Raw genomic sequence first — 133,566 nt, forward strand, 5'->3', positions numbered from 1 at the left:
AAAAGTGTTATAACTACGGAAGAAAAAAAATCTTGGGGTCCGACTTATAGTAACTCGGGCCCTGACTTAGTAACTCGGGGTCCAAGATAGTAACTCTGGGTCCAAGATAGTAACTCAGGGTAACAAAGGGAGGGGGCTGTGGGGCATCTGCCCCTCCAAATCCCAAAATGCCCAAAAGTCCCTTTTTTACCCAAAAGTCCAAATTGCAGTAAAGCTAGCAAAAAAAAAAAATCGGGGTTTTATGCCTTTTGGTCAAAAAGCCTGGGTCCAAATTTTGGAAAAAAAGTCCAATTTTTTCAAAATCAGCCCCTCAAAATAAATCCTGGTTACGGTCCTGCTCAGGGTCTCGAGATAGTAACTCGGGGTCCGAGATAGTAACGAGATAGTAACTCGGGGTCCGAGATAGTAACGAGATAGTAACTCGGGCCCGACTTGGGCCCGAGGTTCGAGATAGTAACTCGGGGTCCCCGATAGTAACTTGGAGCCTGACTTAGTAACTCGGGGTTCGAGATAGTAACTCGGGCCCAGAGACAGTAACACGAAGCCCGACTTAGTAACTCGGGTCCGAGATAGTAACTCGTTCCCCGAGATAGTAACTTCGGGCCCCGAGATAATAACTTCGGGCCGAGATAGTAACTTCGGGCCCGATTTAGTAACTTCGGGCCCGATTTAGTAACTTCGGGCCCGATTTAGTAACTTCGGGCCCGATTTAGTAACAGGGTCGAGATAGTAACTCGGACCCGACATACTAACTTGGGGTCCGAGATAGTAACTTGAGGCCCCAACTTAGTAACTCAGAGTCCGAGATAGTAGGCCTAACTCTGGGACACGAGATAGTAACTCTGGGCCCCGACTTGGTAGGCCTAAGTCGGGGTCCAAGATAGTATCTTGGGGTCCCGAGATAATAACTTGGGGCCCCGACTTAATAACTCAGGGTCCGAGATAGTAACTTGGGGCCCCGTGATAGTAACTCAGGGCCCTGACTTAGTAACTTGGGCCCCGAGATACTAACTTGGGGCCCCCAGCTTAATAACTCAGTCTCAGGGTCCGAGATAGTAGGGCCTAACCCGGGCCCGTGATAATAACTTGGGGCCCGACTTAATAACTCAGGGTCTGAGTAACTCGGGGTCCGTGATAGTAACCCGGGGCCCCAACTTAGTAACTCAGGGTCCGAGATAGTAACCCGGGGTCCTTGATAGTAACTTGGAGCCTGACTTAGTAACTCGGGTCCGAGATAGTAACTCGTTCCCCCGAGATAGTAACTCGGGCCCGATTTAGTAACTTCGGGGTCCGAGATAGTAACTTCGGACCCGACGCATACCTGGGGTCTGAGATAGTAACTCGAGGCCCCAACTTAGTAACTCAGAGTCCAAGATAGTACGCCTAACTCTGGGACCCGAGAAACCGGGCCCCGACTTGGTAGGCCTAAGTCGGGGTCCAAGATAGTATCTCGGGGTCCCGAGATAATAACTTGGGGCCCCGACTGAATAACTCAGGGTCCGAGATAGTATCTCGGGCCCCCGAGATCATAACTCGGGCCCCTGACTTAGTAACTTGGGCCCCGAGATACTAACTTGGGGCCCCAAACTTTCAGAACTCAATTTTCCCAGGAAAATTTGTGGTCATTTTTTCAGGGCCCCCCTCAATAGGAGGGTCAAAACTTTTAAGGGCTCCCCTTTTTGCATCAGCCCCTGACGGTCCCAAATAAATTGCAAGACAACCAGAAAAAGTGTTAACTACGGAAGAAAAAAAATCTTGGGGTCCGACTCATAGTAACTCGGGCCCTGACTTAGTAACTCGGGGTCCAAGATAGTAACTCTGGGTCCGAGATAGTAACTCAGGGTAACAAGGGGAGGGGGCTGGGGCATCTGCCCCTCCAAATCCCAAAATGCCCAAAAAGTCCCCTTTTTTTACCCAAAAAGTCCAAATTGCGAGTAAAGCTAGCAAAAAAAATCGGGGGTTTTATGCCTTTTGGTCAAAAAAGCCTGGGTCCAAATTTTGGAAAAAAAGTCCACTTTTTTCAAAATCAGCCCCTCAAAATAAATCCTGGTTACGGTCCTGCTCAGGGTCTCCAGATAGTAACTTGGGGTCCGAGATAGTAACTTGAGATAGTAACTCGGGCCCGACTTAGTAACTCAGGGTACGAGATAGTAACCCGGGGTCCCCGATAGTAACTTGGAGCCTGACTTAGTAACTTGGAGCCTGACTTAGTAACTCGGGTCCGAGATAGTAACTCGTTCCCCCGAGATAGTAACTCGGGCCCGATTTAGTAACTCGGGGTCCGAGATAGTAACTCGGACCCCGACATACACTTGGGGTCCGAGATAGTAACTCGAGGCCCCAACTTAGTAACTCAGAGTCCGAGATAGTAGGCCTAACTCTGGGACCCGAGAAAGTAACTCTGGGCCCCGACTTGGTAGGCCTAAGTCGGGTCAAGATAGTATCTCGGGGTCCCGAGATAATAACTTGGGGCCCGACTTAATAACTCAGGGTCCGAGATAGTAACTCGGGGCCCCGTGATAGTAACTCAGGGCCCCGACTTAGTAACTCGGGGTCCGAGATAGTAACTCGGGCCCCCGACTTAGTAACTTGGGCCCCGAGATACTAACTTGGGGCCCCCAACTTAATAACTCAGTCTCAGGGTCCGAGATAGTAACCGGGGCCCGTGATAATAACTTGGGGCCCGACTTAATAACTCAGGGTCTGAGTAACTCGGGGCCCGTGATAGTAACTCGGGCCCTGAGATAGTAACTCTGGCCCCAACATAGTAGGCCTAAGTCGGGGTCTGAGATAGTACTTGGGGCCCGACATTAATAACTCGGGCCCCGACTTAGTGACTTGGGGTCTGAGGTAGTATCTTGAGCCCCTGAGATACCGGTAATAACTCGAGGCCCTGACTTAGTAACTTGGGGCCCTGTGATAGTAACTCGGGCCCCAACTTTGTAACTCGGGGTCCAAGTTACTATAGGGCCCGACTTAGTATGAAATCAAAATTTTTAGTTTTGAAATGTGTATTTAAATTTTTTTAATAATTGAAATGATGATGAAATTTCTTACAATATCAAGTTTTAGTGTGTTCAAAATATTTAATTGTTTTATAACTTGTGAAATGTGTTTATTTATTTCAAATACTAAATGATGAATTTTCTTGTTTATATAAATAATATGCTGTCTCAAATCTTTTAACTGTTTGATTATTTTGTTTCAAAAACATGCCTTTTTATGCAGTGTTTTGGAAGTCTGAAATCTTTTCTTTTGTTGAAAAATTCCCCAGGTTTTGTTTGGGTTTTTGCTTGCAATTTCTGAATTTTGAATTTTATAATTTTGATAAAAGTGCTTTGTATTTAAATTTGATGAGCTGTGTTGGTTATTTATTTTAAAATTGTAAATATGGGTTAGTTTGCCCATTTTAAGTTCATGATTGTGTATGCATTATATTTATGGATCCTATGTATTTAAATATTTTGTTAAATTATTTTTATGCATCATATGTTGATGTATATTTTAATGTGTATTTTGATGTATATTTTAATGTGGCCCCTGGGGCTCATGGAAGAACAGGGGATACCTTAAATTTAACATCCACTGAATTAAGTAACCCAGGCAAAAGAAGAAATAAAACAAACGAGACAAACAAACAAACTCGATCGAGGTTCGAGATAGTAACTCGGGGCCCCGAGAGTTTAACTCAGGGCCTGAGTTACTATCTAGGGGTCTGAGTAGGCAGACTCCCATATGAAACTATTGAGGGCAGTCTTCGTGAGGTACATTTTCAGACAAAAACTTGTGACCGCTTTAAATTTTTCACAAAATACCTCAAATAATTACGAAATACCAAAACGAGCTAGATGTGAATACAAAAAGGAAATATACCATTATTTGGCTGTCTAAAAAACATAACAACACACATTTTTGTTGTGGCACTTTTTTGTAGGATGGCCCTACAAATATTAAGTTTGAAGAAAATTGCTTGAAAAGGCACACTCAATGTGCATTGTATGGTCACAATTTCTTGCCCCAAAATAGGTCTCAAAAACGCAGACAAATCATGAAACAAAAACAACCATAACTTTAGTTCTATTTGAGATACCAAGCTGGTTGACCACTCATTTTGTTTGTAAAAGCTCTTTATTTTAAACCCAAAATCAAAATGTTGTGACCAGTTTAAATTTGGCATGATACTGCCTAGTCCGAGTTACTATCTCATATTGGGGCCCCGACTTAGTAACTCGGGGTCCGAGATAGTAACTCAAGTTTTGATTTTGCGTTTGCAAGTTTGAAGTTATGCATGATTTAATATGTGTATTACACTGCTTCATAGACAATGTGTTGTAATTTCGAATTAATCTGCAAGAATTTTTTTGTACACAAACATTATGTAGCCAGAGCTTTCCAGTGATATAAAAATCTCAACTTTTTTTGAGAAAAGTGGGGGGATGAGGCTGTGGATCACGAAATGCCCTTTTAAATTTAAGCTTACCTACATGACCTACTGCTACCAGAAATCATGGTAGAAATAATCATGCAATAACACTTGAACATCTTACCAGATTGAATACCTTCTCATGTTCTTCTAAAATAATACAGCTCAGGGAAACTATGCAGATTTGTTGACAGATACCTGCACTTGATTGTAAACAGGTTAAAAACCTGCATGGCATGATCCATCTTTGGTGACGGGCTGTCGTTAGCAAACTTCAGAGTGAAAAAAGTTGAGTTGGTGCTGCTGAAAAAACAAGGAGAAAAGGTCTGATTTTGTATTCCCGGAATACAAAAATAAGTTACTTGTAAGTATTACTTGTACTTCTGTTTCGCTTCTGACTGTTATCTGCTTTAATTAAGTCAGTGACGCTTTAGTAGCCTACGATGGGCCTGGAACTATATGTAGGTAAGCTTAAAATTTTAATTTCAAGTCATCAACAATTCAACATTGCTTACTTTAAATACTGATACAAAAGGGGCTGTGCATTGATTATGAGCCCTGGGGACAGTAAAATTGGGGGAGGCACAAAATTTTTTTGGCTGGCTGAGGGGGGCCGGGCACATCAAAAGAATTTGGTGGGTAAATTTGTTCTCCCGGAATTTTGAGGTGGTGGGTCTTTGGGAGCTGACAGTGTACCTGTAAAACTTAAGGGGGTCTTTCGGAGCTGTGAACAAGTAAAATGGGGACTTTAATTTGGAACTGCGAACAGTCAAAATCAAGGGTATTTCTTAGTGGGGATTATATGCACTTTCAGTTTCCCGCGCGTTTGAACGGGAATTGGATTGCGTACTTTTTCGATGTCTAGTGAGCAAATTTCTTCAATATTTTGAGAAAATGATGTCAAATTTTCTATTCTATATTTGTTTGGTAATATTTAAATGTCTTTTGCCAATAGTATGTTTAAAGTTGTAATTTTGTGTTTTTATCGCAAAGTCTAAGATCGGATATTTTCGTTCTCGATTCAATTCTGAACCCTTCGCAAGGGTGCCGATTTCGCAGAACTTTGACGATAATTTTGCCTTTTGGAAAAATAAAATGCATTTGATCCTTAATTTTGTTTCAACCGAGTCTTAAATTAGCAAGCACAATAAGGTTGGTACCAATTTTATATACATGTACATTGATGAAATTTTAAAGATTTTTTTTCAAGTTTCTAACCGGCGCAAATCGTTAAGTGTGTGATTCCCATTGACATCCAAAATGGCGTATGCCAGTCCTTAATATATATAGGTACGGCGTATATAGGACTGGCAAGCGAGTCTAGTATTTCTTGGCTTTCTGGTTGAAAATCGCCTGAAAAAAACAGAAATATGAGGAATGAGCAATTTTGGGGTCTTTTAGAGTTGAAATGATCAAAATCAAGGGGTCTTTCGGAGCTCTATTTTGGTCAAATATAGAGAGTCTTTCGGAGCTGCAAAATTCAAAAAGGGGCGTCTTTCCGGGGGAGCTAGCATACTCATCATGGTCATTTGTGTTAAGTACCACCTGAGGGGGGGGGCAATTTTGGCATACATTTAGATCTATTATAGTTCTGTGCCCAATTTTGCATTACATATGGACCAAACATTTTATGGACCAAACATTTTGTGCACATAATTTTAGGCCTATGGTACATGTGTATCAAAATGTATATTTTGGACAATTATACAGCTATCGTTTCTACCCTATGACGTTTGAAAGTTTCTTGTTTATATCAAAGTGTTCACAAAAAACTGGTCATGGCTAGCATCTTTGATGAAGAAAAATGAGAATATTCACGCAGGGACATGCCGAAAACCTTACATGTACCTCGATCGTAAAATCCACCCGATGCATGTCATAAACAAGCCATTAGATTCATTGTTGTAGTGTCAGTGATTGTCTCCGTGTATTTTTGCAGCTGCAAGATGAGTTGTCAAGCTGAATTTATACTCGATCACTGAGTCACCGCTGGGAAATCACCTCCACTATTATGGAGCACGCAGACTGGCGTAGCAATTGTCCATGTAGTTTTTTTTAACCAATCAGGTTAGACATACTTCGCTTTTCGTGGTCGGATCTATATTACCGGGGTACCCAAAAAGGCCGTCTCGTTCATTAATCCCGATAATGGTTAATACAACCAATCACAAAACTCGTCAAAAATTTTGCACACGTCACGCCCCCGTGCACCGCGGTGCCCATGTGGCTTCGCTTTTCTGCAATTTAGCGAGCGAGTTGTATAAAGTCAGCTTCACACCTGTGATTTATGAAGCGCATCTGACATTTCTTTGTTCAGCTACATAAAGTTTCCGACAACACCAAACACCAAAAACTCTCTGACACTGAAGGCCTGTCACTATATTCACAGCCTGGGGTGAGGGAGGACTTATTTCACACCTATTTTAACTACAAAACTTAAAAAGAGATTAGAGTAATTAGCAAAGATTATAATGGCACACGACTATATGGTTTTGGATCTATCTTGGGGAAGTTATACAGATTGAACACTGAGAGTTACCAATGGCTAGAATACTTGGATTAAACTGGATTTGCTTTGACAACATTATTTGCACATAAGATATTTCTGGAATTGCTGATATTTTCTTGTATTTTTTCTTCTTTCTTTTTTCAGAATTGAACACAAACTTGGCAATATGATGGCAATGTGTCCATACCTAAAGCATTTGCTTAGTTCTGGACGATTTCTACATGAGGCAACTAAATTACAAACACTGTCATCTGTAAAACCTCTACTTGGATCACCCACCTTGCCAAACGTGATACCACTATGCAAAATCCATTCTCGCATTTTGTCTTCACCCAAATCTTATAGCCATATAGTGCCAGTAGAACCTTCGTCTCGTCTGCTCAAGTCGCTATTAGGATACAGTCATTACCCTGTAAAGACATCCTTTGTTAGAACTATTTTCACAACAAACTTATGTTGTAAACGGAAGAAACAAATTAGAGCAGTAGCAGACGATGATTCTGATGAGGAGATGGATGAGAGGGGTGACGAGACTGATGATGATGAGGATGATGATGTTTCAGGTGATGAGGATGAGTCTGGTGTACCTAAGGACTACAAGGATATTCATCATAATATGAGCTCATTAAGGATAGATGCAGTGCTGAGTAAAGGACTTAATATATCTCGCAAGTAAGTTCATAGTTATACCGTAGAATACGCGGATTTAGGGTTTCTCTACCGGAAGTCAATTTGTGCCGAGATTCCTTCCCACAATGCAATAGCGTATTGCATAACAAAGAATATTGATTAACCTCCGAACTGTATATATTGTTATGCAAAACGCTTATTGTATTGTGGGAAGGAATTTCGGCACAAATTGACTTCCGGTAGAAAAACCCAAATCCGCGTATTCCATCCATATACCTGATGGCGCTATGGGCTCCCTTGACATAACTGGAATTTTAGACATATACTAAAAATGCCCTCCTATAAAAATCCCGTCAACAAATAAGGGCACGTACCCTTAATTATGTTGGAGTAAATTTTATGTACAAATAGAGAGCTCTCTCCTCTAAAAATGCCAACATAATTAAGGGTACGTGCCCTTATTTGTTGACGGGAAGGCAAAGCAGCACAGGTGGGCCATTAGGCGAACGTTTATGGTATGCCTCTAAACAAGGGTTTCTTGACGAAAGAGGCGAAAGGCAGACACCCTCTATACAAACATTATTTGGAGTTTGAGCAAAATCTATTATTGATACAGGCAGCTGTACAAACATGTACTATTTGAAGACCAATCTTTTGTAATGTTTTTGAAGAGGGTGTCTGCCTTTTGTCTCTTTGGTCAAAAAACCCTTGTTTAGAAGCATATGATTGTAGATGGATTGCTATGGTATAGGTTGTGCACAGGGCTATTTGGAGGCCTTAGGTCTGAGATTTGAAGGCCCTCATCAATGTTTGTGGGCTGGACAGTCACAGGCTGTATTACAATATACCCATCTTTTCCATTGATTACAAACAAGATTGATACATAACATTGCACCTAATTTGTCACAAATTAGGTGGCTTTTAAAAGGTCTATAAAATTATAAACAATTTCAATTTCTAGTCATTTCAGGATCCAATGTTGCATTTAGAAGAAGCAGGTTTTTCAATAAACAAAAACTGATGGGAACCAATCATTTGATACAGTCTGTGGAATCAGTGTTCAGATCAATCTAGATATAAATGATGAAACTAGAAGACATGAGTCTGAAAACTGAAAAACTTCACCATCCAGTTGACAAATATATCCAACTTTTTTGGGGTAAATTCTGTTTTTTATACCCAAGATGGTCCAAATTAGGAAAGAAAAACAATAAAAGGATCACTTTTTCATGTAAAGCTCTTACCTCATAGGGGTTAAGTCCATATTTTTTTTGCATTTAAGCGGGACTGTCTTTTGGAATTTGCAGGAGACCTTTAAATAGCTCTTCTGGAGCCTTCAAGGAGAACTGTTTAGAGCATTTACAATAGAATGTAAGGAGAGAATTGTCAAATAAGGAGGGTTAAAAATCACTTTCCTAGTAGAGGACGATTGTTCTCGCTCTCCTCAAAAGGCAGTTTCTGTTTAAGTGTTGTTGGGGGTTTTTTTTTGCGGGGCGGGGGTAAATATCCCCATTTTGGAATCCCCCAACAAAAATCATGGCTACAGGCTTGATGTCAGCATCTCTATGGAGAGGAAAATAGTTCATACCTACCAGCTACACTGCAAACATATGCTTGCAAGCGTTAAGCATTACATGCTAAAGGGAGTATCCCATCATGCATTGCAGTCTATCTGCTTGCTCCATAGCAAATGTATACAAAATATAAACAAGCTGCTTAGATATTGAGAGCTATGGATGGTTTCACAATACTTTAAAGATCATATTTTTTCAAACAAAAGTTTAAGCTCCACTGATATAAGCGAGTAATTGAAAGTTGAAGTGAGGGATTTTGTGTACACTTTCTATGGCATGTGCAGTTCTACTATGGTACTGCAGAGCATGATGGGATACACCTATCAGCTGCTGTGATCATGCACTCAGTATTTCACATGAGTCTATGCAGTGTATTGACTAGACCTCTACATGTATACCTCTTTGGTTTCTTGTATCTGCTGACTGCCCCATTACAAGTATGCAAAAGGGCTCCTGTTCAACAGGGTGACATTTGAATTTTATGCAAAGGTACAAAAATGTATAACAACTAATGAAATTGAATTTAGCATACACCACTGTACCATGTAAAACATTTCTAGTGAGCATACTGTATACGCTGAAATTTTTGCGGTGGTTTTATTTTCGGGAATTTTGCGGACTAATATGTGCCTGCGAAAATAATAACCCACAAATATGTTAAAATGAAGGAATTTCTTATGTATCTTATTATATAAGTTGCCAACAACCTCAAATTTAACACCTCGCGAAATTGTCAGTGATACTTGAAACCGCAAAATATATACGGTACTCTACTTTATGTTGTGAACCTTCATTTATGTTATTGTTTCTTATTTTCTTTTACAGAAAAGTTGAAGATGATTTCTTATCCACCAAGCTTCGATTGAATGGAAATGTAGTGGTTAAAAAGGGCAAACAGGTAGGACCCTGGTTAACAAAGTTCTTTGTATCTGATCCAGAATGTTCACTTACTTGTGTACGTTTCAACAACAGCTGTTGTCTTTATCAACACTTGATGGGTAGTGACTGCTATTGGCAACCCGACGCTAGAAGTAGTTCCAGCGTTGATCTTGGAGTTGCCAGTCTGTTTTCCTTCAAGGGATTTTCTTGATCCCTGAGTCAGGAACTCATCAAAAATGTGAGAGAGTTGGTACTGTCCTTCATCTCTGTTCATGGTGGTGCCCCTCCGCTTTCTTATTTCTATAGCCTCCTTTATCCAGCGAGTGTATCTATTTTGCTCTGTGCCGATGACCTCAGCTTCCCCCATCCTATGGCGTGATTCTTGTCGCACGACATGATCAGTAATGGCCGACTTGTGTGTTGTTGTTAACGATTCCTGTCTCCCTGCTCTGGTGGTTACCGTTTTACTCACTTTCTCCGCCTCGCTTTTATGTTCTTCAAGTCTTGTGCCAAACTTTCTGCCAGTTTCCCTATGTAAGACAATTCGCAGTTCATACAGGGAATCTTATATACTGCATCAGTGGTGTTATTTGGATCGCGTTTGTCTTTTGGGTGTACCAGTTGTTTTCTGAGAGTGTTGTGCGGCTTCATCGCAGTAGAAATGTTGTAATTTTTCATAACTCTAGATACTCTTTCTGTGACACCCTTTACATAAGGAAGTACAACCATGCCTTTGCTCCTGGTTTTATCATCAGTCTTTTTGCTCACTTTCTTGGGCTTGACGCTTTGTATCTGATCTTTGACCTTTTTAAAGGTCCAGTCAGGATAGCCGCATGTTCTGAGGGCTTCTTGCACTTTCTTCTCTTCTTCCACTTTATCCTCCTCCTCTGTCACAACGCTGTCTTTCCTGTTATACAAAGTGCGTATCACACCAAGCTTTTGATGCAGAGGGTGATGGGACTGATAGTTGAGGTACTGGTCTGTATGAGTTGGCTTACGGTAGACCAGTAGCTTTACGGTGTCGTCTTCTTTTTTCAACATCAAAGTATCCAGAAATGGAAGGCTGCCTTGAGATTCTTGCTCAAAGGTGAATTTTATTGAACCCGACTTGTCTACTTGGTTGATATGATCGGTAAGACGCTGGACACTGTCTTTGTTTATAACTTCCAACACGTCATCCACATAACGCAACCATAGCTTCGGTCTACAGTCTAGAGGTGCCGTAGCAATTGCCTGCTGTTCCAGAGCCTCCATGAATATATTGGCTGCAATCGGGCTACAGGGCTGCCCATCGCAGTACCAAAAAGCTGGCGGTAAATCTTACCTCTAAAGGTAAAATATGTGGTAGTTAGTATGAACTCAAGAAGTTCTACCACATCCTTACTGGTTAGCTTAAACCCTGTCTCTCTGTTGTAAACACGCAATATGTTTTCATTCTCAAGTCTGCGTTGAACAATGTCCAATACTTGGTCTATAGGGGTGTTGGTGAACAAACTAACTACGTCATGCGAGTTGAGAATGTCTTCTTCATCTATGACCACTTTAGCGAGATCTTCAGACAATTGTTTGATGAGTTCCTGACTCAGGGATCAAGAAAATCCCTTGAAGGAAAACAGACTGGCAACTCCAAGATCAACGCTGGAACTACTTCTAGCGTCGGTTGCCAATAGCAGTCACTACCCATCAAGTGTTGATAAAGACAACAGCTGTTGTTGAAACGTACACAAGTAAGTGAACATTCTGGATCAGATACAAAGAACTTTGTTAACCAGTTTACTATACCGATCCTGATGAATCTGTTCAATCAAGGTAGGACCCTGCCAAAAAATCAGATTTTAATTGAATTTTTTTTTTCTCCCCAACCACATAACATTCATTACAGTCAACCAAAGTGGCTCATCAACACAATGTCTATGACTGGGCAATTCCAATTATGAAATAAAAATCAAATAAATTGTCACTCAAATGCAAAATATTGTTGAAGAGAAAGATTTTCCAAATTAAAGTAATTTAAAACAATTGATTTAAATCAGTGATTAAAAAAATTCATGTGATTAACATCAACACAATGCCTATGACTGGGCAATTCCAATTATGAAATAAAAATCAAATAAATAGTCACTCAAATGCAAAATATTGTTGAGGTGAAAGATTTTTCAAAATTAATGAAATTTAAAAGAATTTATTTAATTCAGTGATTTAAATTTATAAAATCATGTGATTAACATGATTCAAATCAAGCAACCCTGCAACTTTCATTTGAGTAGGGTCTACAACACCGTTTTTTAAAAAGACAGATCTTATGGAAATGATTCAGAGTGAAATGGGAGTTTCAACAGGGCTGTCAACTCTCACGCATTGGATGTGAGTCTCACGCATTGGGTCACTTTCTCACTGTCTCACGCCAAATTAGTATAATCTCATGCCTAAGTAGTAAATCTCACGCATAAAACTGTCAAATGAGTAAAATCTCACGCATTGTACATGTAAAAATAATTTGTTGTCCCTACCCCCCCCTCCCACTTCTCGAGCATTAACTCCATACTATTTTCAATTTTGTCATTATTATAGGTCAAAGTTGGTGACACTGTGGATCTGATTCGAGGCTCAGGTGAAGATGATATGGTATCCGTGATCATGGTGATGAGGCTGGTGGTCAAGAAAGTCCTTCTGGATAAGACGGCTAAAGGAAATACAAGGGTGGTACTGAGGAGATGGAAGAATCTCAAAGTCCCTAAATCAGAATTTAAATAATAGATGGACATAGTATTATACAATCATGTTTATGCATGGCAAACTATAGTGTCATGTTTTATAATTTAAAAAATGTTTGTCAGGTTTGGTAGTTGTTAAATTATACCACAGACTACAGATAGAGCATGTAGTATGATGGACCGGAGATTTGTCACGTAAATCTGAGGACAGTGATGACATATGTTATGCAATCAAGCAAAATCAATCGGAACTTAGAAGTATTGATTTTGAGATATAGCCAAACAAAGGCAATATTCCCTTTTGTTTCCTGTTGTTTTGGTAACTCTTTAATAAATTGCTCTTATCTTTGGAACTGGTTATTCAATTTCAATGGGGTTTTCTGCAAAATGCAGCTTTGCAAATAATTTTTACTATCCTTTCAGAAACTGAAAATTTAATATTTCCGAGTTCCGACTGATTTTGCTTGATCAAATCACATATTAAACCAAGTGTCAACCCTTGTGGCAGCTGAAAAATTTCTGGCCAATTTTTGTTATTGTCAAGTGACATCATTTTCAAGTAAGTCTTTATAGCTATGCGTGTAATCACTACTCATGTTACACAGGATCCTCTCCAGTGCCATGACAAAGGTACCAGTTGACCCACTGTATACTCTGGCGAAGTTAGGTAATAATCGGATTAACTACCATAGCAATAGGTGAAAACAATTTTTGAATATACCGCGCTGCACTGATACTTTCTTGCGGTACCTCTGCATTGAACCATCACTTGCACCTGTAAGATTAGTATCTTTGAAAAGACCAGTATTGTGTTCAATCTATGATTGCAGACATACACAAGTGATAAGTTGAACCTGATTGTAGTGCAGCGCGATATGCTCAAAATTGTTTTCACCTATTGCTATGGTAGTTAATCCGATTTATTACGTAACTTCGCCAGCGTATAACAATGTTGTGATTAGTAATTGTGTGTCCCAAGACATATGGGCACATCTGGAGTCATAATTGTCTGTTCAGGCTATCATCACTATGGACCACAATAGCCTCATCCCAATCCAATGGCAGTGTCCAATAACCTCAATTACATAATCATAGTGCAAAATTTGACCTTGAGTTGCAGAGTATGAGACTGAGTTTTTGTACCTAAACTTTCAAAGGTCATTCAATGTTTGTACAAATGTATTGGGGTTTAAGAACTGTGCCCCTGATAGATAAGCATGTTGGGGCACTAGATATGTTTTTTACCAAATACACAATGAGTAAGTAATTACCAGGAATCTTTGTGTTGTTGCTGTGTCTATGGCAAATTGTGTTCAATGTAAATTTAGTCTTTCTTTGAAAAGGCGTAAAACTACTGCCAACAATAATATCACAATAGTGTTAATATGACAAATGTGCTCAAAACTCTGAGAAATAAAGCTTTCAAATTGAGTATAATGAATTAATATGGTCAAACCGTAAACGTTCGCCTAATGGCGCACCTGGGTTTCTTTGCCCAGGGGTAAATTGCATGTACGAGGGGGTATCCAAAAGTTTTTGACATCGCCCAGAAGTGAAAGAGCTACTGTATATTGATGAAATTTTGTCAGTGTAATCACTGGTCCTTATGTACATTATGGTCCAAAAATGATCTCATAAGTATGTTTACTTTCTTTACAGGTGGCGCTAGATGGGCAGTAGGCGCATAACCTTTTCATGATAAGATCCTCCACTTTCTTGAGTTTCTTCACTGTGGCGCACCATCCATAAGGGATGGACGTCCCCTTCTTGGCTCATCTGTGAGGGACATGTAGCCAGTTTGGAAATTCCTTTTTCAAAAAGCAACAGTGCCATGATGATGGGCAATCATCACCGTGAGATAGCTTTCATTTCATCATAGATTTTCTGAGCATTGTAGGCCTAACCCTTCAAATGCAGGACCATTAATCACGCTACGTTCCTCAATTTTCACCATCTTGCAGGTTATGTGCCTACTGCCTATCTAGCGCCACCTGTAAACATGTAAGTAAACATACTTATGAGACCATTTTTGGAGCATAATGTTCATAAGGATCAGTGATTACACTGACAAAATTTCATCGATATAGCTCTTTCACTTCTGGGTGATGTCAAAAACTTTTGGATACCCCCTCATACAAATAGAGAGCTCCCTCTAAAATTCCCAACAAGAATTAATAAGTGCCCTTATTTGCTGGTGGGATTTTTATGGGATGTCAAGGGAGCCCATAGCACCATAATGTATGCCTAAATTAAGGTTATACAGGATTTTGAACTTTTGTGTAGGCAAATTGGCTGCACGTAGCCACCTAAAATATTTTGTTTTTCAAAAAATAAACATGGCAGGCCTAAAAATCATACTTCATCTTAAAGTTGACACTCTAATGATTATTATTGTAATACTTTTAACGTCATAGCTCATACACAAATGTACTTTGTAAGTGTTTCAATTTGTGTTCAATTTCATGAGCATGAGATTTTTTGGGAAAGAGGCCAGGAAAATATGGGAGAGGGTCCGATTTCATTGCGATTTCGCATATATGTGTTACAAACAAACCAATGAAATAATGTACCTATTTATTCTTTCGATAGGTCCTCCTGATTTAAAACAGTAAGCTTACATGTTCACAGAATGTCAATGAAAATGATGGGGTAAATGTCGTCTTTTTGCAACAACAATATTAATTTAGTGTGCCAATATATTGACACAATTATTCCCTACATTATTTCTTTGAAGTATCAGCTAACACATGTATCAAAATTTTATGAATCAGCTACAGGAAACATTAAAAATAATTTATTTCATCGCAGCATATCAGGCCAAATGGTCCAAAATGGAGTTCTGAGATATCAACACATTTAGTTTCAAGTACTCACATTTTCTGCTATTTCACAGTATCAATTCACAATCCCATAATATTCCAGGTGCAGTGCTCCTGTATTACTACTGATAATCCTTACTGCATGGGAAGTATCAATTGATTTTCACAAAACTTGCAGAAATTGACAAATTTCTGCCAAAACTTCCACACTATCTATTATCATGTTCAAACCATGTGCTAACTTGTTTACAATGCTAGTTAGTGTTGCCAGGGCCAAGGTGATAGTACTTATTTTATTGATTTTGTCTAGTATAGTGCTGGTTGAATACTCATGCTCCACTGTGCATATGCTTCAGTGATTTTAGCAATCAAATGAAAATGATAGGGTTGCCAGTTCATGCACTGGAATAATAATCACTATAAGGGGGCACGTCACTAAATAAATGTCCCATTGAAATACATGTGAAAATACAATAAAGTAACTAGGTGCATAATAATTATGAGTCCTGGGGAGGGTAGAATGGGGGAGGGGGGGGCAGTTTTTGGCAAACATTTACAGTGCATCTTTATAAGGCTTAGGAAACACTACAGAAACATTTAAATCTGCATCATAATATCTAGGCCATTTAAAGTTTCCACATTGGCAAAGTTAGGCTGGCCGAGAGCAGGGCCAGGGGAGGATGACAGGAAATGTTGGCATACCTTTTAAAATCTAACCCACGGGCCCCCCATGTATATTTGGGATTCCCCCTTCCAAAGAAAATGATAGCCCCTCACACCTTCTCTTTCTTCCATGAGTTACACCAAATGCGGAAGGATTTAGTGTAGTGTCCCCTTAAAACAAGAACTGTCTTTAAAAAAGAATTAGTGCTGTGGGATATCTAGAGCAAATATTGATACACAAAAATAATTTAAAAAATACTTTGTTGATACAATTTTTTCAATCTACATCTCTGAGATGTTTAATATATACATATACTTCATAAATAAAAATTAAAAAACAAAAGACAAGTTGAGTGGAATTTTCACCCTCCGTAACCTTAATGTACCTGGGTGGATGTGGAAGTAAGGGTGTAACTTCCTTTGGATGTTTGTCTCATAATGCAGTTTAATTCGCCTGTCGAATGAAACCTAAAATTATCTCGAGACTGAAATTGCCTTCCGTAGTTAAGTCACGTTTCACTATTTTCCCGGTGGCGGAAATAGCCTTCCATAAGGAAGTCACGTGATAGTTTCGCGGGCAAGGCCTCGCCCGGGTTGCCGTTAGGTACATGTGTACCGGTTTTCATTCTATATCAGTCAAGCATTCGGAATCGGACGTAAAATTTTTTCTCTCTATGTATCATGTCTATTGTACAACGAAGAGGCCGTATTAAATCAGCAAGCTTTTACAATACAGCTTTCTTCACATGGAATAAACTGTGACGGCAACAGATATTAAATCAAGATGTTGTCTGAATAGTTTTGTGTAAATTACTCGATAATACAAGTATACTGAGGTAGTCAGGCATTACGAGTGCAATTCGCTGTATGACGATCATCGAGAGTGTGTGCTGATATTCCGGGGCTTCTTATGTTTGAACATAATGGCAACGACCGATGGCTAACACAATTTCTGTATTCGGCTTCAACGGTCAGAACAGGGGATAAATCGGTGAGATATTTGCTTTCAACAAATTTGTCAAATTTTGCCGTTAATCAGTTTTTATTAGCAGTGAATAACTGGGTTCTAGCCCATCTTTAGAAATTAGCCATGGAGAATAGCTCTAGATAACTACTTCTAAAATACAGGTTTACATTTCAATCTAACGTTATCTTGCTGTATTTCAGCTAGGGGCCATGGGTAGAAAACCTGGGTTAATGTTCTTACAATCCAAATAGGCTTACGTAATCTATTCATGACTTAAGGGACGCGACCTCTATGGTCATCATTTCTATTCACCATGTTCATTGAAGTGACAGAGAATTGAATAGATGCGTGTATGTCACAATACAATACAATAGAAATTAGAATATCATGAATGCGTAACCAATCTTTACGCTTAGACGCAGTGGCGGCGCCACGGGGAGGGGGTTTGGCAAATGCCCCCCAGTCAGAACTCTTGCCCCCTGTTGCCCCGAAAAAACCCAAAATTACGAAAATTTTCACTTTTTACGGTAATTTTGCGCAAACTTTGTTGATTTTGCAAATTCACTTTGCCCCCCTAATGCCCCCCCGAAAAAAAATTCCTGGCGCCGCCACTGCTTAGACGTAATAAACTCGTAGTTGATAGAGCATGAATAGTGATCACTTTTAAATTATTGGTACTCATGAATGCTAAAGATCGATGAATCATGCGGGTGGCCATTTCTATAACACATAAACCGGGAAGAAGAAAACTTGTTTCTGTTCTGGTTAAATAGATTAAAAGTGACATTTATACGGAAGCATATTAGTGCCAAAAAAAAAAAAAAAAAAAAATTAAAATATTATTGCGAATATTCGCAATAACATTTGCATAACATTGCAATAACATTGCATAATTATTGCGAATATTCGCAATAACATTGCGAATATTCGCAATAATATTGCGAATATTCGCAATAATCACACCACCAGTTTGAGTATGTAGGCCTACTTATTAATGCACTTGGTGTTTCATGCTTCGCCATCACAAACGTTTCTATAACTATAGATACTTTTATACTCACAGCCTACTACTGAAGATACTTTTATTCTCAAACTCTAATATCTACTATAAATACTCACACCCCGATTTTTACTTGTTGGGAGTTTTATTCACCCTTTGAAATCTACTTTAGAACGTTTTGTACTCACACCCTGCTATCTACTGTACATATTTTTATACTCACGCTTTGCTGTCTACTGTAGATATATTTACACTGACATCTTGTCATCTACTTAAGATTCTTTTATACGCACACCCTGCCATCTACTTTAGCTCGTTTTACACTCATACCCTGCTATCTTCTGAATATACTTTTATACTCACACTTTGCTGTCTACTGTAGATAGTTTTATAATCACACCCTCCTATCTACTGAAGATACTTTTATTCCCACACACTGATATCTGCTATAATATAGGCCTACTGTCATACTCATAACCTGATATCTACTGTTGATAGTTTTATTCACACTTTGCTATCTACTTTAGGAAGGTTTTTACTAATACTCACACACTATCTACTGTGGATAGTTTTATGTTCACACTTTGCACCAGCTATCTACTGTCGATAGTTTTATACTCAATAATTATTGCGAATATTCGCAATAACATTGCGAATATTCGCAATAATATTTATAATTTTTTTTTTGGCACTAATATGCTTCCGTAAGGATATGACAGAAGAAATTATAAATGTTATTGCGAATATTCGCAATAACATTGCGAATATTCGCAATAATATTTATAATTTTTTTTTTTGCACTAATATGCTTCCGTAAGGATATGACAGAACTGTTGTCAGAAAAAAATTCCTAATACGGAAAAATTGTGACCTTGTTCAATGATTCCTTTAAGGGGGTACTACACCCCTGCCAAAATTTATGCCTATTTCTGCATTATTCTTTAAAATTATAGCGCATTGGGGACAAGTAAGATATGTATATTATAGGGGCAAGGACTACAACTACTGCACTATAAATTTTATTTCAGCACAGACAACAGTTGTGGGGTTACAGTCAAAAATGAGGGAAAACCAATATTTGATCAATAAATCAATAACTACTTGCTTTGAGTTGCTGAATTTTCAGTACAGTAGTTGTAGTCCTTGCCCCTATAATATACATATCTTACTTGTCACCAATGTGCTATAATTTTTGAGAAAAATGCAAAATAGGTATAAAATTGTCCAGGGGTGTAGTACCCCCTTAATTACAAAATTTTATCCCTAGGTCAACCATTAAAAAAAGAAAATAATAATAAAAAACCGTTGGCATTTTACAATCAATTTTAAAGTTTCACCACGTTTACACACACCGCGCATGCGTGAGCTGCATTATACACCCCAACGGGAGTGTAAGCCTACATCCATTTACACTGCATTTGAACAAAGATGTTGCTACCTACTGTATAGCAATGCTATATAGCTAGTATTTAACAAATATGTTGCTATCTACAGTAGATAGCAATGCTAGATAGCTAGTATTTAACAAAGATGTTGCTATCTACAGTAGATAGCAATGCTATCTGTTATTTAACAAAGATGTTGCTATCTACAGTAGATAGCAATGCTAGATAGCTATTATTTAACAAAGATGTTGATATCTACAGTAGATAGCAATGCTAGATAGCTATTATTTAACAAAGATGTTGATATCTACAGTAGATAGCAATGCCAGATAGCTATTATTTAACAAAGATGTTGATATCTACAGTAGATAGCAATGCTAGATAGCTATTATTTAACAAAGATGTTGATATCTACAGTAGATAGCAATGCTAGATAGCTATTATTTAACAAAGATGTTGATATCTACAGTAGATAGCAATGCTATATAGCTAGATAGTAACATCTTTGTTCAAATTGCTACTGTAGATAGTAACATCTTTGTTCAAATACTATGTAGCATTGCTATCTACTGTAGATAGTAACATCTTTGTTAAATACTAACTATCTAGCATTGCTATCTACTGTAGATAGCAACATCTTTGTTCAAATACTAGCTATCTAGCATTGCTATCTACTGCAGATAGCAACATCGTTATCAATGTAGATAGCAACATCTTTGTTCAAATAATAGCTATCTAGCATTACTATCTACTGTAGATACATCTTCGTTCAAGTATTAGCTATATAGCATTGCTATCTACTGTATAGATAGCAACATCTTTGTTCAAATGCTAGCTATGTGGCATTGCTATCTACTGTAGATTCAAACATCTTTGTACAAATACTAGCTATCTGACATTGTTATCAATGTAGATAGCAACATCTTTGTTCAAATAATAGCTATCTAGCATTACTACCTACTGTAGATACATCTTCGTTCAAGTATTAGCTATATATCATTGCTATCTACTGTAGATAGCAACATCTTTCTTCAAATGCTAGGATTCTGGCATTGCTATCTACTGTAGATAGCAACATCTTTCATCAAATGCTAGCTATGTGGCATTGCTATCTACTGTAGATAGCAACATCTTGTTTCAACTATACTACCCAGCAAATACAAAAACAAACGTGTTCTAAACTCATTTTGGTATTGGTCAAAACGTTTTCATAGCATTTAAGAGTTACATAAAGATCATGAAAACGTTTCTATCATTGTTAACTACTGTAGAAAGCAACGTTTTTGTACAAATACTAGATATCTAGCATTGCTATCTACTGTAGATAGCAATATCTATGTTCGAATAATAGCTATCTAGCGTTACTGCCTACTGTAAATACGTCTTCGTACAAGTATTAGCTACGTGGTATTGCTATCTACTGTAGATAGTAACATCTTTGTTCAAATACTAGCTATGTGGCATTGCTATCTACTGTAGATAGCAACATCTTTGTTCAAATGCTAGCTATGTGGCATTGCTATCTACTGTAGATAGCAACATCTTTGTTCAAATACTAGCTATCTAGCATTGCTATCTACTGTAGATAGCAACATCTTTGTTCAAATACTATGTACCATTGCTATCTACTGTAGATAGTAACATCTTTTGTACAAATCAAATATTATTCATTCATTCTATTAGCTATCTAGCATTGCTATCTACTGTAGATAGCAACATTTTTGTTCAAATACTAGCTATCTGACATTGTTATGAACTAGATAGCAATGCTATATAGCTATTATTTAAGAAAGGTGTTGCTATCTACAGTAGATAGCAATGCTAGATAGCTAGTATTTGAACAAAGATGTTGCTGTCTACAGTAGATAGCAATGCTAGATAGTTATAATTTAACAAATATGTTACTATATACAGTAGCAATGCTCGATAGCTAGTATTTGAACAAAGATGATGCTATCTTCAGTAGATAACAATGCCACATAGCTAGTATTTGAAGAAAGATGTTGCTATCTACAGTAGATAGCAATGCCACATAGCTAATATTTGAAGAAAGATGTTGCTATCTACAGCAGATAGCAATGCCACCGTAGCTAGTATTTGAAGAAAGATGTTGCTAGCTACAGTAGATAGCAATGCCAGATAGCTAGTATTTGAAGAAAGATGTTGCTATCTACAGTAGATAGCAATGCCACATAGCTAGTATTTGAAGAAAGATGTTGCTATCTACAGTAGATAGCAATGCTACTTTCTTTTCTTCTTTCTTTCTTCGTTCTTTCCTTTCATTTCTTCCATCCTACCTACCTTCCTTACTTTTTCTTTCCTTCCTTTTCCTTCCAAAATATCTCGAGATAAAAAAAGATCTCGAGATCTTCACATTATCTCGAGATAAATATCTCGAGATATTAAAAGATCTCGAGATAATTACATTATCCCGAGATAAATATCTCGAGATTAAAAAAATCTCAAGATCTTCACATTATCCCGAGATAAATATCTCGATATATTAAAAGATCTCGAGATCTTAACATTATCCTGATGATAAATATCTCGAGATAAAAAAGATTTCGAGACAATTACATTACCTGTATCCCGAGATAAATATCTCGAGACAAAAAAAGATCTCGAGATATTCATATTATCCCGAGATAAATATCTTGAGATAAAGAATATCTCGAGATCTTCATATTATCCCGAGATAAATATCTCGAGATAAAAGAAGATCTCGAGATCTTCATAATTATTATCCTGAGATAAAAAAAAGATGGGATAATCGCGTTATCTCGAGATAATTTTCACCAAAATTATTCTTCTATGTCACTTCCGGGGCTCCGTAGTAACCCCATTAGCAATGCTGGGGAAAATTAATGCAGTAGGCCTATCTCCTACCGTATAATATTAATTTTGCTTTCGTGTATTGCTCGTTTGTCTTGGTGGTGAATGCCAAAATCGCTCCCCCCTTTGGCCGTGCCAAAAATCTTTGCCCCCCCTTTTTGACGTGCCAACCCCCCCCCCCTTGACACATGCAACATTTTGGGGAACCCGAATTCAAAACCTTAAATTGTCTTGTGTCAATGCGAGCGTATATCGAGCAGGACATTTTGCATATTTGAATGTGTTAATGTTCCTAACGTTTTCCTACACCTTTTTAGGGCGTAGGCCTAATATAGAAATGGTGCCCAAAATATCATTAGGCCTAGGCCTATGCCAAAAATCGCTTGCACCCCCACCCCCACCTTTCGACCTGCCAATCGCTTGACCCCCCGACCTGTCAAAAAATGCTTGCGCCAACCCCCCTTTTGGCCTGCCAAAAATGTTTAGGCCTACCCCCCCTTTAATTCACCAGACCGGGGGTAGGCCTATACGGCCTAATTCGACCTGTCAAAAAATGCTCCCCCCCTTTGGCCTACCAAAAAATCCTTGCCCCCTATAATTCACCAGACCGGGGGTACACATAATTATTGCACCACCCAGCGTTCGAAATAGGGCCGGTCAGCCGGCCATTGGCCTGTAACTTTTTGGCCAGGCCGGTAACTTTCCTGACTAGCAGTCTAGTTGCCGGCCCGGCTGGCCGGTAACTTTTTAAAGGTCAAAGTGTTAGTTTTTTAAATGTTCAAACACATGATTCATGAATGCACCTTCAATCTGTGCTGTTTATTAAACCACCTAGGTAGCACGGTATAAAATTAATTTAATTTCGATAAAAAAAATCGTGATCTTGCCAGAAACATTTCAACGGCCGCTTCGACCAGCCTGATTTGGCAGTTTTTGACCATTTTATTTCTCAAATAGGGAGCCATGTTTGATTTTTTTGCCTAAAAAACGGCTGATTTGACTTTTTTTACCAATTTTTTCAAATCAGGACCCATGTTTAGGGATTTTTTTCTCAACTCTCAAATCGGAAGGTCCCATTTTTTAGGGATTTCTTTTTGCAAAAAATCGACCCGTTATAGACATGATAGAGGGGCACATACCTGTATACCTTATGCATGAGTACCCGAGGAGGTGGGGGGGGGGGGTTATGATGGACGTACTGGCAGCAGTTGCCACTTTTATAGTTTAACTCTAACTTCTCTGTTAGTTACAAACTTACAGCTGGGACAAATACCCAAAAACTGGGGTAAAACTATATACATAGTAATCTATATACGTCCTTAGTTACCTGTTCAGAATTAAAACAAATAACATTATCTTTTTATCAATATAAAATGTATAGATATAATTTGCAGTTCATTTTAAAAACGCATGACAAATAATTCCTTGGTTTAAAACGTCACCATTGAACTTGTTGTATAAACTTGTCATTAACGGAACTATGTTGATATTTCCCGGCTTAATTTCCCGTCAGAGGATGATTTAAGCACTTCCCAGCAAGTCTTGCGGTTAGCACAGCTGTGTGAGTGAACATGACACCACTGCCCGCCCACTGCATACACACGTGCATGGTGAAATTTGAATTTTGATAGATATATTTACAATAAAAACACCTTCAAAAGGTCGGTCGATTTCACATTTTATGTTATCTACAGAAGGTGTGAATTATCCTTCATGCATACATCACTTTAGATCTGAAATCGACCAACTAATAATGACACACGGGCAATTCTAAAACAACATCTTTTGCACAGACTTCAATGGGATTTGAAAAGTAAAGTGGCAGTTGAAACTCTAGTGATAACACTTTTACAGTGCATGATGGGGCTTCCTTAAATCATCCTCTGATTTCCCGTTTAGAAGCTCTAAAAAGTTTTGGCCGGTAACTTTTCAACCGGGTCTGTAACTATTCAGATTTACAGGCCCTGCTGGCCAGTAACTTTTTGAGGCATATTTCGAACACTGGCACCACCCCTAAGTGATCGGAAGGTCGTGGGTTCGAATCCCTTGCTATACTCTAGTTGGGATATGTGCCGATTTGTGTTTATCATGAAAACTTTATTCCCGGATGTTTATCTTTTGTCTTGTTTTAATTGTAACACTTTGGGTTGGTAAACTGTTCTTTCTTTAATTTATTCGGTTTCCTCCTTAGTCATGTTCGGTAGCGTGCAATAATGCCTAATTATACCTGTCCTGTGGGTCGAAACAGGTGCCTGGGTCAAAATAAATTTTAAAAAAAATTTAAAAAAAATTATACTGCCCTCTCTTGACAATTCTTGCAATAGTTTTAAAATGAATAATTTTTTATTCTCTAAATCAGAAGTGTTTTATACTTCATAATAAATATCTTTAAATCAATCAAAGCAATTTTGAGTCTGTATGGTAAGTAAAACAGGAAAAAGAGATAAAAGCTATCGCCTGTTTGGGATCTTTTGAGTTTGAAGGGTATTTTAGGTAAATCCAGTGTTTCCATTTTATTAGCGAAAATAAAAACACGAAACATCTGCGGAACTGGATAGCAAATTTACACGTAGCAAACAAAACAGAACGAAGATTTCACTGAAATTGGACATTATATCGCCTTAGTTTTGTTTTTTATTATAAGGTAAGATTGATTTAATGTATCTTTTATTGTTGGTCAGAAGAGTATACTCATAAGCCGTAGTGAAGACGATAAAAAACACGATTTAACTTCAGACCGATTTTTTTACCGGTGTGCAGAATTCTGCTGTCAGTGTCATGGCTATATTATATTCTATTTATAGGTATGAAAGGTGAATTTAAATTTGCCATCAAACCACATCATTTTATGTATGAAATTAAAGCTCTTGAGTAAAGAAAGCCAAAACTGAAAACCGTTTTGTTATAGCACTTTCTGTAGCAAAGTTACATCTTGTCAAAGGTTGACTTTCATCAAAAATATGCAGCCAAACTTGTATCAATTAAAAAACAAAACAGCATGCTGCAGCCATCATAGACATAGTCTCATGATCATGTGATAGAGCAGCTTTTCTATTTGGAACTGCTGTCAAAATCCCTCTAAAATTCCATGTGCGATTATAAATCTCAATCACTCTGAGGAGAGCGTGGCCTAGCGGTTAAGGCATTGGACTGTGAATCCGAGGGTCAAGGGTTCGAATCCCAGGTCCGGCTCTTTGTGTCCTTGAGCAAGGCACTTCACTCTACTTGCTTAGTGCTTCGGAGGGCACTATAAGCTGTCGGTGCCGTGTACATGCATATTTTCTCACATTAATGTAGTGTGCACGTTAAAGAACGTCACAGGCTATTCGAAAAGAGCAGGGGATCATCCCGGTACTGTTGACTGTACTTCAAAAATACACTCATTAACTCTAGGTTCCAGAGTTCTCCTCGCCTGGTTACAAATGTAGCGTTGAGGAGTATCAAAGCAGAAGCAGAAGCAGAAGTAAAGATTAGGGTTGGGATTTTCGGGTAATTTTGACTTTTGTGCCCGGGTACCCGTTTATTTTTTTTTTTTTCCGGTTTTGTAGTGTCCCTGGACCTAGACCTAAATGCTAGGTTCATTCATGGTTGACCTGAAAAAAAAAAAAAATTTCAAGATGTTTTGTATTTTTAATATGAAAATTGATACTTTGTATTCATGTCATAGTCTCAGTTAGGGACAGGTACATCTGAGCGAGGGTAGACTATGCCATAGTCTATTTTTGATAAATAAAAGCATGTTAATCATGATGAAAGCATTCAGTTGAACTCGAAATTATACTGATATTTAATACATCAAAATACTAGTATAAAATTGTTATGAAAAAGTTAATATAATTATAATTATTAGTGACAGTAAAAGTAAAGTGGCTTATATTATTGAATGCAACATATCATAATGTCATAATTGTATTGGCACTTCAGTACTGAACAATTCTGATTTTAGAATCTGCCAGTTTATTAATCGCGAAATTCCAGGTTAAAAATAGACTATGGACATTCAATTAAAAACGTGATTTTGAACAGGCAAAGTCCCTAACACTCACACTGTCAATCAGACTAGTTTATCAATCAAATTTAACCGCAAGCAAATACAAGACGCGCTCATTGACTTACTGACGCGTTCATGCAATTACACAACACAAAGGCGGCGTAGGCCACATACTTGTGTACCATGTAGTCATTAATGGTAATGACAGGTACCGGAGGATTTAAACCATAACGAGATCTGGGCGACCAATCACAAGCCAGATCCATTTAAAGATGCATTACATCATCGCCAATTTTAGTAGGCCAGATTTCGACAATCTCATCCATAGAAGCTCATAGACAGCCGTGTTAAGCATGTAAACCGCAATCCAATGTCAGTAGTCCACTTGGGAAGCTAACAAACAGAGGGAGTAGGGTGACTGAAAAGATCAGATGTGAAAATCTATCAATTGTGCACACATTAATTAAATCAGAGTTTTAAGCTTAAATACAATATCCAGAGTATGCACAATGGGCAAGTGGACTACGGGTAGTCTAGAGCGAGGGCGCTATTTATTTTACTTGATAATAAAGCCCTATGTAAATCTGTGCCATTTTGTGCCACTGAAAACACCATTTTTGGAGAAAATGATGAATAAAACCAAAATCAATCTGTTTCAGATGCTCTAGTTTGCATTGACAACAGATTCAATGCTTTAGGAAGCAGAATGCAACATTGACTTCGTTTAAAATATGTTTGTCTGTCAGATATGCCTTGGTGAAAATCAAAAATTTGGTCAAAAAAGGGGTCAAAAAGGGGCATTTTTGGGAAAAAATTCTATTTTGACCCAAAATTCATCTTCTGACAAAAGGGAAACATGGTTTGACAAAAACTTTCATCCTTTTCACATAACAATTCCAGTTTACTTATTTGCTGGGAGAAAGCACTTTTTTTTTTTTTTTTTGTAAAACTCATTGTTTTTGCCTAAATTGTTCTTTAAATGGTTTAAAAATGGCTTATTTTGACCATAATTAGCACAAAAATCACTTTTTACCACCTTAAAATTTGAATTTTCATACAAAATTTCACAGATGTGTTGAAAATGATAACATACATAACATTCAACAAAAATTAGATTAAATTACAGTGAAAACAAAAAAATTGACAGGGGCACAAAATTATCAAGTCCCCATGCACTCCTATGGTAAGTCTTATCAGAGAAAATGGCCCAATGTTCCGACAGTAATTTCGTCATAACTTCACTTAGCAATACAGTAGAAGATTGGTTTTGGTGTCAAATTGTTTCTGAGAAGTTCTCTCTTCCAATAAACAACAATTCATGTTAATAGAATTAATTTGAAATTTTTATGCCTGTCCCTATCACTCAGTCCCGGTGATGATACTATATCCGCATCGCTGTTTTCATACATGAATATGCATATCTCTGACCCCTGTAAGGTCAAAAACGTGGCGCTGATTTCAACCAATCCGATCCACCGATTGTGACCACATGGTCGGTTTCATGAATATTTAATAAGCAGCTTGATACTGTCGACCTGACGTCATATCTGAGGTGACCAGGAGGCAGGAGATACCATTTTGGTCAACTGAACTCGACTCGTGCGTTCTTTTGGTTGACATAAATCGAACAGAATTCAATTCAGGATTTCAATTTTTTATTAATGAAGTTACTTGTAGTTTTGAGGAATGACAAAGTTGTTTTTGGAAACTTAGATGTTTGTTTCAACTGATGATGTAGGATCGCAAGGTGAGTGAATTCGTGAAGAGATTTGCTTGTTTGAGTGATAGTAGGATACGGGATGTAGGCTAGTCCTCTGTGTTTGACCGGCTCCGACGTCTCAATTCACACGGAATTATTCGTACCTGCTAACCAGACAGCAATACTGCGTATTTTGCGCACATTCATAAGTGTGGTCCGACTTCTCACAGAGAAGTTAACCCAAATTAATTTCTTGTAAGATACAGGCCCTCCAGGGAATTTCTCAAGCCCTTTCCACATGCACAAAGTGTGGTCCAACTGCTTTTAAAAAGAAATTACAGCAAATAAACCAGCAAGCTACGGAGCCCTTTTCCAGGGATATCTTGAACCCCTAGATCTGTTTACCGAAAATGCAGCCCAGCCTCTCCAAGAGAAATTAATGTGGACTTATTGAATCAACTCCCTGAAGTAGACTGCTGCCCTCAGTCGTCAACCGTCCGGATTGACGACTGAGAAAACTATGTGGAAAAAAGTGACAGATTTTGCAACAGGATTCCTGTGGCATAGAGCATGCGCAGTTGTGTCCAAATTGACCTTTTGACCAAGTTTTGTTGTTTTTAGAAGTTCAAAGCGCGATCTTGTCACAGGTACAGCAACGTACAGGTACAGCAAGCGCGGTACAGCTACGTGGTACACGGGCGCCGCTTTGTCAGTCGCGCTACGGTGCACAATCAAAGTTGCATTGAATAGTTTCAGAAGTCCGTCACGACATGGACTGCAAGATAACCAGTCGTCACTACGAAGCACATGCACAGTACATGCGAAGTGTAGACGGCTGATTGGAATTGGTCTACTCCCTGAAGGTTTGGTCAGCTAATGCCCTCTCTTGTCATGCCCAGAAGCTACCAATAAAAACACATTGCAATACCTTTTGGTATAATGTTCCTCTATACCCTGGCGAAATGGGGGGCCTTCCCAGGCAATTACTGACCTAAAAATTTTTGGGTGTGGTGGGTGGGAAAATTTTTTTCATCAAATTGAAAATCCAACATACTCCTTCTGTGACAGATAGTAAAGTGCCCAATTCCTGGAAAACTGGGCGGCGCCGCCAAATAAACGCCCCTGGGGGTGTTACATTTTCCCAAGGGGGGCGTTTATTCAAGGTCAATTTTAGAACAATAATTCCTGTTAAAATCATTAGGTAAACTTAAAACTCACGCTAAAATGACGAATTATGAACCAGAAACACTGACTTCTGGTTCACTTCGGGTTTCCAATCCAGATTTTCGCCAATTATTGACGCTATTATCGACCATGTGGGCAAGTTGGTAAGCTTACTACACAAGATGGCATGGAAATATCAGCATTTTTGAAACATCTTGGTTGAAAAAAGTGGTGGGGGCGTTTATTTGAGGGGGGGTGACTATTTGACAAAAATGGTAGCTAAATCTTAATCCTTTAGTTAGTCCTAACTGGCAATAAAAGTAATATTTTAATATTTGGTTAAATTTTGGAAATAATGGTCATGCAGATTTTTTTCTATCTAGTCTTAAAATGTTCCATTGGGCTAGAAAACACCCTGTATAAAAAATTGGCGGTGGTCTAGGGTGGCCTCGGTGGCGTTGAAGTTCTGAGGTATTGAAATTTAATTTTTGCATATGGTCATTTTCGCGGTAAAGGGTGTAACTTTGGATTTTTAACATTTTGATCCGTAGTTTTCTAATAAAGCCACAGAATTCCATGATTTTTGGCCACATAAGTCATCTAGTTAGCAGCTACCTTGGGTAGCATAATCATCTTCGGGAGTTACTGCGTTCAGTTTTAGCAGGCTTAAATGTACCTAATATTGCCATTTTGAAAAACTGTAAAAAACAGTAACATTTTTGTAAAACCCTGTGTTTTCTTCAGTTAGTTCATGGATAATTTTTCTTATCCTGAAAGTACGGTCATATGTTCAGTAAACACTGCCACATTAGATTTAATTGTGAACAGCCCTGTATTTTTGAGAACCGGACTTCGATATTTGTCGTTTCGAGGCTTCATTTTCCGTTAACAATTGTTAACAAACTTTGTGGGTATAGCTTTGGTTCATAATTCTTGGTTATTTCTTCACTTCTTCTTGATTCATAACAGTTGATATCTTAACTTGAAATGGGTAACAAAAATTAGTTGATTTGCAAGCTTTTAAAATTTTTATAAAATCGTGCCTTCAAAGAGCCGATTTTCCGTTAACTTTTTGAAGCCTCGAAACAAACTGTTCAGCAAGCTTGGGCAAATATAAATAAAAGAGCTCATCCAATCTATTTATCAAAATGTAGCAAAGTAGATCCTCAAGTCACTTGTTTTTAAATCATGGAGATATATATCACCGTTTGAAAATGGGACCCAATACAAACTTTCCGTTAACAATTGAAGCCTCCGAAACAAATGAAGCCTCCAAACAACAGTAAACTTAATTATCATCTATGCATATCTAAATTGGTATGTTCCATATTGATATCTGCATTGTAATTGTTGCATGATATGTGCAGAATGTCATAAATTAAAAAAAAAATTGATATTATGGTTAATGCTTGAAAAATATACTGATATCCAAGAAAGTCCGTTTCGGAGGCTTCACATGCAAATAACACCATACTTAACAAATGGGTGAAAAAATTATCATGTTATAAATCTGCAATATCTGCCGCATAGAATCATTGATTCAATACACACAAGAAAATAACAGCTTAGATGATCCCAACAGTGTTGTTTTCAAAAAACTACTTCTGCCATGTTTAACCATTGTAAACATGAAGCCTCCAAACACAAAAAAAAAAAATGACTTGCTGTGATACTTTAATTTTTGTCACAACTGAAATTCAATACTTAGAAGCAAAGCATGAAAATTGGTAATTGTGATATTTTTACCTATTTTTTCATGTCAACTTGTAGTAGTAAGCCAAATATTTTACTTTTATGATCACCTGTGTTGTTAACTGAAGCCTCCGAAACACAAATCGCTTGAATTGCCAATTCTAAAAAATAACTCCAATTTCTGTGAAACTTGGCTGGGAGGTTCCTTTCATCAAGTAGTATTTGTACATGAAGTTAGACATTTAAATTATTTTAGGAACCCAATTAAAACTTAAAAAATATGTTTAAGGTTGGGAAATTTCCATTGCAAATGACCCTTGATGTTAAAAATTTTCAAAATTGCAATTACAAACATAGCAAAACATGGTATAAAATTTAACTTATATCTGTTGACTTACTTTGGAATGGGATTTCACATGTATTCCAGCTTTCATGTCATAATTTTCTGAGCTTAAATGTAAAATACATTTTTTCTTAGATTTTAACCAAAATGTTATGGAAATGTCAAATTTTTTATCAGAAATCAAAAGGTTTAAGCCTTGAAACACTATTTTACTGGAATTTAAGTTGCTTCTATGCATGATTACAGTAAACAGAAACATATTTAAGTGGTTTGAAATTTTGACCCTAAAAATCAAAAGTTACACCCTTTACTGTGAAAATGACCGTATGGCAGCTATTCAGAGACACATTTTTTACCACAGGATAAAATAGCTGCCATTTGTTTTATTACAGTTATACTGAGTGATCATAATGGATATAAGTTCCAAAATAAAAACAATAATCATGAATAAGTTTTATAATCCTCACTTATCAACTTACAAAGGAATAGCTGCCATATGTGCTATTTTCCAATAATGACTGTATGTTGTTTATCCTCCTAGTTCCTTTTATATATTGGTTTCTTGACAATGCTGCAGGTTTAAATGATATTTGTTTCTGCAAAAGCACATAGGGTATTCCTAATGCATCCATTCATTTCTAACATAGTATATCACCAATGCCTATCATTCATAGAATCTGGGAAATTTTGAGCTGTAATTAAATTCAAACGACCTGGGGCACTGCATAAGTCTAGATGGATGGCAAAAGTCTAGTATTCAATAAAGATCTGTCTCCTAGGAGAGTCCATTTTAAGCAACTTTCTGCAGGAACAATCACCAAGAAGCAGCAGTTAACAACCTGGAATTCCTCACTGAAACTGTTAACAACTGGCCCAAGTGCCAGTTGAGGTGGAGATGCTGAATTGTAAACCAGAAGTCTTGTGACACTAAATAAGTAGTAGACTCATTTGTTTCTCAGCCTCAAGTATCTTGCTGCTATTAAGGAAAATGGTACCATTTCAGGTGTTAAGTGCCAGAGCCTTGACAGCTCTGCTGGTGGAGACATTGGTTCACAGCATAGTAACGCAGTAGAATGTGAAAGAGCTGCAGATCGTTCCAAAGAGCATCAACTACACTGCAAGTAATCCACCAAGGGATATAGATTAGTGTTACAAAGTCACAAAGTCTAGCAACTTTTTAACTGCTGCTTCTTGGTGATTGTTCCTGCAGAAAGTTGCTTAAAATGGATTCTCCTAGGAGACAGATCTTTATTGAATACAAGACTTTTGCCATCCATCTAGACTTATGCAGTGCCCAGGTTGTTTGAACTTAAGGGGGTACTACACCCCTGCCCAATTTTGTGCCTATTTTTGTATTTTTCTCAAAAATTAAGCGTATTGAGGACAAGTAAGATATGTGTATTATAGGGGCAAGGACTACAATTACTGCACTGGAAATTTTATTTCAGCACAGACAACAGTTGTGGAGTTACAGTCAAAAATGAGGGGAAACCAATATTTGATCAATAAATCAATAACTACTTGCTTTGAGTTGCTGAATTTTCAGTACAGTAGTTGTAGTCCTTGCCCCTATAATATACATATCTCACCTGTCACCAATGTGCTATAATTTTTGAGAAAAATGCAAAAACAGGCACAAAATTGGCCAGGGGTGTACTACCCCCTTAAGGAATCCAGAATGAGCGTTTATTTGCGTTTCGACAGTATTTTTTGTGGGACATGAGAGCACCTCAGACCTATCGAATTGCATTCTGAATACGAAGCATGTCTTTCTGATATCAAATAATTTTCATTTTTTGAAAATCACAATATAATACAAATTTTATGACAAATTATAAAAATTTGATATTTTTCAAATTTTTATATATAACAGTCCTCAAGTAAATTATATAAATCTAATGATATATTCTTAAAGTGTATGTAGCTGGGAGGAAAATGGCAGCTATTCCTTTGTAAGTTAATGAGGATTATAAAGCTTATTCATGATTATTGTTTTTATTTTGGAACTTTTTGATATCCATATGATCACTCAGTATCACTGTAAGCAATAAAACAAATGGCAGCTATTTTATCCTGTGGTAACAAAGCTGTCTCTTATAGCTGCCGTATGTAAGAAAGCAATTTCAATACCTCACAACTTCAACGCCTCTCACCACCTCCAATTTTTTTTCAAATTTTACACAGGGTGTTTTCTGGGTACTGGGTGCTTTTACAGAAAAATACCCGAATATAAAAGTTGCAGTTTACAGCGATCAATGGTTATAATGCCAGCACTGTAAACACGTAAAGGCCGCCATTATCTTTGTGCTTACTTCAAATCAATACAAATAACTGCAACTTTTAAATTGGGGTATTTTTCTTTCAAAACACTACTGTATTGTCAATATTGATATAAAATTGGATCGATTGAACCCATATTTATTGGTCGAGCTATGAGTTTTAAAATATTGGACGAGACGTAAATATTTTAAAACTCATAGCGAGACCAATAAATATTGGGCGTAAAGCATCCAATCTTATCATTATTATGTGTTGGATCCAATATTATCACAACTTGGATCCATCAAAACATAATAATGAACAAAATTGGACAAATGGGGTATCAAAATGCGCGTAAATAAATCATCCATCTTTTTATGTTGAAATATTGTGAAAACAATTATTAGTTCTGAATCTATAGGCGTATTTATAACAGCTGAGTTACTTTTTGTGCAGACTTTATTAATTAAGATAGTCTAATAGAATAGAATACAGCTGTATTGTTTAGAGCATGCACAATGAATTTATAATGAGTAAATACTTGTATTGTGTATCTGACTGACAGCTGTCAAACTTGTAGTCTAAACAGCATAAAGTGCAGTGAATAGATTCATCAGGTTTGTAATACAGAATCAATGAACATTTTCGCTTGACAAAACCAGGAAGTTTTTTACTTACTCTAATATTTCGTCCTACACGTCGGAGGACTTCTTCAGATGTGAAGCATCTGATCCACTTTCCCGGGAAACTGACTTCCGGTTGTGATTGGTCTTGTATCCAGTCTTTAAAAGTGGGTCATATACGTGACTTAGAAAAAGGTTCACTCGGTCAGAGCGAAGGGCATCAGAGCAAGAACAAACAAAGTCAGCCATATCTGATCACGTCGCTAGAGCAAATCATGTTGTCAACTGGGAGGACTCCAAGATACTTGGCAAAGAGCATATCAGAAGATCCAGAGAAGTACGAGAAGCGATGGAGATCAGAAAGAGGGGGACAAAGACCATGAATAGAGAGGAAGGCACTTATTTCCTAAGTCACGTATATGACCCACTTTTAAAGACTGGATACAAGACCAATCACAACCGGAAGTCAGTTTCCCGCGAAAGTGGATCAGATGCTTCACATCTGAAGAAGTCCTCCAACGTGTAGGACGAAATATTAGAGTAAGTAAAAAACTTACTGGTTTTGTCAAGCGAAAATTTTCATTGAGCATAAAGTGCGATGCCACATGTTAGTTTTGCTATTTCAATTTGATATTTCTTGCTTCACTTTGTTGCTTGCTTGTGAATTATTGTGTTCAGTTGCAATGGTTCAATTCTCCCATCAGATGAAACCCTTATGTTCATGTAACCGTACAGCATTGTTAGCTCATAGCTGTATGTCAATTACCTAGCTAGTAAATATGGTAAATGCAGGTAGAAATATAAATTGGTATTTAAAAATGTATTATAATTAAATGGCAGTCCTGCACACACCTGCTGTGACCTGCAACCTGTTAAAGTATAGGGAATATTGATTTTTACTGCCTCCAATTTTTTTTTTTACTGTAACTAGGCATGGGAATGTTAAATGCATATTAAATGCACGCATGATCCGTTAAACGTTTAGCAATTGTGGTAAACGTGTAACACGCAAGTCATTTTCAACCTTCAATTTTCCATTCTTCAATGCTAATCAACAGTTGAAAGTAACACAATCTGAAGACGACATTAATAATTTACATGAAACTTGCTCAAAACATTCATTATTTAACACTAATACGTTGAAATAATGCAAAGTTTCTGACATGTTTGGGCTGTTCACTTCGCAAATTTTACCTTATGTACAGCGCCATTGGTACTAACATATTCTGTTCAAAATTCCGGTTTTGAGAGGTGCACCGCACCTATCTTATATTCATGAAATCTTGCTGGCAGACAGGGTTGGATCAATGCGTGTTAATTAGGGATTCAATCATGTTTCGCCGTTGTTCATCACCGTTTAACAACGATGCGGCCGCGTCGTCTGAGTGGTTTACTTCGCGAGGGCAGCTAAAGCGAAGTAAACCACGCAGACGCGCCGGACGCGAGTTGTTAAACGGTGATGAACAACGGTGAAACATGATTGAATCCTTTCAACAACGAAAAGAAGCTAAATATCGTATAATTCACGATTATTTTATGAGGAATGTCAGTTAATCATTGCCACACAGCCTTACAAAAACTTCGATGATTTCTCTTTTGATATCAGCAATAAAACTACAGAATAAAACGGCAATGTTTAGCCGCTACCTGAAAAATACTGAATTCAACTTGTAAGCTGGCATACGCACAAAGGTTCCAGGCATGACGAATTTTACGCGCTCTCGCGTAACGCGTAGTCGAGCTCGCGTTCGTGTATACGCTACAGTAAAAGTGTGGGTTCATCACGGTTTAATAACGGTTGGCTCCTGTACAAAGGTATAGGAAGAGTTGTTGAATGCGTGTTAATACGTTAAACGCACGCATTACTGATGCATTAAACGTTTAGGAAAATAAATGGAATAACCCATCCCTAACTGTAACCTCATAAACCAGTAAGGTATATGGTTTATGTACTGTATTGTTATGGTATAATTTTATGTCTAGTTTACAATATGACCAGTTTTGCTCAGTGTAACTTTTAGCTAAGTTAATTTGTTGCAAAGGTGCTGCACAATGTGTCATGGGTTCTAGGCTTGTTCCGAAATGTTCTGAATGTCATATTTCTCAAAGGAGTTACCCTTTAAAAGTTGATTTTTTTTAAAGGAATTTGACGAGGAATTCAAACATGACATGGTTTTTGTAATGTCATAAAATTATGTACGACTTTTGAACACCCTCTAATCTCCAAAGGCAACATAACTCACTTATGTACATCTAGAAAGTCCCAACGATGAAATTTAATTTGCATGTTGTTGAACCATGGACAGTACACAGTCTCTGTTACATCCACGACTGGATAGACCATATTGTTCTCAATTAGTTGTCCACAAACACATGTATTTTCTGTCTCCACCATGGTTACAAGTAGTATTTACTTGACATTTTCCAGATTTTCACCTAGTTTTCTAAGCTAACTTTATGTATGCTCTTTAATTTATTTTTCTCCAGTTGAGATAAGAGGCTGGTAGTAGCATCCAGCCTGCATCATCTCTACTTCCAACCATCAGAAAGGAGGCTGGTAGCTACATGTAGCATCCAGCCACAGAATTTCTACTACCAACCATGAACTTAGATGAGGTGGAGCTACAATCTGATCCCAAATACAAGAATTATGTGACTGCTGTGGAGAAAGCGCTGAAGGGATTTGAGTACTCAAGTGAATGGGCTGATCTAATCTCAGCTCTTGGCAAACTCAACAAGGTAAGAAGGGAGGGATGGACTCTCTCTTGACCAGTGCTTTTTTGTGTGTTTAAAACAAATTAGACTGTAAGGTTGGAACTTTGCTTTGTTTGAGTGTCACTTATTGAGGGCAAACTTTGTTTGTTTCTGCAAATTTCTTTCTTCCTTTCTTTTTCATTCCTTCTTTCCTTCCTTCCTTCTTTCTTTTTCCTTCCTTCCTTCCTTCCTTCCTTCTTTCTTTCTTTCTTTCTTTCTTTCTTTCTTTCTTTCTTTCTTTCTTTCTTTCTTTCTTTCTTTCTTTCTTTCTTTCTTTCTTTCTTTCTTTCTTTCTTTCTTTCTTTCTTTCTTTCTTTCTTTCTTTCTTTCTTTTTTTTCTTCCTAAAATCCTAACTTTTTCTTTCCACTTTTCAGGTAGTTACACATTCAGAAAAGCTGCCAGTGTTTCTTTAAATATTATTGCATCAATCTGGACAAGCATTTGGTAGTGAGCAGGTTATTTAATCAATGTGTAATCAATATTATGGTACACATGTGATGTTTAATCATAACATGATAAGACACAAGCTGACATCATCTATTACTTCAGTGCTACCAAACCCGTGATTTGATAGCACTGGTTAAGAGAAAAATGTGAAATGTGATTTTTCATTTTTTTGACCTACGATTCAGACTGAAAATCCTATTTTTTTGTAAATAACTTTGCAAGTGCGCTCAGTTTCACCAGTTTCTTTTGAAATCAAAATTGTTGTCTATTCATTCCTTCCTCCTCTTCATTTGTTCATTTTCCTCCTTTATCATATAACTCTTTCTTTCTTTATCATTGCATTGTTGTGTTGTAAGAACATTAATTGTTATAAACATTGTGAGAAATTGCACAACATAAATGTTAAAATTGACCTGTACCCAAATGGGGTCATTTTTTTATACATAATTCATATAAATACCATATGGAATGTCATGTGAACTGTAGTTCATAGTTGGCATTATATGTGCATTATTACAGCTCTGAAGATTGAATGATTGAAAGGATGAGTTCAAATTGTATTTGCTCTATATTAAATTTTATGTGTGTGCTCTATGTGTGCCCATACATGTGTGTCTACGTCTACCAGAGTTAATATTTTCATACCGTATGGTGCCATAAGCAAATATGATAGAGTTTATTTTCAAGTGAATCTGATGATATTAAACTGCACCTGATTGAAATTTTGATGTGAAATGCCAGCAAATTTTCAATAATTCGTAAGGTTTCATTAATTAAATTAATTTATAAACAATTGTTTTATTCTAAAAAATTATACTTAAATTAACTAATACTGGGACTTGCTACATGCAAAATTCCTGTGAATAGATTTCAAGGCACTGTTGGAGAGTGCAAAATAGCAAATTAAAGGCCTATTCAGTAATTTCAAAAAATCACAAAAAATCAGCAAAATATTAACACCTTTGTTCTATAGCATAGATAAATGGTTCAGGGTGATACAATACTACCCTCCAATCATTAACCATTTCATGAGGCAGATTACCTGGGAAGTGCTACTATATTGCCGTAAAACTTTTGACGAGAACATGCTTCCACGATTTTGGCAAGGTGGTCCTAACCTGAGACGAATATAGTTAGGCCAAAATTTGTCTCAGGCCCTAACAACACACATAATGCATATTTTATATTTTAGTGATTTGTAAAATGAGTACAAAATCACAACAACTTTTTTTCTGTCTCAAGTCAAAGTGTTCAATTTCTTATTTTACCATTTGTTTTTATGTCTGTGGAATGCAAGAGATGGTTTCACAAACTGTAGGTGTCCACCAATAATACATGAAAATGAATTCTTATACCAGCATAGAATTTCACTCTCTGTGTCTGTCTGCTGCAGTAATCCCTGGAAATACTGCTGTTCAGAAATCAAATCACATGTGGACGTACCCAGATGTAAGAGAGTTTTAAAGGTACATAAACAATTGAATAAATAAAGAATAAATTATAAAAATACCAAGGATTTTCTCTGACAAGTTAATGGTAAAAAATGAAACCGATGCATTGTATAGCCCTAATATTTTGTAATATGATATCAACCAATGTTTTGTTAGTCTCATTTGATGGCTAATTTTCCATGAACTTGATGAGGAAATAAAAAAAAATAAAGGTAAACTCTATTTGCTATACATTGTACTTTAAAACAAACACTACTGAAGGATTCAGAAAATTGTACTTTATTTTAAATACTGTAGAAGTGGAAATTTAATTTGTAATTTTTCACGCCTTTGCCAATTTTGACCATTTTCATTTGTTTTTCAATTGGCGATTCTAAGCTCCCTTTACCTAATATATTTGCGTGTTGTTATTTTTAAACAACAAAACCGCACCAGAGAAAAAAGTTCTTCCTTCTTTCTTTCCTTTTCTTTCCCCTTGCCAAAAGCAACTGGGGCAGTAGAGTTAATAACACCTTAATTTTCCTACTATTAAATTTGATAAAATTCCTTACAAGCTAATATTGTACATACATAATTTGTGCAGTTGAATGAATATGTTATTATTGTTCTGAAAGGTAGTGGACATCCCATAGAAAGTACTATTGCAGTGCACACATGTGTGACCATCTAGGTCTGTAATAAAAGCATCCAGGTCTGTCATCAAATTATGTTGCAAGCAAAATAAGTCTGTTACATGTATTTCATTTTCAGTTATTGTTTGACCATTGGAGTAGACAGATCATTGGGGGAGGGGGGTTTATTAACATGTTATACCAAAAAATTGTAATGTACCAATATGATATTGGAAGGGCACAGGCCCCCAGCCCCCATTTTCAGTTACACTACCATCAGGGTTTAGCCAACATCCAAAAACTGCCCCTCCACCCGTCTCTGGGCCATCCATAGGCCGATTGGCCATAATCAGTGGCGTAGATTTCTTTTTGACATTGGGTGGGGGGATGGGGTGGGACAAAATTTCTTGAAGTATAGTGAATCAAGCACCTTTTGGCGACAGAATAAGTTAATTGTACAAATGCGAAAAATTTTGCCATATTGAAGGTAAAGTGATGAAATATGGTGCAAAAGTGGAATAAATGCACGCAAAGCGTGCAAAAAGTTGTACTTTTGGGGCTAAAATATGAGGTTAATTTGGTCAGAAACCCACATACAGGCATCAACATTTGGGGAGATGATTGTATGGACCATCCCCCTTACAAAATATTTGGGGATTTATCCCCCATCCCCCCGGGATCTACGCATGGTCATAATTCCGATCTGGGATTCAAGCGGCCAGTGTCAGTGAGTACGCCAAAATGGCGACTGTTGTACTACATGTTTGCATTTTCTGACTGTGATTGCTGCACCTTTAGACATAGGCTTTAAAATGGTTGATTTGACCAAAATTTAGAATTAAAAAAAAAAGAAATTGTACTATAATGGAATTTCATGTAGATATTTATCAGGCAGGTTATGCATTTGTTTTAATTACTTGTCCAAAAGTACTGTATAGTGGTAATTTTCGCGAGGGTTTTATTTTCGCGAATTTCGCGATTAGAGATCCAACCGCGAAAATAACACCTCGCGAATATATGCAATAATGTATTAATAGTATAAGGAAGGACTGGACAATTGCAAAAATAACATCTGCGAAAATGTGTCTCTCACTCCAAATCGCGAAAATAACTGTACGCGAAAATTACCACTTATACAGTACCCTTGCGTCATCTAATTTTTAGATTGGACATGTCTCAGGCAACTGTCTCATTGGACATGTCTCAAGCAACCTTGGCAACTGTCTGTGTTTACACCTACAAAATTGTGCCAGTTGTTTGAGACACGATCATTGAATGCAAAACTGAAAACAATAAAGTACAAAAGAAAGGGGATATATTGCTTTTAGCCATTTTTCAAAATCAATTTTGCTAAATGTTTAACTTGTTTAGTCGTTTTACTTGATGGGCAATGGCAGTAAATTAGAACAGAAACCATTAAAAACACTTACACTAATGTGTTTGGGTGTTTGTGTGTGTACATAGGGACAGTGTGTTCATGATTGATTGACCTAATATCTAATGGTCTTGTGACTAGTAATATTGTGAAACAAGTGCATGATACACGTACATGTACTTTCCGTTTCAAAAAGATGTATCCATGTAAATGTAAATTGTAATAATCCTAGTGCAGGTTTTTGTAAAATTGCAATGATGAAGATAGTGACTAACAGTACCATTGACATTGGGGATGGGGGGGGGGTGGTAGGGGAATTTCCTGGGCCTGCATTCTGGGCAGGGCCTAGGATCGTAGCTTAGGCCGTGTAAAATTAATATTTTGGTTCTCGCCCCTCCTCCTCAATTTCTGGGATTTGTCAGATTTTTTTTTTTTTTTTATAGATTTTTCAATTTTTTAGACTTTGGAATGATTTATGAAATCTTCATACATATAAATAAGTTTATTAGAGAACAAGCATCACTTCCAAGTCTTTTTGTGGAACTCTAGAGGGTTTATAAAAAAAAAAGGGCCTCATCGTTTCTTCGAGCACTGTTGGAGAAGACCGAAAACTACTGACAATGCTAATTTTACATTGAAAAAAAAAAAAAAAAAAAAAAAAAAAAAACACCTCCCTCCCTCATCAATTCATGAAAATCCTCTGGACGAGAACCAAAACATTAATTTTATACGGCCTTAGAGACAGAAGGGCCATGAAGTTAGCCTTCCCCATTTGTTTTATTTGTTTAATTTTTGCCTTTACCCTGCTCCATATTCAGAAAGAAATTTTTTCTCCATATGGCATATTTGTATTTTATTGATCATGTGCATTTTATATTTTCTTGTTCATGTTGTTGAAAATTACCACTAAAAGTTGTGAAAATATGCCTACATTTTGCTTGACTAGTAAATGCACTACATATAGGCCTATGTGATGTTGATATCACAGTGTGTCGATGATTCATTCTGATATCAAGATTTATTTCAATAAATTGTCATTTATGTTTAGATTTAGAAGTGCAATAATCCTTTATTCAAATATGATTCACTGATTATATAAATAGCATGCATGTCTGTATTGGGATGTGAGAGTGCAGCAAGTTGATGGCTGATATAATAATTATTATATTTATAATAATGCAATTATAAATTATGCATATGTAGCCATGTTCATAATTAACATGTAGATGTACATTGTGTATGGGATTAATTATCTACAATAAAATGACGTAAATAATTAATTTCCCCTATAAGTGCCCACCCAGCAACTTTACAACAAGCAGCATGTGATATTATTAACCACCCATCCAGTACTGTCAAAATACTTCCTTTTTAAAGCATACCTATTCAATGACTATACATGTGGGAAATTGAGCCTTGAAAATATTGAAAATGTACGCTATTTAAATTAAATTAAATTATGACACTATTTCATAGTGGACCCATTCCATGTCAACTCCAGGGATGTGCACCGCAGCACCTCAATATTTTTCTTTTTCTGTGTGGTGGTAGATATTGATGAGAAAGTAAAATCCCGAAAATTTGAGCTTCATACTCCATTTTGTTATCCTGTGGCATCAATTTGAAATTACGGGGGTCAGCATGAAAATGTGTCGAACGTGAAAGACGACGCTTGGAGGTCCATAAATGTATAAAGGGAACCCTTTACAACTTTGAAAAGTATGTATCCTGGGGTACTTATTTGTGTAGAATTCAAATCTGGCATCAGAAAACTTGCACCTCCTTTACTTTAAAAGATATAGGGCCATCAAAATTCAACTTCGTCCATCCAGAACCAACTTTGGGGGGTCAGAACTCCAAAAGTAAAAATAATTTTATTGTCCATTTTTTTGCCAGTCAGAGCCCTTTGGTAGGACATTACTCTTATCCAATATTGAGCCTATTAGAATACTTTTAGCTGAGATATTACCCATGGGTCAGTCCATATCAAAACAGATCGAGTGTACACCCACCCTCTTGGATTTTGCTCTCCTTTGGCTCAGGGGTACCTTTCATGGACCCCTAGGTGAGGTCACAAGAAAAAAATTCAAATTCAATTTCGTTTTCGAATGGCGGGCCATCTAAGTTTGGCGACCTTGACCAAAATTGGGAATTTAAGGTGTCCAAATGACAAAGCGCTCTCTTTGAGAGGCATTTTCTTCTTAATTAAATCAGTTGTGACCCTCTTTTTGAATGTGGTCACTCACTGGCTGTGTCTGAAATGCCTAATGCCAAAAAAGATTGATTTCTGAATTTCGTTGGGATTTCAGAGGGGGTCAAAATCAGCACTTCGTACTGTTCAATCAAATTATCTTTGATTTTGAAGGACCCATGATAATGTCACAGTGCACTTATAGGTCCTAATTATGTTCAGAATGGATTAACCATGTGCCAATGTCTATGAGCAATTCAAAAAGAGAAATTTCTTGACCCCCTACAGAATTTTAGGCCCCCCTAAAGTGGTTCAGCCACAAATGGCGCTTAAAATCGGCAAATTTTGACACCTAATAACTTTAGGTGTACACCAGATATGAATGTCTAGTCTTTTGCATCTGAAAGAATGTAGTCTAATGCTACTAGGAACATAAGATTTGTTTTGTATTTTTTGTGTTTTGATACTAAGTTGATGGTCCCAAAATCTCAATTTTTGACTAATAATGTACAGGTTATGGGTACAAAATGTCAATTTCAACATACCCTTTTTTCTATTTTTGATCACTTTATAGCAAATTGTCTTATTTATCCTGTTATTACATAGTTAACAACGTCCGATTTTGGTGGTTTTGGTGTCTAAATATGTTTCTTGCATGAGAAATACAACTACGCAACTTAAAAAACTGTACAAGGAACCAATGACCTCCTTATTACAATATGGATGCTTTTGGCAGCCATGTTGCAAAAGAGGGTCATCGGTTCCTTGTATAGTTTATTAATTTGCTTAGTTGTATTTCTCATGCAAGAAAACATATAATTAGACACCAAAATTACCAAAATCAGACGTTGTTAACTATGGTCAGAATTCAAAAAGGTCGTTGACCTATGAACATTTTTCGTCATAGCGCCCTCCTGAAAGGTCTGACACATAACAAACTATAAATTTTTGGAATCCTCATGACCATACGAGTAATTTGATATATTACTTGACATAATTGGGAGCATTCTGAAAATTTGACCCCCCATAACCTGTACTTTGCATGTGCATCGTTGCCAGGAAGTGCATTTTTGACCCCCTTAAAAATCCATACAGAGGATTAGAAAGTAGTTTTTTCTTATTACTTGACTCAAAAGCAACTTGAAATATCAGGATAAATAATACAAATGGCTATAAAGTGATCAAAAATATAAAAAAATATTATACTAAAATTGGCATTTTGTACCGTATCCTGTATGCTTGGTATGTTAGGCAAAAATGACTATTTTTGAAAGCGTCAACTTAATACTAAAACACAAAAAATACAAAACAAATCTTATGTTCCTAGTAACATTAAACTACATTCTTTCAGATGCAAAAGACTAGAAATTCATATCTGGTGTACACCTAAAGTTATTAGGGGTCAAAATTTGCCGATTTTAAGCGCCATTTGTGGCTGAACCACTTTAGGGGTGGCCTAAAATTCTGTAGGGGTCTAGAAATTTCTCTTTTTTTGAATTGCTCATAGACATTGGCATATGGTTAATCCATTCTGAACATAATTATGACCTATAAGTGCACTGTGACATTATCATGGGTCCTTCAAAATCAAGATAATTTGATTGAACAGTACGAAGTGCTGATTTTGACCCCCTCTGAAATCCCAACAAAATTCCGAAATCTATCTTTTGTGGCATTAGGTATTTCAGACACAGCCAGTGAGTGACCACATTCAAAAAGAGGATCACAACTGATTCAATTAAGAAGAAAGTGCCCTCAAAGAGAGCACTTTGTCATTTGGACCCTTAAATTCCCAATTTTGGTTGAGGTCGCCAAACTTTGATTGCCTGCCATTCGCAAACGAAATGGAATTTGACTTTTTTTCTTGTGACCTCACCTAGGGATCCATGAAAGGTACCCCTGAGCCAAAGGAGAGCAAAATCCAAGAGGGTGGGTGTACACTCAATCTGTTTTGATATGGACTGACCCCCATGCAAAACCCCAATTGTACATTTTTGTACATTTTGACCCCCCTGAAAACCAATGTCAGACATTTTGCCCCACCATATTTCAAGTTTTTGTTTTCTAGTTCACAAAATAATGTTGACATGAAAATAACAGGTTGTATTTTAATTATTGTCATTGATTTGTACAGCACCAGGTGGTCTTGCAGAACTAGAACTGATCTATTGTTTTGTATTACAATGCATGTTTATTTGCATATTTTATTTTATTTTCATCAATTTTTATTGATTGATTTTACCTGTTAGTTCATGTATCTGGAAACAGATTTGTTTATTTTTTCTATGTGTTTGTTTTTATCAGAAATTAATATTAATGTCAGTTGTCATTTTCATTTTATTGTATTGCATTTGGTTGTTTGTTAGTTGGTTTGCTTATTATGACCAGTGTATTATTATTTTCATACATACATACATACATACACAATTCTTTTATAAAGCGCCGTTTCATCTAGATCACAGCGCATAAACAAATTCAAAGCATAAACACAATATAACAAACAAAGTGAGCAATAAAAACAGTCAACTTTTTGGGAAAAGATATGACTTCAGTAATTTCTTGAAGACTGGCAATGAGTTTGCAGTACGGATGGTGATGGGTAAATTGTTTCATGACTATATATAGAATCAGTAGCTCTAAATTGATCCATGATTTAGCAGTGATATGGGTAGTTGATTTTATTTACTATCAATTTTTAAATTGGACTAGGTCAAATAGATTTTTTGTTAGTGTCATGTGGGGATGGGTGTGTTTATATTATTGAGGGCTTAGTGCAACAAAGGGCTATCTGCATTTTTGGGAATATTGAGGCTTTAATGGTACCAAAAGAATCCTGAGGGCACTGGGAATGTTATGGACACAAAGGGCTATAGTCTATCAAGTGGCGTAGCGTCATAGGGGCACGAGGGCATGTGCCCCTCAATCGATCTCAAATTTTAAAAAATCCCATAGGAAAATTGCTGAAAAATGGCTTGTGCCCCACCAATCAGACCCGGTGCTCCCCCCCCCCCACAATCATGGTCGGTGCCCCCCCCCTTGTGATGACCCACACTACGCCACGGAGTCTATCCAGTATAAGATGACACATGACCCTGTTCTTTTTCCACTTAAATTACTCAATCATATATCACAAAACGATATTTTAAAACCAACTATAGATCAGTGTTCAGGCCATTTATTATTATTCAGACCTGAAACTTTTCCTCGTTGCGGGTTGAGAACGGGGCTGTGCTTCGCTGCTCGCTCCACTCGTTGTTCGAGAGGCCTTGTGGTTTGAGAACGGTGCTAGTTCTATTATGAACAATTTCGATACTTACGAAGCTTTGTAAAGTTTAGTGAAATGGGACCCAGGCCCTTTATTATTACGTCCAGCAGTTTCAGTTTCAATACTAGAGCTACAATTTAGAAATCTGCACAAGATGTGTGATGATTACACTGAGACCTTGAAACACTTGAAACATTAGGAGATTGGTTTTATCATCTATGATTCCTAATCATTCTATAGGCCTACACATCAGAATATTCATTCAATTATCAGAATGTCCTTCAGTTAACATTTACAGAAAATGTTTTTACGTCAATTTTGTATTGAAGCTATTTATATTGCAGTGTAATGATTTTTAATTTGGGTATAAATTAGGGGCTGGCATTTTCTTCGGAAGGCTGGTGACTCAAAATTTTTGTGCGCATTCTTTGACTTCACAATCGAAATGTGCATACAATCTACATGTATGCACAATTTTTACATGCTCTGTGTGCCTTCTTTACACTTATGATAAAAATTTGAACGTGCTCTGCGCACTTTCTTCACTCTTAAATTTTTTTGCTCAGAAAATTACGGCAATAAATAATTTTTCTTGAGTCTGTGTAGGTGGAAGGGGGTGGGTCATAAAAATTTTTGACTCAAGATGGGGGGGGGGTCGTAAAAAATTTTGCCCACGATAGGGGGGGTCATAAAAAAATTGACTCCGGTCACCGACATATTTGGGACCCCCCTTCCTAAGAAAATGTCATCCCCCTTATTATATGAAACATTAATCCTGCACACTTATTTCTTAATTTTAACAGATAATTTTAGAATTGGACCCCTCCTCATAGTAAATGAGGCTGTGTTTCCATGTCCAGTCTTACAAAAATAACTTTATGTATTTTTCATTTCTATTACACATTACAAGGCTGTCAAGCCAATTTAAGTGGTAACATCACTAGGTTGATAGCTGCAATGAAGGAAAAAATAGTTGGCACCCATGGACAATTGGAAGTGTTCATTGCCGCTCTGATAGTTCTAAACTGAGCTCAAAAAGAAACTTAGAATTTTTTACAACTTGTGAATCACAAGATCATATCTTAAAATGCTGTCAATCAAAATGAACCAAAATTACACACAGGATTACCTTAATACTCTACTCAAAACACATGTCAGTAACCAAGCAGTTGTCCAACTGACACAACAGCAAAATGCACTGTCATGGGACAGCTTCCTGGACTTCCTTTACTTTCACAGCCCAAAATTTGGCACCCAGGACAAAAAATCTGTGTGAATGCACACAAGATCCTTGCACAGATGATAAAACGGTGCTGCTTTCTGTTTTTCATACACTTTTTTCATGAAACAGGGCTTGGCTGTGAATGTGGTCCAGGAAGCTGTCCGATGTCAGTGCATTTTGCTGTTGTGTCAGGTGGATAACTGCTTGGTTACTGACATGTGTTAAGAGTAGAGTATTGAAGTAAATCTGTGTATAATTTTGGTTCAATTTGATGGACAGGATTTCAAGATATGACCTTGTGAAAAATTATAAGTTTCTTTTTGAGCTCAGTTTATATTTGATGACTAGTACAAACCATCCCCTTTCCTGCCCCCATACTCCTTAATCAATGTTGGGGAGACTGGAGAGCACGATGGCAAAAGTGCTTTCATCAACATTGAATTGGGGGAGAGGGGTATAGTGATATACATTTAGTATGCCAGAGTTATGGCAATATTATTTTCCTTGCATGTAACAAGCCTTAGATTATTAATACACAGATTGGAATTTTCCATGCCTGTGCCCTCTAAGGGCTCATATTGAAATACCCTACCACGTTTTCACACAGAAAGAAGGCAGGATTCCCCTCGCTAAGCGCGCGCCTTAGGAAAGCTCGGTCAGGAAAGCGCGCCCCTAATTTAAGTCAGTGAAGTGGCTAATTGCAGTGTTATAATCACACAGGATTTTAAAGAAGGCTAGCACAGGAAAGCTGCAGGATGGCGCACACCTTCCTGTGTAAGGGAATTTCAAAAAGAGCCCTAAGCGTACTCGAATTCAGCTGACGCCGGTACAGCGTACAGACCTGGCGACATCGCTTATCTTATGTGAGAAGTTTCTTTTGTGTACGCCCGCGCTGTTTGCCCTATTTTTGAGTTTGCTCACGCGGTACCTGACTTACCGTTGATCCCCTGAGGCAACATGCCATGTTTCCGCGATATGCTTGTAGCACCAATATTCCATCAAGGTCTGATGGATCCATCTAAAGGCAGTGGAAACCTATGATCGTATCTATTATCATTTTTATGCCTCCACCGGAGGTATTATGTTTCCTGGTTGTCCGTCCGTCCGTCCATCTGTCCGTCCGTCCATCTGTCCGTCCGTCCGTCCGTCCGAGCTTGCGGGTGCAATATCTCGGAACTGATAAGATGTACAGTGATGCAATTTGGTGGAGGGATGGTCATTGGCGGTCTTCAAATTCCAGTAGGTTTGGTTAGTGGGTCAAGGTCACCCAAGGTCATCTAGGGGTCATCTGAGGTCAAATTGGCAAAAAACGTCGTATGGGCATGAAACTTGGTGGGTACTGTAAACATTTAGAACCAAATTTTTGAGGGTCATTTTGGGGTCATCCGGGGTCACCCAGGGGTCATCTGAGGTCAAATAACTTAAAACTGTCGTATGGGCATGAACCTTGGTGGGTACTGTAAACATTTAGAACCAAAATTTTTGCGGGTCATTTTGGGGTCATCCGGGGTCACCCAGGGGTCATCCGAGGTCAAATAACTTAAAACTGTCATATGGGCATGAAACTTGGTGGGTACAGTCAACATTTAGAGTCAAATTTTTGGACGGTCTTTTGGGGGTCATCCGGGGTCACCCAGGGGTCATCGGAGGTCAAATAACTTAAAACTGTCATATGGGCATGAAACTTGGTGGGTACAATCAACATTTAGAGTCAAATTTTTGGACAGTCTTTTCGGGGTCATCAGGGGTCACCCAGGGGTCATCTGAGGTCAAATAACTTAAAACTGTCACATGGGCATGAGACAAAATGGGTCAAGGATCTTTCATTTGTTACACTTTTTCTAAAAACCTACACTGTCATCTAGAGATGGCCAGTTCCTAGTGAAATTGCACCAGTTAAAATGATACGCGTCAAGGTGGAGGCATTGCGGCCGACGCTTTGCGTCGAGAACCGCGCAAGTCGAGAACCGCTCTAGTCAAAACTACCACACCAAAGCTCATGTGTTCTAATTTCCTCCTTTAATATTACAGGTACTACAAGCCAAGTCAAGATACAACATCATACCCAAACAACTCCTCATACGCAAAAGACTAGCACAATGCACCCATCCAGCCCTCCCCAGTGGGGTTCATCTCAAGGCCCTGAAGACCTATGATTTTCAAAACTACCACACCAAAGCTCATAATGTGTTCTAATTTCCTCCTTTAATATTACAGGTACTACAAGCCAACTCAAGATACAACATCATACCCAAACGACTCCTCATAGGCAAAAGACTAGCACAATGCACCCATCCAGCCCTCCCAAGTGGGGTCCATATCAAGGCCCTGAAGACCTACGATCTCATCTTCAATACTACCACACCAAAACTCATGTGTTCTATTTTCCTCCTTAAATATTACAGGTACTACAAGCCAACTCAAGATACAACATTATACCCAAACGCCTCCTCATAGGCAAAAGACTAGCACAATGCACTCATCCAGCCCTTCCCAGTGGGGTCCATCTCAAGGCCCTAGAGACCTACGATCTCATCTTCAAAACTACATGTACCACACCAAAGCTCATAATGTGTTCTATATTCTTACTTTAATATTACAGGTACTACAAGCCAACTCAAGATACAACATCATACCCAAACGACTCCTCATAGGCAAAAGACTAGCACAATGCACTCATCCAGCCCTTCCCAGTGGGGTCCATCTCAAGGCCCTAGAGACCTACGATCTCATCTTCAAAACTACATGTACCACACCAAAGCTCATAATGTGTTCTATATTCTTACTTTAATATTACAGGTACTACAAGCCAACTCAAGATACAACATCATACCCAAACGACTCCTCATAGGCAAAAGACTAGCACAATGCACCCATCCAGCCCTCCCCAGTGGGGTTCATCTAAAGGCCCTAGAAACATACGATCTCATCTTCAAAACCATAGGACCAAAGCTACTGTGTCAGGACATGTTCATATACAGTGCCGGCATATTTCCGTTGCTAGGTTACGCTGCCATGCCGGTGAAACCGGTGTTGTTGAATCTTTACGAGGAGCATTACCTGCCGTTGGGAGAACATCTGAAGCCTTCATTGACGGGATTACTACAAGGGATTCTGCCTGGGTTGGAAGAAGGGTCTGATCAGAATGATAGGTAAGTCAATATAAGAGGGTATTGAAGAGGGTACTTCAATATTTTTTGGACGGGCATATGAGGCTCCAGACTTGAAACCCTCACCCATTTCCAAGGGCCATTTGACTGAGGACAGGAGGGGGGGTAAACGAGTTACAAGTACAGTAGAAAAAGAAATTAAAATGGATGCACTATGAAAGCCAAGCTTCAAACAAAACACATTGATCAATGTACTTTGTTCAACTCAATTAAACTATTTAATCAATGCGCAGTGGATTTTGAAAACACCCCATGATCCACCTTAAAGGTGTCTTCTCAATGTTATTATGTATCATCATGTAATATATGGAAATACAATTCATTGTGTTACTGTATCACATTATGATTATTATATTTCCATTTCATGAGCATCATGCATGATTTAACATTAAAATGTTCTACAGAATCCATATATATGTGATAACATGTTTGGCAGAACAGATGCTTGCTGATTTCATGCTTTATGTATGTTATTCATACATGTTAGCCATCAGGCCATTGTCAGTGAATAAATATGCTGTAATTGCTTACATGAAATTATGGTCACAAATCTACATGTATAGCATATTGCACTGCTGTAATTAATTATGCCAAACCGGCGCACATTAACTACATGTGACATGATCAAGGAGAATGAGGCGAAGGTCGCTAATATTGTTTATGAGGTATTTTTAAAAACAGTATTTAAATTTTTTTTGTTTTATATTGTTTTCAGCCATTGATAAATTGCTATAACTCGGTAACCAGATGTCCAGTTTTGATGGGGTTTGCATCAAAATGTAGCATTCATAAACTGCCAGAAAATTTGATGTATAAAACTTCTAATTTTGGAAATTGCCAACTTGTAACTCATTCCCCTTGATCATGTCACATATCTACATACACTGTTGCTGATTACGGTGGCCCAAGACAATAAACCTTTCAACTCCATGGGCACTATCAGCTGAGTAAGAACTATTTTGATTGGTTTTAAAGAGGGTTACATCATGTATTGAGCCAATCAGAGATATGGTTAGAATAGTCACTACGGCTGAAGGAAATTAAGTTTAAAATTGCTAAGAGTTCTATAAGCTCTATTATGAATGGTTACTGAGATGATTAGGCTATATCATGTAATTAACCAATCAGGGGTACTGTAAGAAAGCGCAGTGATTTATAGTGCGCTACACACAGGCACAACGCCTAAACGTTGATCCACAAGCCTCAGCACACTTTACAAGTTGTCGCTGACCACTACGGCCCACATCATTCCATAAACCATTTAACAACAAATCAGGGACTTTGCTGCTACAAGAGCCCGCCCAAATAACCATCACAACCAGGATCAGCTCGCCGAGTTTCGTACGGGTTACAACGAGACAAATTAGCAGTGAGTTCCTTGTCCAGGGGAATTTCAAGCTAACTCAATTTTCCATGAGAGCATAATAGGCACCACCAGGGTTCGAACCCGCAACCTCTCGCACCATAGTCGAACGCCCTAACGATTGAGCTAACTTGACTGCCCCCAAAAAGGGTAGTCGTGTGCATGGGGTTAACAACAAATAGTGATTTGGAAGCTTAGTGCATGATACCCTAAACAACATGAAACAACTGGTTACCTGTTTTTGGTTCCTGCCCATCTTATGCCCATGTTATATGATATAACATTGCTGTAGCCTGTAGTACATGGTACAGCTTGCTTCTTCCGTATGATTCATTCCATTTATTTATTTATATTTATTTTAATAACCATATTTAAACAGGGTAACATACTCAACAAATATTACAATGTTGATTTTCAGTAGGGCCCTGAGACAAACATACAAAAGCATTAAAAAGACGTAGGTCATACATTATAAAAAAACATATAGAATTGAGCTTACATAAATATTATACAGCATTAAGATACACATCATTCACATAGATCATACATTATTAAAAAAAAAACCCATAAAATTGAGCTTACATAAATATTACACAACATTAAAATATATAAATATTATATAGCATTAAAACAAAAAAATAGTCAAGTGTTCGAGAAAATCATTCAACTGGTAAAATAAGTTGTACTACAATTAAACAAAAAACCCAACCAGTTGAAGGATCCAACCATAAGGTTGGATCCTGCAAAACACATGCTCACACCTGCACACATCGATATCCCACACACGCTCACAGTTCTGATTAACTTCCAATATGTTTTATTCTAGTAGTAGTACGGTCAACCTAATTAGCACACGGGTGATCAAGTCAGTTACTTTTGGGGGCGCTTTTAAGCACCTTAAAAAAATTATGGAATGCAAGTCAAAATTAAGAATATACACCAAATCATTAACAAAATACAAAAAACACAAGTGTATGAATTCAAATTCATCATAATTGGAAGCTGGCTAGTTGAGATGTTGATTCTATTAACAGGTAAATTAAGTAATTCTTGGCCAAGTTCGAACACTTGAAACGCTAGTGGCTCGTTAAACACACGCACACATAGAGTGGTACTGAAGTAAGTGGTCTTACATTGCATACATGCTTAGTACATTACATGGATGCAACAGGTACGTTCGAGCTTAGCCAAGAATTACTTAAGACTACGTACACCGGACGATTTACCGTTTCCGATGTTGATTAATGCTCTGCATGCTAGCCATGCGCTTCAACGGAAAAAGTTCCAGCTTTGAAATATTTCCTCAAAATATCAAGAGCTATCTTAAGAACTACTGAACCAATACTATGCTTGTTTGTACTCATTTTAATGCATTTTTCATGGTGATTCCAAATATGGTCATGAAAATTAATATTTCTGAAATTTTTGAATTTTTAAAAAAATTTTGAAACATGTCGTCTGCAGTCGACACCCGCGTGAAGAGAGTTAAGATACTTCTTGCATCGATCCCGAGATGCAGAAAAAACCAATAATCATTTTGTCCCACGTAAATGAATAATAACAAATAACCCCCCCGATCCCCCGGTGGAATCACCCAAATGGTGACGTCACACCAGGCCATCATCCCTTATTCATTTTGGTCTCCGACCGCTACGGACGTGTGATTCATTTGCTCATACCAAGCATGTATTCTGACCTGTAGGTATTTAATGGAATTGAGTTGTATTGGTACATTGTAAAGTGAGTGTTAAGACTTGTCTTTTGGAAAATTTTGTAGGAGTGCTTATTAGGGGAGGACCACAAATTAGGTAGAATTTAGTAGTAGGAGAATATGCATGTGTAGTAATCCTGATTTATATCAAATTCTCCACCTACAGAACACAGACATTACTAGAGCAACTATGTGCAGGCATGGTGAAATCTAACTTCTACTTTGCATTGTGGGATTGTGTTCTACACAGCCCATCGGTGCGACTCCCAGCTATTGCCTTTGTATTATCACAAGTAGACCGCAAAGTGCCCATGAAGGACCAAGCTTATATTATGGGAAATAACAAGGCTCTATTGGTAAGTAAAATCTGCTGCATTCAGTCCCTCAGTGCAACTCCCAACTATTGCCTATAATTGCAAAGTGCCCGTGAAGGACTAAGCTTATATTATGGGAAATAACAAGGCTCTATTGGTAAGTAAAATCTGTTGCATTCAGTCCTTCAGTGCAACTCCCAATTATTGCCTAACCGTAAAGTGCCCATGAAGGACTAAGCTTATTTGTGTATAATCACAAGTCCCTGTTAGTAAGTAAAATCTTTCTACATTGTGGGATTGCATTCAACACAGCCCCATGTGTGACTCCTAATTAAAGATAGAATTAGAATTAAAAAGACTAGTTTGCGTCTGATGCCATCTGTCAATCAAACATGGTTTGTTTATAAGTGCTGTGATGATGAATTGCTGAAGGCGACCATAAAAAGAGGGCACCTTAAGGGGGTACTACAACCCTCGATAAATTTGTGTCTATTTTTGCATATTTCTCAAAAACTAATAACACAGTGGTAACAAAATTTATGTATCATATTATTGGGGCAAGGAATCCAATTACTAGACTGGAATTTCAGTGACCCAAGACAAGCGGTTCGTTATTTATGATAAGAAATAAGGTACCGATACGATGTACCTCATTTCTTATCATAAATAACGAACCTCTTGTCTTGAATCACTGAAATTTCAGTCTAGTAATTGGATTCCTTGCCCCAATAATATACATAACTTTTGTTACCAGTGTGTTATTATTTTTTGAGAAAAATACAAAAATAGTCACAAATTTACCACAGGGGCGGAGTACCCCCTTAATTTTGCACCTTCAAATATACAAACCATCTCAAAAGTTAGGTCTCTATAGAAGGAAACTTTCTTTCCCAAAGGCACCATGTTGACAATGTCTAGAGAAGTTGCTATTTACCTTAAAAAAGTATATTTTTTCGCTATTTTCTATGTTTCCTTTCCTCCTATCAGCACCAGATGAGTTGACCCTCCTTTCACGTGCTATTAACTAATCAAGGGTCGTAACTAAGTGATGTAAAAATACTAAGCACCAGTGATACAAAACTATCAAAGGCTGTATGTAGTACTTTTGGGATTTAGAAAAACCATACGTGAGAGTATTCAAAACAAAATTCATTTGTGGGCTTTTTTATGATTCATTTTTAATGCCTGTGATTGAATTTGCTTGATACCTGAGCTTGGTATTATGGTTTTCTATACTTATTAAACATGTTAATTCACATATTTTTATCCAATTCATGTTTTCTCATCTTTATGGATATACTTTTTTTCCAGGTCGAGTCAGTTTGTTCAGCCCTCTATGACAATGTCGCCCTCGTACAACGCAACATCCTGGACCTAATTCTAGTCTTGTTTCCAATCCATGATGCATGTGTTTCCCACGAAAACATCTCCAGAATCTTGACTGCTGCCCTCAATGTGTTGCTACGTCGCGATATGTCACTAAACAGACGCCTATATGCCTGGCTGCTTGGGAATGACACTAACGGTTTTGTAACCGCCCCTAAACTTATAACTAAAGTTAACAGGTCCGATAGTACCTTAACCAACGATAGTATTATCAGCACAGATGATGAGTCAGCAATTTATTTTGAAACATACTCAAAGCACATACTGATTGAGTCATTGAAAACGTGGCTACACAAGACTCCTCACATAGAACCAGGGTACACAGAAAAGAAATCCTCCATGTTGAAGCCCTACAGGTTACTCATCAGCCTTATAGACAAGCCGGAAGTTAGCACGTCCATTATCGACGATATTTTCATCGAGGTTTTCCGCGCTTTGTACAACAGGTGCACAGGAGTAGTGAAAGGTGATTCTGGGAAAGGGTCAAAGGTCAAGAAGGAGGTACTGCATGGTAGTGATAGGCCAACAGATCTGATTAAAACAGCTAATATGTTGTTTGGAACTTTTGAGGCATTTTTCATGTGGGATTTTATAGCAAGGAAGTTTGAGAAGTGTTGTCAGGAGAGATCTACCAAGACTGATGGTGGTGACGGTAATCTGACTGTGTCTGAGCTGTGTAAACTGGTGGACTTCTTGCTGGATATTGTCTCATTGGTAAGTGGATATAGCCTCATCTCAATTGCATAGTTCAATAACCTCAATTAAACAATCAGAGTGCAAAATTTGACCTCATTTTGCAGAGTATGAGTTTTTGTACTCAAATTTTCAAAGGTCATTCAATGAATGTGCAAATGTATTGGGGTTATAGAACTGAGTCCAGATAGATGAGCATGTTGTGGATCCTAGTGAGGGTCGGTAGAGTAAACTCAGTAACTAAAGTTCCTTGTATCTGATCCAATTATACACTTACTTGTGAACATTTCAGCAACCACATTTGCCTTTGTCAACACTTGATGAGGAATGACTGCAATCTATTGACAACCGACGTTAAAGGGATTTCCAGCATGATTTTTTGGGTTGCCAGTTGGTTGTCAGCATCGGTTATCAGTAGATTACAGTCATTCCTCATCAAGTGTTGACAAAGGCAACAGTGGTTGCCGAAATGTTCACAAGTAAGTGTATAATTGGATCAGATACAAGGAACTTTAGTTACTGTGATATCTAGACTCTTTTCCACCCTGTTGTGGAAGTGACGTCAAAGTGTTGAGGCAGCTGTTTTGTGGGGTCTTTAAAGCGCTTGTGTGTGTATGCCAGCGCTTTGATTGAATGCTAGCAAGTTGAAGCTGCACACAATAAAACGCGTATTGATGTCATTGTCACATCTAGGTGATAAATGGTATAGGGTGACATCGGGAGATGAGATCTGCATTGATGCGCATTTCCGAAATCCAGATAAATGTGGACTTCCTCAGCGCGCAGATGACACAAGCTCCGTACAAGTTATATGCAATTACGCGCTTTTGAAACATGTGTACTACATGCTTACAATGATGTAACTTCTGTACCACTGCTTCAAAAGGTTCATATAATTAAATTAAACTTTTTTTTTACATCATTCCGTCTTATATCACAGGAAACCTACATCGAAACACCAACAGAGTTTCTTCCACAACTCCTGTGTAAAATCACCATGTCACTGACAAACTATTGTACCTATCTCAGCTTAGATGAAATCAACGACGGTCTTCGTCTTTGCACCAAGTTGCTCACCAAAGTCCAACCTTCCATGGTGCTCAGTCCTGATCCGGTCGATGAAGAACTGGAAGATAATGAACATGGTGATTGGGAGATTGTAGAGGAGGACTCTTTGCAGGTGGGAAATGGAAGAAGATCTGACTCAATGTCAATGTCATCTCCAAGTAAGAACAGTCAGCGTAGTCCCGACAAGACTGTAAGTAGCGGGAGTGAGAAAGATGTGACGAGCAGAGGTGATGCTGAGGAGAATCACAATCAGAATCATGAATCAAATGATACGGAAAATCAAGTTGACTTCAAAGGGATCAAAGAATTCACAGTCCCTGTGAGTCCGGAGAGGTCTTTGGACAGATTGGTGTCGGATCCTAATGCTGAGATACCAAGAGGAAATGATGAAGACGAAGATGATGATGTAACGGTATCTAAATCCAAAAGACCAACTCTTGTAGACTCATTGTCCCTTCAAAGTGATCCCGGTTCTGAGTCAAGACATGTGATAGATAGTAAGCTTCGTACTAGCAGTATTACGTCTCTAACAGCTAGCCTAACAGAGAGTGAACTTGAACAAGCACCTGTGTTCCTAATGCAGGCTTGCGTACAGTGTTTCCAGTCGTTCTTCCACAAATTTGTCAGTAGCAAGATCTTACCAAGTGCAGATGCGATTAAAATGCATATTGCAAAGCTGCAAGTTGGGAAGAGGGCTGGGTTGGATAGTAGGAAACCCGGTAATGGGAACGGGGAAGATGTGCTGCTCAAATTGCCGAAAGGGTTGGAAGAACTGATGGAGAGAGAACAGCCGGAGAATGGACGGATCAGAACGGACTCGGTGCTGACCAATGATTCATCAACGGCTAATTATTTGGGTAAGTGATATTGTGTGTGTAGTGTTTTCATTCACATAAATGTAACAATAGTAGAATAACACTTATATTTTAATCACAGATTCAAATAGACTCCTGTTTTAATGTTTGGGGGTTAGTAAACAGAACTGGCAAAAAAAATCAATGTTTGCTATTGTTGGCAATATCAAAACGTTTAGAGAAAGAAAAGCCTTGTTTTTGTTGAAAATAACACATTATTTTGACTACACGTTATAAATAAACTAAAACCTTAACAGCTTGACAAAGGTGGTTTTATGAGCTGGAAGTTTGTGTTCTACTACTATTCCAAAAGGCAGCACTCTTCATACTTTAATTCCTGACAAAATGTAAAAAATACTTCATTCAGCATCTTATTTCCCTTAATAAATCGACTCGTTTTCAGCCAGTGACTGTAGACCATTGTTTTTATGCTAATGCTGTGACATAATCAAATGTGCGATATCATTTTTACATGTGTTGTTTGAAAAGACAAAGGTACAATGTTTATGTGATCATAGAGAAATGCCTTGAAAATAATCCACATATGGGGTCACAAGGCAAGTTTCATTACTTACTGACCACCCCTCGTAATTGTTGACTATAATTATGTTTTATCTTGACAGATGATGTCACCTTGGAATGTGATGGGTCAGCCATAGCAGTTCAAGCATTCAGCACAGCCTGTCATCTACTAGTTGAGTTTGCTTGCTTTCCTATGTATTGTAATGAAACTGTATCGGCAGCACTGCTCAAAACACAAAAGATTAAAGGTAAGGATGTTAACCCCCGGTGGTCATCTAACAGCATTTCTGATTGGTTAATAACTTTCAATGCTCATTTCAATGGCCAATTATGACTAGACTTTAAACTATTTATGGTCAAACTCGCATTTGCAGATGATCTTATTAATACCCTCCTTGATTGGTTCAAAATTGGACACAATATTCATTTTGGCCAATCGGCAGGTAGTTCTCAACTTTCTCTACGCGGGTGTCGACTGCAGACGATAAGTTTCAATTTTTTTTAATTCAAAAATTTCAGAATTGTAAGAATTGTAAGCTTACCAAATTCACTCGCTACCGAATATCACTTTTAAAGCTATGTCACTCATAGTGAACACTGAATAGTCATTAACGAGGGAAGAAAGAAAGGACAACAGCATCAAGACATTAGCAGACCGTTTCATCACACCTTGTTTCAAGTTGAAATGCATTCGTCGTTATCGGAATCACAAATGAAACTGCAGCATTCAAAACACTCTCTCACATATTTTGATGTCACCACCAATCACAAGGTGTCAAGCAGTTTAGTACAGATTCATGCACGTTTGTTTATTCAACTGATGCTCAAGGCATTGTTGTGGAATGCATTCATTGCAACTGCAATTTAAGTAGAAAGTACAGGGTGGAATAATGGAAATTTGTTTGATTTTAAGGAATTGGATAGCAATGTTCGCACAGTATTCTTGTGGGACCTGATAGCACAATCAGACATATCAGATTGCATTCTGAATACGAGGAATGTCCTGATTGAACAAATTCATCAGGATCGGTATAGTAAACTCAGTAGATAAGGTTCTTAGTATCTGATCCAGAGAGTTCACTTACTTATGTACGTTTCAACAACACCTGTTGTCCTTATCAACACTTGATGGGTAGTGACTGCTATTGGCATCCGACGGCACTTTGTCATGAAATTCCAACACTTTCACTGTAGTAACTCTCAAAGTTGATTTATTTATTTCCCTTTTCATCGTAGGCAATGTTCTGAGCCTCCCTGACTGGCTTCAAACCTTTCTGGTCAAATAAGTTGATATTTTTTCTTTTCATTGTAGGCAATGTTCTGAGCCTCCCTGACTGGCTTCAATCCTTATTGGCCTGCTGTTGTTTTGTCTACAACTTTCCAATTCAGAACACAGCAATATCAACTACTATAGAACTTATTGGGCTCACCAAATCTGTCACAGGTAAGATATATGCACCTGGACGTTGTATGAACTTGTTTGAAAAGAGTAATCAATAGTTCAAAGTAAGAATGTACTAAATGCACTAAATGTACTGTTTGTACTAAAAACAGACGTTTTTTCTCACTTCTTGACATTTTAAGAATGTTTTAGTTCTTCTGTTGATGTCCAACTTCTCTCCTAGTTTAATTTACGTTTTCAGTGACTTGTAGCTGATGATAGCTTACAAGTGTTTCTGAAGGCACCATGCTAACAATTCCTAGAAAAGTTGCTTAATGCCTTGTAAAAGTACTGCTATTTTTCGCAATTTTCTGCGAACTTTCCCCTGACCAATCATGGCTGTGGGGAGAGTTGATCATCAGACACAAACTACTATTAGGCTATTCCAGTTGAAATCCACACTACCCCTGTGGAAGATTTTGGAAATACCCTCGCAGGGGGAGAGTAAGTTTTTCAAATATAATTGGTCAGAGTTAATCATTTTGAAACCCATACTCCCCCTGTAATGTATTATGGCTTTACCTATAACTTCTACATCTGGAGTGAGTGTTTCAAATGGAAGCTACCCAATTCTCTATTCTATTCAAAACTCATACTCCCTCTGTGGGAGACTTTAGCTAAATCTTCCACAGGCTCCGATTATAGCTAAAACTCTCTTAGATGATAACTTAAAGAGGTCTGATTCCCTGCTTCTGTTTTGCAAACCTTGGTTGAATTAGTTGAATACCAGTTACTCCTATGACATGGCCTTAATATTTCACACAGAGAGTGTGAATTTCAAACGGGGTTACCGGAATGGATGACTCCATTTGAAATCTGCACACCCTGTGTATGGGATTAAGGTGATGTCTTCCTCAGGGGGTGTATGGATTTCAACTGGAATAGCCTAATGTTCCTTTCATTGTGACTTGTGATATGGGTAATGTGATGGTAAATATGATTATTGGTCATGTGGTATAATTGCACCAATCACCTTGCTGTGTCGGTGAGTTATAATATTTGATGTATGAACTAATATATTAGCCTTGTGTTTTTATTTTTGCAATTGCTATTTTCCTAGGTTCTTCATCAGACAGTGCATATTTGGTACTGCCAAACCCTCCCAATCCACACAAAGCTGACGCAGGTATAAAAGTAGATGAGCTGTCTGACCTTATAAATCTTATAGAATAATTATAGGACACTCTGTGCAACCTTACACTAACATTACTGCCAACCCTAACTCTATACACTAATACTAGCCCTAACTACAAGTCCTTTTCCTCACCATAACAATAAAGACTCATGCATCCTTCGAATTCACTGCAATAATAGCATTGCGGTAAATCAGCTGTAAAAGTATGTCAGTTCAGCTGCAATCCTGAAGACCAGGTCACCCGTCACCGCATGCAATAAGTTTTTGGCGGGTATATTGTACAATTAAAGCACTGCTGCACCTGAACGTAACTACTGTAACACCGTTTTAAGTTGACACTGACATGGTAATGCAATATACAGTGTGCACAGAAAGTGCCCTGGTTGTACGTATCATGCTGTCAAAGAAGTGCACAACATCTTTTCGAAAATAGTTTAAAACCTGTTAAGTGTATTTAAATACCTTATTCTTGTATAAAAGATTCAAATATGGAGTTTGCAGTCATACGTGATTGCTATTGTCAATCATGTTTCTGCCATGTATATTGCAAAACGTCAGTGCACATCACTGCAATGGGGGTGATTCACCGCAGTGCAACACACTCAATACTGCATTACAACACATTGGATTGAGGACACAGTGGCTCAGTGGTTATGGCCTTGGACTCATAATCTGAGAGCTTGCTCGACGTGGTTGGTTCGAGTCCCCGTCCCACCACTGTGTTGCGCCCTTGGGCAAGGCGCTTTGCCTCGCTTGCCTCACCCCACCCAGGTGCAATGGGAAGCTGTTAGGGGCAGTCACAGTCGTTGTACTGATGAACCCTGCGCCATTTGTAGGCAGCAAATGTGGTTCCGACATATTCTAATGACGGCGGAATAAATGTAAAGCGCTTTGAGGCTGTTTACGGCATAAAGCGCTATATAAATATCTACATTTACTTATTTATTGTGTAAAAAGTTAATGGGCTATTTCAGTTGAAAGCCATACGCCCTCGTAGAATTGGAGTCGGCCATTTAGGTAACCCCAATTGAAATAAGCACTCCTTGTGTGGTAGATTAAGGTTATGTCTTCCATAGGGGTGTATGGATTTCAACTGAAATAGCCTAATGTGCCGCAACAAAATGCAGAGCTAGTTTTCACAGAGCTCTAATGCAGTTGATGCAGTGAAGTATGAGTAAGCTTTAATACTAACAAAATAAACCTAACCTTAAACCCTAACCCTGCCCTTAAACCCCGGGTTCACAGGGTATTCTATAGATACCTATCCTACAATGCAGGGTTAGAAATTTTATGACAATCAACTTTGATTCCACAAGAATTTTGTTTCTTGAATCGGGTCACAGATTCTTGTCCAATTCTAACCCTGAAATGCCTCTTTATCATGAGTAATCACCACTTTCTGTTTTCTGTCAATATTTAGGCGGTACATGGGATTCTATCAGTAGTACTAGTATCAGCTTTTTTCTTCAAATAACTTGGAGACACAGTTCTAATTGTTTATTTAGAAGATTCTTGATCAATTCTTTTCAAAATGATAGGAGCGTTTTCAATTAAACAGATCATTTAATGTGTCTCTCAGTTAATTGTACAATGTATATTAATCAATATTTAGGTGTTTCATATAGTGCTTTACTTGATCCTAAATCCACCCAATTCACCCAAGCTGACACAAGAGCTATATTAGTAGTGCAATAACACCACCAATATCAAATATAGTATTGTATTTTCTTCTAACCCTGCCATATTTAGGTGTATCATCAGTTTTTACACTTTTACTCTCAACAAGAGACTTGGTACTATATACCAGCTTTATCAACTAATATAGCCTTGCCTTTTCCTCAAATGAACTATTCCAGTTAAAACCCATACATCCCTTATGGTAGACATGATCTAAATCTTCCACATGGGGAGTGTGAAGTTTAAATGGGGTTACCTGAATGGGGGACTCCATTTGAAATCTATACCCCCTGTGTGGGAGATTGAGATGATGTCTTCAAAGGGGGTGTATGGATTTCAACTGGAATAGCCCAATTCCTATTTAGGTGGTCCATCACACAAGGCTTTGGTGCTCCCAAATCCACCCAAAACTGACACAGGAACTGTACTTCTTCTAACCCATATTTAGGTGCATCATCAGTTACTACACTTTACTCCCAAATCCATCCAATTCACCAAAAGCTGAGTCATAGACTTGGTACTATATACCAGCTTTATCAACTAATGTAGCCTTGTCTTGTTTAATTCGTATTTAGGTGGTTCATCAGACAAGGCTTTGATACTCCCAAACCCACCCAATTCACCCAAAGCTGACTCAGGGACTATATCAGTAGTGCTTATACCTGCTATATCAACCAATCATCTAGACTGCTTGAATTATTGCTCAAACTTCTTCCAGGTAAGGTAGTATGTGTACATCACAATGGTTTAGTTTCAGATTTCACACCACCAAATCATAGTCCTATAGAGATATGTGCTAAATTTGCCTTAAGAAAATAAAATAAGAAAATAAATTACATTACAATTATTCATGTTTACCAACCTTGAGTACCAAGTAATTTCAAATTGTACACTGCATTTAGGCCAGAAAACAACAACTTTGTTTCTAGTAGGCCATGTACATTACATTTTTTTATTTCAAAAATTGTTTTTTGGTTACTTTTTTTCCGGGAAAGTTCGATGAATATCAAGATTTTTTCCTCAATATACCATAAAAATACCAAGTCGGGAATAAAAAAAAATCACATTTCGCATTTGTTTTCAAACCACTCGTGAGCTTTGAGACAAACCTTTTTTTTGGCCTAACCAATGTCTTTCTTGTATTCCTGTGCACAGAGAGTATCAGTGAGTCTGTGGTATCACCTAGGATCCAGGACTCCAGACCATCATCAGAAGAGTGCCGACCTGCTGCATCAATTACACAATGTCACACCAGATGTGTTTATATGTGAAGATGTCATAGGTAACTCTCTGGTACAAAACAATAAGGTAAGAATTAGGGATTAAGGTAGGAGCATCGGATAATAGACCCATGCAGGAAAATAGCCACTATTTCAAATCAGAATTATGTATCCATTTCAAATATATAACCAATTGAAGATAAGTCTTTACTCCACTGATTTTTAATGTTTCATGAAAATTTAAACAATTCTTATGTTTTTCTTTATTTTTGAAAATTCCTAATTTTTTCTACTAATAATTATTGCTAGCCTAGAGGGAATGTGATATGGTCTCCATAGTTTGTGGGGTGGTTAATAAGCCTAATATCTAAATTCTCTCGCCAGATTTTTTGGATAAAGTGTTTATTTTTTGAGAAAAATCATTTTTTCTATTTTTAAATTAGGGAAATCTAGAAACACCCATAACTTAAAATAGAAACACCTTATTAAAAAAAGCTGGCGAGAAAAGTTTCTAAATTTAATAACCTTTCATATGACACCTTGTTTGTTATAATTGGCCCTATGGTTAGCTCAGACAATAATTATGAAATTGGGTCATTCAGTGTTTCTAGATCAAATCAAGAAAATTTGAGCAAGTACTAACATTACCTTCAAATATCCCCTATATTACTGACCAATATATTGGAAAAAAGTTACTAATATTATTTGGTAACATTTTTGTAATAAAAAGAAAAAAAAGCAGTTCTATAAATGGGATAGAAAGGAGAAAAAATAATATTTAAACATAGTATCCATTTTCAAACTTTTACCAATTTTAGTGAACGAGGCTTAGTGTCAAAACCACTTTATGTGCAAAGTCAATGGGGCTTTCTAATGATAAAAATGGCATAACTCAAAACGCTTTGTTGGCAAAAATTAAAACTTGGCAGGCAAGTTTTTCTCACCCAACTACACATCCTGTATCATTTTAAACCAAATCTGTGCATGACACCGTAGCCGATGTTTCTACCTTAAACAACTCTTCCTATACCTTTGTACAGGAGCCAAGCGTTGTTAATCGGTGATGAATCCACACTATTCCTGAGCGTATACGCAAACTCCAGTTAACACGTACGTGTTACGCAGAAGCGCGTCAAATTCGTCATGTCTGGAACGTATGCGTAAACATGAACTCTTATGTTGGCGGTAGCAGCTAAATATTACCGCTTTATTCTTTAATTTTATTGCTGATATCAACAGAAATACTGCGATCTTCTTGTAATGTTGAGTGGCAATGACAAACAGACATTCCTAATGAAAGAATCAGGTGAATTAGACATCGTTGTTAATCGGTGATGAACAACGGTGAAACATGCTTGAATCCCTATTTCAATCATGTTTCACTGTTGTTCATCACCGTTTAACAATGACGCGCATGCGTGGTTTATGTCGCATGGAGTGAAGTAAATCACACAAACCACACAGACGCACCGGACCAACAATGTTTCAGTCAAAATCAATAAATTTTGCTGATTTTACATAATTTTAGCAAAACTAAAATTAAAAAAACATTTCTCCCAAAACGCAAAATCTGGGTCGGACGGGCCCGTAAAACAATGATTTTTCGTCACCTAATATATGATTTTAATTTTTGAATATTTTATTTTCAGGTTGTGTGTCTAGAGTCTCACAGTAAATTTGCAATACTATGGCACTTGGTTCGAGGACAGATCCTCAGTTCTAGTCCAGCTAGTAAACTACGCACATTTGATAGGTAAGCTTTGATTCTAAATTTCATTTTTAAGTTTACAATAACATTAATTCATACTAGCATCATCAAAATGTTTAATTTTGTTCACCAATGGAATGGTATTTACCTGAATTAGGGATTTCTTGACTTGGCCCAATACTCCCCCCAAAATGCAGCCCAGACCAACCAGCTACACTTTCCTTTACTTCTGTTACTGGAAAACCTCAACCAACCAGATGGCATCTGTCTATATCCTTGGACAAATATGAAAATGAAGTGAACTTATATTTTCATTTGCAATTACATGATTGACTGTTTCATTGATTGATTGATTCATTTTGATTGTGTAGATTAATGTTAATTTATGCATCACTTGTTTTTCAGATCACTCTTTGTAATGCTTGACAGCCTTGAGCACCCAGACTGCATGGTACGTTCCATCACCCAAACCTGGCTTGTCCACGCTATCAATCGAGGTGATATCGCCAGAATCCTAGAACCAATTCTACTTGTGCTACTCCACCCAGCCACAGCAAGGGTGTCCGTACAATTCCTACAAACCAGGACTCAACAAGAGCGGGAAAAGAAAGAAGCTACTAAGGTAGCTGAAGACCAAGAGACTGCTGAGAATAGGATTTATAGTATCAGCAGTATCAATGGAGAGGTCAAATATTATGTAGTAAAGGATGGGAAGAGAGCTCTTGCTATAAGTCCTGGAAATAGGGATCCAGTGTTTGCGTGCACTGCGATGGATGAAAAGCAGAAATATGTGACAAAAACCAATATGGGATTACGCTACCAACCGCCATCTGTTCTCAACAAGACGTTGAGCGTAACGGTGAACCCTATGAGTCAGCAAGCATATTATAGTGATTCTGACAGCGATCACAGCGCACCCATACATAATAACATCTTCAAAGCACCCGCACTTGCAATGCCAAAATCGCAGTCTTTTGATGAGCAGAACTTATGACGATTTAGCACACCGCAACAAATGCGATTGGGATATCCAACAACAACAAGAGAGAGAGAGGCGAAAAAAGTGAGCAGTCGAGTCCGCCGAGTAGCCAGAGTGTACTAGATGACAAACTTAGTCACAGCGCAAGCACAGATGATCTATCGGATGCAGAAAACTATGAAGAACCGTCATATTTCTACAACGAAGAAGTGAATGAGACTGTCGAGGATGCCGTACGTAGCGTCTTGTCATCGATCATAGATCAGGTTGTGTTGGACGTTGAAGGCCCAGATGGCTTACAGAAGGAAGACACAGAACCACCAGAATCACCACTGAAGGCTACACCAAGGAAACTACCACTGAGTGGTCAGGGAGGCAAAGGTGCGCTACAGTCAGAGAAACTATCTCCTGATGATATCACATTGGATGATTTGGAAAGTGCTATGTCTGGGTTGGAGACAGAACATAGTGATGTTGAAGGTGTGCATAGTTCAGGACCAAAGAAGAAAGAAAATGTGGAGGATAATGAGGCTAAACTGTTGACTGGTTTAAAGCTGAATACCATCAGACCACTGCAGCAGCATATACTGCTCTATGTCCAGGTAAGAATATCATCTTACACTTCCCACAATGCATTTCTTCCATTTCAATTTTCTGTACTTATTTGCTATCTAGTGCAGCATGGGTTGATAGTGAAGAAAAGTCCCTCAATGTACAGAGCACATCCAGATCTTGCAAAGTATGTTTATTTCTTGACTATCAACCCATGTTTAGCCAGTCTATTATAAACATGAAAACAGGGATCCTGTGCAAAGTAATAGGAATGTCATTTGCTGTAATGAGGTGATGCATTATGTTGCAAAGGATTCTGGGAAGGATAAGATATCTTCTCTGCAGGTTAGGTATCGGAGCACAAACCGGTCTCACTCTACTCTGGTCTACTCTTACTTGCAATTGCTGCAGCAAGAGTGGGACCAATTATTGTTTGGATGCAAGTATCAAGTCCACTTAAGTGAATACTGAAGCATTTGTTTTGTAAATATCTACCAGATTTTAGTGACACTAGAGGAGAGTGAGGCTGGTTTGTACTTTCATACCTTAGTCATGTTTGTAAATCAAATTCTTTGGCTCTTATAATGCAATGATTGACTACCAAGTATCGAAAGTGTGTACCTTGATTTGTATCCAAAATTGATTGGTTATATTTCCTTGTTTGTTTCCCATAACCACATGTAAATAGCATACCAATACTTCATAATGTGAAACGGACAATGATGCTACGTAATCTGGTACATCAACATAAAAGTAAATTATATTGTCAACAAAGGGAGCTGTTTTGTTGAGTTTAATTGATTCTGATTTCCTACGTACTGTTTTGCTGATTTGTGCAGAAAAGAAAAAGTTGGTTATGATTCCTGTACCAAGATTTCCAATGGGATTATTATAAGCAAAAACTTAATTTTGATTAATTTTGTTTCAAGATTTATAGCAAATTTGACACCCTTCCCAGAGGCTTCCAATGTTCCATTGACAAATTGTACAATTGAAACCCTTTTCAAAATTCATCTCCATATGCTAATGCGTATTTTTTGTCACAAGGTTATGAACACCAAACCAAATTAGTCAAAATACTATTGATTGCTTTCAAACCTAGGTATTTGATGCCCAGAGGATGCTGTATGTATTAGCCACACTGAAGTCTATATTGAACACCAATCCCAGGCCATTTGTATGTGCCATGTCATCAACCAGCATCAGTAGTACCAATACACCACAACTCATTAAGCTACAACAGGTTCTGGCAAGACATAAACGATGTATAACAGGTAACTAGTGATTATGTAATCAATTATCTTTGTATGTGCCATGTCATCAACCAGCATCAGTAGTACCAATACACCACAACTCATTAAGCTACAACAGGTTCTGGCAAGACATAAACGATGTATAACAGGTAACTTGTACTTATTTGGTCAATAATCTTCTGTCATTTGTAAAGTGGAAATATAACCAGGGCTTTCTCTGCAGCAGAAAATTATAGAGAAAAACCGGTCGATTCCGAATTAAACTTATTTGATCTAAATCGGCATTTGGGAAATTCCTTCTTATGCCGATCTAATGAATCAATTAATTATTTTCACATAAAACATTAGTATTTATAAGCTTCCAAAATCAAGACGGCAATTAGCTAACACATAAAATGACAACAATTAGCTACACTAGCTTCCAGAGAAGTATGGCAGACTTTTGCTCTGAGCTTAATTGGTGCTCCCTTCAGGTTTACCTGTGTGACTCTATTTGAAATTCACACTCCCTGTGTGAAAGGTTACGATCATGTCTTCCATAGGGGGTGTATGGATTTTAACTGAATACCTGAGTGGAAGAAGGGCCCAACTCCATTTTTTTACAAAAATGAGTTAGACCCAGCATTTTATTGCCAGCAGACTGTTCTTCCTTGTGTGTGAAAGATGAGCCAAAATCCACTCTCTAAATAGTCTTTCAAGTACACTTAATCATGAGTTTTCATGGAAGAAAGGCCCAACTCCATGGAGTTGGGCCCTTCTTCCACAAATATTGGGTTAAAGAGGAATTTTGTTCTTCCATGAAATCTGCTTTTCACTACAATAAACTTTCTTGCTAACATATTACATGCTTCTACATGTGCAATCAATGGATAATTACCAAATTTCTGTAGCTATTTTTAACACATCTGCTTACGGAACTGGCACTTACAGTATATTAGTGGAAGAAGGACCCAACTCCAGGTTGTATTAAGACCTGTACCGTTGCCATGGAAACATCATATATAATTTTGATTGTATGTAATATTGTATGTTCATGTATTAAAGGTCCTCTGAAGATGAAAACACTCTGCCTATAAAACTTTTCCAAATATTAAGTTTTTTCTTAATATCTCAAAAACAGTTTTGATGGAGTTGGGCCCTTCTTCCACTCAGGTATTCAACTGGAATAGCCCATTTTCAGTTCTCTGCATCAATTTCCTTTTGTTCAGGAATTTTCTTTTCTGTGCCACAGTGGCTTGAGCCTATAAATGATAGTGGTCCCAATATTGATCCTTGAGGGATTCCATTTTTCCAGGTCACGATTTCTACTGTGAGTTGGAGCTTGAAGCCCTGACGTTATTCCGTAGCAGCACCTACCTAGAGATGGTCATCTTAGTTTGTGTGTATTTCATGAGAAGTTACTACCCTCAAGATTTGAGAGCTACCCAGAGTGATATCCAGGGCAATAGAGATGTCCAGATAGCTAGTATGGAGGTGTTAGGACAGATACTACATGAATTGGTGGATGTTGTCAAGGATAGTGGGCGTGGTCTGGCTACATTCATCAGTGATTTGTTATCAAGATGTAAGGTAAGTGATGCCTGCTTTGACTCATGATGGCAAATTTGCATGTTTAAATGTCATCATTTCCAATGGAGATAAGGCAGTGTTGCAATGAGCCATCAAGGGGGGGGGGGGTTAGGGGTTGAACCCCTCAAATGAGTTGGTTTGCTAACTCAACACCCAAAAGAAAATTTTAACCCCCCCACAAACTATCCCCCCAAAAGAAAATTTCAACCCCCAAATACAGGGTGTCCCCCCCCCCCCAAAAAAAAAGAGAACCCTCATTGCGCCCTCTTTTTCTCCTTTTCTGAAAAGTTGATCAAATATATTAAAGAAACCTTTAATCGTTTGCTTTAATAAACTAAAACAATAAGTTTAATCGTATCACAACTTTTGAAGATATGCTCTTTTAAAGAAATGTACATACCAATATATATTAGAGCAACTTTTCAGAAATAAGAGAAAAAGAGGGCACAATGAGGGTTCTCTTTGTTTTGGGACACCCTGTAGTGTAAAAATGAAAATGGGCTCTGTATTTCTTTTTGGGGGGGGGGGGGTGAAAAGGATGACGGGGTTGATCACCTCAAATGAGTTGGTTTGCTAATTAAATCCCAAAAAGAAAAATTCACCCCTCCTAAAACCAACCCCCAAAAGAAAATTTCACCACAAACAAATTTCAAATAGTTTACTATTGAATATTGACCCTGTAAACACAAATTTTACCTTTAGCTTGGGCAAAAATAGTGTAAAATTGAAAATTGGCCTGGTTTACATAAAATTTCACCTAAATTTTGGGTTTTTGTGTACATTTGAAAAAATATTTGCGCTTCAGGCACAACGATCAAATACGATCAAAATGATGCCCAATGTGAATTTTGTTGTCTTTGCCCCCTCAGACAACTGACCCTGATACACCACTGTACATGTAAAATACCTGCACCCCCTCCCCAAGGATTTTGACAAAGAACACACTGATTAGGACAGAGAAAGAGAGGACTAATTATTTGCCTATGTATAATTATTGTCAGGTGCAAAAAGCAGTACTGTATTGCTTGCTAGCAACAGTCTACCATGCTAGGAGGAGAAGCAGTAAACATAACAGCAGTAAAGAGAAGGATATCATACAAGATGTGCCTAAAGACTTGGCTGACCACGGAGCTCAAGCATTCCAGGTATGACATTTCAAATAAAAGAGTATGTATTTTTTACAGGAAAATGTAAAATGTAAGTTTGTTACTGGATGGAAGGTTATAATGAGACGGAACATTCAAACATTCTTTCACCATATTGATAATAGTAAATTGCTGTAAGCCTTTGTGGAGAGCATACTTCCGCAATGTTGACAAGGCGCAAATTACAACTCGTTTGAAGCACACTATGCTTCGGAGGCGCTTTGTTAACATCGCTGAAGTATGCTCTCTTCAAAGGTTTACAGCAAAGTAGTATAGTTATACCTATGAACAAATTTAATATATCCCTAAGTCATTGGTAGAATTTGAACAATTTATGCCCATATGCATTATAGATTGGTTTGTTTCTAGAAATACCATGTGAAGTCTTGAACTTTTGTTATTTTTCTAACAGGTGCAACTGCTGAAGCTGTCCCATACCATCATCATCCTAGAAGACCAGCTATTCACTCTGAAAGATGACACAGACACCGGCATACTCCCAGACAATGAGTGGGAATGTTACCGTATCAAACATCAGCCTCACAACTCACTAGCCTTCGTACGCACCGCCAGACTATCATGTCAAGGGATACTACTCACCGCAATGCTTAGCGCCCTCAAGCAGCAGCATAACTGTCACATGCATCGACATTGGGTGTCGTTACTGACAGATTCACTGCCATATTTGGAGCATGGATTACCAAAAATGGCGATACCTGTGGTGAACCAGCTGTGTAGGAACCTGGAGATATTGTCATCACTGTATAAAGTCCAAGCTCAGACTTTGATTTCAGACTCAAACAAGAGGTAGGTCTACATTTTTTATATTTAATTTTATAAGTTTTAACACATGTGCTTCACAGGTCAACAAACTGTGCCACCAGAAATTCAGTCGGCCTGATGATACATCCTATATAGGATGACAAATACTGTCACTCATAAAAAGTAAGTCCAGTAGATCCGATTATAAATATATACCTTAGGATCTCCTTTATAGAACTTCCCTCCTGTGTGTGTCAGCTTTATTTGTTTCAATATTTAAATAGCAGTCCTCCAACAATTTAGGAAGAATAAAGTAACCAGTATATTATTTCCATTAACTTCTTTCCAGATCCGAATTTGAATTAGACAACATTCCACCTGATCATGTGATCAACATGCTAGAAGGCCTGACAACCATCTGCCATTTCTGTTTGCTGGAGAGCACATCCAGCTTGTCAGCGATGAGTGGACGTCATACAGGAGCCAGTTCTACTGAACCAGAAAGCAGCACATCAGCACCACTGTTGAGTACCTTCTTTGGGGCACTGACAAGAGATAGGGGCAAGGTAGGTTACACATTGGGCTATAGTCAATATACTATAAACATTCGCCTAATGGCGCACCTGGGCTCCTTTGCCTGGGGGTAAATTTTATGTACAATTAGAGACCTCCCTGCTCAAAAAATTCCAACAAGAATTAAGGGTACGTGCCCTTATTTGCTGAATTTTATGGCAGGGCATGTTTAGTTTGTGTCTAAAAAGCCAATTATGTCAAGGGAGCCCATAGCGCCATTAGGCGAATGTTAACAGTATCTACCTCGAGTCACCGGCAACTTCAAAGCTAGTGCTGGTGACTCGAAGAAGATATATAGATTATAATCTAGTTGAATTCTATAACCCCCTATGGAAGACATGACCTTAATCTTCCACATAGGGAGTATGCATTTTAAATGGGACTACCTGAATGGGTGACTCCATTTGAAATTTACCCCCTGTGTGTCTTCCTTTGGGGTGTATGGATTTCAACTGGAATAGCCCATTGAGACAAAATACGAAGGTGTGTCACATCAGGTGCGCAGCCAGTTGAATTGCACCATATTTTGGTGTTGAAAATGTCCAGTTTCCCTGGGTACCAAAATTATAGATATTAACCCTAACAGGACGGTATACTACAAAATACTACTTGATATATGCGCTGGTGCATGCATCCCACGTGGTGTGATGACGCAATCGCCCTAAGAGATATATAGGCACGGTTTCGCTGGCCAGCGAAGCCCAAGACCCGTGGCAAAGTGTCGCCGACCCAGTGCCTGGCATGCGAGGGGTCTCGGGTTCGAATCCCACCCAGAGCAAACAACTTCTTTCCTTCTATTCTCTCTTTATTCCTTCCTTCTTTCCCTTCCCGTCGCCAAAAGCCCTTAGGCGGTTAGGGTTAAGCAACCATTTTATTGAGATGCAATGGAAATTTTGATTTTTCAACCATACATTCTGATTTTGTCTTGAGCATTGGTCCAAATCTTTTCTTTTTTGCTCAATTATCAGTTTCCTAAACCCCTTATAGAAAGTCATAAATGGACACTCATTCCAATCATCTGTGTATGGGGGGGGGGATCACTCTTAGTAGAATCAATCAGATCAGATTAGATTCTGGTGGAGGGGGAGGCATACCAGCTATTCACAATTTTGTAACACACCTAAATCAGATGCACATAATGATCTGATAGTTTACTACCATACCAATGTATATAACTAACTTTAGACCATCGTAAAGCAGGAACCTTAATCTCGCTCTATGCCTCTAAACCTTTATCACATAATGAATACGGAATAAATCGCAAATATATAGGGTACTTGATCGGGATGGAGGTTATTGCTTGGTAAAATGTAAACTTTGTTTTGTTGACAGAGTACTATCAACCAATCCAGTAACCAATCCAACACACCTAAATCTGAGGCACGTAAGGGTCTACTAGGCATGTTACCACGCATCATAGCCAGTGTGGCTAAACTATGGGCCATGGTGAAGAAATGTGAGCGAGCAAGAGATGGCGGGAGACGGTCAGAAGAAGCTACTTCATTGAGCTTTGGCTCACCAAAGGTTAGTAGAGGTATCTGTTGATGTTTCTTGTAATTCAGACAGTTATCAGTGGCGGTGCCAAAAATATTTGTCAAAAACAGCTTCAAGCCATATTGTAACATTTGCTGAGGAGGATGCCCCCGATATTTTTCAAAATTCTGTTTTTTACACGATTATAATGTACATCAAACTAACATACCCAGCAAAAATCACGACTCCTGGTGCTGTAGTTTTATTCAAAATCTGAGCCTTTGAATAAACCGCAGGAACCGTTGTTTAATTACTACGATGGAAATATTAGTCAAACACATACTCGATGTTCATAACACGGTACGTACATGGTGTGGGGGTCACTCAACACACATTAAACAATCATGCCGCAGCACAACCGAGTGACACGTATTGACGGCATCGGTGCTGGTAGTAAATTCTAATTTTCTTTGCTTTGCCTCCGTTGTTCAGCTGAAAAATAAAAGTGGACATATCTGACAGTAAAAGCTAACATTTTATGGAAAAGAAATACTAATATATTTTTATGGAAATGTTACAACATGGCTTTAATAAGGGTGAAATTTCACATTGCAGGTGGTCACTGTTTGTGGACTGTGTCTGTACAGACACTTGCTACATGCATTTGAATAGAGCTTCATATTTATCAATACCACCATTTTTCTTCTTTTTGCCAATTTGTTTTTATATGAAAAAATACCTAATTATGATTTTATTGACTAATCCTTCACTTTTTAAGATATTTCAACAAATTTCAGCCTTGGTCTGTTGAGAAGCAATGGGCTATTCCAGATGAAATCCACACAGAAGTTTGAATTTGAAATCTACACTCCCTGTGTGGAAGATTAAAGTCATGTCATCCATATAGTGGGTGTATGGATTTCAACTGGAATAGCTCATTGGTCATAATTGGTGGTCTTGGTATGTAGCGCCCATGGGTCATGTGCATATTTATTAATACATATTTACAAATATAGTCAAAGCTGGCTGGATTATGTGATATCTGCTTTTCTTCTGTAATTAGTGATTAGTGTATAAAGTAGTTTCAGTAAAACTATAACAAGAATAAGTGATAACTGAAGTTTGATGTGGTTGTTTGTTTCTTTAAATTCTCTACAGCTTTTGGCCGAGGTAGGATTGTTCACTCATTATCTTCTGTCCATTTTAGTTTGTTAATTAACCCTGCCTAAGAATTTAGTACCTAATAGTAGTTTGTACCAGAGACAAGAAACACATAGAATCATTGCTCAAACAGCTTATTGGAGCAGACCCCCCCCAAAAAAAAAATAACAACACACCCCAGCATGCTTGGTGGATGGCAGAATATTGCATGCTGGCCTGAAATGATTTTCTTAAGTATGTCACAACAAAGCACTTTGCAATTAATTAAGGTATCATTGAGTATGTTGGCAGTTTGAAAAAGAATAGGGGGTGCAAGAAATACTATTCTTCACAAAACCCAAAATGATTGCATCCTACGCACACCAAACAACACACTGAACGCAAATATATTGCGATGTTGTCGGTATTATTTTGCACCACAAAACAACCATACACAATTAAATTGGGTTTTGTATGCACTACAGAGCACATAATTATGCTAATTTATACAGAAATAAAGAGAAAAGCTAGAAAATACTATTTAGCACCCCATATTGCCAATCTTATTGGACTTGGGATATGACTCAACACTTTGTTGAATAATAATTTAACTCTCTCCACGTAGGTGTCGACTTCAGACGACAAGTTTAAATTTCTTTTTGAAAATTCAAAAATTTCAGAATTGTAAATGTTCATGACCATATTTGGAATTAACATGAAAAATGCATTAAAATGAGTACAAACAAGCCTAGTATTGGTTCAGTGGTTCTTGAGATGGCTCTTGATATTTTGAGAAAATATCTCAAAATTCGGGGAAGCCTATGACTAGCACGCAGAGTATTAAAGACTCAGAGCAGGGTGATGGTGCATGCGTATTGCCACATACTTACAAAGCATTTACAGTGACTGATTTCTATCTATCCACAATCACCAGGGCCAGTATAATTACATAAAAATCATTTACAGTGACTCTTCTATCTCCTATCACCAGGGCCAGTATAATTACTCAATGCAACACAAATGTTTGCTCATTTTAATCAAATCTATAATGAAACAAAAAGGTTTTAACATTTTTGTCCTATGTAGGCCTAATTATGCACTGCAACACAAAAGTAGCCTTCTCTGTGGCAGAAATATTCCTGCAGACATATTATTTTCCAGGCAATTCACATTTTCACACCAAAATGTGTATTTATTCTACTTTCTGTTATCTTGCCAGCATATATTGAAATCTGACCCTCTATATATGATAATAGCACCCTTTTGCAGGCTTTATAGCACTGTTGCCTGGAATCTAAATTGTCTTGAATTTTTATGAATACCCATAAAATGATGTAAATGAAAATCCACATAACTATTCTTACACAAAAAAAGTGAGTGATTTCGCTATGTTCTTGACCATGTAAAACATTGGCCTCACTAATATGGCATATATATTTAATTGGGCTTGGTGCTTGGCCATCCACTAATTGGGCATTGCTGTTGTTCAAGTGAAGCTTTATTGTTAAAGACGCTTCACAAATCCATCCCTAAAGTAATGAGGCTATATGCATCTTGTCTCTGGTATGCATGGTTAACCCCATGAGAGCTACCTGCCGATTGGCCAAAAAGAAGTTTTCATTATCAATTGGACCAATCAGCAACATTGTTAGAATAATTTCACCACATAAAAAAATTGGGGTGAATTATTTGCAAAGCTCCATTCTGATTGGTGATTAGAGTGAAGATATCATGTAACTGACCAATCACAGGCAATGTTAGATCAGCAGGTAGTGCTCAGGGGGGTTAAAGTGTTCCCTTGGTGAAGTAGTGTCGTCTAAATTCAGAGAATTACCAAAGCATTGCATCATATTTATAATATTATAGACTTGTAAGTTCTTATAATTTTGCTATTAACAGGACTAGATACTTAAAAAGAGCTGTAAAAACTTGAGCTGTTGTATTACGCTATTCCAGTTGAAATTCATACACCCTCTATGAAAGATATGACCTTAATCTCCTACACAGGGAGTGTAGATTTCAAGTGGAGTCACTCATTCAGATAACCCTAGTTCAAATTTACACTCCCTATGTGGAAGATTAAGGTCATGTCTTTCATAGGAGGTATATGGAAGACATGACCTTAATATCCCACACAGGGGGTGTAGATTTCAAATGGAGTCACCCATTCAGATAAACCCATTTGAAATTCACACCCCCTGTGTGGACGATTTAGGTCATGTCTTTCATAGGAGGTGTGTGGATTTCAATTGGTATAGCCAATGGCAGCCAATCAATATAAATTGCTATAACACTATCAGTGTTAAACTTGATGCCTAACCATTTTATGTATTCTTTGCTATATTAAACTAGCAACCCTGTATATAAGTGTTGTTAATGCTAATAAGTTTAATTAGAACCATACTTGCATGCTATACTCTAATTCAGCATTCATCTGTGTAGTGAGTTTGGTCCTTTAGCAGACTTTATACACTAACAGATTCCTATTGCTGCCCCCTCCAGTGGTACACTGCTGCCCAGCTACTTTATTGGTACCCTGGAGTACCTGTCTGGAGTACACATGTTTGAAGTACACATACAGTACACACACTGGTACTGATTGGTACTGCACAGGTAGTCACTATTAGCTGGGGAGCAGTGTACCCTCTGGGGATCAGCAGTGTACCTCTGGGGGGTCGGCACTGTAGGAATCTGGTAGTGTATACTGAAAACATCCATGGCAGTAAGATTCAGTTGGCTGGCTGTGCTGCCGATAGTTATCAGATTTTGATGGGTGTACCAGGAGAGTCCAAATAGTCAGCACATATGTGGCCAAATATTTGGAACAAAATTGAAAATCTAACCTCTAGAGCAAATGATCTCTTCTTTTATCTTAATCATTTTGTATTGGTGAATCATACAGAACCTGGACCATATTTAACACAAAGCACAGTGGTCTCGGGCCCAGGGGCTACAATCTGGGGGGCGGTGGGCACAATATTTAGAGGGCAAAAATTATTTTAAGATTATTTTATTAAGGGCTGGGGTATGAACGTTTGGACAGTATTTATTTTGGGACATTAGAGCACATCAGACATATCGAATTGCATTCTAAATAAGAAGAATGTCATTCTGATATCAAATAATTTTTGAAATTCGCAATTTAATACACATTTTATGGCAAATCATTAAAAATTGATATTTTTGATATTTAACAGTACTTGAAGTAAACTATAAATCTGATGATTTATACTTAAAGTGTATGTAGGTGGGATGAAAACCCGACGATCAATTGAAAATTTTGACCTTTTCAGATTGAAGATATGGCTTTTTCCCAAAACACCAAAAAAAAAAATAAGGTCTTTTTTGGGAAAAAATCCATATCTTCAATATGAAAGGTCAAAATTTTCAATTGACCGTCGGCTTTTTCCTCCCTGCTACATACACTTTAAGAATATATCATTAGATTTATATAATTTACTTCGAGGACTGTTATATATCAAAAATTTGAAAAAATATCAAATTTTTATAATTTGTCATAAAATTTAGTTATATTGTAATTTTCAAAAAAATGAAAATTATTTGATATCAGAAAGACATGCTTCGTATTCAGAATGCAATTCGATAGGTCTGGGGTGCTCTCATGTCCCACAAAAAATACTGTCGAAACGCAATAAACGCTCATTTTCGAACCCTTAAAAGAAGAAAAAAAAAGTAAAAAAATATTTTACCACAAGGCACAGTGGGTTCAGGCCCAAGGGCCACAATCTGGGGAAGGGGCAAAATTTTTAGAGGACAAAAATTATTTTAAAAAAAAATTATATATAAAAAAAAAATAATAAAATAAAAATTTAAAAAGGGAGTGGAAGTTGGAATATGTTGTAATGTGCATCTTCCTTTGGCACAGTTTTATGCCACAAAATTAATGTCCTATTTTTGCCACATTTTAGCATTAAAATTGTTTTCAGTGTCTGTTTCTCTTTTTGCAAGGTTTTAGTTTCCATATACATGTACAGCCAGTCACTGCACAATGGAAGCCAATACTTCCATTATAGACAGCTCCCTTAGTATTAGTGGAAATAAACTAAATGGGCTATTCCAGTTGAAATACATACACCCTCTATGGAAGATATGCCTTGACCTCCCACATAGGCAAGTCATCCGTTCAGGTAATCCCATTTGAAATGCATACTCCCTGTGTGAGAGATTAAGGTCAGGTGTTCCACAGGGGGCATATGGATTTCAACTGGAATAGCCCAATGTTCTCTCCTGTATTATATTTTTATTTGGTGTTGCTTGTACATGTAGAAAAATTAAAACAAGATAGTGCTATATTTTTTTGACATCTGGAGTGTTTTCAAATAATTTTAACATAGCATGTCATGAAAAGAAAATACATAATTATTAAGAATTTTGCTGGCTTATTTTTGCTGTACCAATCGCATTGGGCTATGCAAGATGACTGATGACTGACACCTGCTATGAAAAACATCTTAATCTTCCACACAGGGAGTGTGAATTTCAAATGGGATTACCTGATTGAGTGATTCCATTTTAAATATGCACCCTCTGTAGGAGATTCAGGTCATGCCTTTCATTAGTGTATATAGATTTCAACTAGAATAGTCCATTTTGTAAATTCAATCATTAAAATGCTATTAATTGGCGAGGTATACTGCTAACAGAAATCAGAGCGGGTGATTCCGAATATGCATTGCTTTATTGGAAGGATGAGTAAAACTTAAAATTAATCCAGTGTTGTATAATTAACACAGGGCTATTCCATTTGAAATCCATACACCCCTATGGAAAACATGTTCATAATTCTCCAACATTCTCATACAATGTCATTATTTAGATGTGATTTTGACAATAAGAATATTAGGCCTATCATTGATACTCCCCCCCCCCCCCCCGAGGAGGCTTAAAGGCATTCCTACAATGCACTATGATTGGGAAATTTGATCAATATAACCTAATTTTAAAGGCAAAGTCCCCATTGCCACACACACAAAATGGTAATTTTAAAACTGCAGCCAACAAGCTAATAGTTGAGACTTAGGACTGATATTTGATTTTCGTACAGGAAACACTCATATTGTCCCACTGCATTAATTTTATTCCTAAGTCTCGATGTTATGAATGTTAAATAATAGGATGAAAACACCAGATATTTGCACACAATTCCAATGCAAGCCATGATCAACTGTACCACATGTGTACAAAAGCCAGACATACAAGGTCAGAAACCCCATTGGGTTGTGGGAATGTCTTTAAACATCCTCTGCCCCCCCCCCATAATAGACACCAATCATGAATTTTAACACAACATTTTCACCAACTTAAGTTACCATCATAGCCGTATATTATGAGCATTCATCAGTAGAACATTTTCAAACTTTAAATTAATCCATATTATATTGTCTGTAATGAGGCATGCAATGATTTGAAAGTGTTTGCATACATATTAGATGCAGATTTTTAATGAAAATCAATTTCTATGTAAGCTTTACCAAGTTTTAAGCTTACTCACGTTGAAATTTCTGCATTTCGGTCACTTTTTCATGAACAAAAATATGGGGGCGTTTATTACTAGCAGAGAGGGCATTTATTACAGACAATACAGTAGTTTGTAGAGGCTGGTAATTAATTGCATGTTTTTATCATCTTTAAAATATCAAAATGTTGAAGTATCAAATTGAAGATTTTTGTATGTTAAGGGCTCGGCTAGCAACATTTTTTTATGTATTTCTTATTTTACTTTGTAAATCATATTTATAATTTTAATGCACAATAGTTAATTTATTATTATACAATTAATTTGGCATCGTATATAGCTAGTATTATTTAATAGAGCAGTTTTGGTTTATTTTGCCATGGTTATGTATATTAACCCCATGAGAACTACCTGCCGATTGACCAAAAAGAAGTTTCCATTATTACCGGTAATTGGACCAATCAGCAACATTGTTGGAATAATTTCACCACGCAAAAAAAATTAGGGTGAATTATGTGCAAAGCTCCATTCTGATTGGTTATTAAAGGGAAGATATCATGTAATTGACCAATCAGAGGCAATGTTAGATCGGCAGGTAGTGCCCGGGGGTTAAAATCACCTCTCAAATAACCCATCACTGGTGGTGTAGTAGTGGAATGAAGGCAGGCTCCAACATCAAAGGTTTGAAGGTTTAATTCCCACCTCCGGCTAATTCTATAAGTATAAATTACTTTTGCAATAACTATAAGGAAGGGAAAATTATATAATCAACTTCTGTGATTTCACCTTAAGTTCGTATTTTTCTGTGGATGTGCCTTTTAAAAACAACCGCCCTCTGGAATCTACCAGCGGATGGGTACATTCTATAGTCCATAAGTTCATAAAATGGTTACAATTATCATAGATTTTTTTTTCTAGTGTCAGAACTTTATTTCAATTCTTTTCTACACTGGCAAAAGAATTTGATAAGAATATATGGATTCTCGCAAAGACTCTCCTTTGCAAGAATAACTAGATATTTGCTGAATTTTGTTTAAATTTTGTTTGTTTGTTTTGAGTTTTTGTTTGTTTCTTTATTTGTTTATGTGTTGGTTTATATTTAAATGTTACAATATTGTAGCTCCAAGTTTATACCCATGAGAACTACCTGCCTATTGGTCAAGAAACGTTTTTATTATCATTTGGACCAATCAGCAACATTGTTAGAATAATTTCAACACACAAAAAAATTGGGTGAATTATTTGCAAATCTCCATTGTGATTGGTGATTAAAATGAAGATATCATGTAATTGACCAATCAGAGGCAAACTTTGTTTTTACCTTTTCATTATATGTAGTCTGCAAGACAACAGATCATGGAGTTGCTGAGTCCCATTGCCTTACATCATGCCAGTAATCTACTTGCTGCTATTGGTGTTGTCTGGAGTGATTGTAGGAAAAGACACAAAGTCAAGCAACAGAAGGTAAAATTTTGTGAAGATAAAAAGTGATGTTTTCATATCTTTTGTGCAGAACAAAAAATAACTTAGCTCGTGGTAATAATAATAATAACAATAATTAATAATAATAATTACTTAAAGTTAAAATTGTCAAACTCTTAGTGTGTTGTAGAATTTGGAGGACGGCACATAACAAAGTCGACGACAACAAAGTTTGGTGTTTTACTAATCGCAGAACCATCCGTCGTGGAAATCGAAAACTCCCTATTGTTGGTTCCAGCATGTACAATTACATCACTGAAACATTGAAGCTCATCTGTCATCTCAGAAATGTCATCGAAAGTGTCTGTGACAGTGTTGTAGGTCTTGAGACGCAGGTCTCGATCTCGGTCTCGGATGTCAAGGTCTAGATCTCTGTCTCAGACCCAAAAGTCTCGGTCTCAAACGTTTTTAAGTTCGAGACCTGAAGAAAAAAAATATGATTTTCTGTTGTTGTTCATTACAAATTCTTACCTTAAATTTCAATCAATGTTGAAACTCAAAATCATATATAAATAATCAAAATATGCGCCAAACTTGAATGTGTACCGTACTGTCAATCTTTTAGTTTTTGTGTGCATAATAAATTAAAATGGTTAATATTATAATAAGTAACCATACCTAAAAGTTTGCCCTAAATAATATATGAAATGGCAAAATAATGCAGTATTATCATTCACTAATAATATTGATATTAAAATAGATAAATACCCCTTTACATTTGTACGCAAGTTTGAAAAAATATCAGAGCATGTGATCCAGTGACCCGCTGGATGCTGGGGTCATGAGATCAACGAGTAAGATATTTATATTTGCCTGTATATTCATAAATATGTATCAAATTTAGGGAGTTTCTAGGACTTCACAATATTTAGAGTTATTAATGAATTATAAGGGATGCTGTTCAGATGTGAACTTCCAATTTCAGTTCATGATTAAACCTGGGGACACTTAACGCAAATGACCATACTGGTATGCTATCCGAAAAGACTCCTGTTTTTTAATCGCGTAGCTCTGAAAGACCCCTGAATTTTACCAAAACAGAATATGAAAAACCCTGTGATTTTGATCATTTCAGCTCTAAAGGACCCATAAATTGCTCATTCCTCACATTCCAGGGTATTTTCAACCAGAAAGCCAAGAAAGACCCACCACATCCGAATTCCGGGGAGTATACCCACCAACTGAACATTGCCAAATAAAAATAGGGGGGGTGTACCCCCCCCCCCCCCATTAAACCAAGCTCTTGGTCTTGGTCTCGGAAGTTAGAGGTCTTGGTCTCGGAAGGGGTGGTTTTGGTCTCGGACCTGGAGGTCTTGACTGTGGCACCACTAATTGGTTTGACACACACATCCAGGAAGTCATCTTTGGGAACTTCACTTAACATAGAGTCCCCTATAATAAGTGTTCTGTATTTCTTTAAAGTGTATTTGGTGTAGAGTCTTGTTTTGATTTTGTTTCAAGTGTTTATAAGCGTTCAGACAGATCTTTATTCTGCTTCAGTAGAACTTTGACAGTTTGTTGTAAGGAAGTCACAAGTTGACAATCTATTTTTCAGCTGGGGTACTGTTTGCTGGAGGGAATTTAGTTGTTGGCAAAGAGTTTGGATTGCCTTCTGGGTGTCTGATTTACATTCAGGACAAGACCATGCTGACTTTTGTGTCGGTTTTCTTTTAAGTCCAACACAAGCATGGTGGAAATCTCTTTGACATACGTAGCACTTGCACATGTTTGTATTATTAGGCTGCGTGCATTCATGACAACTACAAGAATTTTCTAGATTTGCTGTAGGGTGCATCAGGTGTCGCAGGTACTGAGTTTGTGTCAGACTGATGTGGATGTACTCCTCCATCACCGGCACTGCTAAGATATGGTGGTGCAAAGCCTGGCACTGGTGGGTTTAAATGTCTCTTACGTTCACAATCATCACACAATTAAGATCACTTTGGCGGATAGTGACATCTTCCTTTGACGTTTTGCAGTCTTCACAACTATGTAGAGATGGCATGATTATCAAAAAATTTCACAGCTTATAAAATTACCATGCATAAACATCAGATGGCCTGAGAAGCCATAAAGTGTGTGATGTGTAAAATTATTCAGGGATTATAAAACACTTATGACTAATTCCTATGTATGACATTCTTTGTAGGACTTTGATTGTGCTCCATTGCATGTTTGTCTGTTTGTTTGTTTCTCTCTCATAACTTGAACAGGAAACTTTTGGATGAAATTCAGAGTTTTATTCCCGTTAAAAAATGATCAACAAATAATGCAAGATTTCAATATTATTTGTTTTCCAGGTCATTCCATCACCGTCAGACGAGCAGCTTGTATTGGTTGAGTTAGTGAGTGCTATTAGAGCTTTACCGTCAGACACACTTGTACAAACTATCAAACAAGTATTGAAAGCACCACCATTTACTATCAAAGATAAGGTATGTATATAGATGAGTAGGTTGTATTGGTTGAGTTAGTGAGTGCTATTAGAGCTTTACCTTCAGACACAGTTGTACAAACTATCAAACAAGTTTTTTATTAAAATATTTCCCCCAACTTTTATCCCATATTTGGCATACTCGCAGCCTTACTTGCAACCTTATTGTAACTTAATCCTAGCCCAATTAACCTTTACCCTTATCTAGAATCTTGCTCTCACCTAGGGATATTCCTTGTTTTTAATAATCCTCGTACCATCTGCTTTGACATGATATGATATTCAGGAACATTCCAAGTGTCAATATTTATACCAATATGCCCATGGATTATGTCACAAAGTAAGTGCTTGAAATTGGTGATTTTTAGTTCTAGAGAGCCTCAAAATATACGGGTGCCCCCTGGAAGCCCATCAGGCCCATTGCCCCTGGACCCCACCAGAGGCCCTAAGATGGGCCCCTGGACCCCACCCAGTTAAAGGGTTCATGCCTTCAAAGCTTGCTGTGCATGCTTCACATGCACTTCATTAAATTCTTTCTCAGTTATCTAACATTTAATGATTTCCATTTTTTTATCTACTCCTCTATGGCATCTCTGCTCATGACCAAACCAATTTTAGCCAAGTAGTGTTGAAGTCTAATTTTAAATTATTCTCAATATCAATGTTTGTTTCTACAGAACCAACCAGGCCTTGAGGTTAGCATGCTGCAGTTCCTATTCTGTTACATGCAGCGTATGACAGTCGGGCCTCTACGGGATTCATGGCACTCAGTGGTAGCTCTACTGAAAGATGGCTTACAACTAAACCTAAATGCTCCTGGACAGTTCCTCCTATTAGGGTAAGTCTTCCCACTATGCATTTCTTCCATTTCAGTTTTCTACACTGATTTGCTGTCCAGTGCAAAATGGGTTGATAGTGACCAAAGGTAAAACATTGAACAGAACACGTCCAGAGCTTGTAAATTATGTTTATTTTATGACTATCAACCCATGTTTAACCAGTCTATTCTCAACTTGAAAACAAATGGAACAAAACAATCAAGAGGGATTAAAAAGGAAACAATTATAAACAAAGACTTCATTTCATGATAACAGATATTAAATATCACACAAGGACAGAAATATACTTACGGTGTTACCACTGTAAGTACAAATACACCAGTCCACATCACCATGCTTTTACATTAATCAGATTCAGGACTGTTCCACTGTAAGAGCCAGGACCATGCAGTTCAAAACTAATGCCCAATGTCAAGTATGCTAGCCCTGTAAGTACAAATACACCAGTCCACATCACCATGCTTTTACATTAATCAGATTCAGGACTGTTCCACTGTAAGAGCCAGGACCATGCAGTTCAAAACTAATGCCCAATGTCAAGTATGCTAGCCCTGTAAGTAAAATAGACCAGTCCATATTACCATGCCTTTAAATGAATCAGGACTGTTCCACTGTAAGAGCCAGGACCATACAGTTCAAAACTAATGCCCAATGTCAAGTATGCTAGCCCTGTAAGTACAAATACACCAGTCCACATCACCATGCTTTTACATTAATCAGATTCAGGACTGTTCCACTGTAAGAGCCAGGACCATACAGTTCAAAACTAATGCCCAATGTCAAGTATGCTAGCCCTGTATGTAAAATAGACCAGTCCATATTACCATGCCTTTAAATGAATCAGGACTGTTCCACTGTAAGAGCCAGGACCATACAGTTCTAAACTAATTCCCAATGTCAAATAGGCCACACCTACTGTCAGTGACTACCTACTGGATATGTTTTGTGCTAGTAAATGGGCTATTCCATTTGAAATCCATACACCCTCTATGACTTTAATCTTTCACTCTGTGAGTGTGAATTCAAAATGGGATTACCTGAATGGGTGATTCTGTTTGAAATCTACACTCCCTGTGTGGAAGATTAAGGTCATGTCTTCCATAAGGGGTGTATTTCAACTGAAATAGCCCAATACATCTATGCATGGAATTGGTAGATGGGACAGATCAGTGACCTGATAGATCAGTGATCTCATCTCTGATATTTTATTGGTCAAAACTGACACTGTTGTCTTGATTATGATAAAATTTGCTAAGGGGGAAATTCACAATTCTATACATGTTGTGCAGTAGCATACTGGCTTTGAGTTTTACGGAGTGTGAGTGTGATCCTCCACACTCCTGAAATGATCATAAGGAGTGTGATCTTTAAGCTGACACTTGCACTTGTATGACAATCACACTCATCATTCACAAAATACCACTCCTCACAAGTTTGAGGTGTGCTATTTATCACACACCTCAATTTTGTAAAACTCAAAGCCTGAGCATATGGTTAGTTTAAGGGTAGACGAGGTGTTGTTGGTCGAAGCAACCATAAAAATCGATTTTCAGTCTCTAGATCAATAAATTATTGACAAATAACACATTGATGTTTTGCAAAAGTTCATTCTACAAACTATATAATTTGAAAACTTGCTTAATTTATTGTTGTTAATGAGTTATGTACATTTTACAAAAGTGTTGTTGTTTCAGCCCTCTTTACAACATAACTCAAGAACCACAGGACCTACAAAATTATTTATGTGATATTTGAATTCTTCTACACGCTCGCAAGGAAATGAGCAATGTAATTTTTGCCAAAGCTCATTACCATTCGCAAGATGTTGTGAACTACCAAATCGCAACACTTTAAAATAGTGTATTACCTTAATGACAGCATTGGAGAAGTTATGTGGAGTTAGTTTGATTTATTATTTTTTAAGATGATTAGGGTTGTGTGTGTGTTCTTAATTGATTGTTTGCTAATATTTCTACACATATGGCATACTAGTATGCAGTTTTCCCTAAACCAATTATGCCTAGTAGCTGCATGCTTGTACAATTCATGATTCCTTTATCGTAATCAATTAAAAAAAATGCACAATAGAAATGGTGACAACGGCAGTTGCTAGAAAATGACGAGCTGAAAAATGTCATGTTTCATCCCATCTATGCAACATTGTACCTATGTTGCATAGCTTATAATTACTGTAGTGGTAATGGATTAAAGCTGTACTTAAAATACAGAGGGTGTTGTCTGTTTCTTGAACAAGTATGAGCCGCTGTGACCACATTAACCTATTTATGCTCATTAATCAGATATAATTTGATCAGCTCGTAATCGGCGGGAATTGTTAGGCTTTTACCACTCCGCAGAAAAGTAGACCCACGTTATAAAACCTGCCGATTACGAGCTGATCATCTATAGTGTGGCAGTTAATTAGGTAAACTAATTTATACAGAATATATCTCAGCATCACTTTAATGCTCTGCATGCTAGCCATAGGTTTGAACATAAAAAGTCAGAAGTTTTGAGATATTTTCTCAAAATATCAAGAGCTATCTCAAGAACCACTGAACCACTACTCGGCTTGTTTGTACTCATTTTAATGCATTTTACATGCTGATTCCAAATATGGTCATGAAAATTAACATTTCTGAAATATTTTAATTTTTAAAACAAAGTTTGAAACTTGTCGTCTGCAGTCGACACCCATATGGAGAGGGTTCATGGATGATACTAGAATAGTGGCAAAGACTATAAATCATTGATTAATTTCCGCTCATGACAGTACCTGTATACAGTTACAGCATTGATAAACACTGGTGTTACTGTATCTAAACAAAGGATTAGTTTCTTAAATATATGAACTAAAAACTTGTGTAATGTATACTCTGTTTATTATCATCACACAGAAGAAAGGTAGTAGCGTAATATAATATGTTGCTATACACTGTCTTGTCTGATGTGTAAAATAAAATCATATTAAAGCAGTAGATATGTAAAGGGGTGTCATTTTCTTCAGAGGGGGTCATGAATATATGTAAGTGACCAGAGTCAATCCTGGATTGAAATTTTTTACAACCCCTTCTCCTTCCACACACAAAAACCAAAAACAAGTATTTCAAAAGGTCAAGAAATAAATAGTGGGGAATAGTATAGTTTGGGATTGAGGGATCTCTGAATATCCCTTTAATACTTAGCACAGGCAAAACTAATTTACTATACACTGATTGCTCCAGCTGCACATGTATTACACTGAGTCTTTATTGTGAGAGGAGTAGTGTTGCCAGATGATGTATGTACAAGAGGTTAATTGAGAGGATTCTTGTTTAATGCAAAAGTTACCAGTGTGAAATTACTTCTTACTTCAGGGTTTGACAGAGTATACTAATTACTGTATATAAGCTTTGGTTGCCACACCTTTGTGTCGCAGTCAGCCTTTGTTGTGAGAGGAGCAGTTACTAGTAGTGAGTATTATAAGAGCAATTTAAACTGACAGTCATCCCATCATGGCTTGGTATGGTTATTACAATATCTCGGCACTGCTGATAGTTGTTTTGGTACTTTATAACGTAACTGTTGCTGATGATCATCAAGAGTACATTTCCATAACATGTGAAGAGGAGGATATTACCAGCTGGTGGTGGTGGTATGAATTATATGCACCAGGTGGTAATGGTACAAAATGTCACATCCACTGTCCCATAGACTGCACCTGTATCCTTGGTAACTACACAGTATCAAGCAACTGTACTAATGGATACATAGCTGAGACTACAATCCCATACCCATCTGATGTGAGCTATCTAGGCCTGGCTGACTCCACTTTGCATGGTATCGAACCAAATACATTCTTTCTGTTTGCTGATATATTAGATGGATTACATCTAAACAATATCAGCCTCCGGTACATTCAACAAGGCGCTTTTGATGGGTTAACCAATATGAGGTACCTATTCCTGCAAGATAATAATCTTACTGAGATAGCGCCAGGTGTGTTCAGTGAGTTGATAAGCTTGGAATGGTTACTCCTTTCAAGCAATCACCTGACTGACATAGTGCCTGGTGCATTCAGCAACATGACAAGCTTGAATAGGTTAGACCTTTCAAACAATCACCTAACTGACATAGTGCCTGGTGCATTTAGCAACTTGATAAACTTGAAACAGTTAATCATTTCAAACAACCATCTTGCAGACATACTGCCTGGTGTGTTCAGTGAATTGACATGCCTGACTGAGTTATGGCTTTCAAACAATTATCTAAGAGAGATCATACCTGGTGTTTTCAGCAGCTTGACAAGCATGAAAGCCTTAGACCTTTCAAACAACCACCTTACCAAGGCAATACCTGGTGTGTTCAGCAACCTGACACGCTTAGAAGGAGTAGACCTTTCAGACAATCACATAGCTGAGATAGTGCCTGGCATATTCAGCAACCTGACAAGCTTGTTTGTATTGAACATTTCAAACAATCACCTTACTGAGATACCTCCTGGGGTATTCGGTGAAATCTGTAGCAAATTGACCATTTATGTTGTAAATGACACATTTTACTTACAATTTTTCCGTCTGTCATTTTCACACAATAACCTTTCCACATTACATTCTGGCACATTTCAAAATCAAACTGAACTCAGATATCTTGATATTGATCACAACCAATTACAGTTCCTTCCACAAGATATTTTCCACAACCTGAGCCAGCTGTTATATTTGGACCTGTCAGTAAATAACTTGGTTCACATTCCTACAGAACTGTTTATTCATTGTCTCCATTTGGAAAGAATTGACTTGACTGACAATCCAGTTTTGTGGTTTGAGCCCAATACATTTGCAGGGTTGGATGAGACTGTAGATTTAATTGTAAGTGACCCTTCAATCTGTTGTTTTACGTCAGCTAAATGCGTATGTAACAAAGCTCCATCCCCATTCCTGACATGCAAACGTTTGTTGCCATATAATGGTCTTCGCATAGCTATATGGTTTGTAGGGGTTCTCTCGCTGATTGGAAATGTATTAGTCCTGTATGTTAAATGCAAGCATAAAGAGCAAAGTAATAAAGTCCAATCCTTGCTGATCACAAATCTGTCAATATCTGATTTCTGTATGGGTATATATCTGATCATTTTAGTTTCAGCAGACATGTATTACACTCATTATTTTCCATCATTTTCTGAATCGTGGAGATCTAGTATGTTGTGTAGAATAGCTGGTGCTTTGTCAGTATTATCCAGTGAGGCATCGGCTTTCTTCATAACACTAATCACCATTGATAGGTTTCTGGGTGTGAAGTACACATTCAGGTATCAAATAAGAACTAAACTTTCCCGTGTTATGGTTGCCCTGCTATGGTTTGTAGCATTAGGCATAAGCATAGCAACATTTGTATTACCACAAGGCAACACCTATGCAGTTTCTGAAATTTGTGTAGGGTTACCAATTTCAAGACATAGGTCTCACAGTATAAATGAAACATCAGTAATGAAACACACTGGATGGGGGATTGAAATAATAACCGATTCCCAGGCTGTGTACACTGGGAATAGAGCAGCTATGTATTTTTCAATTGCCATATTCACAATCCTTAATCTGGGGTGTTTTGTTGTTGTAGGTTACTGTTATCTGGCTATTTTTATTTCTGCCAGGCAAACAGCTAGAAAAGCTGGTCGTTCCCCCAATACAAATGAAGAAATCAGAATGGCTATGAAGTGTTTTCTCATAGTGTTTACAGATTTTTGTTGCTGGATTTCAATAGGCATATTGTCTATTTTAGTCCAAGCTGGGGCAGTAGAAGTTGACCCAGTTGCCTACGTCTGGATAGCAACATTTGTCTTACCAATCAATTCCTCAATTAATCCATTCCTGTATACTTTGGTTTCATTTATTTTGAGCAAGAACAAAAGAAAGAGGCAAGAAAATATTCCGCTCAGGGCAATCAAGAGATAATGATACCCATTGGAATCTATGATATTGACAGGCCTGTGTACGAGGGGGTATCCAAAAGTTTTTACATCACCCAGAAGTGAAAGAGCTATATTGATGAAATTTTGTCAGTGTCATCACTGGTCCTTATGTACATTATGGTCCAAAAATGGTCTCATAAGTATGTTTACTTTCTTTATAGGTGGCGCTTAGATGGGCAGTAGGCGATAACCTGCAAGATGGTGAAAATTGAGGAACGATCGTGATTAAGGTTCCTGCATTTGAAGGGTTAGGCCTATAATACAATGCTCAGAAAATCTGTGATGAAATGAAAGCTATCTACGATGATGATTGCCCATCATATGGCACTGTTGCTTTTTGAACAAGGAATTTCCAAACTGGCCACATGTCCCTCACAGATGAGCCAAGAAGTGGACGTCCATCCCTTATGGATGGTGCGGCCACAGTGAAGAAAATCAAGAAAGTGGAGGATCTTATCATGAAAAGGTTATGCGCCTACTGCCCATCTAGCGCCACCTATAAAGAAAGTAGACATACTTATGAGACCTTTTTGGACCATAATGTACATAAGGACCAGTGATTACACTGACAAAATTTCATCAATATAGCTCTTTTACTTCTGGGTGATGTCAAAGACTTTTGGATACCCCCTCAGACATTATACAGAGTGTTCCCAAGGTAGTGGGCACATTTCTTTTCATCATAACTCTGAAGTAGTTCAATAAAATTTACACCTATATTTAAAATGTCATTTGTTTGTTGTTTATTGCTTGCTTTTTATCCCCTGGCTTTAGCCATTGTACATTGTACAGAAAGTGTTCAGAAAGTAATGGGCACATTCTTTTCATCATAACTCCGAAGTAGTTCAATAAAATGTACACCTATATTTAAAATGTCATTTGTTTGTTGTTTATTGCTTGCTTTTTATCCCCTGGCTTTAGCCGTAAAGGGAGATATTGTGATGGTGTGTTCCTTATGTGTGTGTGGCTGTAAGGGCGTATAGGGAGATTTTGTGGTTACAAACTACTGTATTTTTTTGTATTCATGTCTTAAGATTTTTGATTTATTTAATACTACACTTCCAGATGTACCATATGTGTACATCCATATCAAAAGGATGCACTTGTCGGCTGCTACATGTGTCTCTTTTTACAGAATAGCTAGGGATATATACCAGACTCATCTCAAGTGAAGGTCACTTCAAATCATCCCAAGTCACATGGTTTAGGAATATTCTAGCTCTATTCTCAAACCATGTGACTTAGGGGTGATTTGAAGTCACCTCCACTTGAGATGAGTCTGGTATTTGTTCCTAGCTAATTCTGTAAAAAGAGACACATGTAGCAACCGACAAGTGCATCCTTTTGATATGGATGTACACATATTAGCATAAGTTTACAGTTTGTATGAGCAGATAGACAAAAGCATTTAGAATACATTTATATGCCCAATTTGCCATAACACAATGAATTAAGTGACAAATAACCAAAGAAATGAACTTTGGATATTGTGTGAAAGTGAACATTTTTGTCATTGTAAGTTTTAGGATCTTCCAAAATATCATAACATTTGGTACCAAATGCATTAAGAAAATTATTTTGCTTGATATGCATAAATTATGCAAATTAGGTACTTAATTACCATATTTTACAACAAAAACCTGCTAAAATTTGGGGACCACCAATTGCCACCCCTCCACCAAATTGCATCACATAATACGCCTTACCAGTTCCGAAAAATTGCACTCCCAAGCTCGGACGGACAGATGGACAGACGGACGGACAACCAGGAAGCATAATACCTCCGGTGGAGGCATAATAAAGAGTGATGCATATCCTATGGATTAAAAATTTGTTTGAACTTAAAAAATGTGAAATATTGTGGCACCATATTGTGGCACCTCCTCGTTTAGAGGTGTACTGTGACCACCAAATTTCCAAATCGTCCTGATGACAGACAAAATATTGTTTGCTGACTAAAATTGTTGAATGTTGACCCATATTTTTTTTGGTCAGGTCACCTAAGAATCGAAAATGGGGGTGCGGGGGTACGGGCAAAAAAATTCTCAAACTTTCATTTATAGTAACTAGTTATATCGCTACAACATCCAATGTCACCAGCAGACAATTTTGTCCCGGTATCATTTCCTCCAATATTTAGAGCCTTTTTGTCCCAGTATTTCGAGCAAGGAGGGGGAGGGGGCTACTTGCGCCCAGGTCGCCTCTGTCCACACTATGTTCAATTTTGGTATAAGATGCATTGTTCACCCACTACACGTACTCATGTACTGCAAGCCTTTCACTATTCCTTTGCCCCAGAATAGTTTGATTGTAAGGGAAATAGAGGTGAAGGGCATACTTGTATCCACAGATTATAGAATATATATCCATACCAAGGCTGTTAAATGTGGACCAGCCAAGTTGCATGCTGCTGAACCTGAAAAGAAACCACAGTGAATCGCAAAAAAAATTGACATGAGCGCTGTCATCAGGGTACTGGGGTGCTAATTGTGCGTCCGTTATAGCACCAAACAGGTGCGATTAGTAGAGCGTACAGTACGCGTTCTTGCATGACATTTGCTGCTGGTTGTTCTAGGATACGTAATAGCGGCTTGCATATCTGTAGTACCACTGAAGCCCACTGTCATTTCCCAATTTGATTATTCCCTGTCCATACCTGTGTAAATTGTGTCATGCTAGTTGGTGATTCAAAAGGTATACATTTAAAATAATGGATGACAATTGACCAATCAAACTGCGTGCCTATATTAGAAACTGCATGTAATTCAATGCAATGTAATTCAATGCAATATTACGTAGTGCAACATATACTGCGCCAATAAAGTATCCTTACACTTGGAAAAATAATCACAATTTCAAAACTGAGCAATATTGGGGTAAATTTGTTTTTTAATAGATGCACTATCTAATCCTGCACATTATGACACCACATTGAATCCAATGTGACCTCAAGAAGTAAAGTTACAAGCAATTGAATAGACGAAGGTCCAGTTTTAAAGTGACAAACTGGCCTATACAAGGCGCAAAAAGATTCCAACAAGCGCAACGAAGAGACAACACGGTTTCTTCAATGAAGCGTTATTTAAAGCAGTTTTCATTTCGGTTTTACTTCTCTGTACTTTTCATAACTTTCATTTTATTTGTCAGTTCTTTTGTTTCAGTTTTCTTTTGTTCCTTTTGTTTTAAATTAAAGCAAAACACATACATTAGCCATTCACCACTCTCAAACCAGATGTCTAGTCTGTAGCGTTTTGAATAGGCCTGTTTGTCACTTTTAAAACTGGACATTCCTCTAATCAAATGCTTGTAACTTTGCTTCTTAAAGTCACATTGGATTCAATGTGGTGTCATAATGTGCAGGATTAGATATTATAATAGTGCATCTATTAAAAAAACAAATTTACCCAAATATTGTTCAGTTTGGAAATTGTGTTTATTTTTCCAAGTGTAAGGATACTTTATTGGCGCAGTATACTATAACATAGCGTAATACAATGTAAAACATTTAGAACCTATTAACCCTAACTCTATAAAATCTTACAAAGCAAAGCCACTGTGCATACATGCAGCCCATGTGATATATGTGACCTGCTACCACAAAGTGAGCGTAAAGAAAGTCATCACTTGCGTTAGCTGTCCTACACCAAAACCTGACCTTTTTGTCTCGCCTGAACTTTGTTCAGGATGGGACTTAGTAATCACTATTTCGGTCTGTCCGTGTGTGTGGATGTGTGTGGGGGTGGAGGGGTGTGTGGATGGATGTATGTGTGTCTGTCCGGAGCTGTATCTGGGGAACCTTACTGGGGACTTACGGCGACGCTAGTTGGTGGGAGGAAGGGTATCCAAGTTTGCTCCGTAACCGTATGTTTTCGGTGAAAAATATGCAAATTAACATAGCTAATTTGCATAATTTATGGGAAAATCAGCGCAAATTGATAGCGGAGTTTGTTAAATGGGCTATTCCAGTTGAAATCCACCCTATATTGAAAACACAACCTCAATCTGCCACTCTGGGAGTGTGAATTTCAAATGGGATTACCTGAATGGGTGATTCTGTTTGAAATCTATTTCAACTGAAATAGCCCAATACATCTATGCATGGAATTGGTAGATGGGATGGATCAGTGACCTGATAGATCAGTGATCTCATCTCTGATATTTTATTGGTCAAAATGGACACTGTTGTTCTTTATTATGATAAAATTTGCTAAGGGGGAAATTCACAATTCTATACATGTTGTGCAGTAGCATGCTGGCTTTGAGTTTTAACTAAGGAGTGTGAGTGTGATCCTCCACACTCCTGAAATGATCATAAGGAGTGTGATCTTTAAGCTGACACTTGCACTTGTATGACAATCACCCCTTCACAAAATACCACTCCTCACAAGTTTGAGGTGTGCTATTTATCACACACCTCAATTTTGTAAAACTCAAAGCCTGAGCAATATGGTTAGTTTAATGACAGCATTGGAGATGTTATGTGGAGTTTGTTTGATTTATTATTTTTTAAGATGATTAGTTTTGTGTGTGTGTTCTTAATTGATTGTTTGCTAATATTTCTAAACATATGGCATACCAGTATGCAGTTTTCCCTAAACCAATTCTGCCTAGTAGCTGCATGCTTGTACAATTCATGATTCCTTTGTCGTAATCAATTTAAAAAAAATGCACAATAGAAATGGTGACAACGGCAGTTGCTAGAAAATGACGAGCTGAAAAATGTTATGTTTCATCCCATCTATGCAACATTGTACCTATGTCGCATAGCTTATAATTACTGTAGTGGTAATGGATTAAAGCTGTACTTAAAATACAGAGGGTGTTGTCTGTTTCTTGAATAAGTATGAGCCGATGTGACCACATTAACCTATTTACGCTCATTAATCAGATATAATTTGATCAGCTCGTAATCGGCGGGAATTGTTAGGCTTTTACCACTCCGCCAAAAAGTAGACCCACGTTATAAAACCCGCCGATTGCAAGCTGATCAAACTATAGTATGGCAGTTAATTAGGTAAACTAATTTATACAGAATATCAGAATCACTTAAATGCTCTGCATGGTAGCCATAGGTTTGAACATAAAAAGTCACAAGTTTTGAGATATTTTCTCAAAATATCAAGAGCTATCTCAAGAACCACTGAACCACTTCTCGGCTTGTTTGTACTCATTTTAATGCATTTTACATGCTGATTCCAAATATGGTCATGAAAATTAACATTTCTGAAATATTTTAATTTTTAAAACAAAGTTTGAAACTTGTCGTCTGCAGTCGACACCCATGTGGAGAGGGTTCATGGATGATACTAGAATAGTGGCAAAGACTATAAATCATTGATTGATTTCCGCTCATGACAGTACCTGTATACAGTTACAGCATTGATAAACACTGGTGTGTGTTGTTACTCTATAATCTAAACAAAGTTTCTTGAATAATCTACTAAAAGCTCGTGTAATGTATACTCTTGTTTATTATCATCACACAGAAGAAAGGTAGTAGCGTAATATAATATGTTGCTATACACTGTCTTGTCTGATGTGTAAAATAAAAATAAAGTCATATTAAAGCAGTAGAAATGTAAGGTGGTGTAATTTTCTTCGGAGGGGGTCAATAGGTAAGTGGCCAGAGTAGATTTGTTATGACCCCCTATCCTGGTTGAAAATTCCCACTTCTGCAAAAACAAATTGTTTGAAAAGGTCATGGAATAAATAGTGGGGATAGTATAGTTTGGGATTGATGTATCTCTGAATATCCCTTTAATACTTAGCACAGCACAGGCAAAACTAATTTACTATACACTGATTGCTCCAACTGTATTACACTGAGTCTTTATTGTGAGAGGATCAGTGTTGCCAGATGTATGTACAGGAAGTTAATTGAGAGGATTTTTGTTTTATGCAAAAGTTGCCAGTGTGGAATTACTTCTTTCTTCAGGGTTTGACAGAGTATACCAATTACTGTATATAAGCTTTGGTGGCCACACCTTTGTCACAGTCAGCCTTTTCTGTGAGAGGAGCAGTGTTACTAGTAGTGAGTGGACAATACGTATTGTGAGAGCAATTTAAACTGACAGTCATCCCATCATGGCTTGGTATGGTTATTACAATATCTCGGTACTGCTGATAGTTGTTGTGGTACTTTATAGCGTAACTGTTGCTGATTATCATCAAGAGCACATTTCCATAACATGTGAAGAGGAGGATATTACCAAATGGTGGAGGGAATACTGGTGGTTGGAATACGAATACTATACATCAGGTGGTAATGGTACAAAATGTCACATCCACTGTCCTATAGACTGCACCTGTATCCTTGGTAACTATACAGTATCAAGCAACTATACTAATGGAGACATAGCTGAGACTACAATCCCATACCCATCTGATGTGAGGTATCTGAGCTGGGCTGACAACACTTTGCATGATGTCAAACCAAAATCATTCTCTCTGTTTGCTGATATATTAGATGGATTACATCTAAACAATATCAGCCTCCAGTACATTCAACAAGGAGTTTTTGATGGGTTAACCATTCTGAGGTACTTATTCCTACAAGAAAATGATCTTACTGAACTAGCACCTGGTGTATTCAGTGGATTGACAAGTTTGGAGTGCTTATACCTTTCAAGCAATAATCTTACTGATATTACACCGGGTGTATTCAGTGGATTGACAAGTTTGTTTAGGTTGTCCCTTTCAAACAATCATCTAACTAACATAATACCTGGTGTATTCAGCTACCTGACAAGCTTGGAATGGTTGTATCTTTCAAGCAATTATCTTACTCTCATAGTGTCTGATGTTTTTAGCAACTTGACAAACTTGAAAGGGTTATTCCTTTTAAACAATCATCTGACTGATATAGAGCCGGGTGTATTCAGCAACTTGACAAACTTGACAGGGTTATTCCTTTCAAACAATCATCTTAATGACATAGTGCCTGGTCTGTTCAGTGAATTGACATTCCTGATGAAGTTACACCTTTCAAACAATCATCTTAGGGAGATAGTACCTGGTGATTTCAATAGTTTGACAAGCATGACGGGCTTAGACCTTTCAAAGAACCACCTTACTGAAGCAATACCTGGTGTGTTCAGCAATCTGATAAGCTTAGAAGCATTAGACCTTTCAGACAATCACATAGCTGAGATCGTGCCTGGGATTTTCAGCAACCTGACAAGCTTGGTTACATTGAACATTTCAAACAATCACCTTACTGAGATACCTCCTGGAGTGTTCGGTAAAATCTGCAGCAAATGGACAATTGAAGTTGTAAATAACACATCTAGATTACAAATATTGCAACAATTATTGCGTCTATCATTATCACACAATAACCTTTCCACATTACATTCTGGCACATTTCAAAATCAAACTGAACTCAGATATCTTGATATTGATCACAACCAATTGCAGTTCCTACCACAAGATATTTTTCACAACCTGAGCCAGCTGTTATATTTGGACCTGTCAGTAAATAACTTAGTTCACATTCCTACTGAACTGTTTATTCATTGTCTCCATTTTGAAAGAATTGACTTGACTGACAATCCAGTTTTGTGGTTTGAGCCCAATACATTTTCTGGGTTGAAGGAAACTGTAGATTTAATTGTAAGTGACCCTTCTATCTGTTGTTTTACATCAGCTAAATGCATATGTAACAAAGCTCCATCCCCATTCCTGACATGCAAACGTTTGTTGCCATATAATGGTCTTCGCATTGCTATATGGTTTGTAGGGGCTCTCTCGCTGATTGGAAATATTATGGTCTTGTATGTTAAATACAAGCATAAAGAGCAAAGTAATAAGGTCCAATCCTTGCTGATCACAAATCTATCAATATCTGATTTCTGTATGGGTATATATCTGATCATTTTAGTTTCAGCAGACATATATTACACACATTATTTTCCATCATTTTCTGAATCGTGGAGATCTAGTATGTTGTGTAGAATAGCTGGTGCCTTGTCTGTATTATCCAGCGAGGCATCAGCTTTTTTCATAACACTGATCACTATTGATAGGTTTCTGGGGGTGAAGTACACATTCAGGTATCGAATAAGCACTAAACTTTCCGTGCTATGGTTGCCCTGCTGTGGGTTGTAGCATTAAGCATAAGCATAGCAACATTTGCATTATCACAAGGCAATTTAGATATTTATTCAGTTTCAGAAATTTGCGTAGGGTTACCTATTTCTAGACTTCGTTCTCATAGTATACATGAAACATCAGAGTTGATGTACTCTGGATGGGGGGATCATATAACAACAGAGTCCCATGTTGTGTACACTGGGAGTAGGGCAGCTATGTATTTTTCAATTGCCATATTCACAATCATTAATCTGGGGTGTTTTTTTGTTGTAGGTTACTGCTATCTAGCTATTTTAATTTTTGCCAGGCAAACAGCTCAAAAAGCTGGTCGTTCCCCCAATGTAAACAAAGAAATCAGAATGGCCATGAAGTGTTTTCTCATAGTCTTTACAGATTTTTGTTGCTGGATTTCAATAGGCATATTATCTATTTTAGTCCAAGCTGGGGCAGTAGAAGTTGACCCAGTTGCTTATGTCTGGATAGCAACATTTGTCTTACCAATCAATTCCTCAATTAATCCATTCCTATATACTTTGGTTTCATTTATTTTGAGCCGAGGTCAAAGAAAGAGGCAGGAAAATATTCCACTCAGGGCAAACAGGACTGATACCCATTGAATCTATGATATTGACAGGCCTTTGTTCATTATACAGAGTGTTACCAAGGTAGTTGGCACATTCTTTTCATCAAAACTTGGAAGTAGTTCAATAAAGTTTACACCTATATTTTAAAAATGTCATTTGTTTGTTGTTTATTGTGTGCTTTTTATCCCCCTGGCTTTAGCTGACGATGTATTCCTTATGTGTGTATGGCTACAGGGGTGAACAGGGAGACTTTGTGGTTACAAAGTGCTGTATTTTTTTTGTTTTGTATTTTATGTCATAAAATTTTGATTTATGTAATACTAAACTTGGCAAAGTATTGCGATTATTTGTTTTCTTACCAAGTTATATCCCTGAGCTAAACATTTTCTAATGTAAAATAAATAAAATATTTTTGTTTGGACAAAAAAAAAGCTTTACAAAATGTAACTGTTAATAGAATATGTATTCTGAACCTGGGGGCCCACCTGTATTTCAAGTTGTATATCACCCATATATAAACAAACGCAAGGGTCTTTTCATGACTGGGCACGACACCTCTCTTAAGGTATCAAATAGAGGAGAAATAGGGAAAAAGGTACCTTAATCACACAGATCTTACTCGAAAAGTGAAGCTAAACTTGGCGCCAAGATGCCGGCAAAAATCAGTTGATACAAAGGTTAAGCCTGGATGAAATTGTACTCAAAAACTCTTCAAAACGTGTGCTTTTTCATAGGTTTCTTCAAGCCTCTTGACTGATAGCTAGTGGCAGGGTTTTAGGTGTGTGTATTGTGACTCATATAACAGTACGCTTATGTTACCTAAACAACTGTATAGTACTTGCTTCGGGTCCATTTTGACAGTAATGAAAAATACTTGCTTTGGGTACGTTTTGAAAGTCCCTGTATGTGGTTGATATGCAACTTGAAATACAAGTTCCCCCTACCCCCAGGATATTCTATATTAACATAAGTTTACATTTTGTATGGGCAGATAGACAAAAACATTTAGAATACATTTATATGCCAATTTTGGCATAACACAATGAATTAAGAAGTGCAAAATAACCAAAGAAATGAACTTTGCATATTGTGTGAGAGGGAACAATTTTTCATCCTAAGTTTAAAATCTTCCAAACTATCATAACAGCTGGTACAAAATGCATTAACAAATAATGAAAATAGAGGGTGAGGCATTATCCACTTTGGATGAAAAAATTGTTACAGGTTAAAAAATGTGACATGTTGTGACGCCTTGCCCAATCAGGGGAATATGGGACCACAGAGCTAGGGGCAACATTTCCAGATTGTCCTGCTGACAGGCCAGAAATATTGTTTACTAAAATTGGTAAATGTTGACCACAATTTTTTTGCCAGGGCACTTGAGAACCTGAAATGTGGGAGGGGAGGGGGAGGGACAAAAAAAATCTTGAATTCTTGGAGAATCACAGGTGTATATATATTGAACTTGTTCATTTGGAGACACAACTATGCAAGGACATATTGCAAAGTCTATCAATTGAGCTAATACCATTTTGGGGGGACACAGGATGAAGCATCATATTATATTAATACATGTAACACCAATTTCAAAACTGAGGCTGTAATGAACTCTGCTATAATGATAACACATACAGGTCATAAATCTCTTGTCTATTTTGTTGATCAACATCGTTGTCCATTAAAGTATAATTAGTTACAAGTTGTGAGGTGATGATTACAATTTAATGGTTCAGGTTTCAGTCATTGACTTGTTGGACCAACCTGTCATAACAGGGCTGAACAATTTGTGCAGAATAAATTGAAAATTGTGCAGAAAATATTGCATATTCTGCTGAAAAAATAAGAAAATATAAATATATATAGCCCAATATCTTTCCAGGATCTATGTTTAGATTATTATCTATACTTTCATTTGTCATAAGCAAAAGGAAAGTATTTTGCTGAAACTTGGCTGAAATATAAACTGCGGAGAAAAATCAAATTACATAGACAAATTAAATTGGGTGGAGAAAGTGAATTTGCGAAAATGGTTGGGCCCTGGACAAGCCGACATGCCACAATGAAAAGTCATTGATTTAAGTACTTTCATAAGTTAAACTTTTTAGCAAAGTTCTTGATATTAGAATTAACTTGATGTATATACAGTTATTTAAAGGGGGTATCCAGATTGGTTTAGGATATGGATTTTGTTCAAACTAACATACAATGGCAATTATTGTCCCCATTATGTATCCATATAAAAAACCTGAACATTTTCAGCTTAAGGGGGTTCGAAACGATGTTTCTGGAAAACAGAAAGTAAATTTAGAACCATTTGAATAGATTGAATAAGTTAAGCTAAATACACTGAGCAAAATAGTTTTTGTTTGAAGGAAATCGGACATACGGTTGTCAAGATATACATGTTTTTAGTTTCTTTGTATTCTATTTTTTTTGCCAATATATTGATGAAGTTAATGAGGAAAATTGGCAAAATGTGCTCATGAATATTCATGTTTGCCAATATTATACCAATATCTTATGAATAAACCTTCATACTACTTTTATTTTATATGATTTTGACATGAAACTTTGCCAATGTGTTTCTATGGCCTAAAACATTAACATGTGATTTTCCTGCACATCTAATTAGCATATTTGTATAATTAATTAGCATTATACTTAAGGCTAATTAATTGTGCAAATATGCAAATTAGATGGGCGGGAAAATCACATGTTAAAGGTTTAGGTCATAGAGACACATTGGCAAAAGTGTCAGGTCAAAATTGTAAAGGTAAAAGTAGTATGAAGGTTTATTCATAAAATATTGGCAAAATATTGGCAAAAATTAATATTAATGAGCACATTTTGCCAATTTTCCTCATTAACTTCATCAATATATTGGCAAAAACAATAGAATACAAAGAATCTTTCAACAGCAATATCTCAAAAACCGTTTGTCCGATTTGGCTCAAATTTTAGAATTAAGATTATTTTGCATATCTCTATGGAACAAGTCTATTTTAATCTCAACCAGAGCAACTTGATTTTGCCTTTCATACCACCTTAAATGTGACTAATTAGCATAATAAGCAAGCTAATAAGTGTATACATGCGTATTGCATTGGGGTCCTATAAATAGTCAAACCAAGAGTCAAACTTAATACATATTTTTGTCTTCTGTAAACTGCCAATGCATTACGCGAATCCATATGGATTCGCCCGGTTGATGTTTTACGGGAATCTTTGCGCGAATCGTTTTGCGGATTCGCGTCGGACTTTTGAGCCTGTGCTAAAGGGCGTATTCAAAATGGCCACAATAAAATAATTTGCTTGTGGGACATGTTCTCTCCATGATGCATAGGCTAAGATACCATTAAATGATTACTAAATTGTATACAGGATCTTGAAACCTGTACTGAAGAATGGAAAAGTAGACATTTGGATCTTAGCAACCACTTTATCTCCACATTGGAGTCTGGCAAAGTTGCACCCACCCACTTAAACCTCATTGAGGAATTTAACACTGAGAAACAAAAGAGTGAAGAGTTGATTCCTTTTAGAGTCTGTGTGTATTATGCTCAAACTGAGTCATTCCGATAATACCTGAAGCATGAAATAATTTCCCCTATCGCGTGCATAAAAGTACCTCTTCAGCATCATGTACAGTGCAAAGTTCCAATGTGTAACAGGCATCATAAACTATGATGACCTTTCAACAGTCAATTATGGATGAGAAAGGAACTTTTGCCAAGGATCTCAATGTGCAATCAAGCATGTGGTGGTATGTCTTGTGTAAGAGACTGACTTGTGGAAGAGGTGATTCATAAAAAAAAACATCCTGTAAAAAAAATTTAGCTAACTAAAAAATGATGAACATTTGATCATTTCTTTCCCTTAGTACTGTAAAACACTTCAATTTCATGTGTACTTTATTTCGCGAATTGAGAAAAAGTTTTAAATTTGTGAATCCAGAAGATTTACTGTGTTTAATTCAATATAAATTTTATATTTTGCGGGAATTGCTGAGGATTTAATTTCACAAATTTCAGGTCCTCGCAAAATTCACAAAATTAAATACCTCGCAAAATTTAAGTGCTTTACAGTATCTTATTGTGAAAAACCAAGTAGCTGATGTGAGGTGTTAGCAGTTTAAAATTCCTGTCAAGGCAGCATCATTTCACATTTCAAGTTTTTTATTTCCACAACGGATGGTTCTGCGATGGTTAAATGCCAAACGTTGTCATCGTTGACTTTGTAATGTGTCGTCGTCCAAATTCTACAAAACGCAAAGAATCTGACAACCGTTGTGGCGACGACAAGGATTGGTATTTTACCGTCACAGAAATTGAAAACTCCCTATTATGGAAAGATGGCCAACAAATGGCAACATATAGTGGTTTAACCTTCAAAGAGTCAAATATGGAAATATCAGAATCTACAAAAACTATGGTCAAACTGTTACACAAATGAAATCTTGGGTTGTATTTCGGTTTTAAACAGTACATCAATAGCCGGTATAGTTTACAGCTAGGTTGAAAATTATATGATGTTATTAGCTGGCAGAGCCTGACTTTCCCTGATTAAAGTGTGTCATTACACAGATCAAATTTTCAATAATATTTATCCCATAACCTGGATCCATCATGGAGTTGAAACAAAACTGGTATACATGACACTGAATTTAAAGGTGTGTTGGGCAATTGTAACACATGGTCAGATACCGTAAAACCCTGTCTACAAGCATATAGAGTGCTTCTGATGAAAGCTATGTAAATCCATGTGCCATTATGGAGTTTGAGCAAATAAATTACGGATCCAAGCATATATAAACAAGTATTATTTTAAGACCAGTCTATTGTATTGGTATATTTACGCTTGCTTCAAAATAATTTAGCTTTCATAAAAAACACTATATATGCTTGTAGACGGGGTTTTACGGTAGTGTATATTCTACCTCATATTGAAAAGCACAAGATTACCTAAGCATTCTTATTTTAATGCATATTATATATACTTGATATCAATCATTGGTTTATGTTCTTATAATTTTGATGCTTTTATAGCAGACAATGGCACAAGGATATAGAATTAGGCTATATGTTTAGCCATTTTCTTTTATTTTTCAATTCAACTTTTCATGCATAAAATTTGATTGGTGTTGTAATTTTCTGATGAACATCATTTTGCCCTATATGTTCAGTGTTATATATATACTGGATAATGTTATAGGGGAAGTCTTTCCAATAATTGGCTCCAAAAAGATTTCACCAGTGAGACCATTTTGAATTTTACATTTTTCTACCCTTTATTTTGCCTGGTAGATTGCACTGGCTGTTTTTTATTTACCAAGAGAAAAAAAAAAGAAATCATCCATAAGCTGTTGCAGTTTAATGACCATATAACAGTTTGAACTACAATATATCTGTCATCGTCTAATCGAGGCGTGCAATCTGATTGCTGGATCATGTAAATGGTTAATGAGCGATATATGTGACCCATCACATCGAAACATGGCAGCTGTCGGAAAACTTCATTTAAAGATAATAAAGAAAAAGGGCCTCGATAAATAAAGAAGATAATAGGAATTTTAACTCTGTTTGTCACATAAAATCACCATTCTACATGCGACATTAATGGAAGAGGTGTCATTTTAAAGCTTAAAAGCAGTCCTCTATAGCTTGGTCAAAGAAACCTACAAGTTCATTTTTGACTACAACTGCCGTGTTTCGATGTAACGGTCACATATTTATCTTTTTTACACACAGAATCATGAATGAAATCATCCATAAGCTGTCGCCGTTTGATGAGCGCAAGGAGCAACGTGAGCTTCAAGAAATCTGTCAGCGTCTAATCGAGGCATGCAATCTGATTGCTGGATCATCTCTGGAACAGACTACATGGCTCAGACGAAATGTCTCTGTAAAGATACAGGAAGAGCAGATAGCAGAGTCTGATGGTGAGACTGTACTCCTTGAAATAAGAAAATATAACAAAATGATTATTGTTTTATTGCTGTATCTTTCTAATTTTATCAAAATATTTATTAATTGAAAAGGAAAACAGGGGAAACCCTTACAGGAGTGTTAATTATCAGTCATCAGGCTCATATTGTATAGACATAAGGCTTTAAGGGTAGACGAGGTATTGTTGGTCGAAGCAACCTAAAAATAGATTTTTATTATCTAGATCAATATATTATTGAAAATTAACACCTTGATATTTTGCGAAAGTTCATTCTACAAATCGTATACTTTGCAAACTTGCTTAGTTTATTGTTGTTAATTTGTTATGTACGTTTTACAAAAGTGTTGTTGTTTCAGCCCTCTTTACAACGTAACTCAAGAACCGCAGCACCTATAGAAGTTTATCTGTGATAATATTTAATTCTTCTACACGCTCACTATGAATTGAGCAATGTAGTTTTTGCCAAAGCTCACTACCATTTGTGAGATGCTGTGAACTACCAAATCACAACAGTTTAAAATAATTAATAACCTTAACTAGACTAAAATAGTCTCCACAGTCCATTCTTCAGGAGAAGCCTAAAATCAAACAACGATTAGTATCTTAAAGCCATATTGGGCAATTCCACACTCCCTGTGTGGAAGATTTTGGAAATACCTTCCACAGGGGGAGTATGAATTTCAAATGGAATTAACACCTTAGGCAGCTCCAATTGGATATCATACATCCTCTGAGTAAAAATCAGGAAAAAAGCGAGCGTTTTTGTCAGCAAATGTTGCAGTATGGTTTTAACAGACAAGCATTACAAAGTGTTGCACACTGGAAAATCAACACAGGGGTGGACTATTTCCTTTCTACCATCAACATGCAAAAAAGGCAGACAAACTTGTGTTCACATGCCAGAGTGTCCATCTCTCTTTCAAATCGACTTGGGCCAGACTCCCCCATGTAATGTTTCTTGCTGGAGGGGGATCATGCACTACACCTCTTCCACAGCAAGTCTGTTACCTTACCATAAGCCTTGCCTAAATGCACATCATGTTGTGCCTGCAGGGTCGAAGGTCAAACCCACAATCATAAGCTATCTGGCAATCATAAGTCCAAGTCTTAGATACCTGCCTCACAACAAGCAAACATGGCGGTTTCTCCCAGAGTTCTCCCAATCTGATTCATTTAATTTTTGCTGAACATGCCTTTATTTTGTATAAAACAACACATATTTTTTTTCCATGCACAGCTTCGGATTCTCCTCAAGGAGGAGCAGACTCTCCTACAGAAGTGACGGCTATCGCTAATCCCGAGCAGCCTGCTAGTCCTCAAACCAGTGCAGCCATTACCAGATCATATTCACAGTACAGTGTACATGCACTTACCCTTCTATCAGAGGTAGGTATTCCATGATAGTGGGGTCCTGGAGGTAACCTATGCTAACATAACCTATGGGGTGGTGTGGTAATCCCAAACCAGTGCAGCTATTACCAAATCATATTCACAGTACATGCACTAACCCTTCTATCAGAGGTAGGTATTCCATGGTAGTGGGGTGGTGGGGGTTACCTATGCTAGGGGAGATACAGGATTTTGAAAGGGGGCACACTCTTGAATAATTTGCAAGATTGCTTCACTCCTCCTTATGTTTTACAGCAAATGTAACTCTATAGGCCATTTAGGGGGAGCCCAAGAGAATGAATCCCTTTGTTTTAGAGGAGGTGGTGCTCCCTGCATCCACCCTTGACCTATACAAGAAGAGCCTTGGTGATAATAATGTTGCCCAGTTCCATACACAGCCGTTTTCGCCAAACGTTTGTCAAACAATTGTCGAGCACAAACGTTTGTCAAACATTTTCGTAAACGCCCACAAACGTTTGGCAAACGTTTTGATTGCTAAATGTTTGTCAAACGTTTGGCGAAAGCGGCTATGTAGTAATGGTTTGTTATATTACACAAACATAATAGTGACTTATTGTGATATTGTTATTTTTTCAGCTCCTATCCCAGATGTTGGATTTGATCTATCAGAGTGATGAAAAGGACAAAGTGGTCCCTCTTTTGACAGCTATTATGCACAATGTGACACCCTACCTCAAAAACCATAGGTATGTAGACCAAGGAAGCAGTCATACAGTGACTTGTGATCAATCTTATCAATCGCAAGTGCATTTGAAACGGGCCGATGAGCAATGCAACATACACTGAAACAACAAATCTTTGCCCTTCAAATGAGGAAGTGTGGGTGTTCAATTGGATTAACAAAGAATAAAACAGCTATATCTTTGGGCTAGCCTCCAGAAAGATTGATAACTCTTTACAAGCCGACGACGAACGTCGGCTTGTTACAAGCCAACGACGAACGTCGGCTTGTTCTGTCTTCTTCCAATTCTTTCTTTCTTCTTTCTTCTTCTGGCAACCAATCATAGCTCCGCCAGGGATGGACAGATTTCAACCATACTTGACCCAAATGACCACTGGGCTAGGCCAAACCTTCCATTTCACTTTGACCTCGCTGTGACCTTTGACCTTGACCTTATGGTCAAAAATGTTGATTTCACAAAAAATGCTACTCCTTCCACAAATTATATGCAATGATCATGTGACTCATGCATATGAATCAACGTTAACCAGTGCTCAAAACTTGTAAACAGGTTTGAGGTCAAAGATCATTAAGGGGTCATTTCCGGTAAAAGTCTGAAAAATTTGTAAAAAATATTCAAAAATCACTGTCTTTACAAATTACATAGCAGAGAGTCGCCATTAGCACACATGCATCGCTAATAGCCAGGGTCTTTAGGATGCCTACAGTTTTGGGGTCAAAGGTCATTAAGGGGTTACTTCCGGTCAAAAACCAAAATTATCAAAAATCTCAAAAGATAAACAGACCAGAATAATATAACCATCATACATGAATCAGTGTTCCCTGATGTATGCATGGTATTTTGGGGGTCAAAGGTCATTAAGGGGTCACTTCCTGTTTTTAGCTGAATAACTTATCTCAAGAACTAAACATGTTAGAATTTTTTTATTAAAATTGGAACAATGCATTTTGTCGGTGTACATAAGGGTTTTTTTTTCATTGAGGTCAAAGGTCATTAAGGGGTCAAAAGGTCAATCAAAAATTTAAAAAATCAAAATCCATGTATAAGTTCCGATTAAGCAGAAATTCACCAGGAATATTTCTTATGACATCCTAAGCACAATGCAAGAGCAGTTGACCCCATCCGTGACCCAAGGGTCAAGTTATAGGGGTCAAAGGTCAAATTTCTAAATTGCTCAAACTTGACCCATTAACAGGTCGGCTTGTGTGTCATGTCTCGCATGACTTTCTATATAGCTCTTGTTTGGGTTTTACTTACAAACTGTCTTTACAAATTACATAGCAGAGAGTCGCCATTAGCACACATGCATCGCTAATAGCCAGGGTCTTTAGGATGCCTACAGTTTTGGGGTCAAAGGTCATTAAGGGGTTACTTCCGGTCAAAAACCAAAATTATCAAAAATCTCAAAAGATAAACAGACCAGAATAATATAACCATCATACATGAATCAGTGTTCCCTGATGTATGCATGGTATTTTGGGAGTCAAAAGGTCATTAAGGGGTCACTTCCTGTTTTTAGCTGAATAACTTATCTCAAGAACTAAACATGTTAGAATTTTTTAATTAAAATTGGAACAATGCATTTTGTCGGTGTACATAAGGTTTTTTTTTTTATTTAGGTCAAAGGTCATTAAGGGGGTCAAAAGGTCAATCAAAAATTTAAAAAAATCAAAATCCATGTATAAGTTCCGATTAAGCAGAAATTCACCAGGAATATTTCTTATGACATCCTAAGCACAATGCAAGAGCAGTTGACCCCATCCGTGACCCAAGGGTCAAGTTATAGGGGTCAAAGGTCAAATTTCTAAATTGCTCAAACTTGACCCATTAACAGGTCGGCTTGTGTGTCATGTCTCGCATGACTTTCTATATAGCTCTTGTTTGGGTTTTACTTACAAACATTCAATACAGCTAGTAGCTAGGAATAGACAGTTGTATTGAAGGTGTAAAAAATTGACACTATCTCTCAGATTTTGTGATCCTCATGGTGCATATAGATGGACATGTCAAGATCTGCCCAACATAATATCAACATTGCCTCTGTTGATGGCAGCTTTATTTAGATGTGTTACACTAAATGAAATCGGATAGAATTCACCCTGCTGAAGTCACAGAATTCACTAACTATATTTAGCCATGAAATAACAAAACTTATTGAATATGTTCATGTCTCTTTAAACATTTTTTTAATGAAATAACAAAACTTTGAATAATGTTCTTTTTAGAGCCACCAAACCTATAAATTTAGCAGATGGCGAGGTCTGCTTGTTTTCTGTTGACAAGGGGCAGTCTTCAGTAAACAGCTCCTATAGGGCCACCAAACCTTTAAATTTAGCAGATGGGCGAGGTCCGCTTGTTTTCTGGTGACAAGGGGCAGTCTTCAGTAAACAGCTCCTATAGGGCCACCAAACCTTTAAATTTAGCAGATGGGCGAGGTCCGCTTGTTTTCTGGTGACAAGGGGCAGTCTTCAGTGAACGGCTCTTTTCAGAGCCATCAGTAGGCAAGGGGTGGTCTACATGTCTCATTCTTAGGTACTTTGTCCTGAAGAAGTCAGAGCTACTCCTGACGAAAGCTTGACAGTTCTAAACTTGTCCGACAGTGAACCCGCTAAAAACCCACTAATTATAATGATCATCTCTGTTTCAGTGCACCCAACATGCCAAGCTACCGTGCCTGTACAGCTCTTGTATCCAATCTGAGTGACTTCCAGTATACCAGGAGAGCATGGAAGAGAGATGCCTTTGATTTGCTGCTGGACTCAGCTTTCTTTCAGATGGATGCTACTTCAATAAGAGGGTAAGTTGTAAGCTAAAGCGACATAAAAATAAAACCCTGTTCTACGGCCCGACCGACCCAGATTTTGGAAAAAAAATGGGAAAAAAAATTTCCTGTACAAATGAATGCCGACCCAAATTTCAGAAATTTCAGGAACAAATTGCTTTTTTTTTTGTATTTTCTCATTGCAAATTATTTACAGATTTTGGTGATTTTTTGGGGTCATTTCCGGGGAAAAAAAGGCAGAACGACCGACCCTACTTGAAAGGTCTGTCCGCCCGTAGAACAGGGTTTCTTTTTTTCGTCGGCTAATGGATAATGTGTGCTATTATTAGTTAAAAAAGTATGTTGAGATGCAAAATAGCTTGCGGGCGTCACACTATCATTGGTTACAATCCTCCATTCACATGACCGAATATCTGAATGGTAATCCATTGCTGCTATCTATTGCTGCTAATTTGTGCGATGTGGCTTTTATTTTCTTACATAGCCATTTGTGTTAAGATTGTGTTTCCCAATGCTTTGGCTCACCTTAAGTTCGGTAGTGACATAGTTATGAATTTCATGGTTACAGTATAGAATCGTGTATGTAAAGTTAATGGCACAAATCATACATGTGCAAGGATGGTTTATTTTGCACAACCATAAAAGAGCATTGACGTCACTACCAAACTTCAGGGGAACTGAAGTATAGTTCATTATCATGAAAGTATTATCTACAATATTGAGAATATATGTGTTATTGTTTGTGTAACAGGTGGAGAACAATAGTTGATAACTTGATGACTCATGACAAGACAACATTCAGAGATTTGATGGGTAAGTTTACTTGAATTGGTTTTCACTATAAACAGTTTTCTCTCGAAAGATATTCTCTTTCTTTGTCATTCTCTTTCTTTGTCATTCTCTGCATGCATTGGGTTACTCCATTTGAAATCCACACTACCCATGTGGAAGATTTTGGAAATATGTTCCACAAGGGGGGTATGAATTTCAAATATATTTAGCACATTAGGCAGCTCCATTTGAAACTCATGCACCCTCTGTGGAAGATCCAGGTTGAAGCTCTCTTAGAGGGTGTATGGAAATGAATTCAAATGGAGCTGCCAAATGTGCTAATTCCATTTAAAATTCATACTCCTTTTGTGGGACATGTTTCCAAAATCTTCAACAGGGGTAGTGTGAATTTCAAATGGAATAACCCATTGGTGCATGAATGATCCTCAAATAAATAACTTCTAACCTTTTCCACAGCTCGAGTTGCTGCATTCCAAAACACCTCGCTGAACCCGTTTGCAAGTCGTGAGGCAGAAATGGACCAACGAGCTCAGCTGTTAAAGCGTCTCAGCTTCACACTATACTGTAGTCAAGTAGACCAGTATGTACGTGCCTTACCAGATATACAGGAGAGATTAGCAGAGAGTTTGAGATTGGCTCAAGTACCATCTGTACATGAACAGGTGTTTCTGTGCTTCAGGGTTCTACTACTGAGAATATCACCGCATCATTTGACTGGCTTATGGCCTACATTGATATCAGAAATGGTAAGTGTGTGTTACATTACCCTGTATACTTCAGGGTTCTACTACTGAGAATATCACCGCATCATTTGACTGGCTTATGGCCTACATTGATATCAGAAATGGTAAGTGTGTGTTACATTACCCTGTATGCTTCAGGGTTCTACTACTGAGAATATCACCGCATCATTTGACTGGCTTATGGCCTACATTGATATCAGAAATGGTAAGTGTGTGTTACATTACCCTGTATGCTTCAGGGTTCTACTACTGAGAATATCACCGCATCATTTGACTGGCTTATGGCCTACATTGATATCAGAAATGGTAAGTGTGTGTTACATTACCCTGTATGCTTCAGGGTTCTACTACTGAGAATATCACCGCATCATTTGACTGGCTTATGGCCTACATTGATATCAGAAATGGTAAGTGTGTGTTACATTACCATTGATATCAGAAATGGTAAGTGTACCCTGTATTGCTTCAGGGTTCTACTACTGAGAATATCACCACATCATTTGACTGGCTTATGGCCTACATTGATATCAGAAATGGTAAGTGTGTGTTACATTACCCTGTATGCTTCAGGGTTCTACTACTGAGAATATCACCGCATCATTTGACTGGCTTATGGCCTACATTGATATCAGAAATGGTAAGTGTGTGTTACATTACCCTGTATGCTTCAGGGTTCTACTACTGAGAATATCACCACATCATTTGACTGGCTTATGGCCTACATTGATATCAGAAATGGTAAGTGTGTGTTACATTACCCTGTATGCTTCAGGGTTCTACTACTGAGAATATCACCGCATCATTTGACTGGCTTATGGCCTACATTGATATCAGAAATGGTAAGTGTGTGTTACATTACCCTGTATGCTTCAGGGTTCTACTACTGAGAATATCACCGCATCATTTGACTGGCTTATGGCCTACATTGATATCAGAAATGGTAAGTGTGTGTTACATTACCCTGTATGCTTCAGGGTTCTACTACTGAGAATATCACCACATCATTTGACTGGCTTATGGCCTACATTGATATCAGAAATGGTAAGTGTGTGTTACATTACCCTGTATGCTTCAGGGTTCTACTACTGAGAATATCACCACATCATTTGACTGGCTTATGGCCTACATTGATATCAGAAATGGTAAGTGTGTGTTACATTACCCTGTATGCTTCAGGGTTCTACTACTGAGAATATCACCGCATCATTTGACTGGCTTATGGCCTACATTGATATCAGAAATGGTAAGTGTGTGTTACATTACCCTGTATGCTTCAGGGTTCTACTACTGAGAATATCACCACATCATTTGACTGGCTTATGGCCTACATTGATATCAGAAATGGTAAGTGTGTGTTACATTACCCTGTATGCTTCAGGGTTCTACTACTGAGAATATCACCACATCATTTGACTGGCTTATGGCCTACATTGATATCAGAAATGGTAAGTGTGTGTTACACATACACCCTGTATGCTTCAGGGTTCTACTACTGAGAATATCACCACATCATTTGACTGGCTTATGGCCTACATTGATATCAGAAATGGTAAGTGTGTGTTACATTACCCTGTATGCTTCAGGGTTCTACTACTGAGAATATCACCGCATCATTTGACTGGCTTATGGCCTACATTGATATCAGAAATGGTAAGTGTGTGTTACATTACCCTGTATACTTCAGGGTTCTACTACTGAGAATATCACCACATCATTTGACTGGCTTATGGCCTACATTGATATCAGAAATGGTAAGTGTGGGTTACATTGCCAGTACTTTGACTTTTACCCCTGTAGTGGTTAAAGTTCCAGTCCATTAAGGGCTGGGGTATGAACGTTTGGACAGTATTTATTTTGGGGCATTAGAGCACATCAGACATGTCGAATTGCATTCTGAATACGAAGAATGTCCTTCTGATATCAAATAATTTTGATTTTTGAAATTCGCAATTTAATACACATTTTATGGCAAATCATTAAAATTGATATTTTTGATATTTAACAGTACTTGAAGTAAATTTTATAAATCTGATGATTTATACTTACAGATGGGATGAAAAGCCGACGATCAATTGAAAATTTTGACCTTTCGTATTGAAGATATGGATTTTTTCCCCAAAACACCAAAAAAAAAATAGGTCTTTTGGGAAAAAATCCATATCTTCAATATGAAAGGTCAAAATTTTCAATTGACCATCGGCTTTTCCTCGCTGCTACATACACTTTAAGAATATATCATTCGATTTATATAATTTACTCCGAGGACTGTTATATATCAAAAATTTGAAAAATATCAAATTTTTATAATTTGTCATAAAAGTTGTATTATATTGTGATTTTCAAAAATGAAAATTATTTGATATCAGAAAGACATGCTTCAGTATTCAGAATGCAATTCGACAGGTCTGAGGTGCTCTCATGTCCCACAAAAAATACTGTCGAAACGCATAATAAACGCTCATTTTAGATCCCTTAAGGGGTAAATCTGGGCTTTAAGTGTAGTTGCAATTGTTTTGCTTCTCTTGGCTCCCTGGTGTTTGCTGACAATGATTTGAATATACTGAAACTCAAATCTAAATCTATTATTCATTGACTTCACTTTACATTGGACCTTAATTACTTTGGATTCCTCAATCATATCAAAACTAAATAAAATGTGTAGAAAGTTTCACTGCCAATGGGTACAGGTGAATGAATGAAAGTAGTTGCATTTTTTTTCCAAATAACCCAAATTCAATATCAGAAAACATTGGACTCATTCCTCTTGATCATATCACATATGGCTACAATGCATGCAATACCATTATTTTGGGGTAGAAAAACTTGGCCTTAAAGCTGTGTTGTCCTGCTTAACTCTCTCCACACGGTTGTCGACTGCAGACAAAAAGTTTCAAATATTTTTTAAAATTAAAAACTTTCAGAATTGTAAATTTTCATGACCATATTTGGAAACAGTATGAAAAAAGAATGAGTACAAACAAGCCAAGTATTGGTTCAGTGGTTCTTGAGATAGCTCTTGATATTTTCAGAAAATATCTTAAAACTTGCACTTTTTATGTTGAAGTCTATGGCTAGCATGCAGAGTATTAAAATAATGGTATCTCCTGCTTGAGCTATATGACATGCAGGCAATACCTTGGTTCCCTAAGTTTAGCTGCCTGCGTAGTATTAAAACCAGAGAAGATGATAAAAGAGGAGGTCGCTCGCTGCCCACATCAAATAAATAATGTGTGCATCCGCCTATTGATGGAAACAATGATCTAATCCGATTGATCAACTAATACGATAAGTGGCTTTGCGAGTCACAACTGTCTAGCTCTACACAGCGCATGCCCGGAAATCAATTTGTTACGTCATTTGACCGCGAAATATAATTATTGTTTGGCATGACCGGCTGCTAAGTTTGACCCGAGATCCCTGTGAAAAAGACCCTCATTTTGGATCCAAATAACATTTTTGGACACGTTTGGACACAAAACGTGAGTATATGGAGACACTGACACAAGTTTGAATTACTGATTACACTAGTTTTAAGTTTTCATAAACTGCCGCAAATATTCAAATTTTTGTCATTTAAATTTCTTTTCCTTTGACCTTATATTAATTTTACTAGAAAATTAATAATTATGCTTGACTTTCCATAACTTAACAAACTTTTTGATTTTTTTAATGGGAGTTGCGATATATATAATGTTTTTTCACCCGTTTAAAAATCATGGTCACCCTGGTTAGTATTATTTTTTTTAAAGAAAAAAAAGCATGATTTGACTGCCAAATTGGGAATTTAACGATGTACTTCCGTGTGTGGAATATTTTCTCCACTAAGAGAACTACCGAATCAGTCGTGCGTGTGGCGGATGAACAGTTTACCACAAAGGAAGTTTCAAGTGGTATTTTAAGCACCCCAAACAAAGAAAAGTGAATGGAGGTTAACTGTGGGTAATCGGATTATATGTTCGAGCGATCTCCTCTTGTCTCATCTTCTCTGATTAAAACCAATGTACTCTCACTTTCCTACTCCAGGTCCAAGTATTCCTGTACTTAGAAGAACAGCTTGCAGCACTGAATGTAATCCCAGACACATCCAAGAGAAAGTAATACTAATCAATGCCAATGTCATTCTCATTCCAGGTCCAAGTATTCCTGTACTTAGAAGAACAGCTTGCAGCACTGAATGTAATCCCAGACACATCCAAGAGAAAGTAATACTAATCAATGCCAATGTCATTCTCATTCCAGGTCCAAGTATTCCTGTACTTAGAGGAACAGCTTGCAGCACTGAATGTAATCCCAGACACATCCAAGAGAAAGTAATACTAATCAATGCCAATGTCATTCTCATTCCAGGTCCAAGTATTCCTGTACTTAAGGAACAGCTTGCAGCACTGAATGTAATCCCAGACACATCCAAGAGAAAGTAATACTAATCAATGCCAATGTCATTCTCATTCCAGGTCCAAGTATTCCTGTACTTAGAGGAACAGCTTGCAGCACTGAATGTAATCCCAGACACATCCAAGAGAAAGTAATACTAATCAATGCCAATGTCATTCTCATTCCAGGTCCAAGTATTCCTGTACTTAGAGGAACAGCTTGCAGCACTGAATGTAATCCCAGACACATCCAAGAGAAAGTAATACTAATCAATGCCAATGTTATTCTCATTCTAGGTGCAAGTATTCCTATACTTAGAGGAACAGCTTGCAGCACTGAATGTAATCCCAGACACATCCAAGAGAAAGTAATACTAATCAATGCCAATGTTATTCTCATTCTAGGTGCAAGTATTCCTATACTTAGAGGAACAGCTCGCAGCACTCAATGTAATCCCAGACACATCCAAGAGATCAGCTTTCAAAAGAGTCGCCAGTTCCGATATTGCCAACTTTTTCCTCGGCAATAGCAATTCACCCAAAGGCTTGTCATCAATACCCAGGTCATGGTTAGGACTCTATCTGGCTGCTTGTAAACTGCTGGATTTGGCACTCTGTTTACCATCTGATGATATACCACAGTTTCAAGTGTAAGTATTCTTCATTGGGCTACTCTAGTTGAATTCCATATGCACAAATCCGAGAAGCATTTACTGTGTTTGGCGCTGTATTGACAGAACCACAGATATACCAATGCGGGAGTTTTAATTTGTTCAATCAATTCTTGATTGTGTATTGAAAATCACTGTTGTGTGCAATTCTGTATAGCACACTAACAAGTAATTGATGGAACCCCGTCCTTTGGACGCCGCAGTTTTACGTCGGGGTAATGGCGTAGTCAGAAAAGTGTGTATCACTATCTCTTTTTACACATATCAACACTTGGGGTTTAGGGTTAGAGGTTACACAATTGGACAAGCAACCACCCTCCCTGTTAGTTGGGACCCCTGTCAATCTCAAAGGTCAGTAAGGGAACAAACAAAAGATCGATGACATCCTGTAAGTTTCGTTAGGGGGGGGGGTTAAAATGTTGATTAAGTTTCTCTTATCTTTGTTGGGTAGGACAAACCTCCTATGTGTCATTGGCCCCTGAACATGTTTAAAGCAAAACCTCCTATGTAACCTCTTGGCAGATTTATTTTAAACATGTTCAAGGGCCGCAAGTACATAGAAGGTTTTTTCCTGCCTAACAACGCTATGCTCTTATAAAAACATTGATGATGTTTTGACCCACTTCTGGTTTTGTTACAGACGGGGAGAGCGGGGTCAGCTATGAATCAAACTAGTTACGTTTATAGGACATCATTTATCGATCTTTTGCTTTATTCCCTAAGCAATTCATATATCCCCTAAATGTATAATCCCCAGAGTAATGCTTTTTGGATCAACTGGAGGTGATGGAGTACTGTAAAGGTGGTTATTTTCAAAAATTTAACAACACACAAATATTTTATTTTGTGTGTAGGTCTATGAAAGAAAGCTCAAATTTGCGAAATATAAACACATGCGAAAGTGTTCAAAATTCGCAAAAACATGAATTTAACTCCAAGTGAACTAACCACCTCTGCAGTATTACTAACATCCTAAAATGGAAGTAACTGTTAATTCTTGGTGTTTTATCTTTTATAGATACAAATGGGCGTTCATAGGTGAAACCAGCAAGAGAGATTCTGAGACTCAGTTTGTACCACACATAGCCAGAGCAGCTAAATTACTCAGGGCAAGGTTTAAACTGGTAAGTCATTGCATTGGTTTGAGCAATAAAATGATGCATTTATTAGCCTGTAGTTGAGCCAGATAGACCTGTGGCTAACATCATTGTTATAATAATTTAAACTTGTACCAGTATCATACTAGGCAAGTGCAAGGAGCGTAGCATTTGTGTGTGAAGAAGCTTCCGTCACTATTCGGAAAATCAATTGCAGATATCTGATCGATAAGTCGCTAGCATCAAAATACAACCAGTTGACATCAAGGCAACTTTGATGCGATGTTGACTGAACGTTGGTAGCGATTGTGCAAACCCTACCAAGCCTTTCACACCTGCATTTGATAACTAGCAATATTTTAGTAGCACACTGTGAATGCTAGTATGATTTGGGCATAAGGTACAATACACTTAAAAGTACATTATCTGTAGGCATCCCCACTATAGCTAATAAAAATAGAAGAAGTGTTTATATATGTGTTCTTAGATGTTTAAGGACCTTGTGCCTTCCATGTATTTGGTTCTTATGATCAATGGAACTTCAAGCAGTATGTAGTTCCTTTTTTGAAGCAATAAAACTTTGAACATGTGTGAGATCAGAGAACAAATTTTAGTATAAAATTTTTTGAATTTCTTTTTAACAAATAAATCAGAAAAAATATGTCAGTATCCTGCTTCAGCAAAATGTTGTGTTATATACTTAAACTGAAGTTAATTTGGAAAGTTTTGCAATGAAGTTAGTGTAATTCCAGCCAAAGCTCTGTTTTCATTGGGCCATTACAAATGACTGACACTTCAGTTATATATATGTGATTAATTACAGGAAGGTGGCATTAGTCCTGCACCAGCCGAGGCGCAAAGAGGACGTCCTCTGATCACAGCTCACAGCATCAAATCAGTAGTAGATTTGTTGCCATTCTTCAATGCTGTCTGCCCTTCAGACCAGTATACCAGTACACAAGACAACTCACATCAAGGCATGGCTAATGGAATAACAGGTGGAAATGGTAAAGATGCACCTGTTCAGAATAAGATGGACGAGGAGGATGCTAGCTTGGCTAATTGTACCATTAATGAGTATATTGAAAGAATGGTTGAGAGGGACTTCCTTGTGCCACTCAGTTAAGCAGAGAGACGGTATATAATAGAGCAATCACTAGGGTGTGTTAGTGTTTTCACATTGTGGCAAAAAGCAGCATTTCTACTTTTTCATACAATTTTCTGCTAAAAGATTGTTTAAGACTCAAGGCAGAAGAACATAGCTTTTTTGCAGCTGAAAATTTGCAGCTAGAAATGCTTCATTTGTTGCTAAGGGAATCCACATTGAAAATCAAATGCTTTAGGCAGTTAGGGGAATAAATTTCACATTTTAAATGGCATATAACAATAATTCAGCATCGAAGTGGTTACGTAATTCTCTTGGTTACCGGATCACGCTATTTTGATATCCTTCGAGTACCATATACTTTGTGTGGTGATTGTTTCGATCGTAGTTCATTACTCTGGCGCGTGATCCCGTTGGCATAGTAACATTACGTAACTTCGATACTGAATAGGTACAATGTACTCAGTTATCATGTGATATTTGAGATGGTCACATGATTATCATATGACTCTGGTATATATATGCCATACTAATTACTTGTATGATTGTGATAACTGCTGGTAATATACATGTTAGCACCAATGTAATGTGCCATGATCATTCCAAAATCGTTTTACCTGAAGTTATTTATCATAATTGATTTATAATGTTTTGAATTAAATCTTTTACTGCAACTTAATTTAACAACTTGCTACTACGTTGAGTCTCATCAGGCAACTGACCCGCTGGGCTGTTCATGGGATACTTGCAGACAACTAGAGATCTTCTTGATGGCCAGATCACAGTACATGTATGAGATAAGTTGTGTCTCAGTCCACTTTTCTTGATCAGTAATGGCTACTCCACTCTCTCCATGATGAATTCCTTGATGCCTCTCCTGTGCCACTGTTCCTCCTTATCAAGAATCACTGCTTCCTTGGTGTCAATAACCTGTGTCCTTAATGTTAAGGTGGAGGTACACAGCAGAGTCCTGGCCTCCTGAGACCATGACCAGCCCAGTGGGGCAGTTGCCTGATGAAGTCTGATGGTATTGGATGCAAAATAGCAAGTTGTAAAAGTTAGTTCAAGTAAAAGACTTAATTCAAAACTCTAACGACTGGATGACTGAGAATATTGACTATTTTATAATTGCTTTACTTTGATGCTGCATGCTTGTTTTCTTGCCACCTGAGACAGTGGCAATATCACATTCTATTCATTGGACATCTTTGCTATATTTTGATTCACTTTAGATGTTTAGGCACATCAGTATAGACATTTTCATATTGAGTAATTCTGATAAAACCTGAAGCATAAAATAATTTCCCCTATCGCTCGTGCATAAAAGTACCTCTTCAGCATCATGTACAGTGCGAAGTTCCAATGTGTAACAGGCATCATAACTATGATGAACTTTCGATGGTCAATTTAGGGACGAGAGAGGTACTTTTGCCAAGGATACTCAACGTGCAATCAAGCGTGTGGTGGTAGTGTTGTGTAAGAGACTGACTGTGGAAGAGGTAATGCATATAAACAAAACGATCTGTAAAAAAATTTAACTGACGATAAATTACGGACATTTGTCCATCTCTTTCCATTAGTATCTTATTGTAAAACACTAAGTAGCTGAGGTTTTAGCTCAATATGCTAGGAAAATGTTTCTCGCGATGACCCTATACTATGATCAGCTCTTAATAGGCGGGAATTCACAAAAGCACGCGTCATTCATGCAAAAACGCAAAGCGAAGTTCGCGTAGGCGCTGCGCCTAGCTGTGTGTACGCCATTCTGTATCAATCCACGATGTTATGAGTCCCCGCCTATTAAGAGCTGATCAGAGAATATGTTCACATTGGCTTAATGAGCTGTATTTTCGCGCAAAAGGGTGTCGTAATTCATGACATATCTTGTCCGCCAGTTTGGGTACAATTTGACCCCCTAGCTTACTGAATAAATAGAGCGGTTTTCCGAACTTTTCCGATCTTGATTTGAAAAGGTCTGTTGTTAGCATCAGTTGATATTATGGGTGGGTGGGTGATCCTGATCATTTTTATCACTATGTTTGAATACCCACCAATCCTACATAACCTTAGTTGAATGTGCTCTTATTTATAAGCCAACAGGTGTCCGAAGATTGCAATACATTTGTCTTATTGTGCCAACTATTGCTTATTGATATTTTCTGTGTGTTTTTGTTGATATATTTATTGATATATGCCATGTATCCATGGTAGCTATAGCAGTTATACTATATATTTATTGTATTAAAAACTAATAGAAATCTTGCTGCTGTGTTACTCTGGTAATGGTGCTTTGTTTATTTTGCAATTTTATTTTGCAATTTTAATAAAATGGGTTTGGCAAAAGGAAACTTTTGTTTTATAGAAGTTTGTAATTACATTGGTGTTAAAAAAGAAATCTATAGCATTAAACCTATAAGCCGCATCCCTTGATTAGTATGCCAATGGGTTAATCCAGTTGAAATCCATATATCTGCTATTGAAGACACCCCCCCCCCCCCTGCGCGACACAGGGGTGTCTGAAGGGATGTGCCCCCTTAATCGTTGGAAAATTTTACAAAATGAGCAGCCAAATGAAGGCATTTGGTGGATACTTATTACACTATTATTGTGTAATATTACACACAGAGAGTGTCAATTTCAAATGGGGTTACCTGAATGAGTGACCCTAATATTTGAAATTAACCCCTCCCCCTGTGAGAGATAAGGTCATGATATCCATTATAGGGGATGTATGGATTTCAACTGGAATAGCCTAATATCTTTTCTAATGATCTCCTTGTTTGTAGTGAAGTTATGTCATTGAATTTAATCAAAATCTTAACCAAATCACAACAGAAATGAAGCCAGTTATTCCCTTACTTCACACTTCACAAATTTAAATATGTTAATTGTGAAATTGTTTTGCAAGGAAATCACCCTGTATTATGACTTTTTCAAGTGCCTGGGTGCTAATTAGGTATAATTGAATAATAATGGTGTATACAGGTAATATACATGCTGCCTTGTGGGTGCATTCATTTGCAGACATTGTGTAGTTAGCCTTGTGTATAAAGGGTAAAATGGTGATAATTGTATATGTTGATGAGTTGCATTTTAGCAAATAAGTGATATAATAGATCTGTGGTGTTAAGAGATTTTTTAAATAGGAGGGAGAGGGAAGGGGGTAACAGGAACTTTATAGCGTGCTATGCTATCCCCACATGGGTCCACACCTGTAACACATTCCCCTAGACTTAACTGTGTGTGTAAAATGACAGCTATTAAATTGCAATTATCTCATCTGTAAAGTGACTGGTTGCTTCAAAAGTACATTTTCTTTTAAAGACCAAAATCTAGGTACCATAGTCATTGAAGATGAAAAATAAAATGCATGAGGAAGGCTTACATTTTGTGACACAACCCGTCAAATAGGATTGATGTTTTGTATTCGCCCAGATCTGAATCCACATTACTATATTATTGACCAAATTTGAATCTCTAAAAAGCTTAAGCTTAAAAATTTCCCCCAAAATGACACAAAGAAGATAATTTCAACTCAAAAAGTCTAGGATAGGCCCTTATTTATGATTTGATAACAAATTTGTACAACACAAATTATCATAGAATATTATTTTTCTCAATTTGACCAGAGCAACATTTTACCGTCGGGATTGCTCTCACACCCTTAGCACTACCTGCCGATCTAACATTGCCTCTGATTGGTCATTTACATGATATCTTCACTTTAATCACCAATCAGAATGGAGCTTTGCAAATAATTCACCCCAATTTTTTGTGTGGTGAAATTATTCTAACAATGTAGGTGATTGGTCCAATTGATAATGAAAACTTCTTTTTGGCCAATCGGCAGGTATATAGTTCTCATAGGGTTAATTTATTGATGTGGATACACTTGTCTGCACCAAATTCAGTAGAAACAGAAACCCAGTCATATTTAGCAAAGAAAAACATTGCCCGCCTCTCAGTCAATTACATGATATCTTTACTTTAATCACCAATCAGAATGGAGCTTTGATCTGTTTGGAAAAAATGGAAGATGGAAATAGTATTGTTCATTTTCTGTTTCATGTTCAACCATATAGTACAAATTATGTTGTACATTTACAAATAATGTACTTGTTAAGTGCTAAATATATATTTTTTTGCATAGATTAGTCTGTACTATGTATAGTGTATAATTATTCATAATTGTTGTATTTTATTTAATTTCCAATATCATCAAGTGGTGATATATTTATTTTATTTAAGAAATTCTGTGTACAAAACAGTGTACATTAGACTGAATCAGTTGAATTCCAACTGTTGCCACAACAGTTGCTGGGAGAACAACTGCAAAGGCTGCTGAAGAGCACAGGGAGGTTAACTGCTAAGGTTAACTCTCTTCACGCGGGTGTCGACTGCAGACGACATGTTTCAAATTTTTTTTTTTTTTTAATTCAAAAATTTCAGAAATGTAAATTTTCATGACCATATTTGCAATCAGCATGAAAAATGCATTAAAATGAGTACAAACAAGCCTAGTATTGGTTCAGTAGTTCTTAAAATAGCTCTTGATATTTTGAGAAAATATTTCAGAACTTGAACTTTTTCTGTTGAAGCGCATGGCTAGCATGCAGAGCATTAAACAAAGGCAGTTAATATGGATATAATCAAAGAAAGAATTAAAGACTAGTGTGCATCTGACATCATAGTCCATCAAACGCCACATGACTCTATTGTTTAATAGTGCGTAAAAGGATGGATGATTCATCTGGTGCTGATCAGAGAAAAGAAATCACAGAAAATGGCGGATCAATTACGGTACTTTACATGGCAAAAAAAACCTCAATTTTCTAGGCATTGTTGACTAGTTTAGACTAGTTTGATTCCCGGACAGATGATGTCAGATGCAAAGTAGTCTTTTTAATTCTGTTATTCTGTGAAGGTTTGAAATTATCTCGCTTTGGCAAAGCCAAGGTAAAGAAAATCCTCCTTGTCCAGGGTTTAAACCTATGGGGTGTGATACAAGCACTGTAAATACAAGATTTAAAATCACCTTTTAGTGACATATAATAATTAACTCTACTGAATAAATTTGGGAAAATTAATCATATTGCTTGCCAGTAACAAGATGAACTGCAAGTTTTATACCATGTTTCTGTGTTTTTACCACTATTAAATATTATTACCCTCACATAACAATGTATCAAGAGCAATTCAATTATATATGCATTGTGTTCAGTTCACAGCCTAAGGAAGAATGACTTATGGTTCATTTGGGCTTCTGTACTCAAATAAAAAAGTTGAATGAATGAATGAATATTATATTATATTGTGAACTGGCAATTTTATACTGTCAACGCTTACTTCTATGAGTACACTTAGGGATTCAATCATGTTTCACCGTTGTTCATCACCGTTTAACAGCGATGCGACGCGTTGTCTGCGTGGTTTACTTGCGAAGTAAACCACACAGGCGCGCCGGACGCTTCGTTGAAACGGTGATGAACAACGATGAAACATGATTGAATCCTTTCAACAACGAAAAGAAGCTAAATATCGTATAATTCACGATTATTTTACGAGGAATGTCAGTTCATCATTGCCACTTAGCCTTACAAAAACTTTGATGATTTCTCTTTTGATATCAGCAATAAAACTACAGAATAAAACGGCAATGTTTAGCCACTACCTGAAAAATACTGAATTTAAACTTGTAAGCTGGCATACACACAAAGGTTTCAGGCATAACGAATTTTGGCGCTCTCGCGTACGCGTAGTCTCACTCGCGTTAGCGTATACGCTACAGTAAAAGTATGGGTTCATCACGGTTTAACAACGGTTGGCTCCTGTACAAAGGTATAGGAAGAGTTGTTGAAATATCAATTAAATGTGCTGGTCCACACTGTGGGAGTATGACTTCCAAATGGAATTATTTGCACATTCACCAACTCTATTTGAAACTCAACCTCTCTCTGTGGAAGATTTGGTTTGATCTTTCTCAGATCAGAGGTTGTATGAATTTCAAATGGAGCTGCTTAATGTGTTAATCCATTTCCAAAATCTTCCACAGGGTTAGTGTGGATTTTAAAATGGAATAGCCCAATGTCACTCTACTTTGACTGATTTACAATTGATGTAACTGATGTAGGTACACATGAATGTAAGGGGCATTTCATTAGGGATTCAATCATGTTTCACCGTTGTTCATCACCGTTTAACAACGATGCGGCCGCGTCGTCTGCGTGGTTTACTACGTGGAAGTAAACCACGCAGACACGCCGGACGTGAGTTGTTAAACGGTGATGAACAACGGTGAAACATGATTGAATCCCTTTCAACAACGAAAAGAAGCTGAATATCGTATAATTCACGATTATTTTACGAGGAATGTCAGTTCATCATTGCCACTCAGCCTTACAAAAACTTCGATGATTTCTCTTTTGATATCAGCAATAAAACTACAGAATAAAACGGCAATGTTTAGCCGCTACCTGAAAAATACTGAATTCAACTTGTAAGCTGGCATACGCACAAAGGTTCCAGGCATGATGAATTTCTGGCGCTCTCGCGTAACGCGTAGTCTCGCTCGGCGTTCAGCGTATACGCTTACAGTAAAAGTGTGGGTTCATCACGGTTTAACAACGGTTGGCTCCTGTACAAAGGTATAGGAAGAGTTGTTGAAATAATTATGTGTACCAGGGGAGGATGAATGATATGGGGCCCAAACATATTTTTGCTCTAGACTACGAGATGTGAAAAGGGTGAAGCAATTTTGCACAGATTTTTGGAGGCACCTTTTCAATAGTATGCTCTAAAAAGATGCACTTGGACCACATGATTAGACAATATTAAGTTCTTAAATGATGATTCCCAAAAATCTGGGGTACGCATGATTATTGCTCAGCCTCTAAACATTGGTGTAAAAAATTGCAATCGCTCAATTTTCTTTTATCAAATTTTTTGGTCACAACTGACCTGATGTTCTTACTTCATTGTCTGTTACATAAATGTGAAAGGGGTACTCAGGAATGGGCTATTCCAGTTGAAATCCATATGCCCCCTATGGAAGACAGGACCTTAATCTTCCATAAAAGGAGTATGAATTTCAAATGGGGTTATCTGAATGGTGCATCCACTAGAAATCTTCACTCCCTGTGTGAGAGATGAAGGTCATTCCTTTTTGAGGGGGTGTATGAATTTCAAGTGGAATAACCCAATGACACTGTCTATGTGCATCACAATCAAATTGCTTGTTAATTGATTCATGCAAAAACAGATATCCAACAATGACCTCTTTGGAATATCCCTTGGGCTATGCCCTATGGGATATTCCTCAGTTCCAAAGGCAAAATGTTAAGATGTTTCACAATACCCTCCAAACAACTGATGCATAGTTATCAATGTCTAATCTTAAGCATTCCATAGCAGTTGGTCATACATAAATTCTCTAATTATATACATAACAATATAATATAATGACAGAAAGGAACCCAAAGCAAAATCCATAACTCATTCTTATATAGATGTAGAATTTTGATTGGACCAATTGTACCACATGACTATAATGAATTTAGCATTACATTACCATGATATCGTTTTATAACACTAATTTGCCAAACTTGGACACATTGGATGATCTCCAAAATCCAAATCCTTCTCAGAATTCCTGTTCAACAATAACAATAATATTACTTAATCCCATTCCTGTAATATCAGTGTAGCTAGCCGGTAGCTGATATAGTTGTATGTGTACATAATTATATTATTTTGATGGTTGATATTTTAAAAGTGTTACTTGTTGCTTCAGTTTTCTGGATTAATTTGGAGCAGTGCTATAGACATAGCTATGGATATGTATATTTGTAAAAAGGAAAAGATTATCATAGGGCCTATCAAGTTTATCATGTTTGGAGCCTTATAATTGCTTCATTTGGCTTTCCTGCACACAACTCATAAATGGGAATGACCCCCATGGCATGATGGCCATCTTGGATGTGCAGTATTAAAGGTGGATTTCAAAACTGTTGATGAGGAATAAAGAATAATCATTTGAAATATTAAGCTTAACCCAACTGAAACTCACTAAAGCTCACAATGAAAACCGCTGTGCATGCATGCATTCCATGTGATACGATGACGCAATCAGCCTAAGTCATATATACTCACAGAATCGCTGCAGCCAGCAAAACCCCCTGTGGTCAGTGATCTTCTGCATAGCATGTGAGGGGTCAAGAGGTACCAAGTGACTTCTCTATTCATCTACTCTCCTTTTTCATTTCATCTTTCACTTCCGATAACAAAAAAATCATGGATTGGGTTAGGGTTAGTTAGCATGTTTTCCTAGATATAGATGTTGACTGTAACAAGGTCTTTTATCAGATGTTAATGTTTTTCCTCAGTTGCATATCCAAGATGGCCACCATGGTGTTATGCCAATGGCGCATTTATGCGACGTGAGCAAAGAATGGAGGTTTTCTGTCTGCCTATGTGCCGTTAGGGAAGGAAGCGTTAATTAGTCTTCAAAGCATTTGACCAGGGATGGATTTACTAGTCACTCAGTCCATTGTGTCTAAGTAATTGTTTTTTAATGTGCAAGCAATTTTAAGTTTAAACTTTGCCTTTATTATATTATTGCATAATCTTGTCTCTTTTTTGCCTGATCAAGATGTAATTATCAAAGTGTAATTAAAATATAATTTATGTGAGATTTTGTATTCCACATACATTCAAGTGCTATATATTATATTTATGTTGTCAACAAAAGTTTGGTTGAAAATATATTGTATTATTCTAGCTTTGCCTCTTTTTTGTGTATGTTAATACTTAACCCCCAGGACACTACTAGTCATATAACAGCATTTCTGATTGGTTGATAACTTTAAATGCTCATTTCAATTGCCAATTATAACTAGGCTTTAAACTATTTATGGTAAAACTTGGATTTGCAGATGATCTTATTAATACCCTCCTTGATTGGTTTGAAATTGGACACAATATTCATTTTGGCCAATCGGCAGATAGTTTTCATGGGGTTAAGAGTACCATGTTTGGTATACAGAATATTTTTAACAGTTAATGCACTATGACAGAAAATATATAAGTTTGTCAGTACAATGTACTTGATGTTCATCCCAAACACAATCAAATAATATTGTTACAAATGACAAATGTTTTCATTTATGTCATAAATTGAACATACAATGAGTTATTGAATGGGAGACTAGCTTACAATCTCCCTACAAATTACCTAGTATATAATATGTGATCTGCTCCCACAAAATGAGCGAAATTTGCAAGTTGGGAGTTTTGAGATGGTCCAACTGTTGAGTTACTACACAACCATTTCCTAAGGTATATTGCTGATAGCATTTAATATTGTTAGGCAAACATAATGCATGCTGGGAATGAAAAGGGCTCAAAAGCTATCAAATTTATCACCTGTGACAGTGAATTTGAGCCCATTTCATTCCCAGGATACATCACTTTTGCCTATCACTCACTATCAGCAGTATACCGTCTGGATGCAGATTCAAATGCTGTGTGGACACTTGTTATTATGGATGTGGATCCCAGGAATGTGCATTGATCAGATCCCGCCCCAGGGGTACTTAGTACAAATTACCATACGGGGACGTGCCGCTAATATGGGTAGCATTTTTGGTTGGTTTTTTTGGTATATCAATGACCCCTTTTTCTAAGCCAATTTTGGAATATGAATGGATCCTTTTTTCAAAATTTTGTCAATTTTTTCAAGAAATAGCCCAATTTTGCGTCAATCTAGCCAAAATTTTGATATTTTCCACTAAAAATTTGGAGAATTTGTAAAAACTAAGACAATTTGGGTTAAATTTGGCTGAAAATTTTGACTTTTGGTATATCAATGGGTCCAAATTTCTTGAAAAATTGGTATATTTATGGGTCCACTTTCAAATTCTCAGCAGCACATCAAACTTGAGTACCCCCGGATCCCGCTCTCTTGTGGCATCGCCCAAAAGTAGTCCTTACATTTTCATGGTGTACAATGTTCTCTTGCCAAATCTGAATAAATAAGTAAATAATTGAATATGAAAAGAATACTACAAACCTGTACCAATCCTTGCCTTTGTTTTGTAGTAATATGTACATTTTATCTTAATCCTCCCCACCTAGGTATAGATTGCAGGCGACAAGTTCCAAATTTTCTTTAAAAATTAAAAAAATTCAGAATTGTACATTTTCATGAGCATATTTAAAATCAGCATGAAAAATGCATTAAAATGAGTACAAACAAACTCAGTGTTGGTTTAGTAGTGGTTTGTGGTATTTTGAGGAAATATGTCAAAAATTTGTATTTCATGTTGAAGCCTATATGTTGAAGCCATTATGTCATGCATTAACTGTACCATGGGTTACAGGGGAGATCCGGGCTAATAACGACAGTATTCAATCTAATAAGCACTCATCCAATAATAAATTAGTGACCAATGAGAAATTTAAGTTTTGGGTTAAAAAAGCATTTCGAGATCCACAGCATCATCTCCCGACTTTTCTCAAAGATAGTTGAGATTTTTGTACCACTGGAAACCTCTGGCTACATAATATTTATGTACAAAAATTTCTTTCAGATTAATTATTTTTGCAAAAATATTGTAACGTTTGAATTACGTTCTGGTACACCAGGACAAAACATTGAGTGATACACAATAATCATGCACAACTCGCAACACAGAATTGGAATCAACTGAAAATCAACTGAAATTCTGGGAATAAGTTTTTTTCGTGGACATCTGCTAAAAAAATTCATAGAAAGAGGATGCTAGGATCAGGAAATACTCCTTTAAACTCATCAGAGAAAACCAATCTGGGTATCAAGTTTCATCAGGTTAGAAAACATGTTTATGCAAATGTTTTCTATACCATTTTTGACACTGATGTATGCATAACATTGGGCACAGCTTCCAATTGCTGGCATCTGCTTAAAGCCCTGGTGTACACAAGCATGTGCTTTAAGATGCCACATACAGATGCACATTGGTGAATCTCATAACAGTCTCATTAAAATGACTTATTTAATGAGGTTGAATATGCCACTTGTAAACAGCTTTATGAAATTGGCATTTTTATGTGGATTTATTTCCCAGGACCAGAAACATGCTGTGTCTGTTGACAAAGTTTTGGTCGTCAAGGTCTGGATCACAATGGGCAATGATATTGTTGGCTTCATTCATTTCTTGCTTGTAAACATGAGTTGACATTTTTGATGTATAAAACCTTTGTTTAAAACAATGTTATAGTCTCGCCTTAAAATGATATAGCTAATGTTAAATTGACCTTTGATTGTTTTTAAAGCATTTGTTTTTGTGAAAAGTTGCATTTATTGTTGATGCAAGTTTAATTGTTAGTATCATTGGGCAATTCCAGTTGATATCCATAAACCCCCTGTGGAAGACATGACCTTAACCTTCCAAACAGGGGAGTGTGAGTTACAAATGGGGTTACCTGGATGGGTGGCTCCATTTGAAATATGCACTCCCTGTGTGGGATATTAAGATCATGCCTTCCATATGAGGTGTATGGATTTCAACTGGAATTGCCCATAGTGAGTGTATTAAAACTGTACCTTGTATATTACTAATTTTAACCTAATTTCACACACTTTTGATTGGTAAATGTCTATGGGAACATACTGTTCACTTTCCAAAGAACAAAAACAAAGATTTGTTGAGTTGAAAGACGACACCATGAGATTTATTGATTGGTTGTCATTGTGGTTGTGTATTATATTCACAGGTTTATTTATAGAAATGTAAAATACATTATTGTGGAATAAATAGAAATTATTATATTGGTAACAAATAACAACACGTGTCTTGTTTCTTTGAGTTTTGTGTATGTAAATTTCACAACACACTTGCTATTCCATGTAGAAGTATATAGTAATGTAACAGGATTAATTATCATAGCGATGGGTCAACACAAGTTTTGAATGTATTGCCCTGTATTATAAGCAGGCTGCATTCATCACCTTTCATGCTTGTATAGTGAGCTGCGTGCCACACTGTGTATAGTGAGCAGCGTGCCACACTGGTTAAGGTCTTTGCATTTGGTGCGAGAGGTCCCGGGTTCAATTCCCCGCAGGACCAAAATAAACCTCTCCCCATGGCTCATCTGGTAAAGGCGGGGCAGATGACCCATGATAAAAGACCTTGTTACAGTCGGTTCCGATCAGGGTAATAAGCCTGATCATTGGCTACACTTGCCTGTTCTGTAAAATTGCCCCACCAGCTATATACGGCGACCCCCTTCGTTCACCATGTCACTTGTGCCTGGCCGAAGTTTTGTCAGCGTTATCTCCTTGATTTCAGCTGTTAATGCCTTGATATATATTTTTAAAAAATTGAATATAATACCGCTCTTTTAAAAGACACTATTTGTACAGGTGCGAGTGAAACGTATATTGACTTGGGAATAATATCAAATTTCTATACACTGGCGAAGTTACGTAATTAATCAGATTAACTACCATAGCAATAGGTCAAAACAATTTTGAACATATTGCGAGCGTATGGAATTACAATCCAGGTCTTTATGCATATTCTTTGATAATCTATATAGTATCAGAGAGTAGATATTCTTGAGAGGGCACTCTATTCACGTGGTTTCTTTTCCAACGCTAAAAGATCACAAATTTTGGTGGTTTGCAAATGAAAAGTGTCCGCACTATCGATTGATTACGTAACTGTTATGAATAATTTATTAGGTTTTTCAATGCAATCGCCTCGACCCATTAATACATATTATCTGTATTATCAAAGTACATGGAATAGCAATCCGGTGAGTTCACTGAACTACGCCCTAATACTGATGGAGTTTTAATGGCGTTTAATGGCGCTTAATCCTCTCCATACACAGATGAACAAATACAATAGATGAAGGTCAACACGTATGACCTCCTATGTGACATGTCATATGTGATGTACAAAAACCTGAATATCATAAAGATCAGTATTCGTTTGTGCATATGAACTGCACATTTACGTTGCTAAATATTACTCATTATATATAATGACAAATATTGGTATTATGACAATACGGTATATACATTGTATAAAACAACTAGTAGATCCTACTATCATGGCGTCAGGTCAATGTTCATCATACCCGTATGTTTCTTAAAATTCATTCATATTTGAGACAAATTGCTGTGCCAATTTTATTGGTGCACAGGTAGATCCGTGTTTTTTTATTTTCATTTCCTTTTAATGAAAGAATTAAGGTTTTTCACTGCACGGGGGCCACAAGGGTGATACTAATTTTAATGCTATATTTTCAAAACGAATACGTGCTCCTGGTTGGCTCTATAGCGATTTCACAGAAAAGGTATTTCTAGTGCAATGCAGCGTCGGACTCTAGCTGAGAGCGTAGCCTAAGTCATTCGGACTCCAAAAGGGCTCTCCATACAAAAATGAACAAACACAAAGGAGGGTAGTCTCCTCCGTGACCAGCTTGATTTCGATGGAGCGGAACCAAATTGGCTGCGGAGGAGACGGGTCATTTGGATATGCAAATTAGGTAGTGTCGCTGCCCTGATAGTATGTATGGTATAGTGTGTAGGCCTATTGGGATATAGCACAGTGTACAGTGTGTATTGGTATCTACACCTGCTAGCACTGTATGTACACCTGCTAGCACTGTAAGTATTGCTATCTACCCCTGGTAGCACATATATGCACTGTACAGTGTGTACTGGTATCAGCTGAGAGCAGTATGTATGGTATTGTGTGTATTGCTATCTGATCACAGTATGAACAGTGAAGTGTATGTTGGTATCTACCCCATTGCACAGTATGCATGGTATATAGTGTGTATTGCTATCTAACACTGATGCTGATGGCACATTGTACAGTGTGTATAGTTATGATAGCACTGTATGTATAGCTATGTGTGTATTGCTAC

The 133,566-nt window shown here is 37.4% G+C and overlaps 2 protein-coding genes across 2 annotated transcripts; both read left to right on the forward strand.

The window, feature by feature from the left end:
- The first annotated feature begins 4,682 nt into the window (after nt 1-4,682).
- LOC140156632 (uncharacterized) lies at nt 4,683-14,459 on the forward strand. Its single transcript, XM_072179565.1, has 4 exons — nt 4,683-4,787; nt 7,077-7,604; nt 9,962-10,034; nt 12,587-14,459. Exons 2-4 carry the CDS (start codon nt 7,102-7,104, stop codon nt 12,767-12,769), a joined length of 759 nt encoding a protein of 252 aa, XP_072035666.1. The 5' UTR covers nt 4,683-4,787; nt 7,077-7,101; the 3' UTR covers nt 12,770-14,459.
- Nucleotides 14,460-36,678: 22,219 nt separating this feature from the next.
- LOC140156565 (protein DOP1A-like) lies at nt 36,679-119,764 on the forward strand. Its single transcript, XM_072179505.1, has 31 exons — nt 36,679-36,905; nt 50,283-50,635; nt 53,894-54,083; nt 55,353-56,141; nt 57,061-58,045; nt 58,666-58,812; nt 59,877-60,008; nt 61,066-61,131; nt 63,393-63,535; nt 63,973-64,125; nt 65,687-65,790; nt 66,151-66,598; nt 66,748-67,326; nt 68,379-68,550; nt 69,824-70,098; nt 71,100-71,243; nt 71,656-72,050; nt 72,355-72,571; nt 73,911-74,102; nt 82,006-82,131; nt 84,450-84,584; nt 85,261-85,421; nt 105,795-105,985; nt 107,231-107,379; nt 107,980-108,089; nt 110,734-110,883; nt 111,620-111,681; nt 112,117-112,406; nt 117,182-117,426; nt 118,466-118,571; nt 119,368-119,764. Exons 1-31 carry the CDS (start codon nt 36,768-36,770, stop codon nt 119,668-119,670), a joined length of 7,650 nt encoding a protein of 2,549 aa, XP_072035606.1. The 5' UTR covers nt 36,679-36,767; the 3' UTR covers nt 119,671-119,764.
- Nucleotides 119,765-133,566: the final 13,802 nt, after the last annotated feature.

Source organism: Amphiura filiformis, chromosome 7, assembly GCF_039555335.1.
Source record: "Amphiura filiformis chromosome 7, Afil_fr2py, whole genome shotgun sequence".
Classification (NCBI taxonomy): domain Eukaryota; kingdom Metazoa; phylum Echinodermata; class Ophiuroidea; order Amphilepidida; family Amphiuridae; genus Amphiura; species Amphiura filiformis.

What these genes read in the sequence shown, in the direction of transcription:
- LOC140156632 (XM_072179565.1), top strand. Translation starts at nt 7,102, where the DNA reads ATGGCAATGTGTCCATACCTAAAGCATTTGCTTAGTTCTGGACGATTT. An exon ending in GGACTTAATATATCTCGCAA is followed by an intron (nt 7,605 to 9,961) that starts GTAAGTTCATAG and finishes TTTCTTTTACAG; the next exon opens with AAAAGTTGAAGATGATTTCT. An exon ending in TGGTTAAAAAGGGCAAACAG is followed by an intron (nt 10,035 to 12,586) that starts GTAGGACCCTGG and finishes TCATTATTATAG; the next exon opens with GTCAAAGTTGGTGACACTGT.
- LOC140156565 (XM_072179505.1), top strand. Translation starts at nt 36,768, where the DNA reads ATGAACTTAGATGAGGTGGAGCTACAATCTGATCCCAAATACAAGAAT. An exon ending in TCCACACAAAGCTGACGCAG is followed by an intron (nt 61,132 to 63,392) that starts GTATAAAAGTAG and finishes ATTCGTATTTAG; the next exon opens with GTGGTTCATCAGACAAGGCT. An exon ending in CTACATTGATATCAGAAATG is followed by an intron (nt 112,407 to 117,181) that starts GTAAGTGTGTGT and finishes TTCTCATTCTAG; the next exon opens with GTGCAAGTATTCCTATACTT.